This window comes from Hyaena hyaena, unplaced genomic scaffold, assembly GCF_003009895.1.
Source record: "Hyaena hyaena isolate Hyena2069 unplaced genomic scaffold, ASM300989v1 scaffold_548, whole genome shotgun sequence".
NCBI lineage: Eukaryota > Metazoa > Chordata > Mammalia > Carnivora > Hyaenidae > Hyaena > Hyaena hyaena.
Genome location: NW_024081181.1, coordinates 1101936 through 1244735, shown reverse-complemented (window position 1 = coordinate 1244735; position 142800 = coordinate 1101936). Strand labels below are relative to the sequence as shown.

The 142800-nt window shown below is 43.3% G+C and overlaps 2 protein-coding genes and 1 pseudogene across 7 annotated transcripts in view; 2 read left to right on the top strand and 1 right to left on the bottom strand.

Moving 5' to 3' along the window:
- ESYT2 (extended synaptotagmin 2) overlaps window positions 1-49488 on the top strand; it is an 83781-nt gene extending 34293 nt beyond the window's left edge. Inside the window, exons 5-23 of one of the 2 annotated variants that reach the window (XM_039255857.1) lie at window positions 702-774; window positions 1015-1104; window positions 9525-9580; window positions 14332-14452; window positions 18082-18258; window positions 19301-19383; window positions 20810-20858; window positions 21936-22025; window positions 22490-22585; window positions 28511-28573; window positions 31802-31876; window positions 32731-32817; window positions 38379-38528; window positions 40258-40643; window positions 41802-41900; window positions 43850-43981; window positions 45444-45549; window positions 46593-46642; window positions 46737-49488. In XM_039255857.1, the coding sequence (XP_039111788.1) occupies window positions 702-774; window positions 1015-1104; window positions 9525-9580; window positions 14332-14452; window positions 18082-18258; window positions 19301-19383; window positions 20810-20858; window positions 21936-22025; window positions 22490-22585; window positions 28511-28573; window positions 31802-31876; window positions 32731-32817; window positions 38379-38528; window positions 40258-40643; window positions 41802-41900; window positions 43850-43981; window positions 45444-45549; window positions 46593-46642; window positions 46737-46782 (2029 nt within the window). In that variant the 3' untranslated portion in view covers window positions 46783-49488. The remainder of the gene's footprint in view (window positions 1-701; window positions 775-1014; window positions 1105-9524; window positions 9581-14331; window positions 14453-18081; window positions 18259-19300; window positions 19384-20809; window positions 20859-21935; window positions 22026-22489; window positions 22586-28510; window positions 28574-31801; window positions 31877-32730; window positions 32818-38378; window positions 38529-40257; window positions 40644-41801; window positions 41901-43849; window positions 43982-45443; window positions 45550-46592; window positions 46643-46736) is intronic. The other variant, XM_039255858.1, reaches the window with a different exon arrangement.
- Window positions 49489-62539: 13051 nt separating this feature from the next.
- On the top strand, window positions 62540-131195 carry NCAPG2 (non-SMC condensin II complex subunit G2). Of its 5 annotated transcripts, none has more exons than XM_039255868.1 (30): window positions 62540-62609; window positions 62998-63113; window positions 63939-64026; window positions 64315-64434; window positions 69059-69247; window positions 69808-69922; window positions 71371-71525; window positions 74312-74446; window positions 77295-77389; window positions 78509-78578; window positions 81357-81443; window positions 85080-85175; window positions 85780-85905; window positions 91688-91867; window positions 93519-93671; window positions 99089-99311; window positions 99537-99625; window positions 103729-103902; window positions 106112-106182; window positions 107138-107288; window positions 107406-107579; window positions 108817-108933; window positions 109025-109165; window positions 109560-109659; window positions 114309-114496; window positions 116524-116664; window positions 119997-120100; window positions 120921-121021; window positions 122143-122242; window positions 130784-131195. In XM_039255868.1, exons 4-30 carry the CDS (start codon window positions 64357-64359, stop codon window positions 130833-130835), a joined length of 3405 nt encoding a protein of 1134 aa, XP_039111799.1. In that variant the 5' UTR covers window positions 62540-62609; window positions 62998-63113; window positions 63939-64026; window positions 64315-64356; the 3' UTR covers window positions 130836-131195. The 5 variants fall into 5 exon arrangements, with proteins under 5 accessions (XP_039111799.1, XP_039111800.1, XP_039111802.1 ...); XM_039255869.1 differs by having other exon boundaries at window positions 62998-63150; window positions 63962-64026; XM_039255871.1 differs by having other exon boundaries at window positions 62998-63150; window positions 63939-64008.
- On the bottom strand, window positions 124081-125689 carry LOC120247828 (annotated as a pseudogene).
- Window positions 131196-142800: the final 11605 nt, after the last annotated feature.

Below are 142800 nucleotides of genomic sequence, written 5' to 3'. Positions count from 1 at the left end.
GAAGAATTCATCCCAGATGTTTTTCATTACTATTTTACTTGTGTTCTTAGACACTGTCTTTCCTGCATTTATCAAACTTACCCAGACATTCTCAGGCAGGAGCAGGAACATGATGTGCTGCTTCAGGAATTGAGGATGGTAGTCAGATTGTAGAGGCCCCACACAGAACACAGGCGATGTCTCATGCTCCTATCAGAAATAGATGCAAGCCTGCCATTCAGCATAGTGCTCTGTCCATGCTGTTTTGCTGGCTTTGTATTAATGATTGAAATGACTTGATCTTTGAGTAAAATTGGTGCCTCCCAAATAGATGCATCATTTCTAACCTTTGATGCCCAGAGCCCTCGAGTTAGTTTTCTCAGAACTGGGGAGCATGGGTGCAAAATTTACTTCTGGTGAAATATAAACTTTTTCGATGTTTTAAACAAAAGCTGTTGTTTATAAAACAAATGAAAACTACATTACATCAAGCAATTGATCCAGAAATTGCATTTTGAGAAGTGACACGTGTAATCAGTGTGGCAGGTATCAAATCTGCTAGCAGGGGACATCTGCAGTTCTGGGCATTAAAGACTCAAATCTGGGCCTCAGGTTTGCCTACAGGCTGATTTTGGTTGCTTTGCTGTCTTTTTAGTCAGATTATGTACCTTGCAGATCTGTGGTGATTAAGTGACAGTAATACAGAATTTTTTCTTTACTAGTTTTGTAGGGAACTGTGAGATTGACTTGGAGATCAAACGATATTTTTGTAGAGCTGGTGTGCAAAGTATACAGGTAAGGTCTTTAAAGCTTCATAGTCTTCTAAAATTCCCTATGCTGTATTCAAAAAGAAAATTGTGAAGTTTTTATTAACTCAGAATTTCTTTGAAGTTAAGTTTTCTATTTGTAGGTTATACTTGAGAGACACCTGAAGTCAGAAGTCACTAAGAGGGTCATGAGTCCTCCTACTTGAGTCAGTAAATGGCCTATGGAGTTGCCTTCTATGACATGTTTTGGTTTCCCATTTGAATTTAGATTCATGGTACAATGCGGGTGATCCTGGAGCCGTTGATTGGAGACATGCCCTTAGTGGGAGCCTTGTCTGTCTTCTTCCTTAGGAAACCAGTAAGTCGATGCTGATTTCATTTTTCCTATTCATTGGCGAGACCAAGTAAAGCAGAGAAATAGTCTGTCCTTCCCTCACTTTTCCCTTTTCTGACACCTGAATTCTATTTTCATACTTCTTTAAAATGCTCTTAATGGAGGCCTTAATCTCTTAATAGACAGCTTTTTTCCTGATTATGAAAATAATGTTTGTTATAGAAAATTTGAAAATATAGACTTTTTATTTTTAAATGTTTATTTTTGAGAGATTGGGAGGAGCAGAGAGTGGGGGCAGAAGAATCAAAGCAGGCTCTGTGCTGAGCCTAAAGCCTGATTGGGATTTTCTCTCTCTCCCTCTCCGCCCCTCCCTGCTCGTGCTTTCTCTCTCAAAATAAATAAAGAAACTAAAAAAAAAGTCATTCCTACCTAGGAGACTCCTCACCTTAGCCCCTCCCCTTCCCTTTGACTCCTAAATCTCCTCCCCCTCACCTGGGTGGTCCTTACCTATAAGGCTCCTCCTTACCTGGGTTCTTGCAGCCTCTGACTGGCTTCCTGTCTTGGCCCTGTCTTCCGTAGACTGCACCCCTGGGGTGTCTTCCCAAGGTGCATGCTGACCCACTAGGGAGCATCTCTTCCTTACAGTCAGTCATCATGGTCTAGATGGGGTCCTCTTCAGCCTCGTTTCCTGGCACTGCCCCGATGGGCATCCTGATTTCCAGCCACAGGGAAGAATCATAATCCAAGGATAGTATCAACCCCCATTGTCTGTCCCTCCCTCCCCTTGTCTTTTCCTTTTCCCAGAACTCTGTCTTCATCCTTTGTTTCATCCTTTCCAGAGACACAGGTGGTCACCTTTCCAAAACTGTTTTCCCTTGATGCTGTACTGTCCTGTGTAACTCTTTGAAAGCCACAGCCATAGCTGTCTCCATACAGTTCAGTTAATATCTGATGAATGAATTGGTCTGTTTCTTAAGTATCTTTTCATGATATACTGCTTTTGTGACCTTTGTGAGTCTTTTCTGGAGGTACCAATAACATCATGTATAGTTTAAATTGGGATCATTAATTTTTATAATTTGATTTAAATAACTTAATACAAATTATTATTGTTGGGTTTTTTAAATATGGGTGTATTTAGACCAGACTACAAGTGGTATTTTTTCTCTATGTAAAAACACAAGAATTATGTGTCTTTACCTTATGTTACCACTAAAATTCTGATTTGATTTTTATTGCTTAATTAATGAGGTTATTTTTAATGTATTGTAACTACACAAAACATAGTAAAATTAAAAAGGAATTAAGGAATCTCTGTTAAAATTTATTAAAATTTTAAGAAATGAAGAGCTCTATAAAAGAATTAGAAGGGGCGCCTGGGTGGCTTAGTCGGTTAAGCGTCCGACTTTCGCTTGGGTCATGATCTCGCGGTTCATGGGTTCGAGCCCCGCGTCGGGCTCTGTGCTGACTGCCAGCTCAGAGCCTGGAGCCTGTTTCAGTCTCTGACTCCCTCTCTCTCTGACCCTCCCCTGCTCACGCTGTCTCTCTCTCTCTCCTAGAAATAAATAAAACATTTAAAAAAAAAAAAAGAATTAGAATTCATGGGACTTTTTCCACATGTTGGTTCCTTAAAAGCCTTCATGTTTAACAAACTTTATTCTTTAATGAATATAAAAAACTAATCTTTAGCAGATGGCAAAGTATTTTTAATTTATAGGAAATTTTGAACAATTAAAAGAAAAACCTTTTTTCAGTTCAGAAAACAGTGAAACCCAAATCTTTTTTTTGTTTGTTTGAAAATTCTTTTTTTTTTTTCTTAGTTTATTGTCAAGTTGGTTTCCATAACACCCAGTGCTCATCCCTACAAGTGCCCTTCTCCGTGCCCGTCACCCCCCTTCCCCTTTCCCTCACCCCCATCAGCCCTCAGTTTGTTCTCAGCATTCAAGAGTCTCTCATGGTTTGCCTCCCTCCCTCTCTCCAACTATTTTTCCCCTTCTTCTCCCCCATGGTCCTCAGTTAAGTTCCTCCTAATCCTCCTATACGTGCAAACATATGGTATATGCCCTTCTCTGCCTGACTTATTTCGCTCAGCATAACACCGTCAAGGTCCATCCACGTTGCTACACGTGGCCAGATTTCATTCTTCCTCATTGCCATGGAGTATTCCATCGTATAGATAAACTACATCTTCTTGATGCATTCGTCCGTTGATGGACACTTAGACTCTTTTCATGTTTTGGCTATTGTTGAGAGTGCTGCTGTGAACATTGGGGTACATGTGCCCCAATGCATCAGCACTCCTGTATCCTTTGGGTAAATTCCTAGCAGTGCTATTGCTGGGCCATAGGAGAGTTCTGTTGTTCATTTTTTGAGGAACCTCCACACTGTTTTCCAGAGAGGCTGCACCAGTTTACATTCCCACCAACAGTGTAGGAGGGTGCCCGTTTCTCCACATCCTCGCCAGCATCTAGAGTCCTCCGATTTGCTCATTTTTGCCACTCTGACTGGCGTGAGGTGGTATCTCAGTGTGCTTTTGATTTGTATTTTCCTGATGTTGAGGGACGTTGAGCATCAAAACGCAAATCTTTAAATCTCCCTCAAAACTTACTAATACTCTTCTTAGGTTGGATCTGCCATCGGTTTATTAACTTTAAAAATAACATTGTAATATAACTTCCAAACAAAATCTTAGTGTCAGAAATGGAGGAGGCTGTGAAAAGTTCAGAATCGTTCATTTCCTTATATGGTGAGTAAAGTCTCCAAACATATGGAGAGAAGGGAATTTTTTTTTCCAGTTATTTTCAACTGGAAAATATGAGTACAGAACTCACTACTGGCTGCCAAGTAATTCTTTGTCACCCCAAGGAGAAATGGAGCTAGAAAGATTTGGGGGGGGGGGTAAGTAACCAGATGATATAAAAGTACAGTGCCAGAGACTCTTATGAAGCCTTTGTACATTTTTGTTCTTGTTGATTTGTTTAGTTTTGATAATGTGCTACGTGTTTAAAGAAAAAAAAAAACAACTAAAAATTTCTGAAGTGACCCAACTTTTTTGGAGCACAGTGAAGGCGGTGTGGTTAAAGTGGCAGATTTGGGCACCCTCCAGCCTGGTCTTCCACCCCTGGTCTTTCTTTTCTGACCGTGTGCATTGCGTGGTTTGTTTAATCTCTGTAAGCCCAGGTTTCCCCATCTGTAATGTGGAGATGAAATGTCAGTGGGTGTTTCCCCATTTGTCACAGGGGGACTACCTCACAAGATTAAATGCCAGTAGGAGTAAAACAGTAGGTGCATTAGCCTGGTGCATAGTAAGTCCTCAGATTTTTAAGAAATTAAATATTTTCCTACACATAGGTATAGCATTTTGGTGGATCTTAACACCAGAAGTCAAGTTTTGGTAAATACAGTGACTTAAGTGAAGGTTCTGGTTAAGAGCTGGAGTAAGCCAGTGTCTCCCCCTTACATATGTCCTGGGAACTGGCTACTCACTGATGCTAACATGAGTGTTGTTGGAATTCCCTCGCACACAGACATAGGGGATTTTGGTATCCTTGGTTCTGTCTTTCCCTGGGGTACAAATTAGCCTAGAGTAAATCCAGGAGATGATCTGAGGTGTGCTACGAACGTGTTTATCCTAAGAGGGTCCTCCCACCTACCAGAGGGCATACTTCCTGAGTCTTTGAACCACAGATTGTATTTCTCCATCTGTAAAAATGGAAATAACATCTTCCTTTTACAGTGATTGTGAGTAGAACTTGAGTCCTGTTAGCTACAACTCCAGCAACCGAGATCCCTTAATCAAAGGATGGGAGAAAAAGGAAAGCCTTTATTTAAATGAAATTAGTATGTATTGCTGTGTCTCAAAACCTACTGGAATGCAGAATTTGAAAGCCTTTGCAACTCTCACCCATGCCTGTTAGGCCTTTGCTCCATTCTCTCTTCCCTCTGAGACCACCTTCCTCTGGTCGTCCAGTCCACAGGCCAGAAACAAGGCTGCCAGTGCACTCAAGAGGCAGTGAATCTTCCTGGCTCCCTTTCCCTGTTCCATCTGGGTCAGATACAGACCTCTAGACCAGCTGGGAGGAGGAAGGTTGCAGTGTGTGAATCAGGCTCCTGGAAGCCAATCCCTGCAACCCTGTGTGGAAAGGAAGGGCTGGGCAGACATGCCCCAGAGTCCACTGGACGGGAGAGGGTCCCAGACTTAGAGCACTCATCAGGTCACCTGGGAGCTTTAGGGCTATTTACCTGCCAGGTGTCCTCCGAGCGTCTTGGATCTCTGCTTTGATACCTTTCATTATTTTGGATAGTCTTGCCCTACCCCCAGTAGGAGAGAGAAGGGAGCTCCCCACTGCCCTCATCTGCCCTGAGTCTTGAGGCTGGCCCTCTTTCAAGTGACCTTGCTTTCTTCTCATGCTTTTGCCTTTGGTGGATCTTATGCAGGAGTGAGTCTGCACACCTACCTCCAGCAGTGCAGGGTCTAATGGCCAGATCCTGGGATGGTGTCCTATGCTCCTCAAGATCTAGGGTGTGTTTTCTTCTCATCTCCCCCAGTTCCAGTGAGCCTTTACCTATGTGTCCCTTCTCCCCGTGGCTTCTCTTCTTTACAGTAGAAGGTGGTATTTATGTCTCCCAAAGCGCTGCTCCCTCCCTGGTCTCACCCCTGCAAGAAACGCTCTCCCCAGCCTCTGTTGCACACATGCACTGCTCTGCCCACCAAGTGAGTTGCAGATGCCCTGTATCTGTGGATTTCAAAGGGCTTACTCTGGCTCACCTGCACTTGGCCTCTAACAGTCAGGATCTAGCTGGAACCTCCCAGTTGCCCTCTGGTACCTCAGCCACTCTCAGAGCTTCCCAGAAGGAAGGGTTCGTGGACCTGTCTCCTCAGCTGTCTTATGGATTCAACAGTGATGCTCTTCCCAGGTTTCTACATCCTAGGGGGAAGCTGGAAGTCCCATAAGTTTCAAAATAAAGAAAAACATTCTTGACTTTTTACCATCAGTGAAAACTGACTAGTTGAAAAACTCTGAGAAGGGTGGGTGGCACCAGTCTGTTTTATCAGACTTCCCAGGTGACTCGTGGTCTGTGCTGAACAACTTTGTGCACCTAGAACACTGGCATATAGTAAGTGCTGAAATCAATTGACTGTATATTTTATTTTACTACATCCATCAGACCATGAGTTTCTGGAAAAGCAGAGAGGAGAAAGGCACGTCTGTGGTTTTCATGACATAACCAGATTGGTGTTGTGCCACTGGAACTGTAACCACATTACTGATCCCGTTTCTTCTAGAAGAACTACAGCAGCCCTGAGGGATGATGGGAAAACTGTCTCACTGCCTCTTGCCCCAGACATCTTAGTCCCCTGGGTTGGGGGGGCGGGGCACAGACTGTTCCTGTGCTTCCTGCTTCCCGTGCACTGCCTGGGTCCCGGCCTTCTCGTGGCTGCCTTCTCAGGCCTCATACTCACACTTGTTCTCATGTACGCTCATTTTCACACTCATTCTTATGCTCGTTCTTACGTGTTCTCTAACACACTTGCTCTTTCTCAGGTTTGTTCTTACACAGTCTCACACATGCATTCACTCTTACACTTGTTCTCATGTACATTCATTCTCGTGCTTGTTCTCTCATGCTAGTTCTTACACATTCTCACATGTTCACACTCACACTTGTTCTCATGTACACTCATTCTCATTCACTGTTTTTCTCACACTTATTCTTACACATACACACATTCTCATGTGCTCTCATGTTTTCACTTACCCATGCTTGCTCATTCTCTTATATGCTCGTTTTTACACGTTGCTCACAACTCACATGCTCATTTTCTCACATATAAGTTCTCCCTCCACTCTCTTCATTCCTTCCTCCTCTGTGGCTCTGGGCTTTTCTTGTCTCTACCTCCCCTGTGCTCAAGAACATGACATCCCCTCCTTCAGGCCCTTGAAAGGGCCCCTTCCCTGGGGGCTTCTTCTTGCATTCAGATCTCTTCTTAAACCTAGCTGAATCCTGCCCTTCTGAAATCCTGTTCATGCCTCCCTGGTGTTTTATTTCTCTGAACTTGGATAGCATTTAAATGTATGTCATCGATTTGACAAAGGTCATGAGAGTAAGCCCTCTGTCATATGATGTTTTATAATCTCTAGGTTTTTTTAAAAAAAAAATTAGGGGCACCTGGGTGGCTCCGTTGGTTAAGCGTCTAGCTTAAGAGCTAGCTAGCTAGCTCAGAGCCTGGAGCCTGTCTTTGGATTCTGTGTCTCCCTCTCTGACCCTTCCCTGCTCATGCTGTCTCTCTCTCAAAAATAAATAAAACATTAAAATTTTTTTAATTTTTAAAAAAAATTTTAATATTTTTATTTTTGAGAGAGAGTGTGAGCGTACACACGTGCATGAGCGGGAGAGGGGCAGAGACGGAGAGAGGGAGACACAGAAACTGAAGCAGGATCTGAGCTGTCAGCACAGAACCCAACACAGGACTCGAACCCATGAACTGCGAGATCATGACCTGAATGGAAGTCAGATGCTCAACTGACTGTGCCACCCAGGTGCCCTTATAATCTCTAGTTTTAAAGTCCCTTTCAGGGCACCGACCTTTGACAGAACTTCTCATTAATCTTTGGGTGTTACCCAAGCTTTCTGCTTCAACAAGATGCCCCAGGCTCATCAACCTGAAATCAGCTGTTTCTTCAGAATCCCTTGGAAATGCGTTTAGAGATCAGGATCAGGGCGCTGGCCAGTGCTGGTTGCCCCAGGCTGCCATGGCTTCTGTACCTGTTCTTTTCGTTGGGGGATGGAGGTGTGCAGGGCACCAATACGAGTTTATACTGATATTTGCAATAAGTTTGTATTTCATTTCTCTTACTCTGAAAAATAGTAGTCTTTCAGGACTCCTTAAAATTGTTGTTTTTGTTTTTGTTTTTTTTTTTTTAAGTTTTGGTCTATCCAAAACAAACTTGACTCTTCTAGTTCATATTTATTTATAACTATCCACTTCCCAAAGGGATTTGAGAAGTTTTATTGCTGCAACTATATGGGTAACTGAAATTATGCAATTTCTTGTAGCATTTCTTCAATAAATATAAGGCACAAATCAGTGTTTCTAATCAAGTTTTTTTTTTTTTTTACCTATCTACATCCACTAAATGGAATTAAAAAAATTTTTTTTAATGTTTTTGTTTTATTTTTGAGAGAGAGACAGAGCACAAGAGGTGGAGGGGCAGAGAGAGAGGGAAACACAGAATCCAAAGCAGGCTACAGGCTTTGAGTTGTCAGCACAGAGCCTGATGTGGGGCTCGGACCCATAAACTGTGAGATCATCGCCTGAGCCAAAGTCAGACACTTAACCGGCTGAGCCACCCAGGTGCCTCTAAATGGAATCTTATCTTAGCCAACTATGTAGGTATTATCTGAGTAAATGCCCAAATACCCAGTAGAAAAATGAGCAAAATAAAATACAAGTTAATGAATGGATAGAACATGTTCCACTAATAACAGGAAAATGCAAATTGAAACCGTGATAAAGTACCATTTTTTGAACTACCAGGTGGACTGACTTTTAATACCTGTTTTTGGTGAGGGTATAAAGAAAGAACATTTTATACATTTTGGGTGGGAATATAAATCAGTACAATATTTTTCTTCTTTAGGGCAATTGGGTAGCATCTGTCAACATAAAAAATGAACTTATGGGGATACCTGGCTGTCTCAGTCCATGGAGCATTCGACTCTTGATTTTGGGGATGTGAGTTCAAGCCCCACATTGGCTGGGGAGATTACTTTAAAAAAATAAAAAATTTTTAGGGCACCTGAGTGCCCTAGTTAAGGCTTAACTGAGTGACCCAGTTAAGCATCTGACTTTTAATTTCAGCTTAGGTCACGATCTCATGGTTCGTGGGATCAAGCCCCACATCACGCTCTGCGCTGATAACACAGAGCCTGCTTGGGATTCTCTCTCTCTGCCCCTCCCCTGCTTGTGCTCGCTCTCCTTCTCAAAATAAATAAACTTTAAATTTTTTTAAAAATATAAGAATTGAAAGTAAAATAAAATTAAAAAAATTTTTCAAATGAGCATATATCTGACCCAAACTTTGACTTTTTAAATGCTAGTCTACATATGCTACAAGAACATATATGTAAGATTTTCACTGAATCATCACTTACAATAAAAAAAAATTATAAATATTCTAAGTGCTCGTCAACAGAAGGAAAGGCATATAAATTATTATTTGATTTTACTGGAGGAAACTGATGTTATCAAAAAGCAAAACAAAAAAAGAGATAGCTCTTCATGTACCAATAAAGGACAGTGGCTTTGATTTTTTCCAAGTGAAAAGCAAGATGTAGGACAGTATTATGTACTAACTCATTTTATTTATAAAGAAACCTGTATGATTTGATAATTAGAAATCATCTGGATACTTAATGTTTTTGTGCTTTGTTTTAAACAGCTGATAGAAATTAACTGGACAGGACTGACTAATCTTCTGGACATCCCTGGATTAAAGTGAGTATGATGTCATGGCCTGTGGTTAGCACATTTACGATGTCGTATGCACTTGTAGTGTCATGAAAATGACACAGAACTTGAGGCCGGTGTCACCAAGGCACAATCGAGCCTGCTCGCAGGCTGTCCCCCGTGACTCCGGTGGAAATGAGCGAAAGGAGAGTGGGTAAGAGTGTTAGGCTGGATCCCTCGCCCTTTATTTTACTTTTTACTCATCGTGAGGCATCTTTAATTTTTATTTTTTAAGTAGGCTCCACATCTGGAGTGGAGCTTAAACTCATGACCCTGAGATCAAGAGTCACATGCTCTACCAACTGAGCCACCCAGGTGCCCCAAGTGTTGGTGTCTTAGAAAAGTAGCAGCCTTTTAATAACTTGCAAGTTAATTTTTAAATTTGGTTTTAATTATTTTCCCAGAAAAATAAAGGAAACTTTAAAAAGAAATATATATATATTTTAAAACTTGACTTCTGGGTTCTCAGGCTGTGCTGCTGCCTTCTGTTCCTCCAGCACCTCCTCACAGAGGGTGAATGTAGGTACTGGCCTGGGAACATGTAATGTCACCCAGGAGTCTGGGTGTGAGAGCTGAGAAAGCTTGAGTTTCTGTCTCACATCCCTGGGAGTCCCTCCACTATTCTGTAGCAGTCTCACATTTAAAACATGAGTGATTTTGCCCAAAATAAGCTTATGAAACTGTGAAGGGCACATTCCTGCTTGAAAGAAATGAAGGCTTCCTCATTGCCTTCGTACCTGATGGAAGGCAACTGTTTGCGGCAAACCTGTTAGTTGTTGCCTTGCAGAAGGTTCTAGAATCCTGCCTTTGCTATTCACTATTATATTTGAGGGTTAAAATACATCACTTATTGGTTACAGTTACATATGTTCCTAGTAGATAACTTTTTAATCTTTGTTTTCCTGAAATAACTCAGAAATTTTTTTTTTCCTATTCCTGTGTATTTGTTTATGCCCCTAAATGGCCATTGGAAAGACCTTTATTTTGTTTCATTATCAGGGAATAGTTAGGACTTTAATAAAGTGAGGCATAGTGGGGCACCTGGGTGGCTCAGTCGGTTAAGAGTCTGACATCAACTCTGGTCATAATCTCACGGCTTGGGAGTTTGAGCCCCACAAACTGTCTTGCTGACAGCTCAGAACCTGGAGCGTGCTTCAGGTTCTGTGTCTCCCTCTCTCTCTCTGCCCCTCCCTTGCTGTGCTCTGTCTCTGTCTCTCTGTCTCTCTCTCAAAAATAAATAAACATTTAAAAAAATAATCAAGTGAGTCCTAATAATAAAAATCTTTGTTAGGTACTGTGGTTTAATGGATCTAGAAAATAGTGTTATTTTTAAAAGATCTTTGCGAAGAATGGACAACTTTACGAGTTCTTGAGTATTCATTAAGATTCTCTTTGGAAGCAGAACACCCAACTTTTATTTTTAAATAAAAAAGCAAATTAATGAGTAGGGGGTGCCTGGGCTGGCTCAGTCAGAGAAATATGTGACTCTTGATCTCAGGGTCATGAGTTTGAACCCCACTTTGGGTGTAGAGATTGCTTAAATACATAAACTTTAAAAAACAAAGTAAATGATAAATAAATACTGTTTTTTAAGACAGCTTGTTCATGTATCCAGCCAGTAAGTATTGGATGCCTGCTATGAGCCGGACACTGTTGTTAGTGCTGGAGTGTAGCTGTGAACAGAACAGCCACACTCCTGTCACGGAGCTCCACTTCCAGTGGCTTGTTCGCGGCTCCTGTCAGTGAGCAGTCTGGAGCATTGTTGGAATGAAGTCCGGCAGGTGTTGGGGTCCAATGATGCCCTAAGCGCCCTCTGTCCAGCTCGTAATTCTACTCGTCTCTGTGTGGGCTTGTTGTCAGGTAGGCTCTTGCTGTGAAATCACAGCTTCTGGTTTGTGTCCTTTGTGCTTAGCAACTTCAGCCTAAAAAGAACCTTCTGCTGGTTCCAGCATGAGTTCCAGGGCTGACTTCTGTTTGCCCACCCGCCCTTGGACACACCGTGTGATTCTGATGATCAAGCCTCATGCCTACTCCCAAAGGAGGAAGGGGGGACCAGGGTGAGGGGTAGGGAGAAGCAGAGGAAGAATTTGCAGCAGACCTTTCATCCGTGGGGACGGATGCTGCTCAGCCAGCAAAACAAAAGAATCACTGTTGCCATTTAGTGTGGAAAGTGTTTCCTCTGTGTATCATGGGAGGACTGAAATAAACACTGGCTAGTCCAAAGCAGCTACGCTGTAAATAGCATTGTATTAGCTCCCTTACAGGGTGAGCCAGAGGGCATATTTTGCCTTGGCAAGCTTGCAGCTGGGGGAAGCCAGTGTCTGATCATTACTTAAAAGAGAGATACAGGCGCACCTGGCTGTTTCAGTCAGTAGAGCATGTGATTCTTGATCTTGGGGTTGTGAGTTCAAGCCCCATGTTGGGTATAGAGGCTACTGAAAAAAAATTAGGGGCACCTGGTAGCTCAGTCGGTTAAGCGTCCGACTTCAGCTCAGGTCATGATGTCACAGTTTGTGACTTCTAGCCATGTGTTGGGCTCTGTGTTGACCGCTCAGAGCCTGGAGCCTGTTTCAGGTTCTGTGTCTACCTCTCTCTCTGCCCCTCTCCCACTCGTATGCAAATATATAACATTTTGTGTTTATATAAATTTTATGTAATAAAGTATATACTTAACAAAATTTGAGCTGTGCTTTCTCAAACATTCTATCAAATCACAGTTATGATAAGTCTTATGTTATAAAAGTAAATAGTAACTTTGAACCTAACATAACGAAATCTTGCCTTGAGCATTATAAAATGAACATCTACATTCTATATTCATTGATTATAAAAACGAAAGGTATCATAAAATAACAATAATATTTGAATTGATATTTGAAATTTTTATTTGAAATTTTTACTATACCCCCGGGTTTCAACAAAGAGCCCTAAACTGAGTGCTAAAGACTATAAGGGACGAGAATTAGGATAGAAACAAAAGTAAGGTGAGGAGCCGGCAGTTCCGAAGGACAAAGAGGACTGGACACGATAGGAAGCCGTTGCAGTGTGACGAGACCATGACAGCAGCCAGGACAAGCAGAGAGGCAGTGGGAGCAGCAGCTCTGGAAATTCTGCAGGAGCCTGGGAGTGTGCACAGGGGTGAGGCTGGCCTGCTGCTGCTTTCCTGGGTGCAGGGCCTGAGTGTGCTCAGCTAGGCTGTCGGAGAGGCGGTGGGCCTGCCACCATAGTGGCTAAAGGATTCTTGAAAGCAAATCTTGATCAAAGGGTTTTCTGTTTCAGCAGATTTTTTCAGTAGAAACAAAAGCAGTATTGGGGGGCGGGGGGAGTGCCTGAAGTCAGAAGTGCTGCGGAATTAAGGCCACCTCACACCACTGCCTAGTGCACACATATCCAGTGTCTGCCGCCTGAAACCCTCTGTCTCTTTTAAGTGTTAACGTATAATTAACTGACCTTTACATAAATAGGGTTGTCCGTGTTGTTTGTGGGGCTGTGGGTTCTCAGTCCTTTTTCCATCATGAACTGAAAAGTCCTAAGGTAAGCCGTTGTGTCTTGTCATTGTATTTGAATAACCAGCTTGTAGTGAACGTTCAGTTATTATTACTCCCTGAACGGTGGTGACTTTCACTCTGTCCCAGTGGTTATTTTTATATGTACAGTTACTTTACACATTTAATAATTGTAACATCTGAAAAGTCCTGGCAAGAAGTAAAATTCTCTACAAAGCTTTTCAGTTTTGGTTAAAGGTGTTCTTCCATAGGGGTGCTTGGGTGGCTTAGTTGGTTAAGCGTCCGACTTTCGCTTAGGTCATGATCTCGCGGTTCGTGGGTTCGAGCCCCGCGTCGGACTCTGTACTGACTGCCAGCTCAGAGCCTGGAGCCTATTTCAGAGTCTGTATCTCCCTCTCTCTCTGACCCTCCCCTGCTTGTGCTGTCTCTCTCTCTCTCTCTCTCTCTCTCTCTCCTAGAAATAAAAAAAAAAAAAGGTGTTCTTCCATAGCAGTGAAACTTCAATTACATACCTTTTCAAAAATGTTGTCACATACCTACTACTTAATTTTCACATTGATCCCAAAGAATAGGCAAAAATATATCAAAAGTACATTTGTTTCTTTATCCTCCACAATTTTATTCGTATTACTGAGTTCTCTGTGCAGTAGTTAATTAAAAATTATTACAGTAATTTAGTACCCAAATACAGTATAAAGAGAATAAACTGTAAATTATTTTACTTCATTGGGAATTATTACCTATAACGAGAGAGAAATTTAATATTCGAGACATGGAAGGAGTAGATGGATGTTTGTCATGGTATTCTCTGCACTTTTGTGGATGTTTGAAATATTTTATGCTAAAAAATATTTACTATATCTTAGTATTAGCTCAACAACAAAAAAATACATAGAAATGTATGAAACATTTAGAATATTATGAAATGTAGCCAGAATATATTACCTTGTGTTTTCAGCTGTATATCTCAACTATATATGTCAGCCATATGCGCACACATGTGTGTGGTTGTGTGTGTACATATACATATATATCCCGTGTAATTGTCACCAAAACCATATCATAACCTCAGCCTTAAACTGCTTGTTTTAAGTACTGTTTTGGAGAAATTAGACCGCTCCGACCCTGTAAATGGGATGTTATATCATGTTTGTGGTTAAGTTTGCTATTAAAGGCAAGAACTACTGTTGATGTGCCTGATGGGTTTGTTTTTTTTAACTGCTCTCCTAATAGTGGTCTGTCGGATACCATCATTCTGGATATAATATCAAACTATCTGGTGCTTCCCAATCGGATCACCGTTCCTCTTGTCAGTGAAGTTCAAATAGCACAGTTGAGGTTTCCTATACCAAAGGTAAGTATGCCTGAGCATCCGTTAGCGCTTAGACCTAGATACGGGGGGAGCTTATCACATACTTGGGTGTTGTAACTCTGGTGGTTCTCTTAGCAGTGACCTGGCCACGTGGATCTTGATGGGTTAGTTTGCCCAGTCAACTCCTTAAGAGATTGGCTAATGTACATCACAGAAACTTCAGGGCAATTCTTAAACCTCTGCCATGAACATCCAAGGTGCTTGTGGGATTTAATCCTTCAAATGTTACTCTGCAAGTCCTAAAGGACAGCTGTGACAACTTAGTTATCATCTCAGAAAGCATGTATGATTTGTATTAACACAATGTAACCACTTAGTCTGTGCGATGGGAACTTTGTATAATGACTGGTACATCTTTTCTCTCAGAGGTGAGATTATGGTTATCTCTGGAGTCATTTAATAAGTAATATGGTAGAGGGCCGCCTGGGTGGCTCAGTTGGTTAAGCATCCGACTTTGCTTAGGTCATGATCTTGCAGTTCGTGAGTTCGAGCCCCCGCATCGGGCTCTGTGCTGACTGCCAGCTCAGAGCCTGGAACCTATTTCAGAGTTTGTATCTCCCTCTCTCTCTGACCCTCCCCTGCTCACACTGTCTCTCTCTCCTAGAAATAAATAAAAATATTTTTAAAAAATAATAATAAGTAACATGGTAGAAGCAGTGCTGGTGTTACCACTGCCCAGGATGAGATGGAAAGGGCAGAGATGGGTCTTGGAGCACAGCCCGTCAGCTTAATAACAGCTTTGCTCTTGGGACGTGTTACTTGGCATGTGTGAACCTCAGTTTCTTCATCTGTAAATTGGAGGTGACGCCTAGCACAGAGTTAGGTCACAGATATTGTAGTCACTTTCAATTGAGTAGACTAACCTCATCCCAAGACTGAGAACTTCCCTCTAATGGTCAGACAGGTGCTTGGAATAGATTGGCCCCCACAGGTTAGTGAGAGCTATTAATCTTAAAATAAAACCTCCAGTTATTTTACCAGCAAAAATGGTTTTTTTTCAGGAATGGCAGAGAATTACAGTCTGGGACAGTTAAGCTATGGCAAAACCACAGGTGATTCTGCAGAACAAAGGAGAGGAGGCTCCTTCATAGAGGGAAGGGGGAGCTGGGAGGGGCTGCTGTAAACTAAAGTCCACTGGGGTAAGCTGGGAGCCGGAAGTGTGGTGGCTGCTCATGGGCTGAGCTGTGGCTAGGGGAGGGGAAACCTTCCTTCCTCCTGCTGGGAGAGTAAAATAGTGTCACCTGGGAGGTGCATCTCCTCCCGTCGGGCCTGCAGTGGACAGTGGAGTGGTGGTGCCTGAGAGCCCCCCCTTCCCAGTGCTGGCCTCCCGACCCCATTCTGAAGGAGGTTTCCTTTAATTATAGTCAGAGTTTTTCTTACTTGGTCCTTCACCCTGTCCATGTAGTCTGTCTGTGCACTCCAGAAGTGAGGCAGCACAGGCAGCCCTGTTGTGCAGTGTCCATAATGAGTGTGATACTGACACACACAGGACAGTTGATTTTTTTTTTTTTATGTTTACTTATTTTTGAGAGAGGGAGAGAGAGACCCAGAATGAGCACGGGAGGGACAGAGAGAGGGAGACACAGACTCTGAAGCAGGCTCCAGGCTCCGAGCTCTCGGTGCAGAGCCAGATGCGGGGCTCGAGTCCCGAACTGTGAGATTGTGACCTGAGCCAAAGTCGGACACCTAACTGACTGAGCCGCCCGGGTGCCCCAAGTTGATTTTACTAACCAGAAGGTGTGGAGTTGGTCCTCTTTTAGTGAAGGTATTTTTAGTGTGCTTCCCGAAGTGGATTCCCCCTGATGTTTGTTACTTTTTTGTAGTTAAGTTAGACCTCTGTAACGTGCACAAATCCTCAAACACCTGTGAGCTTTCTTATATTTTTTAAAAGTACCAACACCCCAGCTAATTGATGCCCAAGTTAGTTATAACATTGTTATTCAGGTTGAATGGAACAGTACATATGAGGGAAAAAATGTCTTTTTTTCCTTAATTTACGATTTTCATCTCTGAACACACATGTAGAAATTTCCATGTAGAAATTGTCATGCTCCTTTGCCACTTACACTTTTTATTCTGTGAGTGCAGTGAGCACTGAAGCCTGCCCAGATCCAGCCTCCCTTAACCTTGTGGGGTTTAAAAGCCAGCACTACTTAGATATATTGCCAGATTATCTAAACTTTACACACATGAAAATCAAAACAAAATTCTCTTTAAGTTTTTGAAAGTGTATTTATCTGTAAAAACACATGTCTTCCTTGCTGATTGGGTCAGGAATTTTACCAGTGATTTAAAAAGTTTGTTTAAGGGGCACCCGGGTGGCTCAGTCAGTTAAGTGTCCGACTTCAGCTCAGGTCGTGATCTTGGTTTGTGAGTTCAAGTGTCGCATCAGGCTCTGGGCTGACAGCTTAGAGCCTGGAGCTGCTTTAGATTCTGTGTCTCCCTGCCTCTGTCCTCCTGCTCAGGCTTGCTCGCTCTCTCTCTTTCTCTTAAAAATAAACATTTAAGAAATGTATAAAAAAGAAAAGGTTGTTTAAAAGAGAATGCTGTCCTAGTTAACTTTCCACAGTTGTTTGCCTTGAGTAAAGTGTGAATGAATATTTTACCAATTAAACAACATTTTAGGAAAAGAACTATGTTTAAAGTCTGTGAGTAAATATGCATTTCAAAGTTTCAGTTTCTTATCTATAAACTAAACTTAATGACATACAGCTGACCCTTGAACAGCATGGGTTGGGGCACTGGCCCCTGTGCATGAGCAAACATATTTTATATGTTCTATGTATTTTATTCCATTTTCTTACAATAAAGGAAGCTAGAAAAAAGAAAATGTTATTAAGAAAATTATAAGAAAAAGAAAGTACATTTATAATATTTTGCTGTGTTGAGTGAAAAAAGTCCTGGGCGCTTGTGGCTCAGCTGGTTAAGCATCTGACTTTGGCTCAGATCCTGATCTCACAGTTTGTGAGTTTGAGCCCTGCTTTGGGTGAGCTCGATCCCCTCTTCTCTCTCTCCCCGCTCCCTTCTCTCCCTCCCTCCCTCCCTCTCTCTCTCTCCCCCCTGTTCACTTGCACCCTCTCTCTCTCTCAAAAAAAAAAAAAAAATCCACGTGTAAGTGGATCTGCACAGTTCAAACCTGTGTTGTTCCAAGGCCAACTGTATTTCATAGGATTGTTCTAAACAGGGAAGTAGTCAGTGCAGATCGAGGGCTTAGCAGCACATCTGAGACCTCCCATAATGCTAACTATCTGCTGCTGTAGTACCAACACACAGGGCTGTGTTGGGGACCTGTAAGGCTCTGTAACTCGGGCTCCTTAGGCTCCTGGAGCACAGTGTCACTCGGGGGCCACCAACTCACACCTCATTCTCCTCCCTGGTCTGGCCTCCTGACTAAAAATAGTACCACTCCGATGCTGTTATCCTGCACGGCTTTAGTTTTCCCTCAGCACTGCCACCTGCATATCCCATGTTTACTTTCTTCTCTGCTGCACAATGAGGGGGTCTTTGTTTTGTTTCATCTCCTCCCTGTGTTAGGACAGTGAGTACACGACCCTCCTTCCCTGTCTGTCACATGAACCAGTGAACAGTCCACGCGTTCTCCTTCTTTTCAGGGTGTTCTAAGGATACATTTTATTGAAGCTCAGGATCTTCAGGGGAAAGATACTTATCTTAAGGGACTCGTCAAGGGAAAGTCAGACCCCTATGGAATTATTCGAGTTGGCAACCAGATCTTCCAAAGCAAGGTCATCAAAGAAAACCTCAGTCCAAAGTGGAATGAGGTATATGAGGTAAGATGTGTCCAGTGGTGTCACTTGGCTTCTCCAAATCCTGATTCTGCTCCTGTTAACACAGGAGTGCAGTTGGTTTAGAGGGTGATTTAAATCATTTTTGCTTTAATTTCCCATCATTAAAAGGTATTGCACCTTCTGGCCCTACCTCACAATATTGTTGTTATGCCATCACATAAACAATATACATTTTAAACCTTAGTTACATTAAACCATCCCAGTACATAATTGGCAGAATATTTTTCATGGGAAAAATACTTATGTGGTTGTTAACATATGTAAACATACAAATATGAATGAGATTAATTATGTGCTGTTTTGTAAGTTCTCATTTAATACATCTGGACATCTCTACATGTTAATTAAAATAGATAGATCTGATTTACAATTGCCATTCATTTCTTTACCCGAAGATATCTTGACTATTCATTTCAGCCTTAGAACCACTGTTGAAACAATGTAATATAAATGTGTTTTTCTTCACTTGACCAAGTTTTCTCCAAATAAGCTCATTAGAGTGGCATTGCTGTATCATAAACTATGATTTTTTAAAGGAATGACACAGTTTTGCAAAATTGTTTTTCAGAACAGTTGTGTAGTTTATACTTCACCAGCTTCCCATCCTCCCAATCCAGGCTGGTGCCAGATTGCTTAATGTCTACATGGTGGTGCATGGGTCACTAGTGGTTACCCCAACAGCAGCACTTGAACACAAGCGCATCAGAACTAGAGAGGTGTCCATGCCTGTCTCTGTCTGCGGGTGCTGCCTTGTGACCTCATTCCTGAGCGGTGGAATTTGAGTAGATGAGACTAGTCCCAGGAAACTGGAGACACCTAGACTCGTCTCCATGCTGCAGTGTGGGCAGGTGTCCAAAATGATCTCCCATGGAGTGGCGCATGTGGTTTGCCAATGAGAAAACGTCAGTGCTTATAACTACTTAATAAGAAAAATAGTACGGTGCTCTTTACTATAATCATCATGGTCAGGTAGATGCCAGCATTAGTAAAAATGTAAGATAACTACTCATCATTATTTTTTCAGGCTTTAGTCTACGAACATCCTGGACAGGAACTAGAGATTGAGCTGTTTGATGAAGACCCAGACAAGGATGACTTCTTAGGAAGGTAAACCCTGAGGCGAGGAGAACACTCTTTCTCCCCAGTAGTCACACTTAAAACTAATGCAGCTTTGAAAAATAGGTGTATGTATATGTTACATGTATTTTTAAATGGCTCTTAGGTGTAATATTTGTTTCACTTTAGACTTCTCAAAGTACGTTTTATTCCTAAAACGTTTCACATTTAAGTATAAAAAGGAAAATTCTAGATCTGTGACCATCACAGCAGCCACTAACCATGTATAGCTAAATTAGTTAAATTAACCGATTAAAACTAAACAAAATTTGAAATTCAGTTTGGTGGTTGTACTTGCCCCCATGTAAGGGCTCATAAGCCACATGTGGAGTGCGGCCCGAATGCCAGTGCAGCTCCCTGGCTTTCACACCATGTGGGCAGCTCCGCTCTAGGATGTAGAAATAGGTTTTTAAATTTTTTTCAATTTGTGGAGTTATTTAGGGAGCAGTGGGGATAATAATTTACATTGTGTCTACACATTGGAAAAATAATTGATTTGTTTACTTAAATTGAACAACCAGTACAGCTGAAGAAATGAGCTTTAAAAAAATAAATCTAAGCCTGATCTTCATTATTTAGCTGAATTTCTTGTGGCCAAAAAGAGACAGGTATAGATGACATTGGATAGGTTTGGCCTCATCAAGAATGGCCTGTGTATTATGCTGACTTCAGAATTCATTCATGAGATGGTTTAACAAGGAGCAACTGAATTATTGTAAGCAGGGCAGTAAACACATCAAATTTGCATTTTAGTAAAACCACTGTGTGGCTTAAGAGTACAAGGGACCGAGACTGGGGACTACCGTGATAGACCAGGAAAGGGCTGTGAGGGTCTGACCTGGTGCAGAGACAGGAAGAGGGGCAGCTACGAGCAAAAACAGGAGTGGACTTAGCCCACCCTCATCATCTCTAGCTTCTGGGCGGAGTTCCACGCTTCGCCGTAGAGCAGGGTGTGCAGGGGAAGAAGGCGCTCTCTGAGACAGCGGAGCCAGAGGCCTCTGGAGCTCTAGATGCTCGAGGGTCCGGAGCTGCAGAGCAAGGACGGGCAGGCTGGAGTGATGGATGGCGGCGCCAAAGGAGAGCACGTGGGACAGGAAGGCTGAGTGTTTTCTAACCTTTTTGGCGTTTACATATTATGTAAATGGCTACTTTATAGGAAGACCACATTTTTTACAACTATAATCCTGGCTTTGCCAAACCGAGGGTCCTGACCTCCCAGAGACTCGCCCCTGCTTATTTCCTTACTTCCTTCATAGTTTTGAGAGAAACCTGAGGAAGCTTATGAAACAAGTCTCTTTATTAATAAACTCTAGCATTTTGATGCATGTCCTGTGTACTTTCTCATAGACAAATGTTTATTTCAGTTACAAGAAGTGTGTTCCTATATTCTGAAGCTGTTGTGTTATTATTTCTATAGTCTGATGATTGATCTTATTGAAGTTGAAAAGGAGCGCCTTTTAGATGAAGTAAGTTTTCTTTTGAGCTATTGTTCCTTTTCACGACCATTGACAGTCCTGCTGCCCATCCACACTGTGTTCTGAGAACCGAATGTTCACCTCACAAACACTGAGAACTTAAGCCTTACAATATTAGCAAAGTGAAAAGAAGTACGTTTAACAGCCCAGTCAGATGGTGTGTATTGAGAGGCTGGGGTATGTTAGAAATTCATAAGAGTAAAGCACGGTACCCTGGGAGTCAGGGCAGAGGCCTGTGAGAAGCGCCCTAAAAGTGGGCTTTTCAGTCGCTGGAGAGAACAGTAAGCACCTGCAGCTTAGGAGAAATGTCACATGAGAGCGGCCTACAAACGCAGTGGGAATCCACAGACACTGCTTCAAGCAGGACGTTGGCCATCAGAAGAAAATGTATTAAAAACAAGGAAAATTTTGAGATGGCTTCTAAAAGGTGGGTGCGGTTGGGACAAGTAAGACATAATTAACCAAATAAATGTTGAGATCCACTGTTTCAAAGTAACACATTTTCCTTCCTGTGCACTCATGGCAGCCTCTTAACACTGAGTATTTGGGGACTATCTTTGATTAATTGCTTTGTGGTTTTTAAGCTGAAACAACTGAATACTATTTTATCAAGTAGTATACAGTGGCCAATAAAAACAAATATGAGTTTCTTTGATATTGAAATTCAGCATTTGGTATCTATGTTGTATTATCTACTGGCCCATAAATTCTATTCAAGTCCATACATAAAAGCCTTGTGGTACTGCACAGGACTGGAACACATTGGAATCCCTGTGTGTCAACTAGGGATGAAAACTGTTTCCTCCACCGTGGCTTTGTTGGGCTTCAGTGAGTTAATGTAAGTGAAGCCTTCAGCACGGTCCCTGGCCAGCAGACAGTGCTGGGCAAGTTCCAGCAGCTGCTCTCTGGGGTCGTCAGCTCATTTGAAATTGGGCAGGACTCGGTCCTTCAGCAGTAATTAGGAATGGTTGGTGCCTCACAGGGAGTGGATCTGAACATTGTGAAAACTGCTTGACTGGAAAGTTTGACTCAGGAGAGCTGTTGTGAACGTTCACATTCTCTCTTCAGTGGTTCACCCTGGACGAGGTCCCCAGAGGAAAGCTGCACTTGAAACTGGAGTGGCTCACGTTGATGCCAAATGCCTCAAACCTTGATAAGGTGCCGTGATGAAGTGTTTCCCCTGACAACCAACCACCCGGAGAGCTGAGATTAGAATCGTTAGATTGTGCTGCTACTTGGCTTAAAAAAAAAACTTACAGCAATGATTTTTATTATTGTGCTCTAAGTCACAGCAGTTGCATCAGGGTAATTTAAAGACACTAAAATGTTTTAAAAGAATTACAGGTCCTTCCCACCTGCTTTACAAGATCTTCATATTTTGTGCTCGATATAGTATGGGGGTTTGGAGAGCCACAGGTCACCTGTGCTTTATTTAATTGATTTGTGTAGATTCTTGTCATTAAAATATATTTAGTGTTTTCATTCTCTCTGTGTTGCATGTATTGGATGGTTTATTTCACCATCTTTCTTATTTTCTTGAGCATTACAGACATGATCAGGTAGAAATAGTCTAAAATTTTGTGGAAATACACCGGCTGAAGCTTTTTGCCCTTTCCTCATAGGTGCTGACAGACATCAGGGCTGACAAAGACCAAGCCAATGATGGTCTTTCCTCTTCATTGCTGATCTTGTATTTGGATTCAGCAAGGAACCTTCCGGTAGGTAATGCCATGAGAACTCCGTTGGGTGCCCATTTTCTGGCAGCAGATCTTGGCTGTGTCCACCCACACCGTGTCACCATTACTGTTCCAGTGTTTTCTCTTCACTCCCACCCAGGAGAACGGCAGAAGGGAGGGATCAGTGTGTATTTGCTTCATGAGTATAATTTATGTTTCTACATCTTACTGGTTTATCCAGAATGTTCAGAGTTGTTTTTACTCTGACATGTTTTATGAACATTCCATCAGAAAAGAATGTGCCTGGTAGTTAGGGAAGAAGATATTCTGTAGACAATCACTAATTATAAAAATAGAGATACCTTGAGAGGGAAATTGTCTTGTTTGGCCTGGGAATAAGACAAAGCAGCTCTGCCTGCAGCCCCAGAGTCCACTCTGGCTGCCGCGCAGAGGGTGGTGGGCAGCGTGGTAGGACAGGGTGCTGGCTGGAGCGCCTGGTGCCCTGTGCCACTTGGCGCCTGCGGCCCGGAGCGGGCCCCCCTGCTCGTTTGCACCAGAACTGTTTGCACTTAGAAAATACTGTGCAGTATAGCTTTTGTAGGTAATGACCACAGCTGTGGGGAAGGAAAATCCCGCTGTTCCATTCATGAGCAGTCTTGTGCGATCCTCCACCGCCGTACTTTAAACCCACTCTTTAGGGCAATGTGATCATTATATAAATGTTACATTGTTTTGATCACTTTTTTTGAGTGCCAGTTCCCATATTCAGTAGATGGTCATTCTTGCTTTCTTTCACTGTGTTAAAGACCAGACCAGTTCTGTGAAATTTGCAGGCTGTTTTCCTGCTAAGCCTGACACAAATGCTCCTCCGTCCCAGCCCATCTGCATGTGGTCTCCCCGTGTCCTCTGCTTGTTGGCATCCACGTGGTGGATACAGACAAGAAAACAGTGTTTACTCCCCTTCACAGTTTGCATCCAAGTGTCTCATGTCAGACGTCCTCTCACCTCACTGCAGGAGACTGTTTCCTTCAGCCCAGGAAGTACACACCCTCCTCCTTCAGTGCCTTTCACGCTTTTAAAATTGCACTTTACTTGCACTTGGCTCAAAAGCAAAGTAAATGGACTTTGTGCATCTCAATGTTTTAATTAAAGTTTTTAACAAAATGTGATTGATTTGTTTTTTATAGTGGGAAGATGTAGTTGAACACTGTAATTATATACAATTGTACTCTTTCAGTGAAGGTTTCTTGACTGATTTTAACTTCATATATTCTTAATTTTTCTTAAAATGTTACCTTAATCTTTTGGCCAGTCCTCCAATTAGAACTCTGACTTTTTCTATGATAATTTCAATTTGGGGATAGTTGTTTTGTTATTGTTTAACCTTCCTGCAGAATTTCTCATACAGTAGAACATTTTTGTTTTTAATCACAGTAATGTTTGTTTTACAGTCTTTTATATAAATGCCTGATGGAAGTGAATTTGTTATATATTTTAGTATACAAAGAATAGTATTAAGTAAATTGACAAGAATTAGGCCAATTACTTTTGAACTGTGTATTTTATCACATTAAATTGAAATTTGAGTAACATCACGTAAGCAAATCAAAAGCAAAAATGAATTTATTAACCTTTTATTAAAATGACACTTTGTGCATGAAGTATGCTCTGGCTGTCAGAGGCAAAGGATCTTCGCAAAACCGCTGCCCTGTTGGGTGTTTATTTTAAACGGGAGCGTTTGCCATCCGGTTCTCCTGCGTTTCTGTGGGATGCTTTGACTCTGCCTTTTGCACTCCTATTTATTAGTGCTTCTTGTGCATTCATTGACCACAATCCACCATTCTTTGCTTTCTCCTCCTGTTTCCACTTTCCTAAGAGTATCTACGAGGGAAACTTTGGGTGTGGCTACTTAAAAGAGAGGCGAGCGTCGGGACTAGTGTTTTGTGAAAATACTACCTCAGTCTATAGAGCACTATTTGTGAGTTCTCCAGTGTTCTTTCTTTCTTTTGTTTTAATGGAGACTGCTAGAATGTGGGCTGGAACTTCTAATGCCATCTACTCAATGGTGGAATGATGTAGCATGCTTTTTTTTAATTTTCTTGCATGATTTCAGTTACTGTGTGTGTGTTTCTTTTGTGCTTGTTCTGTAAAAAAGTAACACTGCTGTAACCAGCTTTGGTGACTACATCTGATGATGAGATGAACAAATCTGGTGAGTCGTGAAGAAGCTTTACGTTCCTAAGCTGCTACAGGCCCATAAAAAAAAAAAGATAAAAATTCTTCTGAGGAAAAAATGAAACCAGAAAAACTGATTTTCTTAGGGTTCATCTCAATGTGAGATGTAAGTATTTATTCAAAAGCTTTCAGAAAATTTCCTTAGATCTACTTTTCCCTCCTGATGAAACACAGAAGTATCAGAACTTGGCGTGCCTTGAAGTGCCAGCTGTGCCAGGATAGCCAGTGAGGACGGAAGTCCACCTGCTTCCCTGGAAACGTGCCTTCTTCCTCACTTTTTAACAGAGCTCCTACAGGAGAAAAAAATATATTGAGTTTATGGTTCAGTTTCTTTTAAGGAACTTGAATATCCAGGAGAGGATAACTGGGCATTTCTAACTCACTTACTTGGGAAGCTGACTTTATTCTTATTATGTCTATTTCGCAGGGTCTTGCTCTGGGGCCCAGATTCCTGCTACTGTTCTTGGTGCTTGTAGCACAGTCATTTTTACTTGATTTAGGGTCAGAGAAAGTCACCAGTGGTTTAGTCATTAGTCTAGTTATTCTTTCTAGACAGATTTAATTCAGTAACTTAATTAAATGAGTGAAATTCTTAAAGTGCTTGAGCCCCTGAGTCTAATAGTGGTAATGCTTTGTGTTTTTGAAGACATTTCATTTGTTTCCACGTGCATTTTTAGTGTATTCTTATTTTAAAAAGAAGGGTGGGGCAAAAGTTAAAAGAATAGGTATTTTGTCCCATTTTATCCATGAGGGAAATCAAGACCCTGATGGGTTAGGTGAGCTGTTGAGAGTCACATGGGTAGGAAATGGTAACCATGGTCTCCTCACTCCCTTGCTTGTTCCTGATTAAGGTATTTTCAGAGTCAAAATGACATCACTGGTGCGTGTTGGCAACCATTCTCTATCACTTACTAATGAAATGACTTTATATTTTGGGTGCTTCTTAGTGAAGGTTGTAGTGTAAGCTGCTGTGGACAACAGTGTGGCTCTCCTGCATAAACTGTTAGGCTGCTCAGGAGTTTTTCTAAGTTTTTTTCTCATTCTGTAATTGCTTTCTTTAAAGGAAATATTTCTGACCTTGTGTCAGGACTTTTTAATTGCCTTGTAATATTTAGCTAAGACATTGCTGGCTTATCAAAACCAGCTTTCCTCCTACATTATCAAAACCATGTACTAGTACTGCTTTGTGATTCAGTCACAGGCACCAGCACAGTGTTTTATGAGATAAATTTGAACAGATTTGATTGCCTTTTTTCTTTTCTAAACCCATTAGATCTCAGAGTAAAGTTAAATCATTGCTTTCTCAATTTTCCCCCAAAGACTGAGACTGTCGGTATTTCTGATAAAGGCCAGCCCCATTGGCCTCTTACCTTTTACTACTCGGGATACTTAATTTCCAACCCCATGCCTGCATTACCGCCATCTGTGAACCCTCGGCACTACAGGACTTTCTCCTGTATGCAAACAGTCTCTTAACAATATAGACCGTCAGACTTGGCCTTCCTGTTTTGATCAGATGTGGGACTGAATCTGACGCTGGAGCACCAAGAGTGTTCCCTGGCTCCCAGTGGCCAGCTTTCTAATCTGGGAACCTGGGACTTATGCAGTAACACATTTCTGAGCACCTTCCAAGGGCTCGTCCTTTCTGCCTTGTTTAGTCTCCCCATCACAGTCACTTTTCAGATAAGGAAGCTGAGACAGCACAGAGAGTGTGAGGGATGGAGGTTTGAGACCCAGAACCACAGCAGTCGGTACCAGAGCTGGACTTGGGACTCTGCCATGTGACCCCTCCTGTCTACCCCCTGCCAGTGTAAAGTGAGTTTGTTATACTTTGGGTTTGTAAGTTCATGGAGCTGTCCGTGGAGTTTATCTGAGATGAGTGTGACACTGTCGCTTACTTGGTATACATAAAATGCTGGCTGTACAGTAGGAAGATCATGGGGTGTGATGATGTGAGGTGCCATCTCACTTTTTTTTTTTAATATTTTTATTTATTTCTAGGAGAGAGAGAGAGAGAGACAGCGTGAGCAGGGGAGGGTCAGAGAGAGAGGGTGTCACAGACTAAAACAGGCTCCAGGCTCTGAGCTGGCAGTCAGCACAGAGCCCGACGCGGGGCTCGAACCCACAAACCGCGAGATCATGACCCAAACGAAAGTCGGACGCCTAACCGACTAAGCCACCCAGGCGCCCCGCCATCTCACTTTTAAAAAGTACATGTGGCATTACTTTAAAATCTTGAAAAACACAAAGGGGGTGTGCATCCAGCTGGCTCAGTCAGTGGAGTATGCGAGTCTTGATCTCACAGTTGTCAGTTCGAGTCACACATTGGGTGTAGATATCACTTAAAACTAAAAATCTTTGAAAAGTACAGGTGGCTACAGTACAGGTTATTACTGCTTCCCGTTATGGTGAGCAGCCCAAGGCTGGGAGGTGCAGTAACATCCGGAGCCGAGGCTGGGCCCCTCCTAGCACGCCCGTGTGATCCGGCTTGTCTCTCCTTCAGGCCTGTGCAGCCCACCGCGATGTCACAGCGCTTCTCCAGCACTGCAACCCACACCACGGCCTCTCTGCTCATCTTGCTTTCGTTGATGAGTGTTAGAATGATACGTGCATCACATCTGCCCAAAGTGAGCTTCAGCAAAGGTTCTCATGGCACCTGAGGATTGTCAGTCCTCACACCTCAGGGCGCTGGTTCCCAGCCTCACCTGGCCAAGCTCTCGCCAGAGGCCGATCTGGTGGGTCCAGTGTTTTTAGAGCTCCACAGACCGCCTCAGTGGAGGTAACATTTAGGTCACATTAGTTCCTTTTGGTCAGATGTTAGATCTTCTCATCTGGCCCAGCCTGCCAGGGCCATGGGAGGCTGAGAAGCCAAGCCGACTGTCCATCTTTCTTCACCATGAGATCTGCTGTTTAATAAAAACATAATAAAAAGCAGTTTGTCATTTGAAATTAATTACAATTGAAATGATAAAATCTTTCATCTTAAATGGTAGTCCTTGAAAGAGCTTACAGATAGCTCAGTCCTGCCCTCTTGAAGGCAAAAAAAAGTAATGACCTGAAGGAAAAAAGTCAATAAAACTAGGACATAAAACCCATAATAATAGAACTTTAAAGCTAGGACAGACCTTTGAAATGATGTGATCAGCCTCTGCATTTGACACTTGGGAGAGAATGGGAGTGAAGTGGAAAAGGCCCACTTTTCCTGTGGTTTTGCATGAAGGTAACTTTCAGAAATTTACTGAAATCCTTCAGTAAAGGACCATCTGCTCATATAGGATATGATTTGGTTTGAGAGCAATTTTGGGCATCTTCAGCCCATTCACTTGTACGTTAGATAAAACCTTTAGTGTTATTACGGTTGATGTCTTAATGAATTTATTCAGGTTAAGGGTAGTAAATAGAACCCTTTCTTAAAATGTCACTCCTGGATTTTTTCAAATCCCAAAGAGAAGAGGGGTGGGAGTGAAAGAACAGTACTCATAAAAGACCACAGTAATCAGAGGAAATGTGTTTTAATATTTATAAAGATTTATTCTAAGATAAAATCTTGGGCATAAAGAAGAATTTTATGTGCTACAAATGATTTTTACTGTGTCATTCTTGTTGGTGGTTTTCATTTAAAGATTTTTTTTGTTGTTCTCATAAAATTTTGTGTCATTATTAACCTTACATAAACTCCTCATTGCATGTTTTATTAACCCTTGGTGTATTCATTTTCTTCTGACTTGAAAGAGTAACCCATTAGAATTTAACCCTGATGTCTTGAAGAAGTCTGCAGTTCAGAAAGCTTTAAAGGTAAACTAATAGTTTCCCTTTGAAAAATTAATTGAAACATATTGAAAGAGATGATGTTTTAACTCACATGGGTTTATTGACAAATTGCCTCCTATACTAATACAATAATTAGTTGTCTAGTTAGATCCTTTTTTGTTACCCAAGAATTAGTAGTTAGAAAAAATTAAGTCAGCTTTGAAGATAAATTTTATAAAGTACCAATATGATAAATTAGACTTCTGTTTTGTTGGCCTCAGGCAGCAGTATCTAAGGTACTTTAAAATCCTCTGCGTTTTAATTGGTTTTGAATTGGTGAAAATGGTGAAATAGAAGGTCTACTTAAAAACTTAACCAGTCTTTAGATTATGGTTTCAAGGTATTCCTTGTGCACTGTGACTATCCATTTAGAAATCACCTCTTCCAATATGCTGAGTTAGGGCCGTCTCTGAGTCGGTGACCTCATGGCTTTTGGTGCTGCTGGGTTTGGGTGACAGATCTTTTGAGAAGCTTTAAATTTCATTAAATGAGGTATATTGAAAACTAAGCTCCACTCCCTAAAACAACATGAACATGTATTTTCTGGCTAAATTGTTAAAAGTTTTCTGTGACTTACAGTGTTTTGTTTTGTTTTTTTTTCCTGATTTCTTTGAACATTTTAGGATTAAATATTGGGGCGGGGGTGGATTTAAATGTAAATGGTCTTAAGAAAATTCTATCCAAAGGAAAGGTTTTGAACGAGCTTCATCTAGAAAAACAAGTTAAATCTTAAAAGTGAAGAAGACTAACAACGTATGCCTTCCCATGTAATATTTATTATTAAGTCCTTACCTATACTGAGACAGTGAAGTGTGACGTAGCAGTGGATTACTCTTTTTGCAGTACAGGTTAGCATAGTGGTTGAAAAAACTGCTCCCAGAACACTGGAAGGAATTAGATCAACAGTCTTTCCTTGCCATTGCTTTGCTATTTGAGAGTCCTTGACCAGCAAGACATAATGGTTGTAATGAAGGCTGTAAGTCAGACTCTTTGGGTTTGAACTGTAGCCTAGCCCAACTCCTCAGTATAACCTATAGCAAGATGTCCAGTCCTCTGTTAATTATAGACTGGAAGTGATATGATCTTCGTTTTTGGAGTATCGAGTAAATTAAATAAGATCATGCATGTAAAAAGTATTCAGTGTAGCTAGCATAATGTGTGCATTTTAATTGTTATCACACCATTTCATTTAAGCCTAACAGCAAGGCTTTGGAAATGGTACTGTGTCCATTATTTAGAAATGAAAACCAGAGTTCAAAAAGATGAAATATGTAGGTATCAGTAATCATTGTAAACCGCTGAAATTTAATTCAAGACAGTCTAACTTAAACTCTTTTTTTGGGGGGATGCCTGGCTGGCTTAGTCAGTAGAGCATGCGACAATCTCAAGGTTGTGAGTTCAAGTCCCATGGTGGGTGTGGTGCCTACTTAATGTAAAAAATAAAATGTTAAAAGATAAAATAAAAACTCATATTTTCATATATGTGTATATCGGACTTGTGCTGATGCATTTTGATGTTGCTTTATGGTAGAAGACTTAATGATTTAACCTTCTTTCATAGAATCTGAAACATCATTCATTTTAAAATACACCATTATTTTATGTACCACTAAGAAAGAAAAAAAAAAGTCCAGTTATGGTTTGATAGTGTTTATGTCTATTATAAGAATTTTTAGGCTTAGGATAAATACAGATTTTTACTATGTCATCCACACAACAAAAGAAAAATAGAAGCAAAATAAATTGTTTAAGGTAAGAACAACTATGTCACAATTGGGATCTGCCTAGAAACAGATCCACAGATTTTTCAAAAGATGTTCAAAAGTTAAAAAAAAAAATGAGTCTCAAAATTGATAAGGTACAGCAACTTTAGGAATGAAATGGCTACTTTTTCAGAGATGAAGTAACTTACTTTAGCCAAGAAGCAATTTCTGTATCAAAACAATTGCTGTATCAGAAGCCACTGTAGCTTAAGCAAGACAATTTCATTTCCCTCCAGGGTAACAGAACCCTGGCCTTGGCTCTGCAGCTCAGCACCTCCAGCCAAAAGCGGCTCCACAAAAGGAGGGCGCCCCTCACTGAAGGCCAGACTGTTACCTGGCCACAGCCAGTCGCAAGAGAAGTTGGGAAATAGAATTTTCATGTACAGAGGACTCCCACCTACAACTCCAGGGTTCCAGTATTAAAGGAAGGATTTAGGGGAAAAGTTCATATTCTCTCCCACAGAAGTCTATAACCTTGGATTTCTTTTTAACAGTATTTATTTCATTTTGCAGAATTTATTCACATCAAAAAGATGAACCAGAAAATAGATTATCACAGTATGTTTGGGCTAATAATATTCTGATAATCCTATGAATTTGACACCTATTTCTGTCATTGCTGCAGTGTTGAGGATTGACTCTAAAATTGTTTAACTAAAAAAACACATTTTTGTGACCTTTTAATTAATTCCCGCTAACACAGATCTTTAACTGCATCTTGTGGGGCTAAGTTAGAAATAAACCTCATGTCCCATGTATGTTGTGTCCTATGGTGTTCTCTCACCTGTCTGCTCATGTATGCTTCTTACCATTTGTTTTCTTTTTCCTCAGTTTCTCTCATTATATTTGTATCTGCTTAATTTAATGCAATTCTAGATTGATGTTTATTCTTCCAGTCAGAATTACTTAGGAGCTGGTAAGCAAGATTTGGTATCTGATAGCTACATGTTCACACAGAAGATACTAAGTTAAAAATGTGAAGACATGTCTCTGATACTTTGTACTATTTTTATTATTCCCACCAGGGCACTGTTCTGAAGGGTACACTCCAGATGTTTGTCCTTCTTCATGCTTTTGTTTCCATTTGCTGCACTTACGCATTTTTTTATCCTAGTAAGATAAGTTTTGAGACTGGAATTACCATTAAAAATTTTTAGAAGTTTCCATTTTTCCAAAGTAGTTTGCTTTAAAAAGGCCTTAGCATTTAAAAATCATTTGCAAACAGGAATTTTCTTAATTTGTTTCATGGTAGATCCAGTTATGGCTTTGGGACATGCTCAGTGATTATTTTCCAGTAAGATTGTTCCCAAGTAGTCCCTGTAACTGAAGTGTCAGAAATAAATAGAAATGACTATTAATATGAGCCACTAATTTCATTTTTAGTAAGCCCCATTTCAAGATGTATATTTACTTATTTTGTCTGGTTTTTTGTTTGTTTGTTTTTGGATAGTCAGGGAAGAAAATAAACAGCAATCCAAACCCTCTTGTCCAGATGTCAGTTGGACACAGGGCCCAGGAGAGCAAGGTAAGGTGCTGACCAGTTTTCCTGTGATGTCACTGTTAGTGGTCGTGGGAGGGCCGTCAGCTTGCTGATGATGCAGGCATGAGATTGTTGATTTCCAAAACTTCCTCTTTTTTTTTCCTCAAATCAGTTATGTAACCAACTTCTTTATTGGGTAACAAATGTTTGTGTTTAAAAATATCAATAGCAAAAAAAAAGGGGGGGTGCCTGGGTGGCTCAGTTTCTCTCTTTCTCTCTCCCCTACTTGCTCTCTCTCAAAAAAGAAATAATGTTTAAAAATGACATAATATGTTTTTGCTCCATTTCCTGGATAAATGACATGCTATAAATTTCTAAGTTTCCTTTGACTGCTCTATAAATATTTTGTTTGAAAGATAACCAGCAGCCCTTAAAATTCCATTCTCTGTAAGAATTCAGAAGACATTGCTGTTGCTATAATGTGTTCCACTTTCCTAATTTAAAAGAAAATATTTCAGGAATTATTTACAGTTATAGGCCATTGTTCACTTTAAAATGTCCACAATCTAAGAAGCTTCCTGACTTCCATCATTTTGTAGTCCCTGAGAAGATAGTAGGACAAAGGTCAAACCAAGCAGATGGAGTCTTGTTTTTGGGACGGGCTCAGAGGTTGGGATTTCATATCAATTTCTCTGACACACTCTAAATACTTTGGACTGTCTCCATCTTTGAACACTTTTCACAATTAACACATAATAGCACATGCTTAGTAAATAAGTGTCTTGGAATTTAATTAAAGTCATCCTGAGCTTCCAAACACAATAAATGAATAACCACAGTCTTGGTAGCCCTTTTCCACAGAGAATGTCACAGAGCTGACACTTGGCTGTTTCTTTCAGATTCGGTACAAAACCAATGAACCCGTATGGGAAGAAAACTTCACCTTCTTCATTCACAATCCCAAGCGCCAAGACCTTGAAGTTGAGGTATTTTATTTGAAAATTTTTACTAGATTTGTTGAAATATAACCAACATACAAAGAGGTGCCCAGATTTAAGCAGCATAGCTTGTGGACTCATCACCATACTTGATACATCTTCATCAGATTTATCCCTAAGTATTTCATACTTTTTGATACATAATTTTTTCTGCTTTTGACTTTTGGTTGCTTATTACTAGTTTATAGAAATGCAATTGATTCTTGTATGTGGACATTATATTATTGTATTTGGTTATTCTCATAGTTTTTTGTGAATCTGTAGGATTGTCTTCTACCTAGTAGTCATGTTGTCTGCTGATGATGTCATTTCTACTTCTGTGTTTCTCATTTGGGTGCTTTCACTTCCTTTTCTTGCCTTCTTGCCCTGCTGGGCCCTCTGGCCTTTGGAGTGAGTGGACCTCTTCACCACCCTTCCGATCTCCAGGGGAAAGTCTTGAGGTTTCACCATTAAGTCTGTTGTTTTAGGAAGCTTCTTTCTACTCCAGCTGCTAGTTTGCTGAGTGTTTTTGTCATGAATGGATGTAGAATTTTCTCAAAGGCTTTTCTATAACTATTGAGATGATGTTCATGTTTGTAAATATGGTGAAAATATATTGTTGATTGTCAAATGTTAAACCTTGCAAACCTTTGTTTGGGGATAAGCTCCGTTTGGTTAGGATGTAGTATCCTTTTTATGTATTCAATGTAACTTGCTAACATTTTTTATGAATTTTTATATCTTAGTCATGAAGGATGCTAATCTTTTAAGTTTGTTTTCTTATCAGGGTAATGCTATCCTCATAAAGAGTTGGAGAATGTTCCCTTCTTTGTGTTTTTCCAGAAGAGTTTGTGTAGAATTGGGTTTTCTCCTCACGTGCTTCGAGAATTCACCAGTGAAGCCATCTTGGCCTGCACTTTCCTTCATGAGAAAGCTTGTTTAAATACAAATTACATTCCACTCATAGATACAGATTTATCTAGGCTATCTCTGTTTTTCCTTGATGATTTTTGATGTTTATGCTTTTTTTAAAATTTCTTTTTATGTTTATTTATTTTTTGAGAGAGAGAGAGACAGAGTGCAAGCAGGGGAGGAGCCGAGAGAGAGGGAGACAAAGAATCAGAAGCAGGCTCGAGGCTCTGAGCTGTCAGCACAGAGCTCGACGTGGGGCTCAAACCCACGGACCATGAGATCATGACTGAGCCAAAGTCAGACACCTAACCGACTGAGCCCCCAGGTGCTCACCCCCTCCAAAATTTTTTTTAATGTTTATTTAGTTTTGAGAGAGAAAGAGACAGAGAGTGAGCAGGGGAGGGGCCGAGAGGGAAGGAGACCTAGAAACTGAAGCAGGCTCCAGGCTCTGAGCTGTCCAGCACAGGGCCTAATGTGGGGCTTGAACTCACGAACTGTGAGATCATGACATGAGCCAAAGTCGGATGCTTAACTGATCAAGCTGCCCAGGCACTCCTGATGTTTATGCTTTTTAAGGAATTCATCTATTTGACTTAAACTATTGAGCTTCTTGACACAACATTATTTAGAATATTCCTTTAATGTCCTTTTAATGTCCTATAATTGTTATCCTGTCCCTTTTTGTCCCTCTGAAAAGGTTGGCAAGAGGTTTATCAATTTTTTTGTTGTTGTTGTTTTATATATTTCTGAGAGAGAGAGACAGCGTGAGCAGGGGAGGGTCAGAGAGAGAGGGAGACACAGAATTGGAAACAGGCTCCAGGCTCTGAGCTGTCAGCACAGAGCCCGACACGGGGCTCGAATTCAAGAACCGAGTCGGATGCTTAACCAACTAAGCCACCCAGGTACCCCTCAATTTTGTTTTCTTAAAGGACCATCTTGCCTTATTTCTGATGAAAAGTCTGATATTGTTAAAGTTTGGAAAATTTTTGGTCAGTGCTTGGTCAGATTTTCCCCTACCTCTAGTGTCTCATTTGTTATCGTCGTGTCCTGTGTGTTTTTCATCTCAGACATTGTCTTTTCATCCTAGAAATAAACATTTGGATCTTTTTGTCTTTCCTGTGCCATCTCCTGTGTGTGGTGTATGTATAACAGGTTTTAGTGCCTTGTTGCTCATTCTGTTACCTGTAAACTTTGGAGTCTGCATTTCGAGTGATTCTCCCTCATTGTGGGTCATATATTCCTGCGGCTTTGGTTGCCTCCTAACTTTTCCTTGTGGATTTTACATCACTCAGTGCTGGATGTCTTGTGTTCCTTTAAACTTGTTGCAGCTTTGTTCTCATTTGCAAGTAAGTAACTTGGAAATGCTGGGCCTTTCAAGGTTTGATTTACATTTTTTTTGGGCAGGCCTGACAGCCTTTAATCTTGGGGTCATGTAGCCTCACTAGCCTGACGCCCCAGTGTTACGAGATTTCTCCTCTCTGTGTGGAACGGATACTGTCTGCGGCCCTTTGTGCTCTGGGAGTTGCGCCCTGCTCCTCCGTGGGTGTCTTTCCCGGCCTCAGGTAGTTTGCTCCCTCATGTGCTGACTGGCTGAAGATGAGGGCGCTTCAGAGGCCTCTAGCTCTCTCTCTCTCTGTGGACCCTGTCCACTCTGGAGCCTCCTGCGCCCTGATCAACCCCGTGTCCTCAGCTCAGGGCAACCACTGGCATCTGTCTGGGATCCTAGCCCCAGAACCATGACCTGGACACTCTCCAGGTCAGGACCAGAACAGCTGTCAGCTTTCCTCTATTGTTTCCATGCTCATGGTGCGTCCGCATGCCCAGTGTCTTGTGTTGTCCAGCCCAGAACCTGTCGTCGCATTTGTTTAGTCCAGTTTTTAAGCCGATGTGGGAGGGTCATTTCAGTTCCAGTTACTCCATCATGGCCAGAGGTGGAAGTCCTCCACATGCTCTAGCATCTGTGATATATTATAGATGATACATGTGGGAGGAGTTAGAGCTTCTTGAATGTGCACCTGTTGCTCTCCATGGTTCTATATTCTGCCCCCCTCTCACAGTCTTGTCACATTCTGGGTGGATCGCACAGCTGTGTGGCCGTCCAGTTGCCAGCGTACTAGATGTGCCCGTCTAAGCCATTTTAGTTCCTGGGTTCTTTTTGTTTTTGTTTGGTCTGGCCTACTTGCCAACACTCAGTATTTGAGAAGTTTGAGGGCCTCCATTTTCTGTTTAACTTGTACAACTCTGACTTTGTCCCTCAGCCCCCGCGACCCTGCGGTCTGAGAGGGGATGTCCTGCCTTGGGGTTGTCATATCTCCTTGACAGGGAGTCTGGGTCACTGTCGGTCATGCCCAGCCTGTCCCGTTATTATGTTTGCTGTTTTATATTTCTTTCTCTTTTTTTTTTTTTTTAAGTTTATTTATTTTGAGAGAGTGAGTGCATGCAAGTGGGAGAGGGGCAGAGAGGAAGAGAATCCCAGGCAGGCTCCATACTGTCAGCACAGAGTCCAATGTGGGACTCAAACCCATGAACTGTGAGATCATGACCTGAGCTGAAATCAAGAGTCACACGCTTAACTGACCGAGCCCCTGAGGCGCCCCTGCAGTTTTTATTTCTACATTCTGTTTTATACAAAATACATGTTTAGCTAATTATTGTACTTTATATTCGCCTGTTATTTTTTTCTTCACAAATTGCACTATTTTTCAAGTAATCTATATAGTTACAGGATCTTTAATTTTAAAACCCAATTTTTATAAACGTCTTAGTAATTTCATTTAAAAAATGCTTTTGTAATTATAGTCTAAAATAAATAATCCAGCTTTTAGGTGTTCATGTTTAGTTAGCATCTTTGACCACTTTCTTAAAGCCTGTGAAACCTCCATAGTTCTTCCTCTATTTGGTTAAACTACTTTGGAGTATTGGGTGCCTGGCTAGCTGAGTCAGTAGAGTTGTGTGTCTCTTAATCTCAGAGTTGTGAATTCAAGCCCCACATCGGGCATGGAGCCTACTTTAAAAAAAAAATCATAGGGGCACCTGGATGGCTTAGTTGGTTAAGCATTAGACTTTCAGTTCTGGCTCAGGTCATGATCTCACAATGATGAGATTGAGCCTGCCTGGGATTCTCTCTCTCTGCCCCTTGCCTGCTCATGCATGCATGCGTGTGTTTTCTATCTCTCAAATAAAGAAGTAAACCTTAAAAAAATTATTAAAAAATTACAAACTATTTTGCATTACAGTAACCTAACAGGAATAGTACCTGTTACAAAGTAATCCTGAAGGTTGTTATTTGGAGGTGGGGGGGCAGAAATTGCCATGCATTTAAAGTGGATACTGTCGGGGCGCCTGGGTGGCTTAGTCGGTTAAGCGTCCGACTTTCGCTCAGGTCATGATCTCGCGGTTCGTGGGTTCGAGCCCCGTGTCGGGCTCTGGGCTGGCTGCCAGCTCAGAGCCTGGAGCCTGTTTCAGTCTGTGACTGCCTCTCTCTCTGACCCTCCCCTGCTCACGCTGTCTCTCTCTCTCTCCTAGAAATAAATAAAAAACATTAAAAAAAATTTTTTTTTAAAAATAAAGTGGATACTGTCAATTTTCAAAACAACCAAGTAGATTTTGAATAGGCAACGCTTAAAAGACATTTAGAAATGTTTTTCTCGATAAACAGGTCTCACCAGTGGAAACTTGATACATCACTACAAATGTGTATTGTCATTGTTTTCATAGAACTTGAGACATTTCTTCCTAGTCTCCAGATTTGTGCAGACTGCTGCCTCTTAGCTGAGGGTTCTAATGGATTCATAAAACACAGTGCTTATTTTTTTAGTTTATTTATTTGTTTTGAGAGAGAGCAGGTGCACGTAAGCGCCCTCATGAGGGCAAGCAGGGGAGGGACAGAGAGAGAGAGAAAAGAGAGAGAAAAGAGAATCCCAGGTCAGCTCTGCATTGACTCAGGGCTCGAACTCATGAACTGTGAGACAGACCATGACCTGAGCCAAAATCAGGAGTCAGATGCTTAACTTACTGAGCCCCCCAGGTGACCCTACAGTGCTTTTTTTGTGCTCCTTGTAATTGTGCGATGAAGAAATGATAGATCCATGTTCCTCAGATACACTGGAACCTCACTCACTGCTGCATTCTGTGTCTCTAAGAGGTTTTCTACTGTGTCAGTCATTTATGAGAACACTTACTCAGAAGGAGATGGCTGAAATGTTTTTTAAAGACTGGATTTTGGGGGCACCTGCGTGGCTCACTCAGTTAAGCTTACAACTCTTGATCTCAGCTCAGGTCTTGATCTCAGGGTCATGAGTTCAAGCCCCGTGTTAGGCTCCACACTGGGTATGGAGCCTAGTTTAAAAAAAAGACTGCATTTTGGACATTTCTAAATTTTTTGTCTTCTTTTAATGTTCATTTTTGAGATAGAGACAGAATGCTCGCGAGGAGGGGCGGCGGGGGTGGTGGGGGGTGGGGAACGACACAAAATCCGAAGCAGGCTCTAGGCTCCGAGCTGTCAGCACAGAGCTCAACGCTGGGCTTAAACCCACGGACCAGGAAATCATGACCTGAGCCCAGGTCAGATGCTCAACCAACTGAGCCACCCAGGCGCCCCTCTACATTTTCTGTCTTTACCCTTCAGAGCTAAGTGTGTTCTGTGATGTGTTCTACAGGTCAGAGATGAACAGCATCAGTGTTCTCTGGGGCATCTGAAGATCCCTCTCAGTCAGCTGCTTACCAGCGATGATATGACTATGAACCAGCGATTTCAACTCAGCAATTCAGGTCCAAACAGCACTCTGAAGATGAAGATCGCCCTCAGGGTACTGGAGTCTCCTGCAGCGATCACTGGAGTGGACGGGGGACAGGCTGACTCCTAGTGCTGCTCCAGAGTGTGGTGAAGGGCATGGGACACTCGTGGGTGATGGCTGCGGTACAGCCATGGGCCCAGGGCCCACAGGAAGGCACTTGTCTGAGGAAACCACTGCTGACAATTTTAGGCACTTGGGGGAGAGATAATTGAGGCTTGGATGCAGACATCCGCTCCAGCTGGTATTTCCAGATTGCTTGAGCAGGCCAGCTTAAATTCTCAAAGGTCACTGGGGAGAGAAAATTTAATACAGTTCTTCAAGATGGTAGAAATTACAAACAAACTTTTTGTACAAAATAGACAGTGACTCTTGTGAGTGCCTAAGGAAATGTTTGAAATAAAACTGGCAAACAGATTGGACAATGCTAAAACTCACTAATTTTTAAAACACAAATTAAAGGGTGTCTGGGTAGCTCAGTCGACTCACTTGGTTTCAGCTCAGGTCACGATCTCATGGTTCATGGGTTCCAGCCCCTTGCCGGGCTTGCTGTGTCAGCACGGAGCCTTCTCTGGACCGGACCCTCTGTCTCCGTCTCTCTCTGCCTCTCCCCCACTAATGTGTGCACATGCTCTCTCAATAAATAAACATTTTTTAAAGATGAAAAAAATAAAACGCAAATTAAATGAAGACCCCCACTTTTTAAAAACGCAAGCAGAGTTAGTCTGCGGAGGTGCAGTGTTCGTGGTGTCTGCTCTTGGTTCCAACTCCGGAGGTCGGCAGTTTCTGCAGAAAGGACTGCAGTGTCTCCAGGCCACAAATCACAGAGCCCTCTGGACCAGGAACCCGTTCTCTGGAAATGCGACCTTCAGCAGAAGACAGAATACAGAGAGGCCATGGACATGAGGATGTTCGCTGGGGCTTTAGTTTTTAAAAGCAAGAGAACTTGACAGTGTTGCAGTAACCCCGGGGTGCAGGGTTTGTGGGCTGTGGACTCTCGCTCAGTGGAATATTGCACACCTTACACTGGATATGAAAAGCCAGCAGAACGAAGGGTTCACGTGCTCACACAAGCCGAGGACGTGAGGGCCTATCCGACCTTGATGCTGGGTGTGCACAGTAGCCCACTGGGGAGGTGTCCTCGCCCCTCATCCTTTTTTGGGGGCATTCAGCTCAGGCTTGCCCGGAAGTGACATCACCCCCACAGCTGTGCAGGAATGCGTGCAAACAGAAGAGGCGGAAGAGAAATGACCTTTACATCACAGAAGTGATAATTTTGATTAAACTTTCCTTTTTCTTCTTCTTTTCTTTTTTTTTCAAATGAGAACTAAGTCTTTTTTTATTTATTTTTTAAGTTTTTATTTATTTTTGAGAGCAAAGAGAGTGCAAGTAGGGAGGAACAGAGAGAGAAAGGGAGACACAGAATCTGAAGCAGCTCCAGGGTCCAAGCTCAGCACAGAGCCCAATGCGGGGCTCAAACTCACGAACTGTGAGATGATGACTCGAGCTGAAGTTGGGGTGCTCAACCAACTGAGCCACCCAGGTGCCCCTCCTTTTTCTAAACTTACTGTAATATGACATTACTTTAATAACAGAGTAGCTGAACATATAGACGAAACTGTTTGTTTTTTGCCAAGTTTTAAGGAAACATTTACAAATGAATATATCTGACGACGTATATTCTTCATGTACCAAGCCGTTCTAGTGTCGCTGATTTTAATTTTGTGTTTATTTCCAATTCTAGGTACTCCACCTTGAAAAGCCAGAAAGGTCTCCAGACCACCAACACTCAGCTCAAGTAAAGCGACCCTCTGTTTCCAAAGAAGGGAGAAAAATATCTGTCCGGTCTCAGATGTCCACATCGCCAGGCTCTGGTGAGAGCAGCACAGCCCCGTGCACACCGGTCATCGGTGGCAGCCATAAGTCTGGCATGGAAGAGAGAGCCCAGCCTGTGGAGGCCAGCCCCCAGGGCCCACGCGACCTGGGCAGGAGTTCCTCCAGCCTCCAGACCAGTGCCACCTGCTCCCCCAGCCATGTCTCCGTTAAGGAGCCCACTCCAAGCATAGCCTCGGACATCTCCCTGCCCATCGCCACCCAGGAGCTTCGGCAGAGGCTGCGGCAGCTGGAGAAGTAACCAGACCCTTCCTTTATTCTTGTCGTATCAGAGCACACACCCTTCGTGCTAGCACAGTCTTGAGTTAGCCAAAAGAACTAAAGGTGTCCTTGTCCTTTTGCTCACTGAGTGTTTGCCTTTTAAAGTAAACTTGCCACTTTCTAGGACCTAATATTTGGCTCATTTAGGGATTAAGAAGCAGTGGGGTCAGGGGCGAATAGGAAAGGGTCTGAGCCAGTGTGCCTGCCCTCACACCAGGAAGGCAGGATCTAGAGCTGATGCTCGATTTTCGTGCAGTGGTTGTGTCTGTGGGGGAAGAACAAGTCCTGCGGGCTCAGCTCCCCTTCCCTCCACCAGTCACATGTTGTCTAGTCTTTGGATTCGTAGCTGTGCTCTCCTGGGTTCTTCAGAGGAGGAGAACAGCTTACAGTTATCACAAGTTTCAGACAGTAAGGTTTTCCGTCAGTGGAAGGAGTAAAGTGGCCCTTTGAAGCTGTTCTTCCTGTTTGTCGTTCTAAGAGGTGTGTGGGGGGCTAGGAAGCGGAGGCAGAGATGAAACGCACACTCCTGGGGGTTGAGGAAGGGTGCAGTTGTGTGTGGCCCACACTCAGCTTTTCTCCTTCGTACTGGCTCAGCTTCACTGTTTGGAAAAAAGTCCCTTCCTCTCTTTCTCTGAAGGGAAGTAGAACTTTAAGAAAGCACTTTTCTCAGGAGCTACATTTGGGGATCAGCTGAGGTGATCTTGGGGGACATTGCACCAAAGCAGCCGTTGGCGGTCTCGGGAGTCAATGCTTCAACCCTGAGAGAGCAGTCTCCTGAGAGAGGCCACCGGGAGACAGCAGAGCAAGCAGCACTTGCAGGGCTTTGAGAAAGCACATGTCAATTTGGGTGCTTACAGGCTAGACGGTGCTTTGCAGAGACCACAGAATCGATGTTTGTGATGAGAACACCTCTGAGGCTCCTTTTCACCATGGGCCCCAACTGAGAAAGCTGTCAGTTCTGAATAATGAAGTTATGTTGAAACCTTATCTGAGATGCGAGTTCAGCTGGTTGACTAATAGTCAGAAGTTCAGTTTATGTTCAAGCCCGTGGGTAATTTGAATCCTTCCTGTGCGTGTTGACTCCCAGCCACTTGGTTCTGAGGCAAGCTGTGACCTCCCGCTTTGTTTCCCCAGTGGGACGACACTGGGGCAGTCGCCCCTGGGGCAGATACAGCTGACCATCCGGCACAGCTCGCAGAGAAACAAGCTCGTGGTGGTCGTGCACTCTTGCAGGTGAGCTGGACCCTGGGCCCCCCAGGTGGGTGATGGATGAGGAGCAAACACTTAGCTCTACATCATGAAACAGATGAATTTACTTCATTTTTGAAGGACAAAGTAATGAGATTATACTATAGTCCTAGTATTCATGCTGCATTCTTTTTTTGTTCTTGACATTGCTTCATAAACATTTTCTGTTCATAAACATTTTGGTTGTTTTGTAATACACTTTTTTTTTTAAGTCTATTTTTATTTGTTTTGAGAGAGAGAGCAGGGGAAGGGCAGAGAGAGAGGGAGACAGAGTCCCAAGCAGGCTTCACGCTGTTGGCACAGAGTTTGGGGCAGGCCTGGAACCTATGAACCATGAGATCATGACCTGAGCCGAAATCAAGACTCAGACACTTAACCAACCCCCAGGCGCCCCCGTACTACGCTCTTGAACTGCCCTACTGCAGTTCAATATCACTTTCCATATTGCTGGATGTTTAGAGTGTCCGTGTTACATGTAACATGGTGATGAACATATTTTTCTTTTCTTCAAGTGTCTCTTTGAGATTAAATATCCAAGAGTAAGTTTTTATCAATAATTCAGAGGATCCAAAAAGGTTGATAGGTATGGCCAGTAGTCTTTCAAGACTATTTCTGGAGCATACCAGTCGGCATTAGTGCCCAGGGTACAGGTGTACCTTCCCCCACCTCCATCAGGAAGTTTATCGTGCAGTGTACTGATTTAGGAAGTGTAACATGAGCTGACAATGTTGCTTTACTTTGTCTTTGATTAGTGATGATGCTACGGAGCTAACTAATTCTTTCCCTCTTATGTAACTTCTCTCTCAGTTGTAGTTGTGATATAAATGGACGGCATAAGTATTTGGATCTTATAAAAGGCTGGTAGAGGGGCACCTGGGGGACTCAGTGGGTTGAGCACCCTACTTTTGACTTCAGCTCAGGTTGTGATCTCACAGTTGTGATTTCGAGCCTCACAGATCGGCTCTGTGCTGCCAGTGGAGAGCCTACGTGGAATCCTCTGTCTCCATCTCTCTCGGGCCCTCCTCTGCTCATGCACCTGTTCTCCCCCCTCACCCCCAAAGTAAATAAATAAACTTAAAAACTAAAAATAATATAAGGCTGTTAGAAACATAGGAAACTAGGGGCGCCTGGGCGGCTCAGTTGGCTAAGTGTCCAACTTCGGCTCAGGTCATGATCTCACGGTTTGTGGGTTCGAGCCCCGTGTTGGGCTCTGTGCTGACAGCTAGCTCAGAGCCTAGAACCTGTTTTGGATTCTGTGTCTCCCTCTCTCTCTGACCCTCCCCTGCTCACACTGTCTCTCTCAGAAATAAATGGAACCATTTAAAAGTTAAAAAAAGAAATATGATATAAATGCAGAGTTCAGTTCTGAATCTATTTATTGAGCACCTTATACCTTCTTGCTGTGTGATAATTACTGTTGTAGAGAACTCTCACCAAATAGTCTCCTACCTAGATTTTCAGGTTGATCAGTAAGTGAATAATTTGAAACAGTTGCATATAATTATACTAGACTCTGGCTCAGACCAGGTGCCTGAGGAGAAGGGCAGCATGGGTTGCACAAAGGAGGTAAAAGGTTTAGGTGAAAGAAGGGCAGAGAGTGGGGGGAGTAGCCTGGCAGCATGGAGGATGGGGTTTCCCTGGGCTGTAAGGGCTGCCGCATTCCCTCACGCTGGGAGGAGATGGGCGTTAGAAACATCAGTTTCCATTTTCAAAGCAAATATCAGAATGTCCCCCAAACTCTGGGCTCAAGCAATGGAGGCAAAAGTCCCCTCTGTCAACAAGCTAGTACAAGGTGAAGACAGAAACACACTTCGCTCCTTTGTGCTTCTCAGCGGTTTAGATAAATATGAAATCAAAATAGGAAATGTGAATGTGATGCTGATGGTTGTTTTCCTAGATTCTAATACTGATTGTTCTCTGGTTTGTGTGGTAAGAAATCTCATTGCCTTCTCTGAGGACGGCTCTGACCCCTACGTCCGCATGTATCTGTTACCGGACAAGAGGAGGTCAGGAAGGAGGAAAACACACGTGTCAAAGAAAACACTGAACCCCGTGTTTGACCAGAGGTAATGGTGCTCACTCAGGCGGGTAGACTGTCGAGTTAAGAAATTAAGAAAGGTTTGATCAATACCTCTTTGACTAATGCATTTAAACCAACACACTGTTGGGATGTATCAGTGAAAAAACTCCAGACTAACACATACAAGTAAAAACTAAGAATTCAACAATAAGTATACTTTAAGTTTATTTTAAACAACAATAAGTCTATGATAATTTAAAACATAACATCCTTCTGAAAAACAACTAGTTTCCAAAACAATAAAAAAAGTGAAAAGAATGGCATTATCGTTTAACATTTTTACAGATCCCTTTAATGGTCTCTTGATAGAGGTTGTGTCTGCTTCTGCCATCGGAAACCTCCAGAGAGCGCCTCAGGGTCTCCAGGGACCTCACACCACACTTAAAGAGCTTCAGTCTGCAGATTCGTTACCCCACATTACAGTGTCTGTAGCTTAAAAACATAGTCAGCATAACAGAGTCAAATGGTGTCAGAATATCTGTCATTTTTGTTTACATTTATCTTTAAAGGGACTGGTTGTTTATCATATGTTCATGCCAGCAACTCTTTTTAAATCACCGACAGAAACTGACAGGAGGTGTGCACCAGTCCCTGGTGTGAGCACATTTTGACAGTGTTGTCACTTGGCTGCAGCTAAGGTTAAGGATTCAGAGACCCCACCTGCAGGTCTGGGTTTCTAGCTGCTGAAGCTTCCTGGAAAGGCTGGTCACATTCCAGTCCTGTCCCTCCGGGGTCTTAGGCCCCCAACCCTCTGGTTTGCCAGAGACTCTGCCTCACAGTGGCCAGACTCCAGCCAGCTTTGAGAACTTGGCTCCCTGAGGCATGTTTGTTTCTGACTTCAACCATTAAAAAGGGCACTACGGATCCTTTCCCTTCCATGAAGCTATATCACATAATACTTGTCTTTATTTCACTCACCCCGGCTTTGTAATTACTGTTCTTTAGTCTTTAAGCCTGGATGAGAGAACTGGTGTGGACTTAACAGCTGTGTCCTGCCTACATCCAGTCTCCCATTGCACCTACTGGGAAGAGGTGGGGCAGGTGTTCAAAGAACACCCCTCCCTATACATGAAGGAGCCACAGGCAGGAGGGTCTTTCACATACTTAGTTTTGGTTTTTATTTTTATTTTTTTTAAATTTTAGTTAACATACAATATTATGCATTGTTGGTTTCAGAGTTAGAATTCAGTAATTCATCACTTACCCACAACCTTTCGCCTACTTAGGATGCCAGAGTCTTCAGTTATGTTTGGAAAATAATGGGGAAAAATTATTTTTGAGCCTTCATGAAATGCCAGATCTAAACATTGAACAGAAGTCAATTTTATAATAAAAACATCATAACATTTGGAACTGTCTCATGAGCAGAAGTGTCATTTTTTGGTCATAATTAAACTACCACAACATTGTGGAGAAAGTTATGGAAGGGTTTCTCTTTTCCATGTCAGCTTTGATTTCAGTGTTTCATTACCAGAAGTGCAGAGGAGAACACTGGACGTAGCAGTGAAGAACAGTGGCGGCTTCCTGTCCAAAGATAAAGGGCTTCTTGGCAAAGTAAGTTTAAAAAATATCCTTGATCCGGTTCCTTTATTTTATAAACGTTAAACACTTAACCCTAGGGGCATGGTCTTAGACCATAGTTAAATAAATGGAAAGGAGTGAACTTCCTCTCTGATTAATGCTTATTTATAAAATAGTGGGCCATGAAAGACCATGTCATCTAAAACATGAGCACATTTTGAAAATTATTTTATTTTCATTGTTTTTACATATTTATATTATTGGCATATTCCTCATACAAGTACTATGAACATATAGTTGAAGAGTTAATTTTTTAATTAAAAAAATGTTGGGTCACATTGAAAGAAAACATGAAGGAAAATATTCTTTTAACAATTCTACCTCCTTCACTAGCCAACTATTCTTTTTCTGACAATTAGTGGCTTAATTTCTCTAAATTTATTCTGGTCTTTGTCTAAATTCACATGTAAATCATGTGTAAGATTTTATATTTTTAATATAAAATGTACCTGGAGCTCCAGTTAGGCAAGAGGAGTTTAGCATAATATATTACAGATAATCCGTACCTGCATGCTGGCAGTGATGGCGCCTGAGCCAGTACTTCTGTAAATTATCTGCACTGGTCCTTTTTTTTTTTATATTTTTATTTATTTCTAGGAGAGAGAGAGAGACAGCGTGAGCAGGGGAGGGTCAGAGAGAGAGGGAGTCACAGACTGAAACAGGCTCCAGGCTCCGAGCTGGCAGTCAGCACAGAGCCCGACACGGGGCTCGAACCCACGAACCGCGAGATCATGACCTGAGCGAAAGTCGGTCGCTTAACCGACTAAGCCACCCAGGCGCCCCTGCACTGGTCCTTCTTAATAACTGAAGTTTGAGAGCCCTGGATACAGGGCAGAGCTCTTGGTTATGACCCGCCATGTCATTCATGGGGGGCCGTCGGTGTCAAAAGCCCTGACGGGGAGACACTCCAGGTACGGAGTGGGCTCCAGACTGAAGCAGGATGTCGGAGAGGCCGGGAGAAGCGAGGCAGCAGCAGCTCGCTCCACCCACTGTCACAGGTGTCGTTTAACCCGCAGGTGCTGGTCGGTCTGGCGTCCGAAGAACTGGCCAAGGGCTGGACGCAGTGGTGAGTGTCCACCACGGACGAGCCCCGCGTGTGTACCCACAACACTTTCCCCAGTTGACCGCATGTCTGTCGTCATGTCCCCATGCACCCCTAGGTACGACCTCACAGAAGATGGCACGAGACCACACGTGGTGACGTAGTCCCTGCCAGGCACGAGGAGCCCACCCGGCGTGTCCACCCACCTTCGTGCGCTCGCGGTGCACCCCTCACAGACACACCAATATTGTTTTTATAATTTCAGTGTATTTAGTTATACATATCTTAATAGTTTTATAAAACATGCTGACGTTTCAGGCATATTGGCCAATATTATCATCAAGTTTTGTTGTTTAATTTCCTGTAGTATTTCACCAGTTACTCTAGCGTATAATAGGGTAGTAGTCATCGTGTCACGTAAAGCTGTACGTCGTCATATTGGCCAGGAAGCAGATCTGTGTATATGCTTGACTGTTGCCTTGTTTTGTACTCACTGAGGTACACTCTGCCATGTAAATAGACTATTTTTTATAATCTCTACGTGCTGGTTTGAACTCTGGAGAAAATGGATTAAGGAAATATATTTTTTTTCTAAAACTTATGAAATTCTTATGACACATAATAATTTTGTCTTTGCAGGAAAAAGTTCTCGGTGACCAATTTTATGGTGTTTCTTTTTAAAAAGAAAAGCTGAAAGATTAAATATTAAATAAGTATAGTCTGCCCATCACAAATGAAGAAAATATTCAAAATATTACCACTTTTATAAATAGAAATAATGTATTTTTGAGAAGTCAGTTGAAGTGCTTCTAAGGAAACGTGTAACTGAGTGATACAAAATACTAAAAGCATTGTCATTGTTCAGAAATCCTAGAGCACTAATTTGAAGTTTCTTACATGAAATGTCTTAATTGCCTGATAGAACGTATTCATGAAGTAGTACACAGATACACAGTTATACTTCCTAAAATACAACACAAATTTTCAATGTTAGCAGTTAGGCTATTGTGAAATAGTCGGTCATAAGGCTTGTTAGTTTTCAGTGTTTTCCCAGCCTGTGAAGACAGACAGGCTCACGTGGTCACCATAGAGTTTGTGAGGTAGATCTGGGGAAGGAGGTAGGAAGTTGCTTTAAAAGCCAACAGCTCGTTCATTCACCCGTCAGTGTGACCTCACACGTTGACAGAAGCCCTGAGCTGGCGCCTGGCTTCCTTTTGCCCAACGCAGAGGCTGCTCTGGGGCCAGACGGTGGCTCTGTTGTAAATAACTGTTTCTGCGGTTTCCTCACCTTATGCCATGACTGACCTCAGTATGGGGATGCTGTGATACAGGTTTTATTTTGGAATATTTTTTTCTGTTTAGATCACCAAAAGCACGTTTTACATCCTCGTGTCCCAGACCTCTTGGGGGGTGAGGCTCCGTGGCAGCGTGTAAGCCGTGCACGCCTGTCAGAAGCACACATGGACACAGAAAGAGTTTTCAGTGTGTTAAGCTGTATGATGCAAATGACTTCCTCAGCCATCAGAACATTCTGAAACCATGTGTGAGGATACTGGGGGAACCAAGCTTTGTGATTGAAATCGGAGATCTTACTGTAAAGCGCCTCACGGACTCGTGGGCAGCCCATGTGACCAAACACACCAAAGTGCCTGTGGTGGACGTTGGCTGTCACCTTGCGTACTCCTGCCTGCCAGCAGAGCTCACGCTTGTTTTAATTTACACTTTAAACCATAGGTTTATCTATAATGGAGTCTATAGCCTCACAGCACGGTTCATGTAATCGTAAAGACCAGTGTAATCTCACTGCTTCCTATTTAGTGAAACTTCACTATAAAGCCTCGTTATAAACCGTTTCCAACAGTAATGTACAGAAGTTTATGAATATGTTGGCGTACACATGAATATACATGCACACAAAACATTTAACTGCGGTGGTATTTCAGCAGCAAGATAAAAGCAGGTAATAAGTCTGGTTGCCTGTCCATGGTATTAGATTTATTGAAGATTATTTTTTTTTCAGTCTGTTGAAGGGCCTCTGGCATAATCTGTAAAAAATGACCACTGACTGGAATTTATCATACCTGTAATTTTCCCCAACATCCTAAACATCTTGTTTTGCAGCCATGTGCTCACCTTTCGGTATTAATTGACCTTATGGAATGCTGTAAGCGATCAGGCAGAATAGATACAAGGAAGAGCAGAAAGCCAACAGCAGCATGAGACCCGCCTTCGCCGCAGGACGGAGGAGCCTGGGGACCCTGGCAGTGGGCTGCCTTCTCTTAAAGGGAAAGAGAGAAAAGGGACGACTCTAAGGACATAAAACAAAAAACATTTCCAGGTGTGATTCTGTCCTGTTTGGCAAAATGAGCGATCAATGGGAAGGACTGGGAATTCCACTCAAGGCCAGACTCCTCACTCCAGGGTCCCCAAATCTGTCCCTGTTGCTTAATGATCGATTCATCTAGGAAAAGGGAACGTTAACTTTTCTGTATTGAGCCAAACCAATGGGAGGAAAATTAACTTAAATGGATTTGGATTCTGTTTGTCCATGTGGGTTGCTTCTCCTGTGCCTTAGCGTACGGAAGTGTGACGCTGCTGTTCCCAGGTTCCAGGTCATTGCTGTGCTCCCCGCACTTCTCTCCTCTGCTCTGGGAATTCGTCCTGCAGATGCTCTTCATCAGGAGGTCAGCCCTTCTTCCGGAACCGAAGCTCAGCATAGACCAGGGCGTATGCACATTTATACTCTGGTTGTCCCCACTGCAAATGGAAACAGCAGAGGGCTTTTATTATTATTATAGAATGTCTTTTTTGATCAACTAATTTTACATGACAGTGCATGTATTTATTCAATAAACTTTTATGTTAGCTCACTTGTGACTTGTTTTTCCTTTGTCTTTTGAAGTGAAATTTTTAACGTGAGGTCAAGTAACTTGAAAAGTAGATGTGGTACATTATTTATATACACTATTTGTGAATTCTTTCATTTCCGAAAGAACACACCCGGTCGTTGGTATTAGTCGTCTTGTTCCATCTTACTCGACTCTGCCTGCCTTAGACTCGGAGTCTTGAAAACAGCTCATCTGAAAGACCATCACGAGTAGGGAAAGATGGTCCCTACGTGTGCTTTGTAAGCAGAGTCCCGAGAAGAGCTGACGGGAGCCTGGCTCGGACAGGAGGGGGAGCCCCGGGGGGCCCCTGCTGCGGGGCGCCCGCGGCCACACGCCGGCCCTCCGGGCTCCCTTCTGCGCTGCCGGCTGCTGCTCTTCCCCAACCTGACGGTAAATGTGGACGAACACAAGTTTTAGTCCCAGCCCCCTTTTCATTATTTACTCGGCATTCTGCTTGACAGCACTTGACACACCATGGTTTCCAAGTTTATGTCTGCAACACAGACTTTGCTGCTGGACTCAACACCCGCTAACCCAGCACCTCCTCGTTAGCCCTCTGCACGGAGAGGCTCACGCTGTTTCTGTCCTGCTGTCACTGTCTGCCCGGCAGCCTGAGACCCAGACCTTCCCTCTGCCTCCCTCCCCACGTGCAGACACCAGGTCCTTCAGGTCGGGTCGAGAAGACCCCCGCTTCGCTGAGTCCAAGCCCCTGCCGTTTCTGCCTGCCAGCCCCCAGCGCTGGGGCTGTGGCCCCCGCCCCCTGCGTTCTCCATGCAACGGTCGAAGGGATCTTTTAAAGCCCGTCTCCAACTTATTACTGTTCTCAGTTGCTCTGAGAATCAAGCTCTGAGATCTTCCCAGCCATACTCCCTTCTACAGTACCGCTCACCCATGATGCTCCCTCTCAGACTTCCCGCCCTGCTCCCCATCTCCGTGCCCCCAGCCTGCCCTGCCCCTGCCCCGGCCTAGCTGACTTCCACTACCCTTCACTTCCTGGCTTGGAGAGGATTTCCTCAGGTGTCCCCGGCCAACGCCGCCCCCGTTACCAGGTCTCTTAGCACCATGCTGCTTCCGTTCATAGACTTAGCATCGTTGCAGTGCTACAGCTTTATTACAGTTTATTTTTGAGAGCACGAACGGGAGAGGGGCAGAGAGAGAATGCCAAGCAGCCTCCACGCCGTCAGGAGCCCTGACAAGGGGCTCTGTCTCATGAAGGTGAGATCAGGACCGAGCCAAACTCTGAAGACTGATGCTTAACCGACTGAGCCACTCAGGTGCCCCCGGGTTTTGCTTTATTGAGAACCATTTCCTGGCTGCACTGTCAGCTTTCAGGGGCAGAGATTGGGTGTGACCTAAATCTTTTTCCAGTTGCTTATCACTGTGAACAAACACTGCTGAATAAATTAAGGCTAAAGTTTGGCAAAACTTAATTTGTCTTAAGTTTTCCATTTAAAGAAAGACACCTATTGACAGTTCTTAGTAAAGTCTAAAGAGAAAGGTACTGACAGACATAAAAAATGTATATATATTGCAACAAAAAGCCAAGGGTATAATCATCTGAGCAACAATTGACCAGAAATGTAGGAAAGGAGCCAGGAGGTCTGCCTTTTTCTTGTGGTGTTCCGGAAATCCTGGGCAAGACGGCATGAAAAGAAAAAAGACGTTACATTTTGTATGGAGGAAGTCATTTTCAAATACGAGATTGTCTACCTTAAAACCTAAGAAGATATGGGGCGCGTGGGTGGCTTAGTCGGTTAAGCGTCCGACTTTCGCTCAGGTCATGATCTCGCGGTTCGTGGGTTCGAGTCCCGCGTTGGGCTCTGTGCTGACTGCCAGCTCAGAGCCTGGAGCCTTTTTCAGAGTCTGTTTCTCCCTCTCTCTCTGACCCTCCCCTGCTCACGCTGTCTCTCTCTCTCTCTCTCTCTCCCCTAGAAATAAATAAAAATATTAAAAAAAAAAAAAAACCTAAGAAGATAACCTGAAAACTTACTAGCAAGTCCTTAAGAAGGGGCCAATCATAAGAACATTTAAATCTCTGTGTCTTACACATGCTTAGTAGCTGAGCCGCTTAGTGGCTGGCTCAGTCAGCGGGGTGTGTGACTCCTGGTCTCGGGTCGTGAGTTCGAACCCCACACTGGGTATGGAGATTACTTAAAAAGAAATCTAACGGGGAAAAAGTCATGCAGCCGTAGGGCTACAACAGCAGTGGGAACTGCAGCCGAGCAGGGGTGATGCAGAGTAGGCTTAGAGCTCCCCGAAAAGCCGCATCACCAGGGAACTCATTAACCCATCTGGCTCCTGGGAAAACTGTCAAAAAGCATCAGTGGCAGTTCTGCACCAAGGCAGCTGCTCAGGGCAGTGTACCAGGAGGGCAAACAATTACAAGTCGAGGAAATGAGGTATATATACATATAACCCTATGAAGCCTCTTGTTGACTTTCTCAAAATACAAAATGAAGGCCCGACTGTGATAATGCTCTCCATCCAGCGATGTGTTTGTACACACGCACTATGCACAAGGTGGTATGCAGGCCAGTGAGGAAGCAGACAAATGTATATGTATGCTGGTGCATATCTGTGTGCGAGTATGCGTGCAAAAGTCTGTGAGTGCACAAGTGTGCACAGGTGCATGCACTCACGTGTGTGCACTGTGAGTACATGGGCATGTGGGTGTGTGTGCATTGTGTGTGCAGGTATATATTATTTGGGCATGTGTGCATGTGAATATGCACATATATCCATGTGTGTTGTATGTATGCATGTACTGTGCACATGTGCAGATGCATGAGTGTGTCTCTGTATTGTGCATATACATTATAGATGTGTGATTGTGAGCATGTGTGTGTATATGTATGTGATTGTGAATGAATGTGTGTGTGTGTGTGAGGTGCCTGGATGTGTATTACGTGTGTGCATGTGCATACACGCTTGTTTGCATGTGCATGTCACATGCATGTGTGTACAGGTGTCTGCATACACATGTGTGGACGTGCATATGTGGGTATGTTTAGCTCTTCCAAGATCATCTCAAACTGAGTTTGAGTCTAGGTTCCCCTGAAAGCAGAGCCTGAGGCAAGGCTTACGCGCATTTCGTTTATTTGGGATTGTGGTCCTGTGAGGTGGGTCTTTTTCCTTTTGTTCTTTTCTCCGAAACAATTTGTATATGATTGTGACCGTCTGTCTCTTGGAAAGCTGGTGAAACTTGCCTATAAAATTTTCTGGACCGTTATATTTTGAATAGGGAGATTTTGATTAAAATTTGTTTTAAAATTTTGTATTAGTTTATGCGTTTCTTACCAAATCAGTTTTGAAGATTATCCACTTTATGCTTTCAAATTTATTGGAAAAATATTTCTTATGAATTTAATATTTCTATTATATCTATAGCTGCATCTTCTTTTAATTTTCTAATAGTGTTTATTTGTGTCCTCTATTTTTTCTTGCTTATGGAATCCTACTAAAAATCCAGGTTATTTTATTGGTTTTGTAAAGACCTTGCTTTTTCTTTTATTACATCAACTGTTTCTAATTTTTTTATCTGAATCTGCTTGCTTCCTTTCTATCTACTTTAGGTTTACTCTGCCTCTCTTTTTCTAGCTCCTATAGTCAACATCAAACTTATTTTCAACATTTCTTTAAAAAATTTAAATTTATTCATGGCTATAGATTTCACCCTACACCCTGCTACTTCACTTCCCAAGTTCGGTAAGTACTTTCCCTGCCATTTAGATCTAAGTGTCTTCTAATCTCCATTGGGACTTACTCTTTATTCCATGAGTTACTCAGAACATTTTTAAGTTCAAAGAATGCTTTCCTCACGATGCTCAGCATCCCTCCTCACCAGGGAAATACAAATCACAACCACACTGAGATACCACCTCACGCCGGTCAGAGTGGCGAAAATGAGCAAATCAGAGGACTCTAGATGCTGGCGAGGATGTGGAGAAACGGGCACCCTCCTGCACTGTTGGTGGGAATGTAAACTGGTACAGCCCCTCTGGAAAACAGTGTAGAGGTTCCTCAGGAAACTAACAATAGAACTCCCTTATGACCCAGCAATAGCACTGCTAGGAATTTACCCAAGGGATCCAGAAATGCTGAGGCATAGGAGCACATGGACCCCAATGTTCATAGCAGCACTCTCCACAATAGCCAAAACATGGAAAGAGCCTAAGTGTCCATCAACAGATGAATGGATCAAGAAGATGTGGTTTATCTATACGATGGAATGCTACATGGCAATGAGGAAGAATGAAATCTGGCCTGTGTAGCAACATGGATGGACCTTGAGGGTGTTATGCTGAGCGAGATAAGTCAGGCAGAGAAGGGCAGATACCATATATTTGCACGTATAGGAGGATTAGGAGGAACTTGACGGAGGAACAAGGGGGAGAAGAAGGGCGGAAATGGTGGGGGAGAGGGAGGGAGGCAAACCATGAGAGACTCTTGAATGCTGAGAACAAACTGAGGACTGATGGGTGCGGGGGGGAGGAGGGGAGATGGGCATGGAGGAGGGCACTTGTGGGGATGAGCACTGGGTGTTATGTGGAAACTAATTTGACAATAAACTATTTGTAAAAAAAAAAAAAAAAAAAGAATGCTTTCCCCTCCCTTTTCGGTGTTGGTCACTAATTTAAATGCACTGAGGTCAGAGAAGATGGTCTACACAATATTGATTCTTTTTAGGGGCGCCTGGGTGTCTCAGTCGGTTAAACGTCCGACTTCAGCTCAGGTCACGATCTCACGGTTCGTGGGTTCGAGCCCCGCGTCGGGCTCTGTGCTGACAGCTCAGGGCCTGGAGGCTGCTTGGGATTCTGTGTCTCCCTCTCTCTCTGCCCCTCCCCTGCTCACGCTGTCTCTCTCTCTCTCTCAGAAATAAATAAAACATTTAAAAATTATTTTAAAAATATTGATTCTTTTTAGGGGGAAACTAAGCTCATCCTACCTACCCCTCCTCAGTCTTTGTCTTCCCAATCGCTGGTCCAGAGCAGGTCTTAAAGGACATTCTGAGACCCCACTCCTTGGTGATATTTGAGATTTTGAGACCACAGCTCCCGTATCCAAGTGAGAGGGGACTTGGTGTGGCTGCCGGTCCCGAGCTTACATCCTGGCCCGTGGCTCCCTATTAACTGTGCCACAGGCACCAGCTTTGTGAGCTTGTCGGCTTCTCTTCCTGGACAGACGGGTCCACCTGGCCCTTGACTGCAGGCACTGAGCCCAGACCTGGTCCCTGTTCTCTGTGGTGCACGCAGAGCCCTTCTGCACTTTGGACGCAGCTGCCTGTCTGCTGCCTGAAACCCACGTGCTCAGATCTTGTTCCACGTATGCTGGGGCACAGCTATGCATTTTTTGTTTTCTCTTTTAAATCTCATCTTTCCAAGCTGTTTGGAGCAGAGGAAGTGAGTGGAAGCATGCATTCCTTACACATCGGAACCAAAATTGGCCTTTACGCGTGTGTCTTCATGTGAGAAAGGAAATGTGGCATGGGACTCCGCGAGGGCCACCGGGCAAGTCCTTGCACAGCAGGTTGATTGATGCCTTGTCTCACTTCAGGGGCCTCAGTCCCACCAGGCGCCACTGCGGCCACTGCGACACGCTGAGGCTTTTAAAGGTCCCTTGTGCCGTTTCCGTCATTTCTGCACATCTGTACAACTGAGAGGGGACGGGGCGACTAGCGATCTTAGCTCTGCCTCTCATTTCACAGGAGAAGAACCAGGCTCTCAGAGAAAATGATTTGCCCAGGGTCTCAGGGCTGGTTACGAAGCCAGCGTGGCAAGGTCATAGGCAGATCCCACCAGCATGTTCTATAGACTCCTCGGGATGAGGAAATCACTGAGGTTATTTCTAAACCAGCACAGCTAACTCTAAATACAGCAAAATAGGGCTGCCTGGGTGGCTTAGTTGGTTGGGTGTCCGACTTTGGCTCAGGTCATGATCTTGTGGTTCGTGGGTTCGAGCCCCACATAGGGCTGTTGGGCTGTCTGCTGTCAGTGCAGAGCCTGCTTCAGACCCTCTGTCCACCTTCCTCTTTCTGCCCCGTCCCTCCTTGAGCACACACACAGGTGTGTGTGCACTCTCTCCCTCTCTCTCTCAAAAATGAGTAAGTGTTTTAAAAAAATAAATAAATACAGCAAAATAATTACCTTTAAATCATTCTTATTAAGATGAAAAGCGGGGCACCTGGATGGCTCAGTCGTTTGGGTGTTAGGCTCAGGTCATGATCTCATGGTGCATGGGTTCAAGCGCTGTGTCGGGCTCTGTGCTGTCAGTGCGGAACCTGGAGCCTGCTTTGGATTCCGTGTCTCCCTCACTCTCTGCCCCTCCCGACTCATCCTGCCCCCCCCTCTCAAAAATAAATAAACATTAAAAAAAAACATTAAATGCTTTGGGGCACCTGGGGCCTCAGTCAGTTAAGTATCCGACTGTTGGCTTCAGGGCTTCAGCTCAGGTCATGATCTCACAGTTGGTGAGTTCAAGTCCTGCATTGGGCTCTGTGCTGTCATTGTGGAGCCTGTTTGGGATTCTCTCTCTCTCTCAAAATAAATAAAACTTAAAAAAAAGATTAAGTGCATTGATGGCCCATTACTTTGTTACTAAATAATTTTAGTAAAATTATTATTTTATTATAACATAATAAAATAACCAGTTATTATTTTATTAAACTGTTTTACTATCACAAAAATATTTGGATCATTCCTTGAATTTAATTGTTCAGTAATAGCCAATGAGGCTATAGTTCTTTTCCAGTACACAGATGGACTTGCAGAACATTTTCCAAAAGAATATAGGACAGAATATATGACATAAAATTATTTAGCAAGCTATCATTTATTTGGATAAAACAAGACTAATCTCTAAGCTACCTATAATAAGTGCTCTTAAAATTTATATTCCGGGGAAAGTTATGAAAGGGAAATCTTTTTTTAAAAATTTTTTAAATGTTTTATTTATTTCTGAGAGGGAGAGAGAGGCAGCATGAGCAGGGGAGGGTCAGAGAGAGAGGGAGACACAGAATCTGAAACAGGCTCCAGGCTCTGAGCTGTCAGCACGGAGCCTGATGTGGGGCTCGAACTCACGAACCGTGAGATCATGACCTGAGCTGAAATCAGATGCTTAATTGACTGAGCCCCCTGGGTGCCCCTGTGAAAGGGAAATCTTACTTGTATATCAATGGGACATTTGAAAAGCACATTTGGACGCCTGGATGGCTTACTTGGTTAAGCTCTGACTCTTAATTTTGGCTCAGGTCACGATCTCATGGTTCGTGAGTTTAATCCCCACATTGGGCTTTGTGCTGACAGTGTGGAACCTGATTCAGATTCTCTCTCCCTCTCTCTCTGCCCCTCACCTGCTTACGCTCTCTCTCACTGAATAAATAAGTAAATATTAAGAAAGCAAGCAAGCAAGCAAGGAAAGGGCATTGATTCATGACTGAGAGATCAAGGGTCACATGTTTAATAGAAGTTGCTGGTAGATTTAGCCAAATGTAAATGACATCCTGGGGACACTCAGCAGGGTGGGCCCTGCGCACGAGGACACTGTTCCTGCTGTGAATGGGACACCGGGTGTCTCTGACTTCTCCTTCAGCTCCACAAGGGGCTCCCGGTAAGATCACTGCCAAGCCCGGTGGATACTCAGTCTTCAGTGCCTTCAGTGAGCGTCTACTGTATGCTGTGTGCTGTGAGCAGAGTGCTGCGTCTCGGAGGAAATTACACTGAGCTGAGCTCTGAAGGGCATGTGAGGCCGGAAGGGAGGGTTCAGGCAGGCGGGGTGAAGGCACTGAGTGAGGGAGCCCTGCGGAGTCCCCAGGGAATGGGCAAGTCAGGGGCGCAGCCCAGGCTGAGGAGGCAGCAAGGGCTGGGCACCCTGGCGTTCACCCTAAAGCAAGGAGCGAGCACTGAAGGCTTTCAAGCAAAAGGTTGGCTATGGTCAGTCTCTCCTGAAGAGCAAATCGTTTCAGAGACGTTATTTAAAAGGAGAAGGAAGAGGAAAGACATATATAGACACTTTATGTTTTTGTTTGTTGTTTGTCGTTTAAGGTGGGCTTCAGGCCCAGCACGGAGCGCAACGTGAGGCTTGAACTCATGACCCTGAGATCAAGACCTGAGCTGAGATCTAGCGCGAGGCACTGAGGGACAGAGCCACGCAGGAGGCCCTGTAGACATGTTGTGGTTTAGCTTTAATGGTGGTCTCTGATCCACTTTGAGTGAATTTCTGTGAATGGTATGAGGTAGGGTTCATACTTACTTTCATATGTGCACCTAGGAGATTTCCTAGCACCCACGGGGCAGCCAGGCCCCCCCCCCACGCCCAGCGCTCCCCAAGGGGTCGCTCAGTCGGGGCCCAGCAGGTGCCCTGCACGGTCTCTTGCCCAGTTCCCGCGGCCGGAGCGCAGACGTGGGCTTCCAGCTTCCAATCACCTCTGCTTTTTCTTTCATCGTTGTTCCAGCGCATCCACATCCACATTTCCCAAGTTCAACTTTTACTTTTGGAGACGCTACAGTATAAAACCACAAAAGGGAAGGAAATGTTTCTGCGGCTGCCTCTTGAGTAGTCACGAACCCTCCCTCTTTCTTGGAACCAGTGACTCAGGGGCTGGAGCGCGTCCGGCCCGGTGCCCTGCTCCGCCCAGACCTGTGACCGCCCCGTCTCCCCAGCGCCGCGTTCAAGTTCCTAGCCCGTGACCTCCTCTCGTTCAGCTTGTTTTCCTCGTTATAAATATTATAATGAAGTGACAAATTTTGTGTTTTCTTCCAGAAATATTGTAGAAGGACACTCAGGAAAGTGGGAAGAGTGGTTTCCTTTGAATTTGAACAATGTGACTTGTGTTATTTGTCCAATACAAAATAAATTTAAAAAAAAACCTGAATTTTACAGTTGGTCCCTTATCAAAGATATTATTTTAGCCTATATGTTCCATTCCAAACAGCTTAACCTTAGTTTATATTTATATTTATATTTATTGCCTTGCCACGGGGCCTTAGAACACGTGGGAGGGAAATCACCCTCACACCTCATTCATTCATTTATTCAGAAAACATTTTCTTCAAGAGTCTAAAATGTGCCAGGGGCCGCCTGGCTGCCTCAGACGGAGCATAGGGCTCTTGGTCTTGAGGTTGTGAGTTCAAGCCCCATGTTGGGCGTGGAGCTTACTAACCAAACAAACAAATACACAAATAAGGTGCCAGACTTACTCTGAGGATGCAGGGCTGAACAGGGCACAGTCTTGACATGGAGGCTCAGACAGGGCTGGTGGAGAGGAAGGGTCAGAGGCTGGCTCACACGACAGGGCTGAAGACAGTGAAGTTGTACCCGGTTTGAAGGAGGCCTGGGGTCCCTTCTGTCGAGGAAACGCAAACGCACGAACATGCACTCCGTGCCTGGGCTCCCAGGGCTTCACTAAGACCATCCCTGCCCCCATTGTATGGATGAGGAAAGTGACACCGGGGGTCACTGAGGCCGTCCTAGGCCGTGCAGACAGCTGGTGAGGAGTAGAGCTGGCTCGCCTGCACGCTGTCGGTCCAGAACCTGCCCGTTCTGTCACCTTCTTATTCAGAAGCAGAGCCCCCAGAGGAGGTGACAGAGTAGGTGTGGGGACAGTGAGCGCAGGGAGAAGGGCTCGGTGGGCGGTGGGCGGGAGGGGACGGGATTTCAGGATTTCAGTGCCGGATGTGTAGCCCTCAGGGTGTGGTGGGTGTGGTGAGCTGGGGGAGCCTCAGCTCGGAGAGTGAGGGGCCCGGGATGGGGGGGACAGTGCTCAGGGAAGAGTCCAGAGTGACGGGGCCGAGGGGGCGGGTGCTCTGCAGTGGAAGGGGCCGGCAGAGGGGTAGCGCCTCAGGGCGAAATGGGAGCTGTCAGTGGCCCCTGGGCTTTTGCCTTGCTGCCCCAAGCTTCCTAACAGGGCAGCCCCCTGGCCCCCAACGGCTATAATGTTATATTGCTTGGGGCAGTGACAATAGTTTTGCTTTAGGTTTAATAAAGCACATGATTAAAATTAGCTTCACTGTTTATTTGTATTTTTTCCAGTGTGGTCACTGGAGCTCCCCAGCTACTCGTGTGGTTCCTACGGTACTTCCACTGGGCAGCAAGGAGTCAGGATGGGATGGCAGCAACCACTCTCTACCTCACAGGGACTTCCAGAAGCTTGGGTGCAGTCAGGAAAGCGGAACCCACTCGGGACATTTCCAGCAGGAAGGGATGCAGAAGCGGCGTCCTCACAAGGGTGGTGGAGGCCGGGAGGTCGGTTATATTGACAGCGGGTTGAGCTGACGGGAGCCTAAGGGTTCCCGTGCACAGCGGGAGGGTTTCGGAGGTCAGGGTGACTGGGAGAAGGGGGGTGAGGGGTGTGGCAGAGCCTGGCGGGGTCTAGAGTGTGGGAGATGGGAGGTATGCGGTGACAGCATGAACAGGCCACAGGTGTGCCATCGAGACAGACTAGGACATGGTTTTCTGGGGTTCCCCACCCCCGTCGTGAAGAAAGCCAAAGCCTGATGAGTTAGGGTCGTAACCCGGTGAGAAGGTTCATGCTGGACTCTTCGGGGACCGTCTTTTCCCAGACCCCGACTCCCGCAGGGTGGGGGGTACAGGAGGGGCCTTTGTTTCCCTGGTGATGGGAGGGTCCCATGGGCCCAGACCTCAGGAGAGTATTCATTATTTCTCAGTAGTTTACACTCTTCCAGGCCTTTCAGACAGTTAATTCCGACTTGGCTGATTGGTTTGACCCCAAGGCCTGGATTTACCTCTTGGATTGTTTAAAAGACATTTTCCATAAATTGAATGAGTAGAATCTGTAGTACTCCAAGGTGTGGGGAAAAATATGTAAATCAGGAGATAAAAGCTTTTATTTAAAAAAATGATATCAACAAAAATGCCTTAAAATGGAAGAGTAAACAATACACTGTAATTAATAGTGACTGAAAGTATCTGGGCAAAGATTTTTGGTAAACTTCCTAGAAACTAAGAAAGTGAAAGACTCTAAGTGACTGGATAAAAACATATTTTGAATTTCAGGTGTTGAAATCTTTGCTTTCAGCAAAAATTGAAGGCAAGCCCAGTCAAGTTGTTAGCTGACACAGATTAAGAGAATTGATGGGGGTAGAGCTCTGGCTCCACGCAGGACTGACAAATCAAAGCTACAGGAGAGTGGACAGTGATGTACAGAGAGACGGAAAAGTCTTGTGTGACTGACTGCTCAGCGACCAGCCGAGCACACCACCGACTGAGCTTCCTGAACCTGAACGGGACAACGGTGGCACCGCTGATGAGTGGGCCAGCTTGGCCTTACGGTTCCTCCGTGGGAACATTCCCCTATAGGAAACTAACACCTGGCTCCTTTTTCATGGACGGATTCTTAAAAAATACATAGATATAAAATGTAAAAAAAAATTGATGACAGAGCAGTATGTGACTTTGGCATTTAACTAAAATATGTTCAGGAATTGAGTGACATTACTATTCATTTTTTTCATTTCTTTTTTCTTTTTCCTTTTTTCCTAAGCTTATTTATTTATTTTGAGAGAGAGCAGGAGGGGGGCAGAGAAGAGAGAGACAGAGACAGAGAATCCCAGGCAGGCTCTGCACTGTCAGCACGGAGCCCAGCGAGGGGCTGGGACACACCAACAGTGAGATCATGACCTGAGCTGAAACCAAGACTTGGATGCTTAACTGACTGAGCCACCCAGGCACTCTGGTTTGTTTTTTTCATTTCTGTTTATGTGAACAAATTTTCTCTATTTACATCTACAAACACGAAAAATCAGAATAGAATATTCATCCTTGGAAACAAGAATTAATTGAAAAAATAGTCTTAACCATGGCATTAAGATGTGTTTCAACAACATTTTAGTTTTATAAGCACTTATCACAATTTTTATAATTTTTATATGGTTTTGATCTCTTTGTATCCCTAACAAATGTAAAGGTTTTAAAATCTAGAGCTTTATGGCCACAAGATATTTAAGAAATCTGTCTATCTTGCTGGAGACGTGACCCACAGAAACCGTGTAGCAAAAACAGATTTGCGCTAGGGTTGCCTCATTTGGGAGACTGGCTGTAAACAGTTTAAGAAGACCAGGTGCCCAGCTGCTAGGGTATTAAGATTCCACTGGATATTTATAGTGATGTGACAGTTTTAAAAGTCAATCTTTATAATTATGTTGATATTGTAGATGTTTCAGCCATTTAAGCCACTGATAAAACAAATTTATTTTTCAGACTAATAACGTCAGTGCTGCTTGGGTGGCTCAGTCAGTTCAGCACCAGACTCTTGATTTCTGCTCAGGTCACGATCTCAGGGTTCCTGAGTCCAGCCCGGGGTGCGGCTTTGCAGGACAGTGAGGAGCCTGCTCCAGAATGCTCTCTTCCTCTCTGCCCCTCCCCCGCTCACGCTCTGTTGCTCTCAAAATAAACTTTAAAAAGTAAATAAATACATGAGGTGCCTTATATTAAGTCGGTTAAGTAGCAACTTGGGCTCAGGTCCTGAGCTGACAGTTCGTGCCGCAGGCCGCGCGTCAGGCTCTGCGGAGAGCTCAGGGCCTGGGGCCTGATCGGAGCCTCCTTCGTCTCCGTCCCGCCCCTACCTGTGCTGTCTGTCTGTCTCTCTCAGAAATAAAATAAACATTAAAATTAAATAAATACAAACATAAGCCAGGTCTGCTCTCCCGTGGGATGGGCACGAACTGTAAGGTCAGGACCCGAGCTAGAGCCTTCCAGGCCCCGGGCAGAAGCGGGGAGCAAGGCCACGCAGGCCAGCAGAGGGGCACGGGGCGTGGCCGGGGCTGGGTGGGGCGGGGCGTGCAGCGTGGGGCGTGGCCGGGACGCAGCAGGGCGGGGCGGGGCGGGGCGTGCAGCATGGGGCGTGGCCGGGGCTGGGTGGGGCGGGCTATGGGGCGGGGCGTGCAGCGTGGGGCGTGGCCGGGACGCAGCAGGGCTGGGCGGGGCGGGGCGGGGCGTGCAGCGCGCCCTCGGGCGGTCCCGTCCAGGCGTGCCCGGCTCTCGCGAGAGCGACGTGTGATGACGCGCGGGCGGACGGAGCGCGTCGCGGGCGCGGGCGGGCGGGTTTGAATCTGGTCCGAGCGCGGGAAACGACGGGTTTCCGGGACGAGGTGAGCTACGCGGTGCCGGCCGGCGAAGGGTTCCGGACGGGGGCAGGGGCCGGGAAGCGGCGGGGGTCGGGCAGGTGGGGCCCCCAGTCCCGTAGCTTCCGAGTGGGCCGCAGCCCGAGCCCACGGCCCGGCCGGTGGCTCCGAGGCGGCACCGGCGCGGCGGGCGCCGGGCCCTGAGCGCGCCAACGCCCCGACCCTGGGGCTGAGTTCACAGAGGACCCCGGCCCTGGACCCCGGCCGCCCGGGAACCTGCCCCCGAGCGTGTGTCGTCGTTCCGATGCGAGCGCTTTGCCCCGGGTGGGGGCTTGTTCGTGGGAGCGCCGGAGCGCAGCCCACAGGTGGTGACACGGCGACAGGCGGGCTGAACGCTCCTCGCAATCCGGTCCAGGCTCCTGTGTGAAGAGCGCCCTGCCGCCGCCGCCGTGTGAGATGACGCCTCAGCCTGCGAGCAGCACCTGGCTGGACGGGCACGGACGCGGGCACGAGTAGTGCGGGAAACCGAAGGTGGCCCCTGGGGAGCTGCGGTCGCGAGCGTCGGGACGTGAGTGTGGTCAGGACGCTTAGATTGCTGTGTTTGAGACCGAGGCGTCACGGTGCCCGCGGGGTTAGGGCAAACCGGGGGCGTTCCCACGGGTCCGCAGGGTGGGGGGCGCAGAGGTCACAGGCCCAAGTGCAAGACGCGTGAGTCCTGCGGTGAGCGCATCTTTTCGGAATGTTTTAAACCCATGGATTGCTGCTGGCCTTTATTTGTCGCCGAGCTGTCGCCGGCCACCGTCCCTGCTGCCTGGCCAATAGGAAGTTATGTTTCGTAGCGCAGCCCTCAGAGCCGACGAGTGAGGTGGCCGGGCCTCAGTGGTCCGCGGTGGGCACGTTATTGCCACTTTTGTTGGTCTAATTTAGACATTGGGATCTGGAACTCCAGGTGTGCGAGGACTGTCTGTCCTCGAAAGTGTTGTCATTGGTGCCAGCGATTTCCCGTATTGCTCTGTTAACGGCGCCTGAGGTTTGCGTTTGCTTTTCAAGCGAGGGGGCTTGTTGCCGGCACGTTCCGTCATTGACTTTCCGTTTCGGTCGGCGTCTCCCCGACGACGGAGCGCGGCGGGCCCCGGGGGTGCGGATGGAAAGTGGGTTTGCTGGGGGCGGGCGCCGCGGGGTCCCAGCGGGCGGGAGCTGCCGCGGCGATTGGGCGCCTGCCGTCTGCTCTCCCTCCGGGCTCCGGGGCGGCCGTGACTGCGGGCGTCTTTGGGGAGTGGCACTTTAGAGAGGCGGAGTCTTCAGGTTTAGCGGCCGGGGTCAACTTTTTTTTTTTTTTCTTTTATTGATTCTAAGAGACTTTGTTTTCATGGAATCAGCGTTCTCTTGTTGAGCTGACTCAGACCTGCCTGAGCATCTTGCTAAGGTACTAAAAGGAGAGAAGGTGAGCCTCCTCGAACCATTTGGATTTCTCTTTTCTTCGTTGGTAACTTCATTAACAATTGATAATAACATAATGTTATGTTGGTACTGTCCTCAGTAAAGAAAGTAAGGGAATTGTTTTTTAGAATAACCTGTTTTATGCCAGAATTGTTAAAAACCCTACCATAGATGGTACAGGTTTTTTTTTTTTTTTTTTTTTTTTTCCAGTTTTGGATGTTAGTACCAAATTATGTCTTGTAGGAAAAGATACACCAATTCAAGTTTCAGTATGACTGTGTTTTCTGCTTAGGATTACAGAATAAATGCCATATGAAAAGCATTTTCATCTGTCATGGAAAAACGAGAGACATTTGTACAAGCAGTGTCTAAGGAACTGATTGGAGAGTTTTTGCAGTTTGTTCAACTTGATGTAAGTTTTATGTTTAGCTTTATTGTGATATGACTGTTAACATAAAACATTTTTTAAAAAATCAATATGTCCACAAATGAAATCTAGTCATCTCAGTGAATCCTTAGGAAGAGTGAGGTTATTTAAAAAAGCAGGACTATTTACTCAAATAGACCTGCTGCCAGCAGGTACTCAAATTGTATTTCCTGTTTCTTTTAGGAGAGTTGTAAGAATGCTAAGTGCTATAACAGGGTCTGCTTCTGTATACTTAAGCATTTAGAGGTGGGTGGGATAGTGAGGAAGACCTCTTCTTTTGGTCCTCAGGTTATTTACAGTGTTGTGGTGGATCCAGGTCTGGAAATAGAGCAGAGTGAAGGCTCAGTCGAGGCAAGGGTGTAGGAGGACTCCCACATCGAGCCATGGACTCTTTGGTGTCCCCGGGGAAAGACTGTGGAGTAAACAGAAGCCAGCCAGTCAAGTAGGCATGTGGGGAAGGATCTCTCCAAGTGGAGGGGATAACTTTAAGGGCTGGAGAAGGCACACTGTGTTTGAACCTGAAGGCTTCCGGTAGGGTTAGGGTCAGAAAGCCAGGTCAGGAAGACACAAGAGCTGAATTATGTCTGACCTTCTTTACCATCTTAAGGAGCTGAGACGTTATCCTGAGAGGAGTATGGGTTTGTACCCGAATAACAAATAGGTTGAAGAGGGCCACACAAGAGCCTGGAGAGGAATGAAGAGGCTGTGCCCTACACGATGGTGGTTGCGTTAGGAGATGGAAATGGGGAGATATGGGTGCCTTTGTGAGGTGTCATTTGGTGGGGTGGTGGTGCGGTTGACTGGATGTGGGCCAGAGAGAGCGTGAAGGCAGATCCCAGGTTTTGACCTGTGGTGCCTTTCAGTGAGATCTTTGATGCGGGAGGAAGGCAGGTTTGTGTGGGAAGATCGGCTCCATTTGGGATGTTCTGGGTGACTGTCAGAGGGACAGGCACGAGTTGGTATCCAGCAGGTGGATGGGTAGCTATATCTGAGGCCTAGGAAAGAGGCCTGGGGAGAGACAGATTTGGGTGTCCTCAGCAGCACTTGGCAGCTTCAGTCATGGGAACACACGGCATCATCTGTGGTGTAATGAGAGAAGCCTTGGACAGAACTCTGAGGAACCCAATACTTAAGGCACCAACTCTAAAATGCTCATGATGTTGGGGCAGGAGACACCTACCACATGCAGTGAAGATTAAGTTATTAGTAACTAAGAAGTAGAGAGGAACCTAATAGTAAATTTGTTGCTAGCAACATTTATGAAGTTATTTTTCTTTATAGGAGAGAAATGAGCCTGTAAAATGATTTTGTATTGTAAAATGGTACCCTGTAAACTTATGACCAGGACAAATTCACAAGCAGCATATCACAGAAGTGTCTGTGAGAGCCAACTATTTAGATATGACATTAATGTCTGCTTTAGTAGGAGTGTAGGTGATTTGTATCATATTAGATGTGCAGCACACATGTGGTTTAAAGTTTTTAAGATTGTTGCAAACTAGTATAGTATTAACTAAAATCACTAAATTGCTGGTGATGAAGCTAAGTCGATATTAATTTGAAGTCAAAAGGCAAAATGAGCAACATTTGGGTAGCACAGTCCATGCAGGGTCACAGAGCGCTCTCTGAGGTGCTTCCCTCAGGCTGTCCCCATCACATGCTGGAGAGCCTTGAACTCTTGGTCAGCAGCGGACATCCAGTAGGACGCTGAGTTAGTCCTCGTGTTAATAGTCATTAGTTTTAGTTTATGAATGGCACACCTTATTAACACTTAATAATTTAGTATGTCAATCACCATGTAGCTCTTACTTAAACATAAAAATGAAAATATCCAGGATTGTACATCACTTGTTTCCTTCAAGTCAAATGATACATAAAGCCATTCTGTAGGTGAGAATTGTTTAATAATGGCAGTTTCACATGGTCAACCAACCAGATAATTAAGTCAGTTTGAAGCCTACTAGGTGGACCTCCCCAAATGCAATCAGTTCTGCTATAATGCAGCATATGCATTGCTGAAAATCACTGTACTCTGCAGAATGGGCAAAAAACAGAAGGATTATGGGGAAAAATGGGGGTAAGGGCAGAACACTCAAAAATCTTGTCAGTGACACATTAAAAAAAGATAGTGACCTAATTAAAAGAAAACAGCAATTTTATACAAGTTAAATCACTAAGAAGTACATAAATACTGGAGTACACATGACATTTACATTGAAAACGATCCTGAGTTTGCAGGTGGAAGTGGGTCCCCGTGCTCCCAAGGGAGCTGACCCTGTGTGAGAGGAAGAGAACAGAGAAGAAAACTACAGGCCAGGCTGGGAGGACGGGGAAGGTTGCAGTGAGGCCAGATGGGCAGAATTGGTCAGAGGGTTGCAGCGCACGTGGGGCCCCGGGAGCTGGCTGGCCCGTGTCTGAGATGTGAGTTTTGTGTGACTTGGGCTCTGTTCAGCAGGTGCAGCTCTGCATTCACCTCGTGATGAAACCCCACGGAAGCAAACCAGAAATTGCCTTTTGCTCAAATTGTTCCCTTATGTATTAATTGCATTGGGACAAATTTGCATTTCAAAATAAGCACTGGGGAGCAGCACTGACTGTGCTCTCAGTGGTTCTTTGAGAATGGAGGATCAGTGTTTAAGGCGTTTGTCCTGAGTGCTTTCTGGATGCCAGGCTCTGCTCTTGGCACTGGGATACAGCACATACCAAGTTTCTGCCCAAAGGGAGTTGGTTTCTAGTGGTGGAGGGAGAGGAGCAAGCGGGGTAGGGGATGGGCGTGCAGGTGTGATTTTGGTCAGAGATTGCAATGGGCCCTGTGGAGACTAAGGAGGGAGAACTCTGGACAAGAGGGATGGGGAGGGGGAGGCCCTGAGGCAGGTGCACATCTGGACAGCCCAGGTGGGGCTTCCTGGAGGAGGAGGGAGGGTGGTAGGAGTTCGGGTGGGGAGGTGGTCTTGGGAGGCCCTGGAAGGGCCACCTGCCCTCCCCTTTGCAACCGAAATAACTGTAGTTAAAGGAAAGTCACGGGAAGAACCTGTGCAGAAGAATCCTGAATCCCCTGCACTAAGATTTGCCGCTTGTCACCTGCCACGTTTTCTTTGTCTCCTTTTACCTACTCTTTGTGAGTCATTTGAGAGTCCATTGCCGGCATTTGCCTCATCCTTAAATATTTCAGTGTATGTTTGCCTAAACAAAGATATTCTCTTACGTAATCACAATAAAAATCCTATGAGGAAATTTGACATTGGCACAATGATACTATTGTCTACAGTACAGTTTTCCCCTGATCTGGGACCCCTTTCACGGTTACACATTGCATTCAGTTGTCATGATTTGTTAGCTTCTTTAATCTAGAGAGTTTCTCAGCCTTTATTTTTCATGACATTGACAGTTTTGAAGAGTATAAGCAGCTATTTTGTAGCATATCCTTAAATTTGCCCTTTCTTGATGGTTTGATTAAATCCGTCTTCTGCATCTGGGCAGGAGCTACATAAGTGGTCCCTCAGTGGAGGCACATGGTGTAGGTTGGTCCCATTATTGGTGAGGTTAGTTTTAATTAGTCCCTCAGGTTGGGTGTCCACCACATTTCTCTGTTGTGAAGTTACTATTATACTTACATAATTAATAAGTAATCTTAATTTGGGAAATAAGTTGTAATAGAGAAATAAACTTCCCATTAAACTTCTATTCACTGCTTTTTAGTTTCCATTTATGATTCTTGCCTGAATCAATTATTACTATAATGTCTATAATATTGTGACTATTTTGGTGCTCACATTGGCCAGAGGGAGTTCCTTTCAGATGGATCCTCTACCCTTTTGATACTGGTTTCTATCTGCTGTATCAGAGTAGGTGAGGTCATCTGCTCAGAGTGAGACGAAGTGGTTGGCTCAGGGGTTTTAAGGATAGCTGAGAGGATCTGATGTAATCTCATTGGCTAATGGGAGAATGATTTCTAGAGATTATGATTATGATGTTAAGAGATTGAGGGCCCAAGTCAGGTTAGAGACCAGAAATTTCAAGTATACTTGGTTCACTTGGCTGTGTTATAATTGTTGTTGTTGTGATTGTATAGCATACTTTTGTAACCTGATCATAGATAGGGCTGAAGATGGTCGACATCTGGATGGATTGATTTTAGAGAGGATTTTGCTAAGTGGGTGAAATTTTAAACTCCGAAGACGAGGATACTAGGGCGGAATAGGTATAGGAGGAATCTGCTACTTTCTGTCTCATAATTCCTATCCTTGCCCTTTAGGAATGTATTTCACAAATTAAACCCAGCTCTTGAAATGATAATTAGCACTTAAACCTTTTTTTTTTTTTTTAACATTTATTCATTTTTGAGAGAGAGAGTGTAAATGGGGAGGGACAGAGAAAGAGGGAGACACAGAATCTGAAGCAGGCTCCAGGCTCTGAGTTGTCACACAGCTGTTAAGACTGAGCTGATGTGGGGCTTGAACTCACAGATCATGAGATCATGACCTGAGCTGAAGTTGGATGCTTAACTGACTGAACCACCCCTGCACCCCTAACTTTTTTTTGATGCCTGTTATAAAAAGGATAGAACTTTTTTGTATTTGAAATATAACAATTGCTATTTATTTTGCAGAAAGATGCTTCTGACCCTTTCAGCCTAAATGAATTGCTAGATGAATTATCAAGGAAACAGAAAGAAGAGTTATGGCAAAGGCTCAAGAATTTATTAACAGATGTGCTATTAGAAAGCCCAGTGGCTGGATGGCGGATGGTGGAAGTCCAGGGTGAAGACAGTATGGAAACAGAGCATGATTCGAAAATGGTAGTATTGGTCTTTCAGATATATAATTTGTTACCTTTTCTTTGTTAAAGAATAATAATAATTATTATAATTATTGTATATAATTTTAAGTTAAAAAAAGCTAGAAGTCAAGAATATTAGAAGTCTGTTTATTATAGTTTTACCTTTTCCAATCTTGCCATTATTAATTTGCCATTCAATGTTGGTGTTTTTTTGGACAAGTGACCTGTATTCAACTTTCATTCACTTTTTAGACTAAGTTAGAAGTGTGGGTTGATTTCTGTAAAATTAGTAACCTTCTCATTAAAAAAATTATACTTTTTATTTGAGAGAGAGAGTTTGTGTACATGGGGAAGGGCAGAGGGATAGAGAGAGAGAGAGACAGAGAAAAAGACAGAGAGAGAATCTTAATCAGGCTCCATGCCCTCCTGACGCAGGGCTCATTCCCACGACCCTGGGATCATGACCTGAGCTGAAATTGGGAGTCAGACGCTCAACTCACTGAGCCACCCAGGTGCCCCTAAAAATTGTATTTTAAGTTGATTTTAATTCATTTGAACTTTGAATTTTTTCATTTGTAGAGGAAAAACCTAGAAATAATTCATGCAATTACATCTGTGATTCTTGCATCTGTATCTGTAATAAATGAAAGTGAGAACTATGAAGACTTATTGGAATGTGCAGTCATGTTAAACGGTAAGTTGCATTTTTGATAATGTGGCATATTTAGAGGTGGGCATCGAGTGATTGTCGGTGAAAGGAAGCCGGTCATCGTGTAGAAGCAGAAGGTGGTAAGGTGAAACTTTGCATCCAAACTCTTTTCATAAGGAGCAAGGAAGTGCTCTTTTAAAGGCTGTCCTAATTAACTGATTTAATTTAAGCCACACACAACTATTTCAGATAGTGAAAAGGTACAGTACCAAACAACTGACTGCTGTTGTTTTCAGTTTCCAGAATGTCTTATTTGACCTACAGGACCAGTGGTAAGAGTTTATTAGGGGAAAATAGCCCGATTTATGATTCCTGCCACATAGTTTCAGGTTAACCGAGCATTTGTGGCATTGCAGTTTTTTCTTTCAATATGTTAGGAACATGACCTGAGAGATAATTGTTGACTCTTAGGGGAGTTTTATATTAAAATTTATGTCATGGTGCTTTTCAGGTTTTAACTAAACTGTAAAACTGTAGTTTATTAATTTAGGAGGGCACTATGAGTTAATGAGAATACCATTATAAAATATTTATATAAAACTGTTTATAGATATAAAAGATGCAAAAATAATTTTAATTAATGAGTTTTAAGACAGATCGTCCAGTGTCCTCACTCTCACTCTGAATAAATTAGTTCCATGTGACTCTCTCCCATCAGACTTCATTCTTAATGCCACTTGGATTTCTGTGTCTGTTTTATCCAGAATTCTTGCATGGAAATACAAAGTCTTATTAAGAAGTTACTCCAATCAGTATATAACTAGTTCCCAAAGTTTTGTGAATGTTACTATGGTTTATTTTCAGTTTCCAAGTAACTCTTGTATAAAATGATTAGCTCTAATATTGTAGTTGCCCCTAACTTCCCTAATTCAGGGATTTTACATGGACATAATGGCATTCAGATATGTGTGGGTTAGACTTATGAGCATAATATTAGTACTTTAATTTTTTCTGTGAGCTTTTCTTTTAATAAGAGCACTGCAGTTTTTATATTCATTATAATAATTGCTTTTATTATTTTTTAACCAGTGAGCCAGAATTTGAGGCCAGCCTATCGAGGGACATTTGTAGTGCATTCATGGTCACTGCACCTGACCTGGCTTCACTGTTGAGTGTTAATAACTGTGGGTGTTGCACTTACATTCGGGTAGTTTCAATGCTTGCCTCTCTTAAATTTTTGGGCATTGTGACCTGAGTCTTTTAGTTTTAAAATTCTGTATTTTGTTGGGTCTGCTCTCACAACAGTAGTAAACAGTTTTTTTTTTTTAAACATCATTTGTCTTCTATAAATAATGTATATAAATTTCTGGCAAGTTAAAGATAAACTGAAATTTGCTTAGTGAACCTTTGAAAGTCATAGTACTTTACACTGTTGACTGTGAAGAAATAGTGGTTTGCTGTACTACTTGGATATATCCTGTGCTCTGTGTTAGGTATTTTATATGCGTTACCTGAATCTGAAAGAAAGCTGCAGAGTGCCATTCAGGATTTGTGTGTCATGTGGTGGGAGAAAGGCCTGCCTGCCAAGGAAGATATGGGGAAGACTGCTTTTATCATGCTATTAAGGAAGAGTCTGGAGACTAAAACAGTATGTTTACTTTTTAAAATACATACCTTCCCAGGGGCGCCTGGGTGGCTCAGTTAGTTGAACGTCTGGCTTTGGCTCGGGTCATGATCTCATGGTTTGTGGGTTCAAGCCCCGTGTCGGGCTCTGTGCTGATGGCTAGCTCAGAGCCTGGAGCCTGTCCTTGGATTCTGTGTCTCCCTCTTTCTCTGATCCTACCCTGCTCATGCTGTCTCTATCTCTTTCTCAAAAATAAATAATAAAAAATATTTTAAAAAATTAAGAAAAAAAAATACATACCTTCCTGGGGCACCTGGGTGGCTCAGCTGGTTAAGTGACCGACTTCAGCTCAGGTCATGATCTCACAGCTCATGGTTTGAGTCCTGCATTGGGCTCTGTGCTGACAGCTCAGAGCCTAGAGCCTGCTTCAGATTCTGTGTCTCCCTCTTTCTCTGCTTGTGCTCTCTCTCAAAAATAAGCATAAAATTTTTTTTAAATACATACCTTCCTTTAAAAGTGCTTGTGTTTATATCAGATAGGAATTACATTTGCTTGTAAGTGGCCTGACTGCAGGTGCTTCCCCAGTTAGGGTCTTTTTAACTTAAGATGTTCAGAGGTGGTAGTCAGGGGTGGGCAGGGGCGGTGGCTCCACATTGCAGTCTCATACAGGCTTTCTCCTCTGTCTTCTGGGGGGTGTGGCCCCCGTCTTCCCTCTTACCACTGCGTGGTCACAAAGTGGCTGCTCCACCTTCACTTTCTGGTGTGAGTTCCAGGCAGGAAGAAGAGGCAGGGAAGCAGCAAGCCAGACCTTCTCAGAAACTCTCAGCTTATATCCAGCATCCAGAACCTGGTCACATGGCCACATCTCTCTGCTGCAAGTGGGGTTTTTGAAGGGATACACTGTCAGTGTTAACAAAAGTAGAGATATTTTTAGTAGCGAAGACAAGGTGGGATGACAGGCAGGTAAGTGGGAGTGGCTGCCTGTGTCAGTGCGGTCCTCTGAGAGGCAGACTCCACCACGGACTGCACAGGACTGCACGTACGCAGTGAAGGAGGAAGGGGGCGGGAGTGGTGGGGAAGCCAGTGGGAGGTGGTGGGGGTGGTGTGTCAGACTGCAGCCTAGGCTTGAAGACGTTTGGGCCCCGCCAGGGGAGAGCAGTGTTGAGGATTGGGTTGGTTGAGTAGAACTTAACATACAGCACTCAGTACTCCTCATAACAAGTGCCCTCCTTAATATCCCTCACCCAGCTAGCCCATTCCCCACCCACTCCATCAACTGAGGGTTGGATTTAACTTGGTCCATTTCTCAGCCTTCAGTTTTGCTTTAATTTTTGCTTGGTGTGCAGTTAAGAAATCCAGAAAAAGAATAGTTTTTTTCCCCCTGATCAAGAGAACAACAAGGGCACCTGGGTGGCTCAGTCAGTTAAGCGTCCGACTTCGGCTCAGGTCATGATGTCACAGTTTGTGAGTTTGAGTCCCTTGTTGGGCTCTGTGCTGACAGCTCAGAGCCTGGAGCTGCTTCAGGTTCCGTGTCTCCCTCTCTCTCTCTTCCCCTCCCCCACTCATGCTCTGTCTCTCAAAAATGAATACATGTTAAAAAAAAGTTTAAAAAAAAAGAGACCAACAGATACTTAGGTTCATCTTAGACAGCTGGGCAAGTGAAGAAAAGGGAAAATGAGGAAGATAAAAATTACCCGTAATTCCACTGCCCAAGGTGATATTTAGGAATTTTAGGGATATTTAGGAATTTCTCTTTGTCTTTCTCCCCCTCATATTTTTACTTCCTAATGATAGATTTCTAGAAATGAAGTTCATAGGTTAGTGGGTTTGAATGTGATGCACATTTGGAGCTCTTAATACACATTGCCAACAGCTTTGTAGAAAGCTTGCACTTAATCCCACTCTCCCCATCCGTGTGTCTGTCTCACCATGGCCTCCAAGGATCCACCAGTTTGATGACAGAAAAGGCCCTTTGTGGCTGCTCCCTCAGCTCACCATAGGAGAGATAGAAGAACACTTGTTTGTACCAGGATTTATCCTTGAACACATTGTTGGTTTATCTTATTAAAATTTGTTTTTTAAGGGGCGCCTGGGTGGCTTAGTCGGTTAAGCGTCCGACTTTCGCTCAGGTCATGATCTCGCGGTTCGTGGGTTCATGCCCTTTGTCGGGCTCTGTGCTGACTGCCAGCTCAGAGCCTGGAGCCTGTTTCAGAGTCTGTGACTCCTTCTCTCTCTGACCCTCCCCTGCTCATGCTGTCTCTCTCTCTCTCCTAGAAATAAATAAAATATTAAAAAAATTTTTTAAAAAAAATCCATTTTCCCTGCCTTTTTATCTTTTTAATTAAAGAAATGTATTTATTTATTTGTTTGTTTGTTGATTTATTTATTTAAAGATTTCATTTTTAAGTAGTCTCCACACCCAATGTGGGGCTCAAACTCATAACCCAGAGATCCAAGAGTTACATGCTCTACTAACTGAGCCAGCCAGGCACCCAACATGGGGCCATTTAAGTTTAACTTGTCATGAAGAAAACTAAAAGCTGGGTCCCTCCCTGCAGCAGTCGTGGTTCCAGAGCCTGATGGGGCTGGCAGCCGCCGCACAGGGCACTGCAGACTCGGGTCTGCCCAGTGCAGAAACCGGACGGCACTGCCTGTCAGTGCTTCTGTTTGCTTTTGCCATTGTTTCTTCCTCTTTGATGAACAATCCAGAGTTGTAATATACCTTATAAGCTATCCTTATTGCATATTTGAAATGTGGCCTTAATTATTTATTAAAAAACTAACGTTTTTCATTTTTATGTCATTCCTAGGGTGTAGACATATGTCGGCTTTGGCGTATTCATCAAGCTTTGTATTGCTTTGATTATGATTTAGAGGAAAGTAAAGAAATTAAAGATATGCTACTTGAGTGTTTCATAAGTGTTAAATATATCAAGAAAGAAGAGGTAACTCGGTTTTTCGTTTTTGGTGTTTTTGTGAACTGAACTGCTTTTTAATGGATGTTTTTCCTAAGTTCATGCAGTTGATATTGTACCATGCTCAGTGTTTTAATGAAGGAGTAAGCCAAGCTATCAAGTCACTTTATTTATTGCATATTTTTACTGCAGAGTAGTATGATGCAAACACTTTACAAATTTTTGCTTATTTCATCATTAAATGAGATGGTAATAGATGGCTGTGTGATTCGTGAGGGAACCATGATTATAGTTTAAGTCAAGAATAAAATTTTATTTTATTTTTTTAAATGTTTTTATTTATTTCTGAGAGAGAGAGAGAGAGACAGCATGAGCAGGGGAGGATCAGAGAAAGAGGGAGATACGGAATCTGAAAGAGGCTCCAAGCTCTGAGCTGGCTGTCAGCACAGAGCCTGACGCAGGGCTTGAACCCACGAACCGTGATATCATGACCTGAGCTGAAGTCGGACACTTAACCGACTGAGCCACCCAGGTGCCCCAAGTCAAGAAGAATTTAAAAATGAGGCTGAGAAAGCACTTCCTGGTGGATCAGACCCGACCCTCTGCTCTAATTCCAGGTTATCGGCACATACTGAGAACCGTTGTCACATGGTATTCTTGATTTCTTTTTTCTAGCCATCCAGTAAATCCAAAGAGAGGGTTCTGTTCACTGCTGCACTGTCCATTTTGGTGATCATTCCCATATGTTGCTACTGAGCACATGAAATACCGGCAGTTGAATTGTGGCCTTAAGTGAAAAATACATAATTCAAGACTTAGTGTGAGAAAAGAATATAAAATAGCTCATTGATAGTTTTTGTGAATTTATTACATATTTAAATGATAATGTTTGGTTGTATTGGCTTACATAAATATATTACTAAAGCTAATAATGGGGCACCTGGGTGTCTCATTCAGTTGAGCATCAGACTTCAGGTCATGATCTCAGGGTTAATGAATTTGAGCTGCATCAGGCTCTGTACTGACCGCACAGTGCCCACTTTGTACTCTTTGACTTTCTTTTCTCTCTATCTGCCCCTCCCCTCCACGCTCATGTTCTCTCTCTCAAAAGTATTTTAAAAAATAAAATTACTTTAGTCTTTTTTACTTTTATTAGTGCAGCTATTAGAAAATTAAAAATGACAGAGAGGCTTGCGTGGTTTTATTGGACACTTCTGATTTGTTACCTTAGTATTCTTCTGTGGTCTCTTATTAAACATTGCCTATATTCCCAGGCCAGGGATGCAGAGGAGAATATTGCCTATATTGTAGAATATAGCCTTTGTTTCTGTTTGCTTGTTGCTTTGCAGATGGTATGAGGCAAAAGAAGAAGTCCTCGCTACTCCCTGAAGTAGGTGGAGAGGGACTCTCAGAGGAGGAGGGGTACCAGTCCTGAGGCCTTTAAATGAACAGTTATTTTTCACGGTCTTGCAGCTAGGCAGGGGCAAAGGCTTGGTTCAACCCTGATTTGCCCTTCCTGTGCACCCTCTCCCGGCAGCTAGGTTAAAGGGCCATATGCGATTACTGACTGTACTGAGCAAGGGTCAGAGAGGCTGCTTTTGGATCCCTGTTTGTTCACTTACTAGGTGGTGACCTTGATCAGACTACCTGGAATCTCATGTTTCCTTCTGTAAAGTAGGAACAACGGTGGTTCTCTCTCAGATTCCTGAGGAGCGTATGAACCTTGATGTGCACAGAACCTTTAGCATAGCCGCTGTCAGAGACTGAGCACTTGGGAGGTGCTGACTGTGCTTATTGCTCTTGTTGCATCATTGTTGTTGCATCTCCAGGACTGTGATTAAATTTAAGGAGAGTAAAGCAGCTGAGCGTGGGTTCAGACAGCTAAACTCTATTTATAGTGACTTGTACGTGGTGGACGGTGATCTGCACATCAACTTATGTGTGTGTAAGTGCAAGTAGGTAGTATAGACGTAAATTTTTGTATATGTTAATTCTCCCCTTTTATTTAAATTGATGTCTTTTGCATTTATGATATCTGAACTTGGTTTCCTAATCAGTCATTATTTTAGTTAGGTCAGTTTCCGGTCATTCTTGGTAAATGACAAATATCTTGTGCTATAATGGCAAGTTACTTCCAGTAAATACTTTTTGTTTTTAACTTGCCTGTTGCAAGCATGGTCTTCTGCTATTTATATCAAAGTATGTTGCATTGCTGTAGGATTGCGGAGACAGTAGTGGTGGACTGGTAAGCAGTGAAGAGGTGATGGTGTTGTTCACTGGGAAAATTCTTGGAGGATGTATTTTATGTGCTCTATAGAGTACAGGTATCATTACAGCTTTTTAGGGCCATGTGTAATTTACTGGTATGCATATAAATTAACATGGGGAATGTGTATATTTGAAAATACTAGTTTGGCAGATACTTAGCCTCTTAACTTTACAGGTCCTCAGTTTTCTCATTTATAAAAGATGATAGGAACTGATGTTCAATTCCCTCCCATCTCCAAATGCTAGATTTCAAGCATACTTTGTTTTTAGGTATGTAGACATCCATGCCAGAGCCAGAATGAAATGTTTGTGGACTGTTTAATTTAGCTACTGGGCAACATGATAAATGTGGAAACCTGTGGTCCGGCAAGAAGGAGCTCAGGGGTGTCTGCTGCTAGACTCTCCAGAGGGGACATCTTCCTGCCCTTGCCCTGCTTCACTCCCGGGCTGCTTCACTCAGGGCTCCCACTGCTGTCCTGAGTTCCAGTTAGGGATACTTTGTTAGTGTCACTAAACATCCAAAGAATTATTTGTTCTTTAGTTACTACAAAAAATTTTTACTTGGTCGCAATTTCAACATTATATCTTTTTTTATTACTATTATTTATAGGGAAGAAGATTTCTTAGTTCCCTCTTCAGTTGGAATATAAATTTTATTAAAATGATCCATGAGACCATTAAAAACCAGTTACAGGGATTACCAAAGTAAGTATGAAAGGTAATTAATATTCTGTGCTATCTTAATCTGGTTATAAAATAGTTAATTTGACCTGACATTTTAAGTTATATTGATTATTGGAAACTTTAGAAACTATCTCTTATTTATTATGTACTGTTTTTTTAATAAACATTTTTTAAACATTTTTATTTAATATTGAGAGACAGAGAGAGCATGAGCAGGGGAGGGGCAGAGAGAGGGGGGAAACACAGAGTCCAAAGCAGGCTCCAGGCTCTGAGCTGTCAGCACAGAACCCAATGCAGGGCTCGAACTCGAGAACTGTGAGATCACGACCTGAGCAGAAGTCGGACGCTTAATCGACTGAGCCACCCAGGTGCCCCTATTATGTACTGTTTTTATTGTGTACTGTTATTTTTTTAAAATATTTATTTTGGGGGGAGAGAGAAGAGTGCGCATAAGCATGAGTGGGAGAGGGGAAGAGAGAGAGGGGGAGACCAGAGGATCCTAAGCAGGTTCTGCATTGTTAGCACAGAGCTCGATGTGGGGTTCAAACTCACGAACTCCGAGATCACGACCTGAGCTGAAATCAAGAGTCAGATAGGTGCTCAATGGACTGAACCACCCAGGTGACCTTGTACTATTATTTTAATTATATGTTCTTAATGTACTGTAGTATCACTGGATAGGTTTTTTCCTTGCTATAGCAAATCATTCTTTTTCAGTAATGACATTGAAATTAAGATTTTAATTTGTGGTCATTTTTTAAATAGTCAAATTATTTACCAGTTAAATCTTAGCCTCAGTCGCAATAAATTCCATGTCACTTGCACTTCTGACACATTTGAATGTAACATCTGCTTTCCAGTTTACCGTGATTGAGCTTTGTGCTTTGGTGGGAAGCGTACTGCAGGCTAGGAATCTAGGCATATGTGCACGAGCCTGAGCTCCCTGCCTCGTGGAACCAGCAGTCGGAACTGGTGTGATTGTTTGGGGGGCGCCCGGCTGGCTCAGGTGGAAGAGCCTATGACTCTTGATCTCGGGCTCGTGAGTTCGAGCCCCACGTTGGGTGTAGAGATTACTGGGGAAAAAATAATAAACTTAAAAAAAGTTTGTTTGAACTTACATTAACTTTTTTTTTTTAATAGATCTTTGATGGTACACATTGCAGAAATTTATTTCAGAGCTTGGAAAAAGGCCTCAGGGAAAATATTAGAGGTATTTTCATTTTATTAAATGTTAGCATTTATTTTTTTATATTCTAGTTACCAAATAAGTCATCACTGCTAGTCATATAAAATCTATGTTGATGCTCTTTGTCAAAATAAAGGCAGGTAACAAGACTGTGTGACAGAGATTCATGCTCATTCCTATAAATTTTCATGCTCAGCCACAGACCCAGGACCCCTGCCACCCACTGGGATGTGCAGGGAGTGAAATCATTATTTGCCCAGTAGCATTTTGGTAGCCTTGTTGGGCCTGTGCTGTCCAGCCACCTGGGCTGCCATGCACTGGGAATGTGTCCAGTCCCAGTGGAGACGTGCTGGAAGTGTAAGAAACACGCCAGGTTCTGAAGATGTAGTGGGGAAAGAAGAACGTGAAATATCTCATGAATCTGTTTTTAAAAACATTGCTTGCATGTTGAAATGATAGTGTTTTAGGTATGTTTGGCTGAACAAAATATATTGCTAACATAATTATGCCTGTTTTTTTTTTTTCTGTTTTTAATGTTGCCACTCGAAAATTTAAAATTGTGGTTAAGGTTCCTGTTTCAGTGCAACTTCAGACTACCTCTTAGCTTTTAGTTACTTTGTTTTTGAGAATTTAAAGACATTTGTTTTGAATATGGCTAACCTTTAATGACCACATAGTATCTTCATTGTGAAGATGTGGCTGTATAATTCATAATCATAATAAGACATTCAAAGTCTCTTTTGAAAAAATACCAAAAGAAAGTGTTTTTGACTGATATCCCTTATGTTTTTCTCATACTAGTTTTTTCAATGTGGTGTTTTTTTTTGTTTTTTTTTTCCTTCTGAGAGTAAAATTTTTACTCTAAGTAAAAGAGGGGACTTTGCTTTTTGGGGAGCAGGCCCTGAGCTGGTGGGTAGATGTTTGAGCTATTTTCTATCCATTCTGCTCCTGTTCAGCTTACACTTGGTTTATAGTACCAGGGTTTATCACCAACTTCTAGGAGATAAAAACGTACTGGTTACATTCCCCTGCTGACAACATCCATAGACATTTTACAGTGCATAATTTTTTGGAGGAAAGGACAAAAACCAGAACATTGGTATGCAGTTTTGCATTGTTTTCTTATTCCATAACACTTGTTCACAGGAAAAAATATTTGTCTCCCTTTTTTCCAATAGTGGTTTTATAATTTTTTAAAATGTTTAATTTATTTCTGAGAGAGAGAGAGAGAGAGAGAGAGACAGTGTGAGCAGGGGAGGGTCAAAGAGAGGGAGATACAAAATCTGAAACAGGCTCCAGGCTTTGAGCTGACTTAGCACAAAGCCCGACATGGAGCTTGAACCCACTAACCGTGAGCATGACCTGAGCTGAAGTCCGATGCTTAACCAACTGAACCACCTAGGCGCCCCTCCAATAGCGGCTTTAAAAACAGGTGTTTGTGGAACGTGTGATTCTTAATCTCCAGACTTGGGTTCCAGCTCTATGTTGGGTGTAGAGAGAGATCTCAGTCAGTCAAGCCACATTAAAAAAAAAAAGGTGTTTGTAGTTAAAAACATGATTGCTTGATTGAATCTGTACCAAATTAGTGCCAGCTTTTTGTACTTCTCAGGCCCTCTGCCCTCCCTCACTTCCTCCCTCCCTCCCTTCAGCTTTTTAAAGCAAGTTCTAAATGTGACATCTCATGTCCATGCACTACAGTGTGCATCTCTAAGGAATTTAGTTATACAATGCCAGTAACATATGTAACAAAATGAACCGTTTCTGGATATTTTTGAAAATATTTACATTTCTCTGTTTTGTTTTAAAATGCCTTTTTACAGTTCTCTTTGGAATCAGGATCCATTAAGTCTCTCGTGGTGTTTGCTTGTTAAGTCATTTAAATTTCTCAGAGCATTCCTTTCTCTCTCCTTTTCTGTTTTTAAAACCTGTGCCGTGAAATGGATATGTTCACGAGCCTGGGTCAGCTGTCCGGTAGGATGCCCATATTCTGCTAGTTAGCTCTTCAGCTCCAGCTTTTGTGGCACAAACTCTCGATAAGTAGCACCATTGCATTTTATCACAGGTCAGTGTGTGGATCCCCACGTGCATGATGCTAAGATTTATTAGTGGCAGATGAAGGAGGTATTTTCAGAGATAATGAAGGAGGCTGATAGTAGTAGCTTTCCTTATATCCTTCCCTGAAGACGTGGAGCCCCAGGTGTGGGGGCAGAATGCAGGACAACACGCCAGAGTTGTTGAGGATTCGGGCTGCCCCTAGGGGTTGGCTCTGCTTCCTTGCCCAACTCCAAAGGTCCATAGGTGTCGTGGGCTAACCGAGGAGTTCCCCACACTCCCAGCCCCACTGTCCTCTCCATGGAAGTCCCGGAAGGTCTTTTGGTCACTTTGGAGTACTGGCCCCCACCTTAAAGATGGTTCGTTTTTGGTTCTGGGGAGGCTCCTGGAACAGATCCAGTCTGAGGTCATCTGAGTCAGGAAGGCTCAGAAGAGGGGCCCCCAGGCCACACTCAGTCCCTGAGCCATCTGGCTTGAACTGGCCTTAAGTGGTAGGGAGAAACTTGCTCCTCTGTCTAGCACAGATTTGGTAGTTCACCAGAGGAGATAGAAGAAGTAAAAGAATATCAAAACTGAAGGGATGCTAAGAGGTGTGGACTCAATAGAAAAGCTCTCAACAGAGGACCTTGGTGCTTTCTCTCGTGAACTTGGAGAGCACAGAGCCGACTCCAGCGACTGCACCACCTGCCCTGTCATCTGACGGACCGTACCCGTGCCAAGGGCTAATTCATGTCATGTTTGCTGTTCCAGACAATTGAGCACGGGTGCATCCAGGACTTCATGCACCATGGGATTCACCTCCCGCGCAAGTCTCCAGTGCACTCCAGGGTGCGCGAGGTGAGTGAGGCATGCAGCACGGGTCGATGTTTTTATCTCTTAAGAATTAAGTTAGTCCTGGGGCGCCTGGGTGGCTTAGTCAGTTAAGCGTCCGACTTTCGCTTAGGCCATGATCTCGCGGTTCGTGGGTTCGAGCCCCGCGTCGGGCTCTGTGCTGACTGCCGGCTCAGAGCCTGGAGCCTGTTTCAGAGTCTGTGACTCCCTCTCTCTCTGACCCTCCCCTGCTCACGCTGTCTCTCTCTCTCTCCTAGAAATAAATAAAACATTAAAAAAAAAAAATTAAGTTAGTCCTCCGCAGGTGTCAGCTTAAAGGAGCTTTCTCAGAATCTTGATAATCGGTACCTGGCAGTTTTAACTAGGAAAAGAAAGGTATGTTGTTAAGAGAGCCAGAAGTTTACCCAAAAAATCATTTAAATTCTTTGACATAAAAATATCCAGAATCCTTACTAAGTACCACGATCACTTTTTTCAAAAAAGGGTATTTGGGATTATTTTTATTTACTTTCATACATTTTGATATTCTGTAAACCAAATGAAGTAAATGTTTTGATAGTTTCTTTTGATAAATTTGGTTTTATATTTAAAATTTTTATTTATTAAAATTAAAAAAAATGTTTTATTTATTTTTGAGAGAGAGAGTTAGTGTACAAGCAGGGAAGGGGCAGAGAGAGGGCGACACAGAATCTTGAAGCAGGCTCCAGTCTCTGAGCATCAGCACAGAGCCTGACATGGGGCCCAAATTCATGAAGCACAAGATCATGACCTGAGCCAAAGCTGGACGCTTAACCAACTGAGCCACCCAGGCACACCTATTTATTTTTATTATTTTTTATTGTATTTTATTTTTTTGAGAGAGAGTGTATGTACGTAAACAGGGGAGGGGCAGAGAGGGGGAGACAGGATCCAAAGCAGACTCTGAGCTGACAACAGAATCCAGTGTGGGGCTTGAACTCACAGACCTCAAGATCATGACCTGAGCTGAAGTCTGATACTTCACCAACTGAGCCACCCAGGTGCCCCAAGCTTTTGTTTTTAAAAGCTAATTTCAGGGGTGGCTGGCTGACTCCGTAGGGCATGCAACTCTTGGTTGCAGGTTTATGAGTTAGGGCCCCACATGTGGCATAGAGTTTAGATGAGCACTGGGTGTTATATGGAAACCAACTTGACAATAAACTATTTGTAAAAAATAAATAAATAAATAAATAAAAAGAATTAGGAAAAAAAATTTTTTAAAAGCTAATTTTAGAAGTCAGATATGAATTTTATACTTATATTGTAAATGAACTGACTAAATAAGGCTTTATTTTATTATCAGTGTCATTATGACACTGATAGGTGTTTGATGATCATAATGTTCTTGGCAGGAGGAATTGGAAAATGTGGTCTGTTTAGGACTCAAGATCAATGTCCTAAGCCAGGAGTAATGCCCTGTGTGCTTATTTTTAGTTTTGGCAACTGTGTATCAAGAAGCTAAATGAACAAAGACTACTTCTTTACTTTTTTGTATAGGGAAATTACTATTATTTGTGGAATGTAAATATACTGATTATATTAAGCTTGAAAGGATACAAAAATATTTCTTTATGTTATTGATATGTTAGTTTGAATTATCCATAGATAAGAAACCCAGAGATGAATATATCCAATTGTCTCCTGCCTCCTACCCCCAATGACACATAATCATACTCTGGCTTCATTAAATTGTAGAATAGTTTGGGTCATTTATTCCACATACATGATTTGTATTTCAGAAACATCATAAGGAGTGGCAGCATGTTAAACTGTATAAATTTGTGACATAACTGCTCCCTTTTTGGTAGAAAGTAAAGACTTTTTCATATTTGATTTTTGCTCTGGTTGTCTGAATATTTAAGGTATTATATGTATAGATATCATTATGTGATAAACTACAGAAAAATACACAATTAAAAGGAAGAACATTAAATTTTACTTTTTAAAACTTCACTTTTTGAATGCAGTATATTCCTGGACTTTATTTCTTACCAGTGCTTCTAATACATTATAGCGTCTTCCTCAAATCCCTTTTTGTAAACATCACATTTATATGATAAATTATTTTCCTGATATGTTGAAAGAAGCTTTAGGAAATGCTTCCTTTGTCATTTGAAAGTAAAAATCCCCAGGGCACCTGGGTGGCTCAGCTCAGTCAGCTTAAGTGTCTGACTCTTGGTTTCAGCTCAGGTCTTGATCTTACAGTTTGTAGGATTGAGCTCCATATTGGGCTCTGTGCTGACAGCATGAAGCCTGCTTGGGATTCTCTCTCTTCCTCTTTCTCTGCCTCTCCTCTGCTTGTGAGTGCTCTCTTTCTCTCTAAATAAATAAGTAAACTTAAACAAAGAAGAAAGGAAGTAAAAACCCCATATTGTTGATGAAAATCTAACATTAGGTGGTTGTAATTGTCGCACAGCTCTGTAAATATACTAAAGCCCATTGGATTGTGTACTTTAAAAGAGTGGCTTTGATGGCATATGACTTATAACTTGATAAAGCTGTTTAAAAATCTTTCTGTGAAGTGAGTATCGAAACTTGATAATACCATACTCAAAAAACAAACTATAGGGACACCTGGGTGGCTCAGTTAAGCATCCATCTTTGCTTCAGGTTGTGAATCTTGCAGGTTCCTGAGTTACAGCCCTGCCATCAGACTCCCTACTGTCAGTGTGGAGCCCACTTGGGATCCTCTGTCCCCCCCCCCCCGTCTCCCTGCTCGTTCTCGGTTTCTCTCTCAAAAATACAGAAATAAACTAAAAAAAAACAAACAACCCTACACTAATATCACATCATCACTAAAACTTCCTAAATAAAGAATTAGAAGTCAGAAAAAATAATCCCCAGACTATAGTTCTTTTAGGGTGAAATTGATTCTGGTTTACTTAAAGTATAATCTCTTGTTTGATAGCCTGTTTAATTTTTATTTTCCACTTTTCACTGATATAATTTTAGTTCCAAAGTGGTGAATTAAGGAAGTAAGGCAAAATTGATAGTTGCTGGGGATAAGAGTCTGAAGAGTTGCCGAGAGCTTCTGTCTGGTGAAGAGGACAGTAGAAAAGGGACATAGCAGTGGAAACCAAGCGCACAGCCCTTTCTCTGATTGTTCCTCAGTTTGGGAAGGACTTGGTATCCAAGTTAAGCTGACCAGGTGAAGGGCCACTGAACAGTGACAACCACTTTGAGAGGTGTGCCTGCTTCAGATGCTCATTAAAGGTTCTTGGAACCAGAGATGTGGGACCAGAAACCAGAAGCTATGTAGGCGGACTCTTCCATACACTCTTTTTCCACTTCACCCCGAGGGGCAGAGGTCTCTGTGAATTTTTTCTGAGGTTATTTGGGTTATTGCTAGAAGAGTAGAAACTACAATCCAAACCTTTTTGTGGCCCAAGGGCATTGATCTTTGTTTCTTCCGTTGGTTTCTTTTACGTGATCTCCTTCATGGTTGAGAGCATTAACATATATATCACTGTGTCTTCTCTTCTAAGGAGAGAGTTGTCCAGACTTTTGAAGCAGGAAGGCCTGTTTTGGTGGAGAGAACAACCTGTCCTCTGTTGAAAGTCGGATCTTAAGTCCTCTTTTTTAAAAACCACATTATCTTTCTTTTCTTCTTTTCTTGGCTCATAGGTGCTGAGTTATTTTCATCATCAAAAGAAGGTTCGTCAGGGAGTGGAAGAGATGCTGTACAGATTATATAAACCCATCCTTTGGAGAGGCTTAAAGGTACTGTTAAATAGTCTGTCTGTGTTTAGAAGGTGCTAATTACGCTTTTGAATTTATCATGCTCTAATTCAGAATTGAGATAACGCAGTAAAAAGAAGACTGGAGGCTTTGTGAAATTTGGGGGCTAATGTTTTATTCTTTTATTAAGAGGATCTGAATTGGGTTAGTGCTGACTACACAGTGGGAAGGGGGTTTGTCATGCTGTGTAAACCAGCAGAGGCGTTGGGGGTCTGCAGAGCTGAGCTCGGTCATCCTGGCCCTTCTGTTGATGACTGGGAGACAGGATGCCACCCCTCCAAGGAGAGAACATGAGTAATTGTCAACATGGTAAATCTGGTGTTGGAAGGGATGTAGTTACTGTTTCTGAGTGATGTAAGGTGGATATTGAGGTGAGGAATCGAGTCTTTTAATATCTGTCAGTACTGAGTAGAGACTTTGGAGCTCACGGAAGGTCTCCTAAGTTTGGCCAGTTTAAATATGTAATTGTCTTTACTTTGTAAGTAAGTCTATACTGAGATACTTAAAAGCATTACTTTAGGAAATCCATGCTGGAGTCTTTGAACGTTTGCTCTTTGGATTCTGAAACACTCTCTCATTATTCCAGGCCCGAAATTCTGAAGTCCGGTCAAATGCTGCCCTGTTGTTCATTGAAGCATTTCCTATCAGAGACCCAAACTTCAATGCCATTGAAATGGATAGCGAAATCCAGAAACAGTTTGAAGAACTCTATGTACGTATTGCATGTGGCTGAGACCCCTACGAGGTCAGCTCTGTCTGGACCTGGTGTGTGTCTTGGCTTCTCCTGTCCTGCCTGTTTGCTGCCCTCGGACGGCAGGGTTTCCAGCTCTTGACCATCTTCTGAGAAACCTGTTTACTCCCTGGCGCCTTCTGCGACAGTGTGGACTCGGTGGTGTTCTTTTATTTTTTATCTTTATCTCCTTTGGAACATCTGATTATTTATTACTGTATACAGTTTTAAATGTCTTATGTGTATTCTTCTCTCCCCACCATAGAGACAGTATGACATGTGGTTAAAGGTCCCCAGATTTGATTCCACTTCTCCATTAAGAGTTGTATAATTTTGGGCAGGTCACTAACTTTCTGTGTCTTTGTGAATTGGGGATGCTGATATTGCCTGCTCTAAGTGCTGGGGTAGTGTGCATGAACAAACCTGGTGATGTGTTAAGGCGAGTCTATAAATAATGCCCGTTGCAATGGAATTTTCAGATGACTAGTTTTTCAGATGAGACGTGAGAACATTAGGGTGCCACATTTATTTCCAAGGGTGCTGCGTGTCTTTTCATCTGGCTGGAATATGCTGGCCTCTGCTTATTTCTCTACATTGCCTTACATTTTCAGTGCTTCCTAACACAAGCTAAAAGTTGCTATTTATTGTCCTAGTCAGTAGAATAAAATTTTAGGAAGTGATAGCAAAAATGTCCTGATAATGATGCCTCCCCATGGCACTTTGTTTTTTGACTAAATGAACAATCTCAGGTGTGCAAAAAGTTGAAATAATAGTATAAAGAATATGTGTAGATTTAGCTCTTCGTATGTGAATACATAGAGTTGCACATATGTGCATATATATACATACACACCCGTACCCACATACAGACAGACACACCCCTAAAATGAACAGTCAGTAGTATTTTGCTGTAAGTGCCTTATCCACATGTATATTTACCTAAAATTCCCATTGAGAATTGCTAATTCTTTGGGGCTAATAGGCAAATCAAAACTAGATTTTGGTAGTTTTTAGCCAAAAAACTATGAAAACTTTTTTTTTTTTTTTAACTCTGGTGTCCAAATCTATGAACTACTATTGTTTTTGCCTGAAATGTCTAAGTGTCTGCCTTGGATGTGGTGATGGAGAGCGTGCTGCCAGTCCAGCCAACACACGTCTTCTGTTGTACCTCGCAGGGTACGCATGGCCCGCCTGCTCCTGAGCAGAACTTGTAAGAGCAGGTTGCCACGGACAGCCGATCAGGGCCTCCTGAGCCCTCATGCTGGCAGCAGTGTACATAGCAACTCAGAGCCTGGAGTCACATTTTGTTTCGGATTCTGCTTCCTCCTTAATAAGTCTGGTTTTGATCAAATTACTTAATCTCTCTCTAGCCCTATTTCTTCTTTAAAACTGGGAATAATATTCAGTAGGATTGTGATAAGGTTTCAATGAAAAGTTATATATAAAACATTTAGCTCAGCCCCTAGCATTACGATGACAGTGGTTATAGGTGAAAGAGATGGAGGGTGCACTTATCTTGATAAGTACTGAGTAAAATAAGTACTAATGTAGAATTGTTGAAACATGTATTATACACTTGAAATTAATTTAATACTGTATGTTAACTACACTGGAATTAAATTTTTAAAAAATTATATTAAAAAATAACTGGTTATTACTCACCATAAGAACATTAAAAAAATATGTAAAGTGATATGATTATCTAATATAATATTAGGAACATATTGGTGTCTCTTGTCCTAGAAACTGAAGTGAATTTCTAGAGAGGGAGTTTAACACTAATTTACAAGGTGAAAGGTGTGTAGAGAGCATTGGTCTCTTGGAGATGTAGATGCTATCAATCGTTTGGTATCTTGGATATTCTTAGAATATTGGCTAATGAGGGGTGTAACTGTATCTCTGTTCCATTAAAAATACTTCGTGGTATAAATTGAAGAAGTCTTACTATGAGAACATCATACTTGGTAGAAATATTATATGAATAAACATGTTTACTGGCTACAAAGGTTTGTAATTTTAGCAGTTGTGTAATATGTACATGTTAATAACCTTAAGGAGCAGGACCTTATGAAATAATTACCTTACAGTTAGAAATAAATTATGCATAGGAATGGCAAATTCTTATTAGAGAAAATACCTAAAAGAGATGCCAAACCTTTGTGAGACTTGAAGTAATAGACCAAATGAAGACTCGAACACAGGGGCACCTGGCGGGCTCTGTCAGTTAAGTGTTCGACTCTTGATCTCAGCTCAGGTCATGATCTCAGACTTTGTGGGTTTGTTGGGCTTTATGCTGACAGTGCGCAGCCTGCCTGGGATTTTCTCTCTTCTTCTCTCTACCCCTTCCATGCTTGCACATGCTTTTCTCTCTCTCTCTCTCTCTCTCTCTCTCTCTCTCAAAATAAACAAACAGAGTAATCTCTATTCAGATTAATCATTGTAAATTTTGTTTTTGCTTTATTAACTTATAAAAAATAAAAATTATTAAATGATAGGGTACCTGGAGCATGTGACTCTTGATTTCAGGGTTGTGAGTTTGAGCCCCATGGGTGTAGAGTTTATTAAAAAATGAGATCTTTAGAAATATTATTAAATGATATTTTATTTGAATATTAAGGAAAAACTCAAAGATTACTGAAGTTAAATGTTTTTTCAGAACAAGAATTAAATTCTAAATCATTCCTCTAAAAAACAGTAGATTGTAGGGGCACTTGGGTGGCTCAGTTGGTTAAGTGACTGACTTGGTTTCGGCTCAGGTCATGATCTTGTGGTTTTGTGGTCTCAAGCTCCACATTGGGCACTGCACAAGATTAGCGGGCACTGCTCTCTCTTAGTGGAGATAGGTTTGTGTTTTTCAAGGACCAAAACTTATTAGTCTCATAAAAATGAGATGTCAGTGTCTAAAAGGCTTTTTAAAAGAATATTTAAAAAATTAAAAACAATAGTAAGAGTTTTAGCTCTAATAGGGAAAGGCTTGTATGTAAGCATCATATCCTATGGAGGGGTGAAATGAACTTATGGGAAATCATCATCAAAGCCTATGAGCTGAAATAGCTTCTGTCAGTCCTTCTTTGTTTGCAGGGCATTTTTGAGGTGGCATATGTCTCTGAGTGTTTGAATCACAAAGTGTTATTTTTTTTCCCCTGACACTTAATTTATAGTTTGGCCAGGTAGAAGAATTTTATGTTCAAAGTAATTTTCCCCCAGGACTGTTAAAATATTCTGCATTGTTTCCTAGCATGAAGTGTTTTTGAGACTTTAAGGAAATTTTCTAGGTCTTGATTCTCAGCAAACCCCCCCCCCCCCCATTTACCAAGATATTCAGTCTGTTAGTTTGAATTTTCTTTTTCTCAATGCCTGTTCTTTCCTAGCTCCTTTTAGGAGGCAGTCCAGTATAATACAGAGCAGTCGGCAAACTGTCCCTACAATAGACCAGATGATAATGAATTTGGCTCCATGGGCCATGTGCTCACAGCTATTCTACCTGCCATTGTGGGACAGAAGCAGCTATGGACTGCACAAAAATGAGAATGTGGTTTGTTCCAGTAAAACTGTACTTGAGGACACCAAATTGGAATTTCATGGAATGTTCACATGTCACAAAATATTCTTTTGAGTTTTTCCAAGTATTTAGAAATGAAAAACCATTCTTTTTTTTTTTTTTTTTTTTTTTAATGTTTTATTCATTTCTAGCAGAGAGAGAGACAGCGTGAGCAGGGGAGGGTCAGAGAGAGAGGGAGTCACAGACTGAAACAGGCTCCAGGCTCTGAGCTGGCAGTCAGCACAGAGCCCGACGCGGGGCTCGAACCCACAAACCGCGAGATCATGACCTAAGCGAAAGTCGGACGCTCAACCGACTAAGCCACCCAGGCGCCCCGAAAAACCATTCTTAAGCATTGTGGACTACTCAAAAATGGGCCTGGGCCAAATTTGGCCTGCAGGTCAGCTCAGAGGCCATGACTTTGTTGGATTAGATACTGAATAAATGGGAATGAGTTTTCATGGGGATTGATAAAGGAGATAATCCGATAAATAAGAGTAATGATTATTTCCTGGTGTCGTGCATGTGCCTAACCTGTTCTTTCATACTTTTGTTGTTTGTATTTCTCAGACTTGAGTAGTGTGGAGACTTTGTGTTGAAGGTGAAACATTGAGGCCCCCTAGGAGTGTTTGTGAGTGTCGAGATGGAGTGATTCTCCCGTAGAAGGAGCATCACAAGTTACGCGCTATTGCTTTGAGTGACTTTGGTGTCACTGCAGTTGATTAGAAATCCAGATCTGGGCCTGAACTTGTTGAATGAGACTGTATGCTGACATGAGCTGAAATCAAGAGTCTGATGCTCTACTGACCGAGCCGCCCACAAGCCCCTTGAGTAACATTTCATTGACACTTTTAACAGTTTTGTTTGAATCTGTGTTTATTTTTTTTTATTTTTTTAAATGTTTTTATTTATTTTTAGGAGAGACAGAGACAGACAGCGTGAGCAGGAGGGTCAGAGAGAGAGGGAATCACAGAATGAAACAGGCTCCAGACTCTGAGCTGGCAGTCAGCACAGAGCCCGACGCGGGGCTCAAACCCACGAACCGCGAGATCATGACCTAAGCGAAAGTCGGACGCTTAACCGACTAAGCCACCCAGGCGCCCCTATTTGAATCTGTGTTTAAATAAGACTCATGCATATGATTAGCCATTAGAATGATAAGACCCTGTCCAATAACCTCAGTGTCTCTCTTTTGCTTGCTGTTTTTGTTGTTGAAGAAGCCAAATTATTTTGTTTCCTGCAGCCTGGGGACCTATCCCGTGGCATCATTGTTATGTTCCTCTGCCTCCTACATTTCCTGAATATCAGTAGGTGCACAGTTGATCAGTTACTTTTGTGGGGGTGTTGTTTGTTGTGTGAGGTTCTTAGTGGTGCTATTGTGTACTCCATCCAGCGATAACATCTTGTTTCTTTTTGTATTCACAACTACTGATAACCATTTTGTCTCAGGTCATGATATTGCGGTTCCTGAGTTCAAGCCCCATGTTGGGCTCTGCTGACAGCCTGGAGCCTGCTTCAGATTCTGTGTCTCCCTCTCTCAGCCCCTCCCCCGCTAGTGCTCTGTCATTCTCTGTCTCTCAAAAATGAATAAAAATGTTAAAAAAGTTTTTTTACCATGTAGGATTATTCTGGGCTTTCAGCATTTTGGAAATTCAAGAGAGTGGTTTACATAGGTTGTGTCTGTAGGATCGACTGACTGTCTGCATATCTTGCTGAAGGTGGGGCTGGTGTTTGAGGCTCTGCTGTCACAGAGTCCTTTAGATGAGATTGGCTGATATGGTACCACACATGTCTGGGTTGTTCTCTTTAAATGCAAAACTATAGAAATGATAAATAGGGGCGCCTGGGTGGCTTAGTCGGTTAAGCGTCCGACTTTCGCTTAGGTCATGATCTCGCGGTTTGTGGGTTCGAGCCCCGCGTCGGGCTCTGTGCTGACTGCCAGCTCAGAGCCTGGAGACTGTTTCAGAGTCTGTATCTCCCTCTCTGTCTGACCCTCCCCTGCTCACGCTGTCTCTCTCTCTCCTGGAAATAAATAAAAATATTAAAAAAAAAAAAGAAATGATAAATAGTAAGAGATGTGTAAGTCTATATATGACCGGTATTTCTATAACCTAAAATGTCTGTTACGTTGTGAATGCTGAGGAGGCTAATGTGTAAAGCAAATATTGATATAAAGGGAGCTGATTTAGGATTTTTAAGTCTTTTTTTCCCTCCAACTTACAGAGCCTTTTAGAAGATCCTTATCCGATGGTCCGTTCTACAGGGATCCTTGGTGTTTGTAAAATAACTTCCAAATACTGGGAAATGATGCCTCCGACCATTCTTATTGATCTCCTCAAGAAAGTAACTGGGGAATTGGCATTTGACACAAGCTCAGCTGATGTGCGCTGTTCTGTCTTTAAGGTAGGATTTAAAATTATGTAAGCAATATTTACTTAATCATAGAATAATTATAAAATACAGAGAAAGAACAATTTTTATTTTTTATTTTATTTATTTTTTTAATATTTTTATTTTATTTCTAGGAGAGAGAGAGAGACAGCGTGAGCAGGGGAGGGTCAGAGAGAGAGGGAGATACAGACTCTGAAATAGGCTCCAGGCTCTGAGCTGGCAGTCAGCACAGAGCCCGATGTGGGGCTTGAACCCACGAACGGCGAGATCATGACCTAAGCGAAAGTCAGACGCTTAACCGACTAAGCCACCCAGGCGCCCCAAAAGAACAATTTTTAAATCACCCATAATTCTTCGCTATTGATAGACTACCACAGACACTTTTGTTGTACATCCAAAGTAACATTTTTAAAAACCAAATTGAAAGTGTTTTCTTGAGGTGCCTGGGTGGCTCAGTCGGTTAAGCGTCTGGCTTCGGCTCAGGTCATGATCTCGCGGTTTGTGGGTTCGAGCCCCGCGTCGGGCTCTGTGCTGACTGCCAGCTCAGAGCCTGGAGCCTGTTTCAGAGTCTGTATCTCCCTCTCTCTCTGACCCTCCCCTGCTCACGCTGTCTCTCTCTCTCTCTCTCTCAAAAGTAAATAAAAATGTTAAAAAAAAAAAAGAAAAAAAGAAAGTGTTTTCTATACAAAAGGCCTACTTGAAATAATACTGGAGTTTAGTGTATGGGTGGGATGGGTGGTGCACATTTTTTTAAAGCAGGAGCTCTATATAGTATTTAATTTTTTATTTTAATTTCTTTTAATGTTTATTCATTTTAGAGAGAGAGAGACAGAGCATGAAAGGGGGAGGGGCAGAGAGAGAAGGAGACAGAAATCTGAAGCAGTCCCCAGTCTCTGAGCTGTCAGACACTTAACTGACTTAGCCACCCATATGGCCACAATATTTTTTAATTATACATTAAAATTGACTTTTTTGGTATACCCTATGTACTTTTAACAAGAACCTACAAAACTATCCTTTGTCCCATTATCCAGTTTCAATAATTAATTAGGACATATCAAGTCTTGTTTCATTTTTAGCCAATTCATGGTCTCCCACTGTTGATTAACTTGAAGCAAATCCAGGACTCTATCAGCTTATCTGTAAATATTTCAGTATGATTGTAAAAACGTAAGGTCTCTTTAGAGTTAATTACGGTAACATTGTAATGATACTGTATGGTGACAGATGGTAACTGTACTTCTGGCGAACATACAGAATTGTTGAACCACTGTGTTGTAGACCTGAAACATAAAACATTGTATGTCTACTGTAATTCCAATGAAAAAAAAAAGATCTCTTTAAAAAAATCCTTTTTCCTAGTAACTGGAATGCAAAGGTGGAGCATATCAGATCTTTAGATTGGTGCCTGGTCTGAGCTTGGGCAGGTCACTGGACCACCCATCTGAGGTATGTGTGGCTGTAGCCATGTGTCGTGAGCCACTCAGGATCCCCAGAAATATGCTTTTTATATGAAACTGTTTTAGAAAAGGGTTATTTTCTATAGGTATATTTATTTATTTCAATACTAGTTCATTAGTAAGGATGGAACTGAGCATTATCTTTATTTTTTATTGTTTATGTTCTAAATTTGAACTGATTTTATATTTCTCCTTTTTTATAGTGTCTGCCGATAATTTTGGATAACAAATTAAGCCACCCGTTATTAGAACAGCTTCTGCCTACACTAAAATACAGTCTCCATGACAATTCCGAGAAAGTGAGAGTGGCTTTTGTTGATATGCTGCTGAAAGTCAAAGCTGTGCGGGCTGCTAAGGTAGGATGGGCAGGATTTTATCATCGTAGGTGTGGAATAAATAAGTACTTCACTTTCATCATTAGAAAGGCAAAGCAATTTTAATTCCGAGCATTTCAGTAATCACATTTAAACTACTTGATGTCTGGTATGTTCTACCAATTTGTTTGGGTCGTAATATTTTGTTTTGTGGTTTTCACTAAAGTTTCTAGAAATATCATTAATGTGCGTTTTCTTTTTGAAAGTCATTAGTGCAAGCAGCTGCCATCTTAAATTATGTTTTTATCATATACATGAAAGCTTTTGTTCAAATACTGAAATACTTGGCACATAGTGACTACTTAAATATTCCTGGGAAAAATGTTGAATGTGAGGCATGTCCCGTTCACATGTTACAGGAGGATGCAAGGAGGTGAGCATCGTGTCATGATGCCCATTGTGACGTGTGAACTTTGAAGGGAAGTTGCGTTCCTTTAGCTTGAGTCCTACTCAGCTTTTGGCTAAAAATTTTAGTTAGAAGCTTTTTAACTTCCTTTGGTAACACTGTGACTTTTCCTCCTCCACGCAATACTTGTCTGAAATTTACTTTCAAATGCTGCTTTGTCATAGCACAGAATTTGGGAACAACCTGGCCGCACAGACATGTGGGGTGCTCCTGCAATGGGAGGTGCCCTGTGGCCATGAGGAGGGATGAGCTAATGTGGAAATACTACTGAGACATGAGGAAAAGCAAGTGTAGACGTGTGTGTAGGGTGCTGCATGCTTCATAAAATGGGGAACATACGTATGTATTTGTTCAGACAGTAAAATCTTCCTAGAAGAAAATAAGAAGTTAATAATAGTTGTCTGAGGTGAGAGGGATTGGATGTCTAGGGATGGGGCACTGGAGAGGCCAGGATACATATGGTTTTATGTTTTGTGAATTCTGAATTGTGAATTTCTGTTTTTAAAAATAAAAAAGGCACCAAAAACCTAAGACAGTTTTCCATGGCCTTCGTAGCACGAATCCCCCATGTCCTACCCAGGGGCCCATCCGTGTGTGCTGTTTTCTGACTCCCTTCTGGCCCTTCAACCTGTTTGCACGTCCATGGGCCCCAGGACACACTGGTGTGCTGCTCTCGGTTCCTGTGAAGTCTTAGAGTGCGTCTTCTGGCTTTGTTCTTCTTTCAGAGCTTTTTGGCTGGTTTAGGTCCTTTGCATTTCTGTATGTATTTTAGATTCAACATGTCTGTTTCAACAAAAATGCTGGCTACAGTTTTTACCCTGTTTGTTACAACAGCTTAATAAAACAGTATTCCTGAATCTGAAAGGGAACTTTGGCCTAGTGTTGTGTTTGAAGTGCAGACTTCTTTGCAGAAGACTATTAGTGACTGATGAGGAAATGGAGAGAATAGCTGTTTTCTCTTTATTACTAGGTCTACCCAAGAGAATATGGGAGAGACCAAGTAAGATGAGGACAAAAATTCTTTGACCAGGGAGTTTGAATTTTAGGAGGGTAGGAAGAGCAGAGAAAGAAAGCATAATGTTTTGCTGAGATGCCTCTCATCTTAATCCTTAGCTCTGCAAAAGCCAGGCAGAGAGTGCCATAGCTGTGAGATCTCTGGAAAGGTTGGTGGGGTGTCCAATGCTGATCTTCCTGGGAGATCAAGGTCACCAGTTGGTAAGCATGTGGAGAGGCAGCTAACAAAAAGTGGAAGTGGCTGATCATCCACCATGTCAGAATGACTGGGGTGTGCTCTACAGTGTAGACAGACACACTTAGCATTTTAGAAGTGAAAGTCCAGTTACAGATTTGCTTGCTTTCATGTCTGTTGCAGATATCAGCCTGCTGGTGGTGTGTTTGCATAAAATAAAACCTAAGGTAATTAAAACAAAATGAATCAGAATCCTAGCCTAATCAGTATTGTTCTACATTTTATATATTTTTAAATGTTTATTTTTTATTTATTTTGAGAAAGAGAGGCAGAACATGAGTAGGGCAGGGGCAGAGAGAGTGGATCCGAAGCAGGCTCCATGCTTAGCGCAGAGCCTGATGTGGGGCTTGATCTCACAAACCATGAGATCATGCCCTGAGCTGAAATCAAGAGTGAGACGCTTACCCAACTGAGCCACCCAGGTGCCCCTGCTCTGCATTTTATTTGAGAAAAGTGAATCAAAGAAAAATAAGGCTATATGGGGAGTTTCTGGAAAGGCAGACTTGCAGGAAATGTTATTTTTAAGAATCACACCTGGAGGGGCGCCTGAGTGGCTCATTTGGTTTAGCATCTGACTTCGGCTCAGGTCATGATCTCACGGTTCGTTGGTTTGAGCCCCGTGTCGGGCTTTGTGCTGATAGCTAGCTCAGAGCCTGGCCCCTGCTTTGGATTCTGTGTCTCCCTCTCTCTCTGACCCTCCCCTTCTCATGTTGTCTCTCTCTCTCTCTCTCAGAAATAAATAAAACATTAAAAAAAATTAAAAGAATCACACCTGGAACCTTGGCATTTGGTAAAATTACTGAGGGCTAGTTCCCATTCAAGATGGTCTAGTCTTCATGAGGGCCCAGGAGTCCACTTTTTTAACATGAATGGGGACAGTTATGAAAAACCTCTCAGGTACTGGCTCTGTGGCTGGGTTGTTGTGCTGGGTTCTCGGATGTTTCTTGGTTGTATTCCTTGCAGCCATGTTGGAGCTCTGAGATTTTGAGTCCTGAAGAGCCCTTGCTTACCTGAGTTCTCAAGGGGAGGACTTTCTCCTTATTCTTGGGTTTTCTCTCTTGGGTACTGTGTTGCTGTGCACATTTTGAAGTTGACATTTACTAATGGCAGAATTGACCCACAAGTTCTCATGTGGGGAAGGTGTGATGCTTCTGCTGAGGGTACTGTAGCCCAGAGGAAGTCAGCAGTCTAGGCGTCCGCTCTGTCCTTTGGCCTGTCTGCTTCCATTCTGCATCAGTGTTTGGCGTGCACACCACTCTCACCTGCCTTCCTGTGATGGTGCAGGCAGCAGAGTAGAGCAGGTGAATTGTCAGTCCATTCATTGGTCATTTTAGTCTAGGGTTGAATCTGCTTCTGCGTGGTTGTGAAATTGACTGTATAGTTATGTGCACTTGAATGTTTTGGGAAGTGTTCTTTGTTGATGTCATTGTTACCCACAGATGTGCTGTTCAGGACTGCATCTCAGTACATTCACACTCAAAACCAGTGATCTGTCTGGACTGATACTCAGGCAGGAAGGGAGCAGGGGAGGTGGTCAAAGCCTTCAGATGGACCCTCGGACTCATCGCCACCTTCTTCTCTTGAACCTCAAAAACACTGCTTCTCACTGTCGAGGAAGAGTTTCCAGTCACCTAACTGCCAGCCCCACTCACTGAGTCAGTGCTGGAGTTCACTGGCAGTGGTAGTGTCTTCTGTGAAGACGCCTGCCCCCAGTGGCACACGGGCTGAGAGCTGGGCCTCGGCACCGTCCTCACTGTGTGGCTTACTGCTGGCAGCACGGGGGGTGCTATTTGCCTCCCCCGGTACCAGCGTGAGTAGAAGTGTTTGGTGTGGGAGTTGGGCTTACTTACTGTCTTTACTCCGGAACGTTTTTCAAAAATACCATGAGGTGTCTGAACAGAAGTGTCCTAGGATGTTTTTGGGAGAAGCGATCAGTAGCATCAGATGCTCGGAGATTTCCTGTAAGGGAAGATGTGAATATGTTCGTCTGGATTTTCAATAGGAGCTCATTACGACCTTGGCAAGAACAGGCCCAGTGAGGGTAGAAGCCATGTTTCTATGGGTTGAGGTGTAAGTGAGGTGAGGTGGGGGTGGGCAGAGGCGGGTTCCAGGGTGAGAGGCAAGGTGAACTGCGATGAGACAGGAAATTCAGGCAGAGTTTCATGGGGATGCTTTTTTTTTAGTCTTTGGAATGACTTGAAAAATACTTAAATGCTGATGAGAAAGATCTAGTTCAAAATACTGGAAAGAGGGACTGGTTGTTGGGGGCCGGGCCTTGAGGAGCATGCATGTCGTGATGTCCCCACTAGGCAGGTGAGGAGACCACCAGGTGCCAGTGGGAAGTGGCTGGGACAGAATTTGAACATTTTACCGTGAGAGTCTGTTTTCTTTCTCCTACTGTTCTCCTGTCTGCAGTGTCTTGCTTACAAGTCTGGCCCTTCCCTGTAGGCGGTGGACAAATCTGAGACTTTTGAGTGGAGGGGCTACGGGACACTTGTGGCTGTGCAGCAGCCGTACGGTGGGCTGGCGGAAGCCAGCGGTCACCTAGGCGAGCTGGCACTGCAGAGGGAGGCAGAGATGTGCCAGAGGGTGCTGCCCACTGTGGGCAGTGGACCAGGTACCCCTGGGCTTCAGGAGTGATGCCTCTGCATCTCCACGGCAGGGACTGGGGTGGGTGTCCACTGTAGCTCCCTGTGTCAAGACTGTTATAAATTTTTCTATTCACTTTTTGGATTAAAGGGCTGAAAATTATGGTGGTTTAGGAAAATTTTAAATTCTTAGACTGATAATCATAGCTATCATTTGAGAGTTTATACCAAGCATGATACTAATTAGTTCTGATTAACCCTCCCTTGGGGCACTTGAGTGGCTCAGTCGGTTAAGCATCCGACTTTGGCTCAGGTCACGATCTCTTGGTTCATGGGTTTGAACCCTGCGTGGGCTCCGTGCTGACAGCTCAGAGACTCGAGCCTACTTTGGATTCTGTGTTTCCCTCTTTCTCTGCCCCTCCCCTCCTCATGACCTGTTTCTCTATGTCTCTTAAAAATAAATAAACATTAAAAAATTTAAAAAAACCCTCAACCCTCCCAACAGCATTATACTTGGTACCTTGTATTCAGTGCTTCTCTTTATTTTTTTAAGTACTTATTTTGAGAGAGAGGGAGAGAGAGCAAGTGGAGGGGAGAGGGTGGGGAGAAGAGAAAGAAGGAGGGAGAGAGAGAATCCCAAGCAGGTGCCATGCCATCAGTGCAGAGCCTGATGTGGGGCTCAAACTCATGAACCGTGAGATCATGACCTGAGCCAAAGTCAAGAGTTGGATGGATGCTCAACTGACTGAGCCACCCAGGCCTTCTTATCATTGCTTTTTTTTTTTTTTTTTAATGTTTGTTTATTTTTGAGAGAGTGCTAGTGGGGAGGGGGTGGTGCTCAGAGGATCCAAAGCAGGCTCTGTGCTGACAGCAGAGAGCTTGGTACGGAGCTCAAACTAACCTGAGCCGAAACCAAGAGTCGGATGCTTGACCGTCTGAGGTACCTAGACACCCTTGTAAGTGCTTTTTAAAATATAGATTTATTCTAATTTCTCTACAGAAGAGTAAGAGGTTCTGGTATAGTCATTTGAAATGAATTTTTCTTGAATAGAAAAATTAGTTCCTTTTTGATTTTGCTCAGGAAATTTTGCTTAAACTGTTTTCAAGATTATAGGGACGATTAACTATTTTCCTTCTGTGTATGCTTTATACATAGTTTTGGAAAATATGCCCCATGGAGCATATTTTGGTTCGTCTGGAATCAGATTCCCGGCCTGTGTGTCGGCGCCTGGTGAACCTCATCTTCAACTCTTTCCTGCCGGTGAACCAGCCTGAGGAGGTATGGTGTGAGCGCTGCGTCACCCTGGTGCAGATGAACCACGCAGCTGCCAGGAGGTTCTATCAGCACGCCCATGAGCACACGGCCTGCACTAATATAGGTGCGGGACACTCCCTTCTCAGTACTTGTTCTGTTCTCTCCCTAAAGCATAGTTAATGTTACATATTCTCAGTGTTGGTCATTGTAATGAGAGTCATGCTTTAATGCATTTTTTAATGATTTTCCTTAAAATAATAGTTTTAATTGTTTGGCATTATAATTTTAGTATTAGATAGTTTTGTTGAAGAAACACGAAATTAATTATTGATTGTCTGAAACATTTTAGCAAAGCTGATTCATGTGATCCGCCACTGCTTGAATGCCTGCATCCGGAGGGCAGTCCACGAAGGCCACGAGGAGAGGGAGAAGGAGAACGTGAGTGCAGCCAGGCTCGCCCCGGCCCGGCCACGCCCGCGGCCACGTTACCTCGGTGAAGACAAGGCCCCGGCACCCATGCTTAGAGAAAGGCTGGCATTCCCATGGACTGTTATGCTAACAGTATTTTATTTTCTATTTATTCCTTTACTATTGCTAGGTCAGCTAATTATTTTGGAGGGTCATAATTATGTTTTTGAAAGAATTGCTGTAAATCATCTGTAGTTTGTTGTGGGATTTGGGTAGGATTTAATACATAGGGAAGTTTATTACTGGTAACACCCTGTCCCACATTTTCTTTGCCTTAAGTTTCTCTGTATATTTTAATTCAGCCTAGGTGTAGCATATACCTGGATTGGATTCCGGACGTTACCATATTTTATAATTAATGAGTGGTAGTGTTCTTAAGGGTTTACTCCTAGCCATTGCTCTAACAGTCTACTAGAAACATCTTGGGGTTGAATTTCTAGGAATGATCTTTACTTAGAATTGTCTTTTAAACAGTAATTAATTGAAGGGACTAGTTAGCTGCTATTTACTCAGAATCCAGAGTGACCCCTTAAAAGAAATTTAAGACTTAGACGTGTGGTACTTATAAGCAGTATCTTAAGCTTGTAAACAACTTTCATGCTTGGGTATATCTTAAGTAAAATTTGGGGGTAGTTTTATGGTACTCACATAGATTAGAAAACTGGCCTTTTAAAAGAAGTCATGGGAGCCTGGATGGCTCAGGTGGTTGTCCAACTTTGGCTCAGATCATGATCTCACTGTTCATGGGTTTGAGCCCCGCATTGGGCTCTGTGCTGTCGGCATGGAGCCTGTTTCAGAAGCTCTGTCTCCCTCTCTCTCTATGCCCCTCCGGCTTCCCTGCTCATGTTCTCTCTCTCTGTCTCTCAAAAATAAATAAACATTTAAAAAATAATAAAAAATAAATAAAAGAAGTCACAAAAGGGGCATCTGGCTGGCTCAGGAGAGCATGTGACTCTTGATCTCAGGGTTGTGAGTTCTTTTTTTTTTCTTTTTCTTTTAATGTTTACTTATTTTTGAGAGAGAGAGAGAGAGAGAGAGAGAGAGAGAGAGAGACAGAGTGTGAGCAGGGGAGGGGCACAGAGAGAGAGGGAGACACAAAGTCTGAGGCAGGCTGTGAGTTGTTAGCACCAAGCCTGACACAGGGCTTGAACTCAAACTGAGATCATGACCTGAGCCGAAGTCCGACACTAACTGACTGAGCCACCCAGACACTTCTAAGGGTTGTGAGTTCTAAGCCCCATGTTGAGTGTGGAACATACTTCAAAAAGAAAAGTCCTAAAATCTGCCCTTTTGCTGAAACATGGTACTGCATATAAGCCACGAGGAGAGGACTGTGCATTGGTCTGCCCCCGCCCCACTCCCGCCCCGTGTCTCACCGCCTCTGACATGGCCTTTTTCTAGGAGAGCCTGACAGGTGTGCCTGGGGCTCCAGCTGTGGCCTGGCCTGTTCTCTGGCCTGACGACCCCCGGGCACTCCCTGGGGCCTCCTGAGCCCCTGTCGCTGGAGGACCACCACCCCACCAGCCCACGCCCCTGTTTAAACAAGGCATCCTCAGTCCCAGTCAAGGGGGCAGACGTGGAGTAAAGGAGGGAAGAGCACAGGGAAGGGTGGGACTGGGTTCTGCCCTGGCAGTGGGCCTGACTAGCGGTTCTAGCCGCTCACAGGTCTTGGCCTGGGTTTGGGAAGCCTTCAGCCCAGGGCACTGGAGTTGGTTTTGCTTTTATGTTTGGTGGGATTTGAGTTCCTGTCTTCAGAGCTCTTCCCTCAATGTACAGATTGTGTAGGCAGAATTTTTCAGGAAAGTGATCCCGTGACTGCTCATACATCTTCAGAAACCTCAGCTGGAGATGCCAGCACGGCGGCCTCACTCCACTTTGGCAGGGTACCTGGGCTAACAGCGTGGAAAGTGAACGCAGCGATGCACAGGGCCACCCTCGCAGACTCACTCTGATGGTGGAAGTGGTTTTGCAGAAGAGAAAGAACGTGTCTGTGATGTATTAGTTAAGAGACTATTACGTATTTTAAATATTGAAGGAAACCTACACCCCTATTATTAGAAACCTAGGTATTACTGAGAAAGCTTACATTTTATAACATTTTGTGTCAGTTTCTATACAAGTAGAAAACAAGAGTTTAGTAATAGGTAGGTCCATTATAGTTTATGCTGGACAAGAAATGTATTTTGTCATGTGGATATTCTCATTCTAAGAATATCTAGGTAGCTAAAAGCAAAATTAAAAAAAATTTTTTTTAATGTTTATCTTTGAGAGAGAGAGACAGAGCCCAAGCAGGGGAGGGGCAGAGAGAGGGAGACACAATCCAAAGCAGCCTATAGGCTCTGAGCTGTCAGCAGAGAGCCTGACGTGGGGCTTGAACTCATGAACTGAGAGATCATGACCTGAGCTGAAGTTGGACACTTAACCGACTGAGCCACTGAGGCGCCCCTAAAACAAAATTTTTGAAGTTATTCTTTTACTCATTGCTAACTACCAGAAATCAAAGATGTTCTCTGCTAAAATAAAAAGTTGGTTTTCTATTTAATGAAATCTTACGTAGGAACTTAGCACATTTTTGTGAGGAAGCAATGGTGGCTTTTTCATGACACTTTAATGATAAGGCTGCTATGCTAAACATTGGAATGGTAAGAAGTAAAGTTTAAATACAAAATGGAATTTTGTCAATCTGTTATTTGTATCATTTTTTCAGTAGTTTCTAAGTCTTTAATAGTTTTATTGCTTTTCAAATTTGGCCGTAGCTCATTCAGAGTATTAAGTGCGTAATGAAAATCTAGCTTTATGTAGAAACTATTGCTTTTTCTGTGTACCCTCCTTAAGTTTCTTTTGTTAAGTTTATTTATTTATTTAAGTAATCTCTACACCCAATATGGGGCTTGACCTCATGACCCTGAGATTAAGAGTTGCATGCTCTTCTGACTGAGCCAGCCAGGCTCCCCAAGTTTTGTTTTCTTTTAAACTCTTTTCCCATTGCATTTGAACAGATAGCACAATACCAGTACCTGAAATGAATCCTCTTTTGTAGACCCCTTTCTGGAAATTGTCTGTAGTGGTTGTTGGCAGGTTTGGTACAGTCCCATTTGAGGGCTAGCTAGCAGACCCCATCAGCATGTGTCTGAGCTGGCTGTGGCAGTGTGGGGCCTGTGTTCTATACAGAAGAAGACTTACCGGAGTGCATTTGTGGTTTCAGTGGAGCACTCAGAAGAACATATCAGGGATTATTATTGCTCACAGCCAGCATAAGCACAATGTGCAAGGTGTGTTACTTTAGAATAAACTGAGGAAGCCCACAATCTAGTGGGAGTTGATCCTCATCAGCCCTTATACCAGAGTTCAGAGACTGGACCTGCCAGGCCCGTGGGGTGGAGTGGCTGGCAGACAGCCCGGGGTGATCCGATGGGCTGAGTTTGTAGTGGAGTCTCCGTCGCAGGCACATCTTACAGTCCTTCCCTTCCCCCCAGTCTGTTCACATCAGAGTTCAAGGCAAGGCGTGACATCTTGCAATGACTCAGAAGATATAGTAAAAGAAAAATATGTTTTATTCTCAAATATTATGTCCCTAAAGATAATGGTTTATAAATTTTGATTTTTAGAGGATGTTTTTAATATTTATTTATTTTTGAGAAAGAGAGCACAGGCTGGGGAGTAGCAGAGACACAGGGAAACAGGATCTGAAGCAGGCTCCACACTGTCAGCCCAGAGCCCGACTTGGGGCTCAAACCCATGAACTGCGACATCATGACCTGAACCAGAGTTGGATGCTTAACTGACTAAGTCACTCAGATGCCCAAAGATTTTTAATTCCTATAAACTGTTTATTGAAAGGATATAGGGTTAATTTAGCATTTTCTTCTTGAATGGGCTTTTAAAGACATTCACCTCTAGTAGAGATTTTCAAATAGAAGACAAAGTCCTTTTTATGAAATGAAAATAGATTTGGTATCCTTCACATCTCTGCTTCAGGTCTGGAATTCTGACATGCACTTTTAGAGATAGAGCTGTTGTCATAATGGTTGTTATGATTTGATTCTTTCACAGTCAAATTATTTGTATCTTAGGTTCTGGACAAAACACTGTCTGTAAGCGATGTGGCATCCATGGCAGGTTTATTAGAAATCGTTGTGATTCTCTGGAAAAGTATTCATAGAAGTATGGAAAATAACAAAGACGCCAGAGTTTACACCATTAACAAGTTTGCCTCTGTGCTCCCTGAGTACCTGAAAGTCTTTAAGGTAAGGCTGCTCACACAGTGGGCAGGCATGTTAAGATTCCATTTGTGCAGGATTAGCAGCAGTGCCCAGCATGCTTTCCTGTCTGGACCTAATTTGTCATCTGTAAGTGAGGAATGTTGAGCCAGCACTTAACCTGGCAGGACAGGTAGCCTCTTGGCCTTTCTTGAGGCCATATGTCTTTCAGCTTCATTTCCCCAGCACAGAGGGAAATGTGGGGGTGAGCCCTCAGTCTTTCTGCCTTTAATGGTCTGTAACACTATTTGAGAATCTAGTATGATTTGCTAGGAACTGAGAAAGAGGAGGCTACTAACATGATGCCATAGCCGCAGGGTTTTGCGGGCACCTGTAGGCATTTGATGGCACGCTGTAAGCAGATGGGCTTCTGAAGCAGTTAATTGTGTCTGCAAATAGAACCACACACATAACTTCTGTTTTGATGAAAGAATCTCTTATTTCTTGACTTTTCACTTTAAAAAAATTTTTTTTTCAGCATTTATTTATTTTTGAGAGACAGAACATGAGTGGGGGAGGGCAGAGAGAGGGATACACAGAATCTGAGCTGTCAGCACAGAGCCTGATGCGGGACTTGAACCCACGAATCGTGAGATCATGACCAGAGCCAAAGTTGGACGCTTAAACAACTGTGACTTCTGAGGGAAGTTCGTTATTTCTAAAACAAAAATAAGACTATGCTAGAAATGCATATTTACTCCCAGTTGTAAAGAAAACATGCTTTAAATATAGAAAGATCATAGGTTTTATGAACCATCCTTCTCTTACTAAATTTTACTTTTGGGCTCTTCCAAAACTGCTTATGTGACCTTGACCTCTTAGCTTTTCTGACCTGAATTTCTGTCACTGTCAAGTGTCTGAGGTTCATTGTGCCCCTGAAATGCAACTGTGACCTGTCAGGAAGGTAAATAGTCTAAATTGCCAAAGTTATTAGTACATTTAAAAGCTCAAATAATTACATTTGGTGGAGAAACCAGCAGCATCTCAGAATTCTCAGCAGATAACACAGAGGCCCACAGGATACAGGATGAGATGACAAATGAGCAGTGTGGCTTGCAGGTATCTAGGGACCTAAGGAAGGCAGCTAATTAATTCAGTTAATTCCAGATGATTCCGGGAAGAGAGCTTCTGTGCCCTCAGTTGCTCAGAGAACATTGTGGTCATCCTTATAAGTGAATAAACAATCTATTACTCAGAGTAGAATTAACGGTAATTACCAGTCTCCTTTTATAACATTAAGAAAATATTTTCTTTATTGGGGGTTGGGGGTAAGGGTGGGCTGTCTCCAACTCAATGCAGATTATTTGCAGATCAAATTTTGATGTTACCGTTTCATGTATATTTTCAGGAAAATTGTTTTTTTTTTTTTTTTTTTTCTGTTAGGATCTGTTATTCTCCCAACCAACCAAGAATCTTTTATTAAGTGTTCTTGATTGGGCCTGGTCCACTTTTCGCCAGTATGGTGTCATCTCAGTAATACTGGTGTAGCTAGAGCTTTTTAAGTGTCCCCATGTTCTGGGTACCGTTGTTGGCTCTGTTCTGTGTGCCCCACTCGGTCCTTCCAACAAGCCGTTCCCCTTTTGCAGAGGAGGAAACAGACCTCAGAGGCTGTCAGACCTCAGGCCAGACCCCTTTCTCTGTGCTGTTCCAGCTGGTAAAACTGTGGAGTCTGATTGCATCTAGATTTGGCGTGGTAGCTCTAAAGCCTATACATTTTCCATTAAACTATTCTGTCTTCCCAAATATATTCTGATTATTTTATGGAAATATTATTCTCTGACTAGTTTCATTCTGAACATTTATTTTTAGGATTCCAAGTGTACAGAGTTAATTTTTTCCCCTTTCAACAGTATTGTGTTTAAAATAGAAGTCTGTGCCTTGATAGCAAAGAATTTGTCTATTCTGGTTACTGATGTATCCGTGGGATCTAGGTTGGTGACTCACACGTAGTACGTGCTTAATAAATATTTGCACAAATGAATACATCACACAAAGTGGTAAAATGTCATATAAAACTTGGAAACTGCTTCTCAGACGAGAGGCTCAGCAGTAGGTCTCCGTGTCGCCGTGAGCACTGAGAGGAATGCTGTGGTTCCTACAGAGCACTCTGCGGACCCATTACTAGGAAGTTGTACGGAGAGCCTTCTATGATGTCATCGTGTTTAAATACCCTCTTTTCCCCTTTGTATGATTTTAGGATGATCGCTGCAAGATCCCTTTATTTATGCTCATGTCGTTTATGCCAGCCTCTGCTGTGCCTGCCTTCAGGTACTCTCTCTTTTTTGGGACGATGGTGGGGCGGGAACCCTGCCCGTGCTGTGCTTAGTTATTCACGGGACGTTCAGCAGACGGCCCCGCTTCAGCTTAATTCACAGCGGTGGCCGGAGAGCAGCAGGAGGCAGTTTCCAGTGGGCTCTGCAGTCACTAAGGTATCAGAGCCCGTGTGGGACTGAAGCTGTTGGCTCCACAGTGTGGGAGGTGTTTCTCAAGTCCAGCACGAGGGGCTCTGGAGCTGTGAGGCGTGCACCTGTGTGTGGCCGCCTGGGCGAGGTGTGCCGATGGCACGGAGTGCGCGTGGGCTGGGGGCCTGGTGTGGATGGAGGAGTGTGAGGAGCTGGTAGTTTTCTGTCAGCTGCGCCTGAGGGCAGCATTGTGGAGACGGTTGATCAGATAAAATAGGTTATTAAAATTATACCTGTTTTTCTTTTACTTTTTAAAAGGCGGCTGTCAGAAAATTTGAAATGACCTAAGTGCTTGCTTTTGTGGCTTGTGCTGTTTTCAGTGGACAGTGTTGTTCTAGAGTGTTGGTTATTATCTCAGCAAAAATGACTCATGTTAATTCATATTTGTGAAAAAATGAATGTTCTGATGCCAAACATAAGTTCTTTCCCAAGCACTAGGAATCTTTGCTCTAGGGTCTGAAAGAGCTGACAGAAAGGCTAGGGGTTTTGTGGACCTGGCTTGTCCTTGATAACTTAACACTGGTATTGGACAGCCTCAGCCTCAGTGTTCCTAAAGCTCTGTTCACATTCAGTCTTTTGTGGTGGGACCCAGCCCGAGTAGTAACTGTGGGAAAGCTGTATTTATTCCTGCAGTGGAGAAGGTCTGAAGGTTCTATGGTGGGAAAGCTCACTTGTTTAGCTTTATTTTTTTTTACCTTTCTGAAAAGTGGGAAATTGTTACTGAAACGTTACATCTGATTTTATATGTTTGCCATTTTCAGCTGTGGTGTGATTTCCACATTAAGAAACCAAGAGGAAGGAGGAGCAGACAAGCACTATTGTACTTTGTTGGACTGTCTCTGCTCCTGGGGACAAGTGGGACACATTCTGGAACTCGTTTGTGACTGGCTGCCAGAACAGCCCCAGAGCAAGGTATATTTGTGTCTTGTTCCTTTACAGTTGCTGAATAAAGACATGTGTGTATTAGAAATCACATGCTTCCCTGGCAACATGTGTTTTAATTGCCAGTTTATTGCTTTATTCTTTCAGAGTAGCTCAGCATCTAAGCGGAAAGTGCAAATCCATGATACACGTCCTGTAAAACCTGAATTGGCACTGGTTTACATAGAGTATTTGCTCACCCATCCGAAGAATCGACAGTGCCTGCTCTCTGCTCCCCAGAAGAAACTTAACCACCTTTTGAAAGCACTTGAAATGTCAAAGGTAAGTTTATAGAACAGATGAGGACACCCTGAAAGTTGAGTGAGTCCATGCAATTAGGAGTGATAAAGAAGATCTAAATTTTTTCGTGCTTAGAGTATAAAGTTTTTCCAGCTGGAAAGGAGTTAAGAGTTATCTAACCCCCTCCTTCAATTTGTAGATGAGGACACGAGACACAGGTGAGTAACTGGGGGGGCAAGATGGGGGGCCAGGTGATAGTTCTGGGCCTGTGGATGACACTGTTTCTCAGAACATGCCAGTCTATAGGAGGGCTTCTTCCTGCACTTCTTTTGCTCTGTTTCCTCCTACGCGTTGATGCGGGAATACTGGCTTCCCCTCACAGTCCTTGGCAAGCTTTCCCAGGAATCTTTGGAAGTGTTTCCTGTGAATTCAGCATTCCCTTTCTTACCAGCTCTCTAGCTGTCTCCTCCAGCGTCAGCCCTTGAGACAGCCTCTGGTGCTGCTGTGGAGTTTGGTTGTGTCAGAGGCAGAACCTCCCATGCTCAGCATCGGCATCGGATGGGGAAAGGGAGGGAGCCGTCTGAAAGAGGAAAAGGAGGCGCACAGTAATCCAGGGGAGGAGATGGACCGCGGCTGATGCTCAGACATGGGTAGGCAGGGCACTAAGCTGGGCACTGGCTGTGCTGCTTTCCAAAAATTAGGGCTGCCTGTGGGTTCTGGGAAAGACTGGTGGGTACATTCCCTGCAGGCTTTGCTTCTAGAGGCATGGAGGGTATTCCTACCTACTAATGCTGATGGGACCTCTTCCCTCTCCGTGCGACAACCACATGCAGACTCCCATATGCTTCCCAGCACTAATGCGCCGCTCCATTAAGGTACAACAAGGTTAGGGAGGTGTGGGCGAGCTAAGGTCTGGCCCTTCCTGAGCAGCCAGAGAATCATTCCGTGAGGAGCTGCCTTTCTTCCTCTTTCCTCAGTTGGGCTGTCCTGTCCTTGCTGAAGCAGGTCAGAATTTACCCCAGGGACAAACGTTTTGTATGCTTGATCCTGGCTAATCTTGAGCAATGACTGTTAAGAGTTTTTATCTTGTTCTTTCAAAAGGAGGGTGTGCTGGGAGGGAGAGAAGGGAAGACTACATTTCTCAGAAAGTTCTGTTGTGTTATTACATCACCTCCACTGCTTTAGGGTGTCCCCCTCCGACTGTAACTGTGTGTGAGGTTCGTCAGATCGTCCTCATGTACACAGTGGAACCTGGCCACAGATTTTGTTTGTTTTGCAGGCAGATCTGGAATCTATTTTGCAGTCGCCAGATGGGAAACCTCACAACTTTAGCGAAGCTATGGCTCTGCGAGCCTTCAGCCTCCACTGCCGGCTGAGTATTCATCTGCAGCACAAGGTAAGTCGGTCCCTGGCTGTGTGTCCCAATTTGAAGCGTGTTGGCAAAACTGGTTCTGGTACTAATTTATCTTTCTGTTGTTGTTGGACAGTTCTGCTCAGAAGGAAAAGTTTACCTGTCCATTTTGGAAGACACTGGGGTTTGGTTAGAAAACAAAGTTCTATCTTTTATCCAAGATCAAGAAGAAGAATATCTCAAGCTTCACAGGGTTGTTTATCAGCAGATTATCCAGGTTAGAAGTCTTGAGACATGGAAACCTTCTCTTCACCAAGTTTGTGATTGTAACTTGGATTGTAGTATTGCTCTTCTTAAATACTGAGTCATTTCAATATCTAGAGTTTGTCTTTTCCCAAAACATAAACCACGTAATTTTTATGTAATTTTATACATTGCATGTTCAGTAATGTTTGCGGAATTACAAAATGTGTTTCCAGATTTCATATGGAAACAAAGATGAGAACTAAGGTATCTTTATGAAAATTCTTCTGTAAAACATCTTTATTAATACCTGCCTTATGAGATCATTAGTAGTACGATCAGATACTAGAAGCTTTGCCAGGCTGGATTTATTCCCCTTTGTTGGCTTTCAGTTGCCTCTGTTTAAGGTAAATCTGTGTCTCTTACAGACCTACCTGACGGTGTGTAAAGATGTTGTGATGGTTGGCCTTGGTGATTATAAGTTTCAGATACAGCTTTTACAATGGAGTCTTGGAATCATGCAAACAGGTATACTTCACTTTTTAAAGGACGTGTTTAGAGCAATTAATAACCAAACCAGCCCCTCCCTCCCTCACTTTGCTTACCAGGACTCTTGCTTTCAGGTGACAGATATGTAATACAAACTAGCAGATACCAAGAAAGGAATGTACAGGCTGACGTAGCTAGGAAGTTTACACGTGTCAGGGTTCCTGGATGGCTCAGTCGGCTAAGTGTTTGACTCCTTATATCAGCCCAGGCTTGATCTCAGGGCCGTGAGGTTCTGTGTGGGGTGTGAAGCCTACTTAAAAAACAAACAAACAAAACACAATGAAGGTGTTTCTGGTGTCAAACATGCCTGAGCCCAGTTTTTCTCATGAGGGCCTTGGGATTCTCCTCCCAGCGGTTTGTGTAATTGTCAAGTGACTTTGCATTGTGGTGGGCTTGTGCAGTGGCAGCCCTGAGCCTGTGTGCTTGCCACGTGGGGGGCGTGAGTTGGGTTGTTTAATGCATCCTCTGGACCACTGGGAAGTTGCTATTCCAATACCCAAGGACCTATAGGAACTAACACAGTGAGCTCTGTGCTGGGTGTGCACTAGGTGCTAACTTAAATGTGTTGAGTGAGTGAGTGAGAGGTGGGCTTCCATCCAAGTGGTCTGAGCGGAGCTGGGCTGAGTGATTGCCTGGCGCATCACAGCCCCATCATGTGATGGTGTGAGGAGTGGGCTATGATCCAGGCTTTCTCCCCTCCCCTGCCTCTTGTCGCATTTTGGCAAGGACAGTTCTGCTGGCCTGTGACCCCCCCACCACACCCCTGGGTATAGAACTGTTTACAGCCTGACACATCAGGCTCTTTCTAAGATCTGAATTAGAAACTTGAAAATTCAATATTTAAGTTCCTTTAAGCCTAGGTATCTGCTGGAAGAGATTGGAAATGAGGTTATCATTTAGTAGATTCAGCATTAAGTTTTGGAAATAGAGTCAGTGAGTCCTTAGTTAAGTTTGCAGTTAGTCCTGGGTGGTGCTGAATAGGGGTGTGCAGACCCGGGCAGGGCCTTCAGGCAAACTCGTGGGCCTGCGGGTAGGGCCGCTGCCTGGGTAGCACTGGGGCTGGGTACCCGCCCCTCTGTTCTGCTCTCTCAAGATAGTAGTTATAAAATGTCCACAGGTAAAGACTGAACACTGACTAGAACAAATATTGTTTGTTTAAGAATCTGGCTTTTCTTTATTTAATCCTTTATCACTTTTACTTTCTGTTGTGAAAACATTTTTAACATAAGTTAGTGATTAAAACATTAAAAAAGGATTTGTACTTTTTAAACTTCATTTAACAATTAGGAATTGTTTTTCCCTAAGGACTGAATCTACTTTTAGTATTTATAAATTTTACATTTCCAAGGAGTTAACTAGAATTTTAGCTCTCTGATATAGCCAGTTTGATTGCATAGAAGTGTCCGTTCCCCAGAAATAAGGCCCTAAGCTACTGACTTTACCAGAACCAAACTGAAATGATCTTTGTAGTTAAGCACTCCAAAAATCTGAGGCTCCCAAGGGAGAATCAACTGTGGTCCTCCTTCTAACCCTGTCACAAATAGGATTATACTTAGCAACTTAGTGAGGTACACTCAGTCTGTTGCTCATTGGGCTTTTTGCTCTACTTGAAAGAGTTCTAATGAATCATTTTAATTATTAAACCAATCACAACTATATTATTAATATAAGTATGGCATTCTCCAGGCTGAGTGCTGAGAGGAGGTGTCCTTGAACAGAACTGAGTCTCCACGCATAGCCTAGATATAAAAATCTAAGCTCACGCAAAATTCAGGTGTTGCAGCTATGATGCAGTATGGTTATGTTTTTTTTTTACCATATATAAAAAAATGTTTATTTATTTATTTATTTATTTATTTATTTTTTACAAATAGTTTATTGTCAAATTAGTTTCCACATAGTATGGTATGTTTTTGAAAGAAACACCATGAGTTCTGTAAAATCGGGAGTAAGAGTAATGGGACCTGTGGGAAAAGACGGTCTGGGGCAGGCTGTTAAGATAGTGCTGGGTGCCAGCGTGCTGGCAGATGGTAGTCCTCGCATAAGGTAATCACATTTAAAAAGGGAGGTTAGGGGCCCCTGGGGCTCAGTCGGTGAAGCCTCCGACTCTTGGTTTCAGCTCCGGTTATGATCTCACTGTTTGTGAGATCGAGCCCTGCATCGGGCTGTGTGCCGACACCTCGGAGCCTGCTTGAGATTCTCTCTCTCCCTCTCACTGCCTCTGCCCTGCTTGTGCTCGCTCTCTCTAAATGAAAGGAAAAAAGAAAGAGAAAGAAAGAAAGAAGACAGACAGACACGGGGAGGTTAAATTTCTAGTAAAGAGTACAGTAAATATAGAATTTTGTCTCATTTGGAAGGTGAAGGAAGATTGATAGATGGGCCGCCATCATAGAGCCTGGGGGAGCTGAGCCAGAGGGACTTCCAGGGAGGAGCACATGCCAGTCCGGGCCAGGAGGAGGGTGGGGTCCGTGGACCGCCAAGCTGCGCTGCTCCCCTGTGGCTGCTGCTCTGGGCTGGGGCCGCAAGCTGCTGCTTGTTTGCAGACGCCTGGTGGTCTGAGATACTAACCAGCCGGGACAAAGCCAGGAGCCAACATGCTGTCAGTGGCAGACTGGCCATTGCTTTGGACTGAGAAGCAAGAACTTCCAAAGCTACTGTCCTCTATTCTGCATAGCTGTGAATTCTGACTTGTCTTTAGTAACCCTGTCGTACTTTACTTAACCACTATCTGTATATATACGTATTTGGTCATAAAGCACACACTACTTGAATATAATGAAATAACTTTGAATTAAAAATTTTAGCTTTTCCGATTTTTGTCAAGGATTAAAGATAGCAGTTAAGGGGGTGACTGGGTGGCTTAGTCGGTTAAGCGTCTGACTTCAGCTCAGGTCATGATCTCACGGTTCGTGAGTTTGAGCCCTGTGTCAAGCTCTGTGCTGATATCTCGGAGCCTGGAGTCTGTTTCAGATTCTGTGTCTCCCTCTCTCTCTGCCCCTCCCCTGCCTGTGCTCTCTCTCAAAAAGAAATAAACATTAAAAAAAAAAAAAAGGTAGCAGTTAAGCATGTGGCTCTCCATGCGCTATGACTTTGGGGCTGGCAGGAATAGGGTAGCCCTCTGGTTTTCTGAGGCTTCGCCTTGAGCACTTGGGCCTCCTCCGAATTGTCGTGCTGTGGTTTCAGAGCCTAGTGGTCATTATAGCCTGTTCCACTCCAGTGGCTTGCGTGTGTGGAGAGTGTGTCCCTCTGCCTTTTGATTCATTTGTTTAAAGTGTCTGTTAGGTTTGCAGAGATTTTTAGTAACTTTGTTGTTTCTGATAGTGCCGCAGGCCTTTTGAGGGATAAACTCAACTAGATCATGACCAGTTATTTTACTTACTTTAGCAGATATGTTTGGGTTTTGAGTTAGTTTCTTTGTCTCAACCAAAACTTCCTATATCTTATTAATCTGTTTTATAAACTGAGGTTCTTTGTAAATCATGTCCAGGTCCATTTCCTGTTTAAGGTTGTATGACTTCTATATAAAGTTAAAGAGGTCATAGCTATTTTAAAAATATAGGTATATATTTTGTGTATATCTCTGTTTATATATGTGCTATATAGTTTATATGTTGGTGTAGTACCTATTTAAAAAAATTTTTTTTAATGTTTTATTTATTTCTGAGAGAGAGACAGCATGAGCAGGGGAGAGTCAGAGAGAGAGGGAGACACAGAATCTGAAGCAGCTCCAGGCTCTGAGCTAGCTGTCAGCACAGAGCCCGACGTGGGGCTCGAACCCATGAACCGTGAGATCATGACCTGAGCCGAAGTCAGACGCTTAACCGACTGAGCCACCCAGGCACCCCTGTAGTACCTATTTTTAAATGTATACAAGAAAGAATCCTGCAGCATGGGTCCTGCCCAGGGAGAGCAGGCACTCATGCACACAGACCTAAAAGGTCAGTTAGTTTCAGGCAGCATGAGTGTCCAGAGTGAGGTAGCAATAGTGAGGATGCTTGAGAAGCTGCCTGGAGGGTGTTTTTAAGGCTCATTTTTATAGCACAGCTTAAAACTAAGGATAGAAACTGAAATGAAAATTCAAGATCTCCAGGATGAGCTGTTAGGGTTAGGCTCACACATGGAGAACACTTTATCAAATTAATGCAACACAGTAAAGGAGGTGATTCGGAAGAAAAAGACAACTGATAAACTACAGAGTGTAACATATTTAACAGAGTTGGCCTGTGAGATTTGTAAGTCACATTTTGAAAGTTCTTGGGTCATCCCTCTCAGACTTAGAGCTGGTGTTGGTGTTGCCAAAACATGAGAAAATCAGACATGTTCTCTAATCCAGGTGTTTAGGGGACTACACTGTCCCCACATGTAGTGAGCCCTGCTTCGTAGTGGCTGAGTTAAATATGTGGTTACTGTTGTTGAAGGTATTGGTGTTATAATTAAAAGGAGCAAATTTTAAAATTTATTTTTGTTAAATTTATATGTGTTAAAATTTAGAGTAATATGATCAACCTAGTATTGATTTACCAGTAACAATTTTAAGTTACCATAATACATGTGTGTTGTGTGAAAACTGTAATAATTTCAGCTAAATTTTGTGGTTAGATAACTGCTTTTTCCAACTTTTTTTCTAGTGAAGGGATTCTTTTATGTTTCATTACTTCTTGGCATTCTGAAAGAGGTAACTGGAAGTTCCTTGATACAGAAACCAGATTCAGACGAAGAAGTTGCAATGCTGTTCGATACAGTCCAGAAAGTATTTCAGAAAATGCTGGAATGTATGGCTCGGAGCTTCAGGAAGCAGCCGGAAGAAGGCCTACGGGTACTCCTGCCTTCCCAGGCTGGGCTGTCAGTCATTCGACCACCTGCTCGCCCGACAGACAGGGCTGCATGGGGATGTGTCGCCTCACTCGCGGGCTCAGTTAGCATTCGAGGGTGCAGTTGGGCTGTTGGGTGGGGTGCAGCTCGGAGTGGGAGATAAATCACAGGGCCCTGGCCTTCAGATGGTGCCTCTGACCTTCTTCAATGCGTGGCACCTGAGGCAGGAAGGCCAAGAGCCCACCTTTGACTCTTATTTCTGGAATAGGTTTTAATGAGCCTCGCTCAGCAGGCCAACAGCAAGAGAGTCCTCTGCCAGGCAGGACAGGAAGCACATGACTACTCGCAACGGCCTTGTGAATACTCCGTTGTTATTTTCACAGAATTTTCCAATTAAAATATACTTTTGAGAATGCTGATTTTGATTACTTGTAGATGAGAAGGACTCTCCTCAGATCAGATATTGATTTCCATCATAGACTATCCTCTCATCACGTGTCAGTGTCCCTTCATTGGGAGTGAGAGTCACAGAGCAGGAAGGGTCCCTTGCTGGTAAAAGCTCTTGTGAAGTAGGGTTCATTGAGTAGCCAGCTCATGTGAGAAATACCCATGTGTCAGACTTACTCCTAAAATCATAAGGTCATTTTATTTATTTTTTTTTAATGTTTATTTTTGAGAGAAAGAGTGTGAACAGGAGAGGGGCAGAGAGAGAGGGAGACACAGAATCCGAAGCAGGCTCCAGGCTCTGAGCTGTCAGCACAGAGCCTGGCGCGGGGCTCGAACTCATGAACCATGAAATCATGACCTGAGGGGAAGTCTGATGCTCAACTGATGGAGCCGCCCAGGTGCCCCCAGACTTTGTTTTCTAAGTAGTGGTTCAAAAATGCAAATTAGCTTTTTTTTTTTTTTAAAGATTTTATATATTTTTTAAGTAATCTCTGCACCCAGTATCGGGCTCGAACTCACAAACCCAAGATCAAGAGTCCATGCTCCACTGAGCTGGCCACTCAGGCACCCCCACCCCTACTATTCTTTTTGTTTTTTAATGTTTTATATTTTATTTATTTTTCTGTGTTTGTTTATTTTTGAGAGAGAGCACAAGCAGAGAGAGGGAGAAGAATCTGAAGCAGGCTTCAGGCTCAGAGCTGTCAGCACAGAGCCTAATGTGGGGCTGGAACTCACCAACTGTGAGATCATGACTTGAGCTGAAGTCGGACGCTCAACTGACTGAGCCACCCAGGCGCCCTAAATGAAATTTTTAAAAAATGCTTAAATAGGAAAATGCTTATGAAGCATTGAAGACTTTCAATTTTTTTCTGTTCTTATCTGATAGAAAGTGATCGTAGGTTTGTTTGCCATGTTTTCCCTAGCTTACCAGTTCATCTTAGAGTTAATTTGAAAGGCTTCTGTTTGTTTGTTTGTTTGTTTGTTTGTTTGTTTTTGAGAGAAAGAGTGCACAAGTGGGTTGGTGGAGAGAGAGAGAGAACCCCAAGCGGGCTCTGCGCTCTGAGCACAGAGCCTGAGGTGGGGCTTGAAATCACAAACTGAGATCATGACCTAAGTCAAAATCAGTAGTCAGACGCTTAACCGAGGCGCCCTGAAATGCTTCTGTTTTTGAGGAGTTGGTTCAAGTGTTTGTGATCTATTTATGTAATTCAGTATGTTCCAGAATCTTTTATTTTCTCACCAAATCTTTTACCATTGGCTGTGCACCTTCTTCCAGATTACATGGTCTTATGGTCTTCTTTCACTGTTGATGTTTCTTTATTTATATTGGTACTTCAGTTCTTGAGGGTTTTGCATGGCTTTCGGGGAACAAATGTTGTGATTTCTAGTGGGCGTCAGTCCCGTCTGTCCTTGCTGTGCTGCCTCAGAGATCTGAATCGGTAACAGGAGAGGGAGGAGGGACGCTGATCACGGCAGACAAGGCTTGGGGCCCCGGGGCTCCTGGGGAGGGCAATAGCAGTGTTTGTCCTGTAAAGTGTCTTTTTTTAGCCCCTAAAAATAACTGACTGCTGTGTTTTCTTGTAGCTTCTTTATTCAGTTCAGACCCCTCTTCATGACTTTTTAATGACTGTTCAGTCTTGGCACGCGGACACCCCCGTGCACCGGGGCGTACTTTCGACCGTGATCGCTGCGTCTGTGGTGGAGATAAGTCACCGACTGCGCAAGGTGAAGTCTGTTGATCCTGAAACCCTCGTGTGTGCTTTTGACTGTACAACATTCTGTCGTCTACTGGCAGCGCATTTTCCTGTTCCCCAGGAGCGTTCAGAGTAAACTCAGAGTTTAGTAGGTAGCCCGTTTCTCTAGCCCCCACCCTGCGGTTTCTGAGCTGGCTTCAGACGAGGGGATGTTGTCGTCTTGTGACTAAACCAAGCTAGTCCTTCAATTGTTAACTTTCTTTTCTTTTTTGCATTTTAGAGACCTACATGAGTTGATATATTTCTTGAGATTTTTCTCTCCCTGGAGCACCTGGGTGGCTCAGTTGGTTAAGCGTCCAACTCTTGTTCTCAGCTCAGGTCTTGATCTCAGGGTTGTGAGTTCAAGCCCTGCACTGGCCTCTGTGCTGGGCATGAAGGCTACTTTCAAAAAACGGAAAAAAAGTCTTCTCTCCTGGCAAGGCAGAATTAGTAGTGGTCAGTTGTGAGCAGGATGCAGGACAGTTTGGGGTAGTTTGCCTCTGATTGCCTTGCTGTAGCAAAGCCATACTTTTCTTTTTCATTTCTAAGCACAGGAAGTTTGAATTTCTAATATAATTTTAAACAGATAATGTATTCATTCTCACTCTATAAATGACTGGCCTTGTTCCTAGCAGTTGCACATTTTTTACATTTAGCCTTCTTGGGTAAAGATTGGCATAACCAGGACGATAACTTCCGTCAGAACGGTTTCCCCAGAGAGACCCTCCAGGCATGGTGGGAGGGCATGGAGCCGTGCCGTAGAGGATAGAAAGGTGAGGATAGATTTTCTCCATGTGAAAAGACGGGATCTGACAGTCAACATCACTGACTTGTATAAATGTATATACGTATAATTTATATAAAGTCTGTACTGTAATGTCATGAGTATGAAAAAAGCTAAGTTCCTATCAACTTTTTCAAGACCCTCCTTAAAGCTTCAAGGAAGGTCATTTTGGTTTAGGAAAGTAATAACTAGATTCTACATAGAATAAAAACTAGAGTTTATTTACTCCATTGAGCTTTATAGCTAACATGTATAAATCAATTGATTAATGGCCTGTGGGCCAAACCTGGCTCACCGTCTGGTTTTGTAAATGAAGTTCTATTGGAGCACGGCCATGCCCACCGTGTACAGATTTCCTGTGGCTGCTTCATCTGTAACAGCACAATTGAGTAGTTGTGACAGAGATGGTTTTGCCCACAGAGCTTTACAGAGAGTGTTCGCTGACCTCTCTTGTATCCTTACTGACTTGTCTGCGTGTTCCATCAGTGAGAGGCTAGCGTTATGCTGGATTTGTCTCTTCCCATCAGCTCGCGTGTATTTGGGAGATTTGTTAGGTGTGCACACGGGACTGCTGTGTCGTTTTGATGCACAGTTACTGTTAAACAGTGTCTTGTCTCTGGTGATACTTCTCGTGAGTCTGCTCGGGCGTTTTACATGTTTACATAACATACCTTTTTCTTTTCCCCTTTTACTTTTGACAATTTTTCCTTTGTGTTTAAAGTGTTTCCTGTAATCACTACATGGGCATGGGCAGGCCTTTATTTTTTATTTATTTTTTATTTTTTTTTTCAATTCTCATTCTCTGCCTTTGACTCGGTGCTTATTAGCCCAATTGATTTTTTTTTTTTTTGAATGTTTTATTTATTTCTGAGAGAGAGTGACAGAGAGAGAGAGAGAGAGAGAACGTGAGCAGGGGAGGGTCAGAGAGAGGGAGACACAGAATCTGAGGCAGCTCCAAGCTCTGAGCTGTCAGCACAGAGCCTGATGCAGGGCTCGAACCCACGAACCGTGGGATCATGACCTGAGCCGAAGTCGGGTGCTTAACTGACTGAGCCACCCAGGTGCCCCATTTAGCCCAAATGATTTTAATGAAATCATGATTTTTTTTTTAGTTTATTTATTTATTTTGAGAGATTAAAAGCAGGAGCAGGGGTGGGACAGAGAAGGAAAGGGGGAGAGAGAGAGAGAGAAAGAAAATCCCAAGCAGGCGCCTCACTGTCAGCACAGAGCCTGATGCAGGGCTTGATCTCACGAACCATGAGATCATGACCTGAGCCAAAATCAGGAGTTGGACACTTAACTGACTGAGCCACCCAGGTGCCCAATATATTTGGGTTTAATTTGACCATTTTCATGTTTGTTTTCTATTAGTTCCCCTACTTTTCTTCCTTTCCTGCCATTTCCTGATGAATCAAGTGTTCCCACTGTTCCATTTTATCTTCTCTGTTGACTTTATGTTGTCCTTTATGTAACTGTTTTCACGGGAGACTCATGAGTCTCCCTGCAGAAATTATGGTGTGCCTGTACATTGTAAGAGTCTTGTAACAGTGTTCTTCCAATTAAAATTCTTCTGTTCTGTGCTTGTGTTACATATTTTACTGCTACATATATATGCTAAAAACCTCGAGATTTTTATTATATCCAGTCCATACTCATTTTTCTGTATCACAAATGCATTTACAACATTTAAGATGTAAAGCATTTTAATGAGAAACAGCTATTTCATACATAAAGATGATTTACTTTAATATCCAAATTAGTATTATGACTCCTCCAGAGGGTGTATGGAAAGACTGATTTAGGAGAGCTGAGTAGTCACACCTGATAGCTAAGAAGTAGGTGTGAGCCAGTGGTGGAGTATATGAAGGTGGGATTTGAAATAAAAGCATAACCTTCCCCCACCCTAACTCCTTTCCAGAGCAGGGTTCTGGATTTAGTCTTTCTGGAATCCATTTGCATGTGCAATTTATTCACCACTAGCGGATGACTTTAAACTTGGTAAGGTTGGTGATTAAGGGCATAAATCCAGGAAGAGCCCCCTTCATGCATCCAGACCAACGTTACTCCACTGCAGGTGGTTCTCTTCCTCCAGATGACCCTGGCAGTGCCTGGGGAGGGGGCACTCCTGGGATCTGCTGGGTGGGGCCTGGGACACTGCTCTACACCCTGCAGGGTAAAGGACGCCCCACAGTGAGGAATTAGCCAGTCCAAGATACTGGTCATGCTGATACTGAGAAATCCTGATCCTGGACGAGTAAGAATAGCAAGTTAGATTTGCATAAAAACACATTATTTACAGAAAGTGATACCACATTAAAGGCTGTTTGACAAAAGTTTAGCTGATGGATGTGTGTATCTTCTGTCTGATGAATAATACACACCTGAATACAAAAATAACTTAATAATTGCTGTAGACATTTCAACAGTTAATAAAAATTATTCTTTTGAGTTTCTGGATGAAAACCACAGCAGTGTAAAACAAGTAACTGGCTCTGTCTCCATGTCAATTTAGGAATTACTCATCTGGAACTTCTCTTTAGGTTTCTGATATAGAAGAGCTCACCCCACCAGAGGGTCTTTCAGACCTCCCGCCATTTTCAAGGTGTTTAATAGGAATAATAATGAAGTCGTCGGTTGTGATCAGGTAACCATGCTCTTTACTGTCCTGATCTTCTCACTGGGAATGTGAGCTCTCAGTAGCTTCTGTCTATTCTTTGAACTCTCAGAATTTCTCAGAGATGCATTTTCTCCATGAGAAAAGTGTTTCGTACGGTGTTCACTAATCAGCAATTAAAGATAGTTACGTTATTTCAAAAATTTGCATTATATAAAGAAATTCTAATCTTCTATAACATCCATCCATCCAAATAGTCCCTGGTTATGCTTTTTATAACTAAAATTCAGCTAGAGGGAAACATTTAAAATGTCCACAAGCAGTAAATACTTGTTCCTAAGTACATTCAGAGCACTCCACTAGGTTCAGCCTAGTGTGGTTCTTTGGGCACGTGCTGTCTCTTTGTCACTTGGCTGCAGTTCTGGGTGGGTTATGACCCAGGCAGGACTGGTGGAGTATGGAAGGAGGGGTTTTGCACATGTCTGATACCTGTGGAACTGTAGTAATAGCAGATACATTAAAAATGGAAACTTTAAAAGAGCATTATATTTAGCAGCCATAAATTATCTCTCAATGACATTGTCTTTTTTTGTGTGCATTGTGGGTGTATAGAGTAGCTCTTTTCAATTACCAGAATGTCCCCATTCTCTTTCTGTCAACATCATTTGATGTTAATATCTTACATGTGTGACTTGGCACATTTACAGCGAGAATATGAGAAGGGTTTAATCCACATTACCTGAAAGCTAGAATTCATGGTGGTTGATGAATCTTGGCTATATTAGTCTTTCTATAAGGTTTTAGGATATATACTATAGAATAATTCCAGATATTTATTAATTTTTTGCAGGTCATTTTTAGATGAATTAAAGGCGTGTGTTACTTCTGATGATATTGAAGGCATTGTGTGTCTCACAGCTGTTATGCACATTATTTTGGTTATTAATAAAGGTTGGTTAAAGGTTCTCTTCATCCTGTCTGGGATATTGCTGGGTGTAATCTCATACAGAACTGTTACGGAATGTTTGGGAACTCAGTTCCGTGTTTATGGTGTCCGCTTTCAGTCAGACCCTTCCAGTTTGTGCAGCCTGTTCTCCCAGCACGCAGTGTCTGCGGAGTTTCCTCTGCTCGGCTCACTGTGTACCAGCCTGGAAACCAGCTGGCTCGCGCTTCCTGGTGCCACTGGACCCATTACATGTCCCTCTTTGTGCCTCGCAGTTGAATTTCTGTTGATTTGTCACATGCTACATATGTCTAAAGTTCTGAATTTACTTTTGCTAATGATGGTATTTTTGCTAATTTTGGTGTTAATATTTCACGTATCTTCTGTTCTGCTTAAGCCTTATACTTGCCTCTTCTGAATATCCCAGCCAGTTGAAATAGTATTGGAAGAATAATTGGAGATACGTATAGAATGCTCATCTCAGTGTAAAATGCAGTAATGGCCCTTCAGATGACTGTTATGTTTCTGTATTTTTTTGCTCAGTTTTACTAATGTTGAAATTATTTTCTAAGAAATAATGTGTTATAGATAGAGAGTACTCCTATGGAAACATGCTCTCCCCATAAGCCTGACTGCATGGTGTGCCTACAGATTCATGATAACACTTTGTGACTAGTGTTACCCAGGCTGGCCATCAGAAAAGACTTCTCTAAGGGACTATCACTGAATGAGGGGACATTCCCCGTGTGAGGGGGTAAGGGTAAGGGCTGGGGTGCTGATGAGTACCTAATGCTTAACAGGTGCTTAAATATTTGCCACGCTGATAATGACCCTGAAATGTGGCAGTTGTCATCTCTGGTGGAGGTACAGGTGTTGATATAGACATCATGGAATCGTCCACTAGAGCTGTCCTTAAGGGCTGAGGAGGTGCTTTCGAAAATGTCCGCTTTATCTTCCCACATCCCTGTGAGGGGATGATTACTGTTCCATAGGTCAGTGGGTAGATTGACTCAAAGGGTAGGGAGGCTCATTCTTCTGAACTTGTGCTCGTATTGATAAACAGAGTGTGCTTGCTGATGTGTGCCAGTGTTCAAATCGTTTCTCTGTCTTTACTGTAACTTCCTTTTAGGTAAACAGAGGAGTTCAAAAGTGAAGGATGTTGCAGCCACTGTTCACAGAAAGCTGAAGAAGTTTATGGAGATCACCCTGGATGAGGACAGCACGGAGAGGTAATGAGCTAGATGCACTCCGGGCACACTTTTCTGAGAGCTGTGGGTTGCCTGCCCGTCCATTTGAGCTCACGCTTTCATTCCTGCTACCTACAGCCAGGCCGTGAGGAAGCAGGCTTGCTTGGGAAACTTGGGCATATGCTTAATTTAGTCCCTAATTTTGTCTTCAAAAAGAAAAACAAAATTGTCATATGGTAAATATATTCCAGAAAAATAAAGGCATATAGACTTATTTTATATGTATATACAAACTTGACAGATTATTTTTGGTGGTTTGCTATGTTTTTGAAACTGTTGGCATTTCTCAGATGTAATTGCCCAGTCCCCAAGCATCCACAGTGAGGATGGGAAAGGTCCCTCCAGACCTTTGAAGAGAAGTACTTGTCATTTATTCGTTCCTTGGGGGGCTCGTTGCTGCCACAGGGACTGGTCTGTGGAAGGTGTTCATTGGACTCCTGCAGCTGAGTGCCTTTGTTGTTACACACCGTTTTTTTTTTTTTTTTTAATTTTTAAAATTTTTTTTTAATGTTTTATTTCTAGGAGAGAGAGAGAGACAGCGTGAGCAGGGGAGGGTCAGAGAGAGAGGGAGTCACAGACTGAAACAGGCTCCAGGCTCTGAGCTGGCAGTCAGCGCAGAGCCCGACGCGGGGCTCGAACCCACGAACCGCGAGATCATGACCTAAGCGAAAGTCGGACGCTTAACTGACTAAGCCACCCAGGCGCCCCTGTTACGCACCGTTTTTGACATGCTCTGCAACTTGCTGTAGACTCTGTTATTGTTTGATCCTCAGACCAACCACAAAACCTTTTTCTTGCTGTTTGCTAAGTTTCATAAGGTTAAATGTTAATAGAGCTCTGAACTTGGTAATAGTTCCACACATGCCTGGGAAAGTACTTAGCTACTTTCTCCTTTGCAGAAAGGCCTTGAAAACCCTAAATTGCTAATTTATGAACAAAGACAGTTTTATTTTTTTCTTCCTATCTGTATACCTTTATACCTTTTCTTTCCTTTTCTTACTGCATTAGCTAGGACTTCAGTGCAGTGTTGAAAGGCAGTCATGAGAAGGGGTGTCCCTGCCGTGTTCCTGATCTTGGTGGGAAAGCTTCTATTTTCTCACCGTTAAGTATGATGTTAGCTATAGATAGGATCATATGCTGTTTTCTTTTCTAGTCTGTTAATGTGACGGATTATAAGAAGTGATTTTTTTAAATGTTTGTTTGTTTATTTGAGAGAGCGCAAGCAGGGAAGGAGCAGAGAGGGGAAGGGACAGAGGATCTGAAGGGGACTCTTTACTGACAGGCTGACAGCTGTGAGCCCAATGTGGGGCTCAAACCCACACACTGAGATCATGACCTGAGCCGAAGTTGGATGCTTAACTGGCTGCGACACCCAAGCTCTCCTACACTAAGTCATTTTTTTGAATGTCGAACCAGCCTTGCATACTTGGAAGAAATCCCAGCTGGTTGTGGTGAATGTTTTGTACACTTGTTTTTAATTGTATGTAGTCGATTGATGGTGCTGTTGAGCTCAGCTATGTTCTTAATGATTTTCTGCCTGTTGTGCTTTATATCTTGTGATCCTGATACTAGGTGCACACGAATTTAGAACTCCTACATCTTCTTAATAAATCGACTCTTTTATTTTTATGAAGGGTCTTTTTATCTCTAGTAATGCTTTCCCCATAAAGTCCATTTTGTCTGATATTAAGACAACTGTACCAGCCTGCTTTGGTGTTTCCTGAGGGTTTGTGGCATTCCAGTCAGAAGGCAGAAACCACACAGTGACCAAGACACAGAGGTTTCCATGTTAGGAATCTTAGTGTGTTGGCTGGAGGGGGTTAAAGCGAACTCTGAGGCATAGAGGAAAGGCAGACGTGAGGAGCACCTCTGCTCCCTGGACGGAGCTGTCTTGAGGCCTCCTGGTGGAACTCGCTGGAAATCCAATCCCTGGGGCAGGGGAGCTGTTGGAACCAAAGCCGGAGTCCTCTCCCAGTCCAGTGAGCTCGTGTGCTGCTCCGGCCAGGGGACTGCTGGCTGGGCAGCCGCTCTGTGGGGCCTGCTGGGGACAGGGGGCTGAGGTGCCGCTCATGCTGTTGGGGTCTCCTGGAGGAGGCTGGGCTCTCTGCTGTGGTCAGAACCGGGAAGAGAACGCCCCCATGGACCAGGCATATTAGCACCAGGCCTTGACGGGGCCTTGAGTGGGTCACTGGAGTAGATGGGGATTTGCATGACCTCGGTGGTGAGCAAGGGGACTGTGTTCAGTTGTATACTTCATCCTAAAATCGACTGAATACTTACCATGCATTTTCTTTTTCTTATTTATTTTTTTAGAGTACAAATCATAGTTTATTGTACAAAATTAAGGCCTTTGTATTTCTTTTTAAAAAATTTTTATAAAAATATTTTATTTACTTCTGAGAGAGAGAGAGAGAGACAGAGTGAGCAGGGGAGGGTCAGAGAGAGAGGGAGACACAGCATCCGAAGCAGGCTCCAGGCTTTGAGCTGTCAGCACAGAGCCTGACGCGGGGCTTGAACCCACAACTGTAAGATCATGATCTGAGCAGAAGTCGGAGGCTTAACCAACTGAGCCACTCAGGCGCCCCTGGCGTTTATATTTCATAGTTCACTAAGGCTGTATAAAGACCAGCTATTTTTTTAAATTGTTCATGAAAATTTCACTTTCACTCCCCCTCACTCCCAACTATTAAAAGTTGGGCTGACCAAATGTTATCAAAACAAACACTATAAATCACACCAAGTCCTTGAAAGACCACGATCCCATATGTTACTTCTTGGCATATGATCTTCATGGCAGTGGAAGGTGTGATCTTAAATCCCTGTAAGGCATCCCTGACGGCTCCAGCCTGTCTGTCATTCTCAAATTCAACAAAAGCAATGTCATGCCTCCCAGGCACCAGTCATGCTTCCTCGAAACCAGGAAACTTATTAAACAGCATGGGTAGCATCATCTCATTCGTTTCTTCTCGTAAATTATTAAGGAATAAAATATAGTTTGGAGGGTAATCAGGGACTCACTGAGGATTTGGTGTTGAGTTTCCTTGGTGTTCCCTGGCCAGGCTTTTTGTTGGCGGTTGTCACAGTCTGTTCTACCGTTTTTGCTTTTTTCTTTTCCTTCTTCTTTTCTTTGTCGGCAAAACTGCCACGCATTTTAGATATTATATCAGAATCTGTTTTTGCATACTGGGTTCGCATTGGTTTACCATAAAATGGAAATCCTGGTAACTGTCTCAAGGCATTTGTGGACGAACCCAATTCCTTAAATATAACAAAGGCTTGACCCCTCATCTTCATGGTCTTTAAAGCTACAATATCTACCACGTGGCCAAACTGAGAAAACAGGGCATACCGGGATCTCTTCAATTCTTCTTTTTTAATTTTGTCATTCATATTGTTGATATAAATTATATGATTTGTTCTTATATCCATGTTTGGGGTTAAACTGTTCAAATAGCCTAAGGCCTGCATTGCTCTACCATGCATTTTAATAAGGTCTGGTTTGCAACTGTTTATTTGAAGGAGAAACCCAACAGACTCTAGGTTTGTGAGCTTGTTTTATTTCTAGACACTTAGGGGGAAGAGGGAATTGATCTTCCAATTTGGAGGAGATGAGGAGTGTTTGTATATTTCAGAAAACACATGGCACCATAAATACTCTTACCAGGCACATCAGAATTACAAACTATATAAATGATAAGTTATTTTCATAGGATGTGGTAATAATCACAGAAGTCCAAGCATTTTACAAGATTTTTTTGTTTTTAGGAATAACATTTGCAAGGATAGAGGTGTTTTTGTTTTTGTTTTGAGAGAGAGAATAGAGTGTGAGCAGGGGAGGGGCAGAGAAAGAGGGAGTGAGAGAGAGAATCCCGAGCAGGCTCCATGCTGTCAGCACAGAGTCCAGCGTGGGGCTTCATCACGACCATGATATCATGACTTGAGCTGAAATCAAGAGTTGGATGCTTAATCGACTGAGCCACCCAGGTGCCCCTGTAAGGATAGTTTTTAGGGTGTGGAATGTTCTATATGTACTATTTGGAAGATGTAAGGAAATAGAGATATTTAACCCTTCTTAGAAATTTCTTTGCTTTCTTTTTTTTTTTTTTTTAATGTTTATTTTTGAGAGAGAAACAGAGTGCAAGCAGGTGAGGGGCAGAGAGAGAGGGAGACACAGAATTCAGAGCAAGCTCCAGGCCTCAAGCTGTCAGCACAGAGCCCCATACAAGGCTCAAGATCATGACCTAATCCAAAGTCAGATGCTCAACCAACTGAGCCATCCAGGCTCCCCTAGAAATTTCTTTAATTTTTACTTGCACAAGGTTTTAAGGTGACTACTTGGGTCATGTTAGTTATATTGAGAGAAAAAAGGGCTTAGAAATTCAAAATTTACATTGTGGAAAGTAAAGGGTATTCATAACTGATACACTGATGGCAGAATTCTTCCAATTAAGGAGGAAACATCCTAAAAAAAAAAAATAGGTATGGACTATGAAACTTGGATTTCTTAAATATGCAAGAAATACAGTGTAGAAAAGCCAGCATCTAGGGGCACCTAGGTGGCTCAGTCGGTTAAGCGTCTGACTTCAGCTCAGGTCATGATCTCACAGTCTGTGGGTTTGAGCCTTGCATTGGGCTCTGTGCTGACAGCTCAGAGCTGGAGCCTGCTTTGGATTCTGTGTCTTCCCTAACTTGTGGAGTAAATAAATAAATAAATAAAGACGCTTTTAAAAAGTAAAAAAATCGGGGCGCCTGGGTGGCTTAGTCGGTTAAGCGTCCGACTTTCACTTAGGTCATGATCTCGCGGTTCGTGGGTTCGAGCCCCGCGTCGGGCTCTGTGCTGACTGCAAGCTCAGAGCCTGGAGCCTGTTTCAGAGTCTGTATCTCCCTCTCTCTCTGATCCTCCCCTGCTCACGCTGTCTCTCTCTCTCTCTCTCCTAGAAATAAATAAAAATATTAAAAAAAATAAATAAAAAGTAAAAAAATGAAATCAGTTTAATGGAAAATAGACAAGATTTAAGACTAAATTTGAAAATATTACTGATTTGATGTTGGGATAGATACATTAATATAAGTCAGTATCTTTAAGACTCTGATGGAAACCGTTGGTCCAGTTAATAATTTAAGCAATGGGACATAATTCAGAAGTGAATGTTTTCTTAGCGATTGTACTACTTTTCTCTCTAGCAGTGTTAGTATTTTGTTACCTGGTCTGTTGGGTGCTAAGTAAAAAACGTTTCTCATTGCACTGCACCTACTTCCCCAGAGTAGCATCCTATTAATTGTACGTATTCTCTCAGAAGGAATTTGTCAGTGCGCTGGCCGAGTGAGTATGTTATATTTATTACTTTCATGAATAGTGTGAAATAGCAATAAATTTATAATTAGAAATTTTAGAAGTATAAATATTTTTTTTTTAATGTTTTATTTATTTCTAGGAGAGAGAGAGAGAGAGACAGACAGACAGACAGACAGACAGGGTGAGCAGGGGAAGGTCAGAGAGAGAGGAGTCACAGACTGAAACAGGCTCCAGGCTCTGAGCTGGCAGTCAGCACAGAGCCCGACGCGGGGCTCGAACCCACGAACCGCGAGATCATGACCTAAGTGAAAGTTGGACGCTCAACCGACTAAGCCACCCAGGCGCCCCCTAGAAGTATAAATATTTCTTATGATTCAGGTTATATCATGAATTTTTCCCACTGAATAAATGAATTGTAATTATAAGCAAGTTACTTACCATATTAATTATGCCATATGTAGGCAGCTGTGATAGTGTTACATGTAGTCCCCAACATGAAACATTATTATTAGACCTTGAAGGAAAGGAGTACTCCCTCAAAAAAATCACCTCTTTTTGTTACCAAGTATTGATGAGTAATATAATTTTATTCTCCTGCATGAAATTTTAATACTCTTAAAAATGATTTTGGGGCTGGATGCTTTTTATAGTTTATTTAAAAGCATACTTTTACCATCATCAGTAATACCCAGTGGACCTTGGTGTAGATAATTTAAAACTATACATAAATAAAAACAGGCTTTGTTTATCTTATTAATTGTTTTTCTCAGAAAATTGATTTTGTCAGTCCCTCCTGTGGCTGTGGTCACATTGGACTTTCTTTAGCATGTGAACACAACCTGCTGTAGGCAGTGGGGCCTGCTAGTGGACAGGGTTGTGAAGACTCAGCTTCTGACATGTGTAAAGGCTGTGGGAATTCAGTGGGCGGGCACACACACGAGAACCTTGGGCCAGGCAGGTAATTTGGCCAAGGCTTGCCACCATTCCTTCCAACTTGCTGCTGTGATGGACACCTCCAAAGGCCTGTATCACCGTCTCGTATCTATCTGCGGTGGCTATCGGACACCGTCGTGTAGGGTAGCCCAGGACCGAGAAACCATCAGAACAGCCATTACTCAAGTCGTAGTGGTGGGCCAACCAGCCAATTAATAACAAGAGGCTTCAAAGAAAAATTTAGTTATACCCCAAAAGGAAGATCAACAACTGAAAACTCTACATTTAGAGTGTCCCTGACGCTGTAGAGATATCACTGTTGAGACTCAGATTCAGACAGTCTAAAAGATGACGTCAGGGGGCTCCCGGGTGGCTCCGTCGGTTGAGCGTCTGACTTCAGCTCAGGTCATGATCTCACGGTTCAGGAGTTCGAGCCCCCACATTGGGCTTGCTGCTGTCAGTACAGAGCCCACTTCAACCCTCTGTCCCCCTCTCTCTGCCCCTCCCCTGCTTGTGCTCTCCCCAAAATAAATACATATTAAAAGATCATGTTGGAGGGGCGCCTGGGTGGCTTAGTCGGTTAAGCGTCCTACTTTCGCTTAGGTCATGATCTCGCGGTTCGTGGGTTCGAGCCCCGCGTCGGGCTCTGTGCTGACTGCCAGCTCAGAGCCTGGAGCCTGTTTCAGTCTGTGATTCCCTCTCTCTCTGACCCTTCCCTGCTTACGCTGTCTCTCTCTCTCTCTCCTAGAAATAAATAAAACATTAAAAAAAAATTATTAAAAAAAAAAAAAAGATCATGTTGGAGGAATATCTCAGAACAAAGACTAGATACTGATGAAGATGAGTCATGGGGTGAAGACAGATGAGAAGTAAGACCCAAGAAAAGCAGTAATTCAATAAACAATAGAAAATTTCTCAGTGGGAGAAATGTGTAATTTTAAAGATTCTTTTTTTGTTTCTTTCACTAAATTCTGGATGGAATTGATGAAAAAAAAAATCCCACCTAAGTAAGTCTGTGAATAAAATTAGTGAATTCCAGGGTAAAGAGAAAAACCTCAGAATTTCTCTAGGTTTATGCTGCCCTTGCACTGACTACTTTGTTACATGTGGAAATTGAACACATGAGATGTGGCGAGTCTGATTTGAGATATGGTCCTGAAATACAAAGTACACCCCAGGTTCTGAAAATGGTGTGGAAAAAAACATTATAAAGTGTGTGTGTGTGTGTGTGTGTGTGTGTGTGTGTTTGTTTACATAGGCTTCATACCCAACATGGGACTTGAACCCACAACCCTGGGATCAAGAGTCGGATGCTCTGCTGACTGAGCCAGCCAGGCACCCCCTTCCTTTTAACTCCTTGAGTTAAATAAAATATATTAAGATGAATTTTACCTTATTCTTTTGATCTCTTTTAATGAGGCAACTAGAAAATTTAGTTATGTGCCTGTTTGTACTGATACTGGAGAGGGCTATTCTAGACCATGTGGTTGGTTAGTCTCCATAAAGAGTAGGACACAGGCAGACACTAGCTGAACAATGAATCAGCTGAAATGTCACTGAGGCTAATGGTTGGTACTTATGTCTGGGGCCCGCATACCCTCTGAGGCTAGTGCTTGGGACCCTCAAGGTTATCAGGTGGTGAAGGAGGAAGGGAGCGTACATGTGTGAGGTCTTCCCAGTGAGGCTCCCCAGGTGAAGTGGATCCTTGCAAGGCTTGGGGGTGTGTCTTGAGTGGGGTCAGCCCAAATCTGGAGCTGTGGGCTGGAGAGGAGCATATAAGGGAGGGCATGGGGAAGTGAGCTGGGTCTAAGGGTGATTTGGTCTAAGTGTTATTATTATAAGAGCAAGTCTTGGGGTAAATAGTGTTCATTTATCTTGTGCTTTTGTGGAAGGAAATAAAGCCCATGATTGTGAAATGCACTTGACATGTTTATGAGTCTGCTGTGGGTCCAAGTAGTGGTTTAGGTCCTCACAAATGAGAGTACTTCTGAGTACATGAGAGTTCACCTGTAGAAAACTTGGCCTGGTGAGCACATTTCATTGGGTTCTGAACTGCTGCTGGCTGTGGGAGCAGTGATGATGGCTTTAAGTGCTGATTCCTCCAGATGGGGATTCTTGCTCTGTTTTACATGAGAAGCAGGTGGTGAAAGTTACTGATATGTTTCAGCTCTCTCTCTCTCTGAGGGTATATTCGGTTGCAAACCATTTCTAGTTTTATTTTGTGAAAATGTATGTTCGGGTATTTTGGTTGTTGATTTCTGTTGTTAATTATATTTCTTTGTGTTTCATTTCAGGTTTCTCTATGAATCATCATCGAGAACTTTGGGGGCACTTCTGAATTCATAACCAACCTAACATCTTTGGTCGGGTGAGAACAGAGGAAAAGGACTTCGTGAACTGAATGTGTATTTTCCTAGTGTTTCTAATGTTGATAATTTGTGTCATAGGGGTGGGACTTATTTGGGGAGTTGTAAGTAGGATTTTCAAAGGTTCTTAGGTTTTTGCCTGGTGGCTGCATAAATAATATATTTAACATAAAGGACTCTAGGTATCAGTGATGTGGAATCCCGTGGCTCAAAGGAAAAAAAAAAGACACTTTTCTAGCAAACTTGGTTGTTTTGAAAATGACTTTTATATATATATATATATATATATATATATATAATATTGCTTGAGAATATGACTAATAAAAGCAATGACAACATCTGTTTGTGTACTTTATTTAAAAATCTTAGTATGCGTTTTCCCCTTTAAAGACAAGGGTTGAATTTTGCAAGAGTAGAAGGTGCTAAGAGGCAGTGGCCGTGCCAGGTGTGGGGGCAGGAGCCACGTGGGGTCCTGTAGCCGCCGCCTCTCCTTGTCTTGATGCTGCTTTGCTGGCTGTCAAGACGGGCCGCTGGCTCAAAATATGAGTGACGGAGGACCGAGTCCTTCAGCCTGAAGGTGAATCATTGTTATCTTTTCTCTCTGAGAGCTGACATGGTGTCAGCAGAGGGCCAGGTCTGTGTGTCTATCTCCCGGTTAGTCACAATTCCTGCGTTGTGACAGTGGGACAGGAGACCATCTTCAGTTGCTCACTTGTGTCCTCTGCCCCAGCTAAAAGGTAAAGAACAAGTTCGCTGCCTCTGTTTCTCGAAGAAGGTCCAGAAATGGACTGCTAACCACAGTTACAAGCAGTCAGGGTAAGGGTTTTCTGAGGGATAGTTGAGAAATGAGAGGTAGGAGTGCTTATTTTAGCTAATTTTGGACATAGGACTTTCTAGACGTCTTTGCCAAGTAACACATATTCTTTATTGGTGAACGTGATTTTTTTTCTCTTTTTTGCCCTTGCCTGTGTTTGTTTTAGGATTAAGAAATGAGCTGAGGTGCGCCTGGCTGGCTCAGTTGGTGGAGCATGTGACTCTTGATCTCGGGGTTGAGTTTGGGCCCCGCATTGGGGGAGATTACTTAAAAATCCTTTAAAAAAATGAATTGAGGAATGTTCTGTCTTTCTATATTTCTGGAAGAGTTTGTGTAAGATTAGAAATAATTCCTTGGATTTGTTGTAACACTCAACTCAATCTGTTTGAGCTTGGTGTTTTCTTTGTGGGAAGAGTTTAATTAGTTTTTTAAATATATGTGAGTTTTCAGAATAGTCAGGTTTTTCTCATGTCAGTCTTGATGGGAGAAATAATCCAATTTGTGAGAAAACATAAATCAGTTTTTATTGGGCCAAAATAGTTCATAAAATCCTCCTCTGGGCACACACCCTGGAGAAGTTCCTGTGCATAAGCACAAGGGCCCTCGGAGCGCCAGTGTCTGCAGCAGCGGGTGGAGGTAGCGCTGACTCCCTCCCAGGGGTGGGGCAGCTGTTGCCTCTGCTCAAGGGCGCGGTGGGCGGCATCTCGGGCGCATGGTGTTGAGGGAAAGAGTAAGTCACAGAATAACAGTGTGATTTCACTCTGGAAAGTTTAAAACCATGTAAAACAAACTATATTGCTTACGCTCACATAACATCTCATATACTATTATTAATATATATTGATGATATATCAATAAGCAAGAAAATATAACAAAATTTAGAACACAGTATGAGAGGGAAACGTGGGAGAGTGTGTGAGATTCTTCAGAGGTAACAATAGAAATAAACTGGAAACAGGTATTTATGTGCTCATTTTACTGTTTATAAGCTTATACATGTTATATTCTTTTGTATTCAATATTTAACAAAAATTATGCAGTCAGATATAAGGAAAAGAGAGCATACACATCTTTGGCAAAGGATGTGTTTTCAGCTTGGGAGCACTCAGACAAGGATCTCCCCACCTGTGAACCCTCCACCAGGCCAACGCCCAGAAGCGAGGAAGAAATGATGGCCCCACGAAGTGAAGTTCCAAGAACCACTTTCCAAACCGTGGAAGGAGGCTCAGAGGTGTGTGCGCTGGTGCGGGCGCCGGAGGCTCAGAGAGGTGCGTGCGCTGGTGCGGGCGCCGGAGGCTCAGAGAGGTGCGTGCGCTGGTGCGGGCGCTGGAGGCTTTGAGAGGTGCGTGCGCTGGTTCGGGCACTACATAAGGGCAGAAAACCCACTGCGGAGCTGTGTTCCACGGGAGGACACTGTTCACTGAAGCCAGATGTCTATTCTGGGGACAGGCTGATGGTGGGATGGGCCCTTACAGAACTAGGCTCTTTGACAGCCGTGAGATTACAGGGCCCTGAACAACAGGACCAGCTGGGGGGAAGCGAGCATCAGGTGGGTGGAGGCAGTAATCATAAAGAAGGAAAGCCAGAGGTCTTGTTCCAGCCCAGCAGAGTCAGAGAGGGTCCTGGGATGCAGGGTCACATGGTAGGTGGGCAGCAAGGCAACTGGTCAGTCTCTATCATCCAAGGAAGTCAAGTGGCCCCAGTGAGAATTCTCATTCTTTTGTCCGGTTCCAGACCTGAGCTGTGAGTAACCAAGAGGCCTGTTCCTCAAAAGGAAGGACGTGTACTTAATTCTTACCTGAAGGGGCCCGTGACCAGAAATCCTGGAGCCCTGGGAAGAGGTGATCCCTGAACATTGTAAAGACCCTGGATGTGAACTGACATGAGTGTGGGATGGCCCTGGGCTCCAGGTAGTAAATGGATCCTGGACCGCTGGCCTGTGCGGACATACATGGTTGTGCAGAAGGCCACATGGAGGCCTCAGAAACAGCCCCGCCCCCCTGAGCCATCGAGTGAAGCATGACATCACATCCAACAGGAGTGATGGAAACAGGTGCCCCAGGGAAGACCTGAGGATGCTAGATGGGTGGAGCCATCTCCTTCCCTTCAGCTCATGGCTTGGCTCCCACAAAGCCAAGTGCAGCCTGGAGGACGAGGGTGGATGCTGCCACCCCAGCTGTTAGCAGACATGGCACCTCTGCTTACTTAGACCAACATGGCCTCAGACTTGGAGGGGGTGGTTTCTGAATGCGCAAACATCTTTCCATCCTTGGAAAAGAATATTAGGGACACTTTGCATTCATATAAAATGAAAAACAATCTATATAGTTTCCCCCCAAACTCATGTTAATTTTCACACTTTCTGTCACAGTCCAAGGAAATCCTGCTCTCCGGACACCTTACTGGAGGCCACCCTGCCCACAACGCTAGGGCATCATGCTGAATCAGGCCGTGTGAGCAAGAAATGGCTGCACATGGGGGTTTTAATGTGTGCTCCGGATTGTGAGGCAGTCCTGGGTGGTCCCTGTTGTTCATACACACTGGTCTGGGTTCCTCATGGCCAGTGAGTGGCCTGAGCTCGTGTCCTGGGTCAGAAGGTTCAGGCAAAACGTGGACAGGGCAGCATTTGTGCCCCACCCCGGCTAGCCTTGGACAGAGGGCTGGAGGACACAGCTTCTGCTGGTGCACCTGGCCATCTACATTCAATACATGCTGAGTCCCCAGGGCTTGGCAGTCTAGCAGCCGGTGAAAGTCACCGTGGAAGGCCCAGCAGGGGTGGTAGTCTACGCAGATGGGTGGCCTCCTCCAGGTGCGGTACTTACTGTAAGGCCAAGACCTCAGATGGAGCTATGTTTCCATGGACAGAGCTGGAAGGTGGCCAGCTGGTCAGAGGCCAGACTGGGGACAAGCAAGCCTAGGGTAGAGGTGTGAGCATGGACATGAGTGGCCCAACAAGTCTTTTTTTTAATCTTTAAAAAAATTTTTTTAATGTTTAACTTCTTTTTGAGAGAGAGACAGAGTGTGAGCAGAGGAGGGACTGAGAAAGAAGGACACACAGAATCTGAAGCAGGCTCTGGGCTCTGAGCTGTCAGCACAGGGCCTGACACAGGGCTCGAACTCACGCACGGTGAGATCATGACCTGAACTGAAGTCTGACACTAAACTGACTGAGCCACCCAGGTATCCCAAAGGTATACAAGTCTTAACGCCATGTGTTAAAAATCCAACACAGAGCCCTGTACCACCCATTTACAACAGGAAGGTTCCATAGCACAAGCCGAACAAAAGCGCCCTCCAGGGATGAGGCACCAAACGACAGAGGTATGACGTGACCAAGTTGGTCATGGTTGGTGCCACCACATCATTCATCAGCCATGCAGTGCTATCTCGGTGGCATGAAAACCAGCCACAGGGCAGGGAAGGGGGCCCCATGTGGGCCCAACACCGGGGGCTCCCACTAACTGAGGCCTGTCTAGTGCCATCACCCAGCAGTCCCTGCCCGCCTTAGAAACAAGGCCCTTGTTATGGGACCGTCTCTAGCAGACTAGTCACCCCGTTGCTACCTGCAGAGCTGTGGAGAAGGGTGACTTTAGGAGCTGTCCTAACACAAAACATTTAAACTATAAATTGTTTCTAAGGTAAGAACTATTTCTTGAGGTAACCCTCAGAATTGAATAATGAGAAGACAAGGAGGAAGGCTATACCACCTTGTTTATTTATTTATTTTTAAAATTTGTTTTATAAGTTTTTTTTTTAATGTTTTATTTATTTTCTGAGAGAGACAGCGTGAGCAGGGGAGGGTCAGAGAGAGAGGGAGTCACAGACTGAAACAGGCTCCAGGCTCTGAGCTGGCAGTCAGCACAGAGCCCGACGCGGGGCTTGAACCCACGAACCGCGAGATCATGACCTAAGCGAAAGTCGGACGCTTAACCGACTGAGCCACCCAGGCGCCCCCTACCTTGTTTATTTTGAAAATTTCCATGTAAAATGCAGTGCCCCCTTGGGACCACTGATGGCTAACTGGTGGTTTGTTCTTTGAACGAGAACTGAGAACTGAGGGCAGGGCACATGGCATTGGCTTTGGACAGTGGGTCACGCCTAGTGTCAGCTGGGTGAAGGCCTCTCATTCCCTGTGCTGGAGCAGAGTGGCTGTGCGTGGCGGGCTAGGGCTCAGCCCACCTGGCGCACGTGGAGCACGTCCGGTGCACGTGTCCCGGAGCACATGCTTCCCGAGGCCTCTGTGGCCGCCTCTCTCAGACCCGTTCTCATGGGTGTTCCAGCATCTTTTATAGCTAACTCGTGACTGAACCACACTTCTTTCTAAAATAAAGGATGTTGCAGAGATGTCTTAATTCTGCTGCTAACGTATTATAACAGGTGGCTTTTCTGTCATGTTGCAGCCATTTTGTGGTGTTTTTTTCGAGGGAGGGAAATTTCCTGATTTACATTTTTCTAGATTCCTGGCACCAGCATCTGACAGGGAGTCCTATGTCCCTTGGGGACATCTCTTCAGCCTCTGTCACTCGGCACATGAGGCTCCTTTGGTGACACAGCATTGTAACAAATGTATTTGAGAAGCTCGTGCAGAATGGTTTCAAAAGGGTTCTGAATCTCCCGCCTCCCAGACAGACAGATGGGTGTGGCGAGGACACGCATACAAAGGACAGACATGAGTCAGGCTTCCAATTCTTGCCCATAAATCAATTCGCACAATGGAACAGCTGAGGCCGCCTTTACCCCAGCTCCATGGTGGTCCCCAGTGAGTATCAGACCTCAGGGCTGCCCCTGTGTGTTATCACCAACTGGCCGCCAGAAAGGGCCTCGATGCCCCTCTGCCCTCAGCCGGCCCTTCCACCCCTTGCATGAGGCCCACAGGGCGAGGTCTCCGCCAGGCCCGGGAGGCGCCGTGGCAGCGCCGGCTGGGTCCTGCTCTGACTTTGGTAGATGAGGCTCTCGGGTGATGTCTGGCGCAGGCTTGATGATCACACACCAAGCACATTTGTCTGCGCAGCAGCCCCCGCTGACCACCCCCAACGTGGACTTAACATTCACTAAGTGGTTGGTCTTGTTCTCCTTGTGGAGAAGAATGAGTTTTAGGGATAATAGCTTCCATTCGAATACACATTCCCCCCTGACTTGCCAAAAGACCGTTGTTGGGTAGATCATTTTACAAGATAAAAGTAAACTTCTGGGATAAACATAGCATGTGGGATTCATGCTCACTGAGGGGCCGTGTGGTGGCCTGGGTAATGGCCCCCCAGAATATTTATTAGGTGCGCCTGGCTGGCTCAGTTGGTGGAGCATGCACTTTTGATCTTGGGGTCATGTGTTCGAGCCCCATGATGGGTGTAGAGGTTACTTAAATAAACAAATATATATGTCTGCATATCTGTATATTAAATAAATGTATTTGTTATAATCCCTGGAACCTGTCAACATTACCTTATGTGGCAAAGTAGATTTAGCAGACGTGATCTTGGGTTGGGGGAGGTTATCCTGGTTTACCGAGTGGGCCCTGATGCCATCACAAGGGCCCTTATCAGGGAGCTGGGGGCTGATTTGTCACATGCACAGAAAGCAGAGTGACCACAAGGTGGAGACTGGAGGGATGTGGCCGCAGCCTCGGACTGCAGACAGCTCCCAGAAGCGGGAGGAGGCACGCACGAGTCCTCCCGCTGAGGCTTCAGAGAGAGCGTGACCCCACGAGACCGTCACTGATGCCAGTGAAGCTGTGGACTGCTGGCCTCCAGAACTGAGAGAATGAACTTGTGCTGTTTTAAGCCCCAAAGTTTGTGTGATTCCTGTTGTAACAGCCACAGGAAACTAATACTGACAGCATCTTCCACCAAAACTCAGCCAAGTGTAGGAAACTCAGATGTTGGGCAACTTCCCTTGAAAAAATCACACTTCCATTCTGGGCACCTGCTCACAAGTGCCTTCCTGTTCAGGCGCACGGGATACAGCAGGGCCTCCTGGCCAGCGCAACGCCCCGCTGTCTACAGTCGCAGTTCCCAGTGGGGAGGCCTCCTGGGGGAGCTCCTGGCCCTCCGTAGGGCGGTCTGGGTGCGCTCCGTGATCTGCAGTCCCAGCGCACGTGTCATTAAGTAGCACAACTGTGTTCGGAAGTGGGTGACAGGATGGCACTGTGAAACGAGCTGAAATCCATAAAATGCACACCAGAGACGGGAAAGGAACATGAGTGGGAATGGCCTGGGGCCAGTGCAGGTTGGTGGCTGGGGCTCTGGGGCTCCCCCTTTTCTTGCCACCCATTCCACACTCCCCTGGACATTTGGTGGGGTCTTCTGCTTGGGTAACCCAGGTGTTCATCTCTGAGGGTCCATAGCAAGCCGAGATAATTTTCTCAAGATGAAAATAATTGCCGCAAAGTGCCTGCTCATGCTTCAAAACCCAGGAGCTGAATGAAATGAAATCACACAGCTACTCTTCTGTGTCTGGCTTCTTCCTTTTTTTTTTTTTTTTTGCATGTATTTGTAGTTAATTCTTTAAAACATTTTTTTTTTTAACATTTATTTATCATTGAGAGACAGAATATGAGCAGGGAAGGGGCAGAGAGAGAGAGAGACAGAATATGAGCAGGGAAGGGGCAGAGAGAGAGGGAGACAGAATCTGAAGCAGCTCCAGGTTCTGAGCTGTCAGCACAGAGCCTGATGTGGGGCTCGAACCCACGAACCACAGGATCATGACCTGAGGGGGAGTCGGATGCTCTTAACTGACTGAGCCCCCCAGGCGCCCTTGTAGTTTGTTCTTTATTGTTGAGGGATGCTCAGTTTTATCAATAGTCCAGCTTGCTCATCCGTAGTATTGGTTTGGATTTAAAATCTTTGTAGGGACGAGGAGCTTAAAGATTCATTGCTTCCACACTCTATTCCATGGTCGGGAACTAATTTCTAGCTCACATTACTGAGGCTGACCTCCTAGGGGTACACTCAGACACCAGGGAAATGGCATGAGGTGTGTCTGGGGGCCCGTGATGACAGACCATAGTGACATCCTGGCTTGCAAAGTGTGAGCATTAGCGCATAGTCACTGCTCTGGTGTCCCTTAGAAGTGTTAGCCTTTCCCAGATCCATGACTGGAGAATGGCTACAGTTCTTTGGGAGAAGGAAGGAAAGTTAAAAGAACCCGTGCTGGTGATATCTGCATCCTCCCTGAAGCCCCAGGCTCTGTGTATCTGGTGATTCATTAGGATTGGGAGAGCGGCCTTGATGGCATTGCGAAGTTCCAAGTTTACTAGACCCAGAGTTATTTTACATAATAAGTAACCCAAGTATTTAAGATGCTGTCTGTCTAGTTTCGTCCTAGAATTCCCAGGATCAGTTAGTAACCACAAGGTCTGTGAGGGAGTCTGAGGTTTTCTATTGGCTGTTGTAAATAATGCTGCAATAAAAAAGGGTGTATGAATCCCTTTGAATGAGTGTTTTTGTGTTCTTTGGGTAAATACCCAGTAGTGTAATTACAGAATCATAGGGTAGTTCTATTTTTAATTTTTTCAGTAACCTCCATACTGTTTTCCGCAGTGGCCGCACCAGTTTGCATTCCCCCCAACAGTGCATGAGGGTTCATTTTTCTCCACACTTGTCATTTCTTGTGTTTTTTATTTTAGCCATTCTGACAGGTGTGAGGTGGTATCTCATTGTGGTTTTGATTTGTATTTTCCTGATGATGAGTGGTGTTGAGCATCTTTCCATGTGTCTGTTGGCATCTGGAGGTCTTCTTTGGAAAAATGTCTGTTCTGTCTGTCCTCTGTCCATTTTTAAATTGGGTTAATTGTTTTTTGGGTGTTGAATTGTATCAGTTCTTTTTACATTTTGGATAGTAGCCCTTTATCAGATATGTCATTTGCAAATATCTTCTCCCATTTCATAGATTCCCTTTTAGTTTTTTGTTTCCTTTGCTGTGCAGAAGTTTTTAATTTTAATGTAGTCCCAATAGTTTATTTTTGCTTTTGTTTCTCTTGCCTCAGGAGACATATTAGAAAAATGTTTCTTCAGCCAATGTCAGAAATTACTGCCTGTGATCTCTTCAAGGAGTTTTATGGTTTCAGGTCCGACATTTAGGTCTTTATCCATTTTGAGTTTATTTTTGTGTATGGTGAAAGAAAGTGGTCCAGTTTCATTCTTTGGCATGTAGCTCTCTGGTTTTCCAATAGTATTTGTTGAAGAGGCTGTCTTTTTCCCATTGGATGTTCTTTCCTGCTTTGTTGAAGATTAATTGACCTAATAGTTGTGTGTTTATTTCTGGGTTTTCTATTCTGTTCCATTCATCTATGTGTCTATTTTAGTATGAGTACCATACTGTTTTGATCATTACAGCTTTGTAATATTACTTGAAGTCTGGGACTGTGATACTTCCAGCTTTACTTTTCTTTTTCAAAGTTGGTTTGGTTATTTGGGGTCTTTTGTGGTTCTAGACACATTTTAGGATTGCTGTAGTTCTATGAAAAATGCTGTTGGTATTTCAATAGGGATTAGTGTGTAGGATTGCTTTGGGTAGTATAGACATTTTGACAATATATGTTCTTTCAACCCATGAGCATGGAATGTCTTTCCATTTCTTTGGGTTGTCTTCAATTTCTTTCAGCAGTGTTTAACTTTCAGAGTATGGGTCTTTCACCTCTTTGGTTAAGTTTATTCCTGGGTATTTTATTATTTTTGGTGCAATTGTAAATGGGATTGTTTTCTTAATTTCTCCTTCTGTTGTTTCATTATTAGTGTAAATAAATACAACAGATTTCCATATACTGATTTTACTGAGCCCACTTATCAGTTCTAGTAGTGTTTTGATGGAGTCTTTCAGGTTTTTTTTTTTTTTTAATTTTTAATGTTTTATTTATTTCTGAGAGAGAGAGACACTGTGAGCAGGGGAGGGTCAGAGAGGGAGGGAGACACAGAATCCAAAGCAGGCTCCAGGCTCCGAGCTGTCAGCACAGAGTCTGATGCGGGGCTCGAACCCATGAACTGTGAGATCATGACCTGAGCCGAAGTCGGACGCTTAACCGACTGAGCCCCCCCGGTGCCCCATCAGGTTTTCTGTATAGAGCATCATGTCATGTACAAATAGTGCAGGTTTTACTTCTTCCTTACCAATTTGGATGCCTTTTATTTCCTTTTGTTGTCTGATGGCTGATGCTAGGACTTCCAATACTATGTTGAATAAAAGTGGTGAAAGTGGACATCCTGTCTTGTTCCTGACTTGAGGGGAAAAGCTCTCAGTTTTCCCCCACTGAGGATGGTATTAGCTGTGGTTTTTTCATATATGGCCTTCATTATGTTGACCTTTGTTGAGGGTTTTTATCATAATGGATGTTGTACTTTGTCAAATGCTTTTTCTGCATCTATTTAAATGATTATATCATTTTTATCATTTCTCTTATTGATGTGATGTATCACATTGATTAGTTTGTGAATATTGAACCATCCATGCATCCCAGGAATAAATCCCACTCCATTGTGGTGTATGAGTTTTTTTAACGTATTGCTGGATTTGGATTGCTAGTATTTTGTTGAGGATTTTTGCATTTTTGTTTATCAAAACTATTGGCTTGTGGTTTTCCTTTTTATAGTGTCTTTATCTGGTTTTGGTATCAGGGCAATGCTGGTCTCACAAAATAAATTTGGAAGTTTTCCTTCTATTTTTTGGATTAGTTTGAGAAGAATAGGTATTAACTCTTGAAACATTTGGTAGAATTTGCCTGTGAAGCCATCTGGCCCTGGACTTTTGTTTGTTGGGAGTTTTTTTTTATTACTTATTCAATTTCATTGCTGGTAATCAGTCTGTTCATATTTTTTGCTTCTTCCTTCAGTTTTGGTAGGTTATATGTTTCTAGGAATTTATCTATTTCTTCTAGGTTGTCCAATTTGTATTTCTTTCTATGGTGTTGGTTGTTATTTCTCCTTTTCCATTTGTGTTTTTTTTTAATATTACTTTTATTTATTATTTTTTTGTTACCTTTTTTTTTTTTTTACAAATAGTTTATTGTCAAATTAGTTTCCACATAACACCCAGTGCTCATCCCCACAAGTGCCCTCCTCCATGCCCATTCCCCCCTCCCCCCCACATCCATCAGTCCTCAGTTTTTGTCAGCATTCAAGAGTCTCTCATGGTTTGCCTCTCTCCCTTTCCCCCACCATTTCCCCCCTTCTTCTCCCCCTTGTTCTTTTTATTTGAATTCTCTCTCTCTTTCTCACGTCAGTCTAGAAGGTTATTTTGTTGGTATTATCACAGAACCAGCTACTAGTTTTGTTGATTTGTTCTATTTGTTTTTTAGTTTACTTTTATTTTTTATTATAGTAGGAGGGAGAGCATGTGTGAGCACAAGAGGGGCTGAGGGAGAAAGATAGAAAAATCCCAATATCTCCATCCCATAACCCTAGGATCATGACGCAAGCCAAAATTAAGAGTCAGACACTCAAGCAACTGAGCTGTCCAAGCACCCCTGGTTTTTAGTTGCTACTAGGTTTATTCTCTAATCTTTATTATTTCCTTTCTTATGCTGGTTTTGGGTTTTGTTTTGTTTTTCTTTTTCTTTTTCTAGTTCCTTTAGGTGTAAGTTTAGGTTGTTTATATAAGATTTTTCTTGCTTCTTGAGGTAGACCTGTATTGCTATAAACTTCCGTCTTAGAACCCCTTTTGCTGCATCCTAAAGATTTTATGTTTTCATTTTCATTTACATTTCATGTAATATTTCATTTCTTTGATCTTGGTTGACCTATTCATTGTTTGGTAGATGTTATTTAACCTCCATATCTTTTCTTCTTTCCAGATATTTTCCTGTGGTTGATTTCTACTTTCATAGTGTTGTGCATGCATGGTAGGACTTCGGTCTTTTTAAATTTGTTGACACTTGTTTATAATCTATTCTGGAGAATGTTCCATGTGCACTTGAAAAAAATGTGTATTCTGCTGTTTTAGATGGAATGTTCTGACTATATCTGTTAAGTCCATCTTGTCTTCCACTTTTAATTATCAGCATTTTATTATTGTTATCTGGATCTGTTATTTTAATAGAAATTGCAAAATGGTGATTTTCTAACTGTCACTCTTGTTTTTCTTCTTTTTAAAAAAATCTTTTAAATGTTTATTTACTTTTGAGAGAGAGCAGGAGAGACAG

What these genes read in the sequence shown, in the direction of transcription:
- NCAPG2 (XM_039255868.1), top strand. Translation starts at nt 64,357, where the DNA reads ATGGAAAAACGAGAGACATTTGTACAAGCAGTGTCTAAGGAACTGATT. An exon ending in CAGAGCATGATTCGAAAATG is followed by an intron (nt 69,248 to 69,807) that starts GTAGTATTGGTC and finishes TTTCATTTGTAG; the next exon opens with AGGAAAAACCTAGAAATAAT. An exon ending in ATGTGCAGTCATGTTAAACG is followed by an intron (nt 69,923 to 71,370) that starts GTAAGTTGCATT and finishes GCTCTGTGTTAG; the next exon opens with GTATTTTATATGCGTTACCT.